General features: G+C 43.2%; 1 protein-coding gene and 1 pseudogene across 4 annotated transcripts; one reads left to right on the top strand and one right to left on the bottom strand.

Annotated features, from left to right (window-relative positions):
- The first annotated feature begins 49568 nt into the window (after window positions 1-49568).
- Window positions 49569-143933, top strand: SHLD1 (shieldin complex subunit 1). Of its 4 annotated transcripts, XR_015768986.1 has the most exons (4): window positions 49569-49655; window positions 60121-60302; window positions 135217-137189; window positions 137987-143933. XR_015768986.1 is itself a non-coding variant. In XM_028112937.2 (3 exons), exons 2-3 carry the CDS (start codon window positions 60125-60127, stop codon window positions 135657-135659), a joined length of 621 nt encoding a protein of 206 aa, XP_027968738.1. In that variant the 5' UTR covers window positions 49569-49655; window positions 60121-60124; the 3' UTR covers window positions 135660-143933. The 4 variants fall into 4 exon arrangements, 3 of the variants coding, with proteins under 3 accessions (XP_027968738.1, XP_087882834.1, XP_027968739.2); XM_028112937.2 differs by having other exon boundaries at window positions 135217-143933; XM_088026708.1 differs by lacking the exon at window positions 49569-49655 and adding an exon at window positions 57030-57097 and having other exon boundaries at window positions 135217-143933.
- On the bottom strand, window positions 68798-79316 carry LOC148163580 (cytochrome c oxidase subunit 7B, mitochondrial pseudogene; annotated as a pseudogene).
- Window positions 143934-144179: the final 246 nt, after the last annotated feature.

Below are 144179 nucleotides of genomic sequence, written 5' to 3'. Positions count from 1 at the left end.
AGGGAGGCTGCCCTGGCTCAGTGATTGTGGAGGGAGGGGATTCCATTTCGGGGCAGGAACCCTGGTGGGGACTTGTGTGCGGGACTTGCATCAAGACACCCTGCCTCAGGGCACCTGGGTGGCTCAGTCGGGTAAGTGCCTGCCTTCGGCTCAGGTCACGATCCCAGGGTCCTGGGATCGAGCCCTGCATCGGGCTCCCTGCTCAGCAGGAAGCCTGCTTCTCCCTCTCCCTCTGCCTCTCTCTCTCTCTTTCTCATGAATAAATAAATAAATTAAAAAAAAAAGACAACCTGCCTCTCTGGGCTTCCCCTTCCTCACCTGAGAGGCAGATGGTGCTAGAAGAATGGGTGTTGGGAGGATGGGTGAGTGGAGAGTTCTCTGAAGGGGTTAAGAGGGCAGAAGGGGGGAGTCACAAGACACACTTTCCTGGGTGTTGTCAGCTGGATCCTTTAAGGCAAAACCACTGACCTAAAAACCCTGAGTAAGAAGTTCATGCATGGATATTCCCAGTGATTCTGGTATGAGGTGTGGGGATTATGTCAGCTCATGTGTCCCAAAAAAGTAGTTGTCTTAGACCGGTTGCTTCTTCCACCCCCTCTGTGTGCCTCATCTGCCACAGTGGACTCCACAGCTTTGTCGCCAGAGTCCCCAGCCTGGCGCTTTCTACTCGGCGGCGGGCTCGCCGGCCTTTGGGGACTGGAAGAAGGACAGAAGGACACCGTGAGGAGGCAGAGCATGGGAGAGGCCCCCCTGCCAGTGGGAACGCTAACGGAGACACCAGGAGCAGGAGGCTGACCAGGGCGGGGGAAGAAGACTCCGGGTGAGGGGGAGGATGGAGATGAAGGTCAGGGGATTAGGGCAACTGCAGACACAGGGGATGACGACCATGTTGACACGGACCAGCATGATCAGACAGCGCAAACGGAAAAGTTAAAGGAGACAGACACACAGACAGAGACAGAGAGATAGGGTTACTGCGTCCTGTTCACTTATATTCACCTTTCACTTCCCGACTCAGAATCTCAATGTGGTCACCTTGGGGTAGGGTCCACACGCCCCCGGGCAGCGCCACCGCCAATGACCCTCGCTGCCCACCACCTAAGCAAAGCCACCACGTGAATGTGGGACAGGGCAGGAAAAGAGGAACAAAAGTCCCAAGGACCTGCTTTTTTCCTTAAAAGTACTTTGAAAAGGAATTCTCTTGAGTATTTTTAATTTACACTTTATACTGTTTAACATTAAAAAACCATATGTTAACGCTTTATACTTATTAACATTTTTTGACATATATATGTGTATATATATTTTTAAATTTTTATTGTTATGTTAATCACTATACATTACATCATTAGTTTTTGATGCAGTGTTCCATGATTCATCGTTTGTGCATAACACCCAGTGCTCCATGCAGAATGTGCCCTCTTTAATACCCATCACCAGGCTAACCCATCCCCCCACCCCCTCCCCTCTAGAACCTTCAGTTTGTTTTTCAGAGTCCATTGTCTCTCATGGTTCGTCTCCCCCTCCGATTTACCCCTTTTCATTCTTCCCCTCCTGCTATCTTCTTCTTCTTTTTTTTCTTTGTGTGTGTGTGTATATATATATATATATATATTTAACATCGTGTTAGCGGTCAGTCACGCTTAACCATCTCCAGTGACCAAACAAGTCTTCAGAGCATCCTCTGTCCTACCTCTGACTTTACTTGTGGTGTGATCATGTTTATTATAATCTCAAAGGAGGAAAAAAACCAAAACACCTTGTAAAAAGGAAAGCAAAAACAACAACAGAAAGTCTTATTCCAAGCATTCCATTAACTTTTTTGTGTGTTTGTTTTGGAGACCCATTTGAACCCCAGAATTAGCTTAAAGATTATTTTAAGCTGAAGACATTTGAGATTCAACAGATACAGAAAAAAGCCTCCTCGAGCTTCCCTTATCTGACTAAAAGCTGCAACTTCTGTAAATCCCCTAAGAGGGAGGAGTTTTATGAAGATGGAAATACCATTCACACCTGTACAGACAAATGTTATCACAAATTTGTTTATCTTCCATCTGTTCTAAAAACTCATTCCTCCTGGGGCGCCTGGGTGGCTCAGTCCTTAGCGTCTGCCTTCGGCTCGGGTCATGATCCCGGGGTCCTGGGATGGAGCCCTGCCTCGGGCTCCCTGCTCGGCGGGGAGCCTGCTTCTCCCTCTCCCACTCCCCCTGCTTGTGTTCCCTCTCTCGCCGTGTCTCTCTCTGTCAAATAAATAAATAAAATCTTTAAAAAAAATAAAAAATAAAAAAACTCATTCCTCTTTCCTAAAGAAACTTTTTAGCTTTTTCCAGAGAAGCTTTTCTCCTTCCTCCATTTTCCCTACTAAGTTAGGTGCACAGGGTTTGAACTTTAACCATTTGGTAAGTCAGCTACTACCTCTGTTGGTTCTTACATGTGTAGGAGGTAAACCGTTTTCTCCTTTGTCAGTTTAGTTCACAGGCCTCAGGTACTGAACATATGAGGGTGGAAGAAAAGTTTTTCCTCCCCTACAATGTACTTAGCTGTCCTATAACTAGTTGGTTTTTGCAAGGTGGTTTAAAAAGCCAAAGATAAGGTCCACCCTCCTCCCTTTTTTTGCCACTGAAATTGCCATTTATTTGTTTGGCCTGTTTGATGTATGTGTGAAACAATGTCCAAAAAATTAGCTGGAATCTTATTTTGCTGAATTGTTCTAACAACAACTGCAGCAACAACAAAAAGTAATAATAATGGATAATAATTATAGTATACTCACTATGTGCCAGGCATCATTCTAGGCCCATTGATTCATTTATCTTTACAACTCTATGAGGCATATAGTTCCAAAAAGAGGCACAGAGAGGTCAAGTAAATCACCCAAGGTCACGGAGCCACGTGGCATCTCTAAGGCCAGTTGAGAAATCCTGACCTTATCTAGAAGCATCTCAGAACTAGCCCCAAGGATATCAGATTCTAAAACCTCAGAGGTCTCCTCTTTTCCTTATGACCTTCCCAAATCACAGATGTACAATCCTTTCTGTAGTTCTGCTTTTGAAAACATTTTCTTATTCTGGATTTAAGGAGAAAGTGTTTTCTCTTCCCCTTTGAATTCCAGGTTAATCCCTTGTACTGTAGGATTTCCTGTCTCACTGGTACTCTCATTCCCTTGTTTTGCTCTCCTCCTAACAGGGCTCATCTTTGTTTCTTTGTTCTGCTTGTATCTCCTTACTGTGGTGGGAGTGGTTCACCTGTGAAGGCAGGAATGCCACGGAATGGGCCAGTATACAACTGTAATGTCATTTGGTTGTTGGAGTTGAACAATTTCCTGCAGGTTGTGAGCTGCGTAACGGTGTGGGTATCACTACACTTTTTCCCCACCAGAGCACAAAGAAAATACTTACTGAATTGCCCTGCAATGACTAAGCATGTGGGGGAATAAAGTCACCACAATAGGGCTGGCTGTTGGAGAGTCCTGGAGAAGGGGATGGGTAAGGCTCAGGTGGGGTAAGGCTCAGGTATCACAAGTGGTCACTGAGCTCACTCAGACTCTGTGCTGGGCATTCAGCTACACCCTGGCATAATTCAACAATGATAAAGTGTGAACTTTATTTACCCATGTACGAATGTATACAGTCAGTCAACTTGTCATTCCATTCAGTGAGCAGCAAGTGCCTTCTATGTGTTTGGAATCCCCTGGGATTTGGAGAATCAAAGATAAATAAGACCGGGGGCTTACCTCGAGGAATTTACAGCTGAAAAAGGAAGATTGATAGATAAAGTAACAGGTAGGAAACTCATGTAATAATCCAGGTGAAAATTCAAGAGTCTGAATCCTCCCTAGGAAACCCAAGGAAGATTCATAGTCAAACAAACACACCTTTGTTTCTCTCTTTACAGTTTCATAATCTGTGCCTAAAAACCTTGGTGAAATGACTTTGCTGTTTATAAGTCATCTTTTTTTTTAAAGGTTTTATTTATTTATTTGTCAGAGAGAGAGGACAAGCAAGGGGAGAGGCAGGAGGAGGGAGAAGCAGGCTCCCCGCGGAGCAGGGAGCCCGATGCAGGACTCGATCCCAGGACCCTGGGATCATGACCTGAGCCAAAGGCAGACGCCTAACAGACTGAGCCACCCAGGTGCCCCTCATTCTTTCTTAATGAAGTGGTAGCCCAGTTGCCTTTCCCCCTTTATATGTAGCACTACTTGGAAATAAATGGGAAACAAAGGGAGAGGGAGAGACAGACAGAAGGAAGGTCTCATATAATAGCATACTGACCTGCCAGGTAACAGAGGTTCTTTCTCCAAGCTCCAGGACCTTTCCCATAATACAAAACCTTTCATTGTTATATTCAGGGTGACTTTATATTCACAGCAATACCGTTGCTGGCCCGAGTCTCTGGTGGATTTTCCAGCTGAGTGAGGAAACTCATGTTACAACAACCAGAAGCCAAGTCTAGCTTTCCCTGGGGAGCGAAGAGAATGAACTCCAGGAACGCCACACCGCTGATGCTAACATTGCTTCAGCTGGAAACTTCATCACTGGAGATGATCGAAGGAAGATTCTAGCCCAAGCTGCACCTTCTACGAGGAAAGTAGCATCGAACCTTCCTTTGATGATTAAATGACTGTACTAAGCCAGAGCAAACTGCAAAGGATAAAAAGCATCTGTTCGTAATTAGGGGGACTTGAAGGAGCTGAGGCCAATTTTTATTCAACCTGCTTCGAGTGGAGCTGTGTCAGCCTCCACCCTCTGGTTGTCAGGAAGAGGAGGCTTTTGCCATCAGGTGTTTTCCCAGAAGAGAACTGGTTGAACGCATAAGGAAACCGTAATGACAAAATTAATGTAAAGCTCTTTGTCATTAAGCTATAGAAAAGAAGAGGCATAAAAGGACATTCAATATGGCAAGATGAGTTACCGTCCGGGGAGCAAATATATTATGGTTGGTTTCCGGATTAAAGGAGTCAAGATACTTAAAGCACTTAGTGCCGGCTCCTAGGGAATATTATTACGTGGTAACTAGTCTTACCCCTGGTGTCCTCTTCTGTATTAGTTTCCTACGGCCACTGTGACAAAGTACCACAAGTTTAGTGACTAAAACCAACACAGATTTGTCATCTTATAGTTCTGCAGGCCAGAAGGGATAACTTGAGGCATAATAAAAATTTTAAGAGTGGGAGCAAAAATGGGTTCAAATTGAGCAGTGCCAAACCAGAAGTGGGTAGAAGCGCTCTATAGACGGGAGCTAGGAGAAAGTCTTTTATAGAGAAAAGGTGGAAACAGAGCAAGAACATTATTTGATTGGCCGTGGCTTAAGCACCTGCCTTATTCAGGAGAGCCTAGTCGACTGTAATTGGTTTCAATTTCTTAGCTTTGAGGCGTGACGGGATTTAGAGTTCGGCTTGTTTACGTAGGCTGCTAAGGTATTAGAACTACCTCAGTCAAATGGCCTCCTGGTTTAATTAATTTAAAAGAAGTTGACCACGGCAGGGCTGCATTCCTTCCGCAGGCTCTAGGGGAGATTCTGTTTCTTTGCCTTTTCCAGATCCTGGGGCCATCTGCATTCTTTGGCTCCTGACCCCACTGCTTCCAAAATCACATTTCCTGTTTGGACTCTGACCCTCTTGCCTCACTCTTAATAAGGACTGTTTTGATGACGTTGGAATCACCTGGACAATCCAGGGTCATCTTTCCATTTCAAGATCCTTCATTTAATCATATCTGCAACGTCCTTTTTTTTCCCCCCGTGAGGTAATATATTGACAGGTTCTGAGAAGTAGGATGTGGCCATCTTTGGAGAGACGATGGTTCCGTTCACCGCATTTCTCTCAGCTCCCCCGCCTGGCCGTAATGATAGTAGCTTATATGTGCAGGCCGTGTGAGGTGGGTTTTAGAGACGGCGGAAATGCAGCTGGCTACAGCACATACTGTCTGGACTGTGACTATATCCTCTCACATTTTACCATTTCTGGGCCTAGGGATAGATATTCAGCTGCCCACCCCTACAATTATTTGCCTGTGGGTTTTCTCTGGCTGCCAGAGTCTGTCCTGCTCTCACGGGGGCAGGCGGTAGGGGGAGGAGGATGGCCAAAAAGACCAAGGAATTAATGCTCCCCCTGCCCCCAAACAGTCCACAATCAATAGCTGATAAAGAACCAACTCCCTTGCCCTGTGGTTGAGAAAAGTCTTAGGTGCCTCAAGGTCTGTTTCCATGGAATCCAAACCAGGACACTGGAGCAATTTAAGTAACTTGCCCAGTGTGTCATGGCTAGTAAGTGACAGGGGTTGCATCTGAACCCAGATCTGACGGCAAAACTCATACTTCCAGTTATTTCTCTTCGCCGGCTTCTTGCTCTTTGTACCTGAGGAAGATGACTGACTCAGGATGTAATCACGCTAGAAGGTATTCCCTTTCAGGTTCCTGATTTAGAAGAAGAGAGGATTCCTGGGGGTGCGTCGAGGCTGCGATTCAGCCATCTGAGACCCAGAAGCATTAGGGGTTGTGAATCTCAGGCTGCAGCAACCTGCTGAGCCCTGAGCACACTTGGGTGCCACACACAGAATCATGGGCCAAGTGGGAGTCATTATTTTATTATTATATCCTTATTTTATTGTCATTAGTTTATTGATTTCAAATTCAACCGCAGGACATAGTGACAAGGAACTGGTTTACAGAAATATGTACGCACATGTAGTTTATCAGTACTCACATGTGTGTGGCATAGTACATATCAGGTCATGGACCATGACTAGCTGGAAGAGGCAACTTTCTTAAATGTGGCTCTACCAAAATGTAGCTTTCCTAGAATTTGGGTTTCAGGCTATAAGCTGCCTGCCCTATTGAAGAACAAAATGAAGTAGGTAGGTTGTCTCTCTCTTTTTTTTAACCTTTAGGGCTGATTCTGACATAATTTTAAATCTGATTTCACAGGGACAAACACTCAAGTAGGAGGCCAAGATTGATTTTGCTGAAATCTTTCTACTCCTAAGAGGTGTGCCTTCTGAGAAAGCCCTTGCCTATGGGGCTTATGTGTCTTTTCTGTATTCAAACCTTGTAGTCTCTGGAGAAGAACCATCTGGAACACAAAGGGTTACATTAACATTCAGAATATGCGAAAAAGAAGGGTCATATTCAAGATGAGATCTTGCCATTTGGGACAACATGGATGGACACAAAGGGTAATATGCAAAGTGAAATAAGTCAGACAAAGACAAATACTCTATGATTTCACTTATATATGGAATCTAAAAAACAAAATAAATGAATAAACAAATGAAAAGCACAAACAGACCCATAAATACAGAGAACAAACTGGTGGTTGTCAGAAGGGAGGGGGGTGGGGAGATGGGCAAAATGGGTAAAGAGGTGGGAATTATCGTCTTCCAGTTACGGAGTGAATAAATCACAAGGATGAAAGGTACAGCATGGGGAATACAGTCATCGGTATTAAAATAACGTTGTATGGTGACAGATGGTTAAAGAAAAGGTCATATTCAGAATATTGCAAGGCTGCCAATTCACAGATGCACCTGGCGCATCTTGCTCAGTGTTAGATGCCACTTGGTTCTAATCCTGGTTTTGTTACCAACTCATGGTGTAAAACCCTGGGGGATCTACTTAACCTCTCTATCAGTTACCTGATCCGTGAAACAAAGATGGTATTACAGTTGTTGGCTGCATCCTTGATGGAAGGCCTGCAGAATGGTTCATGCTGGTATATTCTTGGTGGGTTAATCTACCTCTAGAGCTGAACGGTCTCAGGAAGCCTTAAAAATATGAGAGTTTAAGAAATTGGCACGTTACTAACTTTTTCTGTCCTTGGCATTCTGGTTTTCTCTTCTATTGTTGATTTATAACCCACGGGCTCTTGAATCTGCCATAACAACTTCATATTATATATCATATGTTGTAGTATATATAATAATAAATATTATATTATATACCATGTGTGGATGCACAGCATTTATTACAAAATTGTAAGACAGATTTTATTCAGAGTATGGTTGAATAAATTTATTGTTAACAATTTGGCAATACCAGCACTATTTGGTGACAACCAAGAAACATAAAGTCACTGCCACGTTACCCAACCAAACTCTTCTTGACTTTTTTTTTTTAAGGTTTTATTTTTAAGTAATCTCTACATCCCCTGTGGGGCTCGAACTCACGACCCCGAGGTCAAGAGTTACATGCTCCACTGAAGGAGGCTGCCAGATGCCCCGACCTCTTTTAATCCTAAAGTGATTTGTATAGTGTAACTAGTTCAATGAATTACTCTCAGGAAAGATGAACCATTCTAATTTTATCCTGAATTCAGTAAAAAAATCTTGAACTATCGTCCTAAAAATTTTGACTTCATCTTGACCAAAGAGTTTGGGACCAAATGTTTTCCCCACCAGAAAGATTTCAAAGGATTTATGTGGGGAAAGAGAACCACATGGGAAATGTTACTGAATAAGTCACCTTGCCACCTGCTCTCAGGCTGCAGTTTCCCAGAGATCCCTAAACCTGACTGTCAGAACTTGACCTAGGGAAACAGGGGCGGCAGGGGATGTTTGAAGACGGCATCACGTACACAGTGCTTAGAGCACGGTGGTGAAAGGCAAAGGGAGGGAAAGATTGTGAGGCTAACTGCCCTAAAGCTTTCAAGGGAAGCTCCAGAAAACTTGGGAATTAGAGAATTGCGCTCACTTACGTGGTAAAAGCTTCAAGAGTGGTTGAAACCTTCCTACGGTTATGACCCCCAGTCAGATGATATTTGCCTGGAACCAACTCACTACATTAGAACAGGAAATGTGCACACTAATACAGCACCTGCAAATTTGGGGGGTGCAGGCAGCTAGTGTACACAGGCTGGGACATAGCTGTCTTTCGTGAAAACGGAGGGGTCTTTTTGGCTTTGCCCACCGTATGTGGTAGGGGTCCTTTTGATGATCCACCGCACCGAGGGGAGCAGATAAATCAGAATGTAAGTGTTCACTAAAGAACCCACGTCATTCAAAGTTTAGCCTAAAACAGAACACCCCTGTAATGTGATCAGCATGGAAAAAAGCATGCATCAGCGGAGGAGGGCGGAATGAATAAGATACCCCTGGCTGGCAACCCCGCACAGACGTCCAGGAATAAGCAGGCAGCAGGCTCAGAGATGTCCCCAATATCTGGCACTCCAGCTCTCCCCCCATAGCCCCAGAGATGCTGTGCTTCTCTTTCTTTTTTTCTGTCACTAAAAACTGACTCTTAAAATAACACAAGTTTCTGAAGAGAAAATGAAGATAATCCCTTTCATTAATATAGGGACATGAACCTACAGAATGTGAACTCAGCGAAGGATTGGCAAACAAGGGGAAAGAAGAGGGTGTAAGGCCAGCCTGAGCACCCACGGTGGCTTGTCTGTTAGGCTGCTTACCTGGTATTTTTTTTTTTAATTTTATTTTATTATCTTATGTTAGTCACCATACATTACATCATTAGTTTTTGACGTAGTGTTCCATGATTCACTGTTTGCATGTAACACCCAGTGCTCCATGCAGTACGTGCCCTCCTTAATACCCATCACTGGGCTCACCCATCCCCCCACCCTCCTCCCCTCCAAAACCCTCAGTTTGTTTCTCAGGGTCCATCATCTCTCATGGTTCGTCTCCCGCTCCGATCCCCCCCCCCTTCATTTTTCCCTTCCTACTATCTTCTTTTTTTTTTTTTAAACATATAATGTATTATTTGTTTCAGAGGTACAGGTCTGTGATTCAACAGTCTTACACAATTCACAGCGCTCACCATAGCACATACCCTCCCCAATGTCTATCACTCAGCCACCCCATCCCTCCCACCCCCCACCACTCCAGCAACCCTCAGTTTGTTTCCTGAGATTAAGAATTCCTCATACCAGTGAGATCATACGATACTTGTCTTTCTCTGATTGACTTATTTCGCCTGTAGTTCCATCCATGTCATTGCAAATGGCAAGATTTCGTGTTTTTTCATGGACGCATAATATTCCATTGTGTGTGTATATATATATATATACCATATCTTCCTTATCCATTCATCTGTCGATGGACATCTTCGTTCTTTCCACAGTTTGCCTATTGTGGACATTGTTGCTATAAACATTGGGGTACACATACCCCTTCAGATCCCTACATTTGTATCTTTGTGCTTATATGGTATTTTATCCTTTTATTTATCATTGGTGATTGTGAATGGGTCTATCATTTATTCTGATCTCCTGTTTCATTTTTTAGAACCTCTTTTTTTTAAAGATTTTATTTATTTATTTGAGAGAGAGAATGAGAGAGAGAGAGCACGAGAGGGAAGAGGGTCAGAGGGAGAAGCAGACTCCCCGCCGATGCGGGACTTGATCCCGAGACTCCAGGATCATGACCTGAGCCGAAGGCAGTCGCTCAACCAACTGAGCCACCCAGGCGCCCTTTTTAGAACCTCTTATGGGTCTTTTGTCCCCTATATTCCTAATAATGGATGTTAAAGTTGACAAGAGTATATATAACAAGTCTGTATCAGTGACAGGGCCCTCACTTTTGGAAGAATGTTTAATCAAAGCAAACTGGATTTGCCCACTAAATTTTAGGTATTACACCTTTACAGCTATAAAAACACTTTTACTTAAAAAAAAAAAAAAGAACTTGGGGTGCCTGGCTGGTTCGATCAGTAATGAACACAACTCTTGATCTTGGGGTCATGAGTTCAAGTTCCACACTGGGAATAGAGATTATTTATTTATTTATAAAAACACTTCTTAAGAGTTTCTTTTCTTTTTTTCTTAAGGATTTTATTTATTTATTTGACAGAGAGAGAGAGCGTGAGCACAAGTTGGGGGGGAGGGGCAGAGGGAGAAGCAAGCTCCCTGCACAGCAGGGAGCCCAATGGGAGACTTGAACCCAGGACCCTGGAATCATGACCTGAGCTGAAGGCAGATGCTTAACCAACTGAGCCACCCAGGTGCCCCGGGAATAGAGATTACTTAAAAAAAAAATAAGAAGGAGCTCCTGGGTGGCTCAGTCATTAAGCGTCTGCCTTCGGCTCAGGTCATGATCCCAGGGTCCTGGGATCGAGCCCCGCATCGGGCTCCCGGCTCAGCGGGAAACCTGCTTCTCCCTCTCCCACTCCCCCTGCTTGTGTTCCCTCTCTTGCTGTCTCTCTCTCTGTCAAATAAATAAATAAAATCTTAAAAAAAAAAGATCTTTAGAAAAAATAGAAAATAAATAAAACCAAACTTGAATTTATTTTTTTTAAAGATTTTATTTATTTATTTGAGAGAGAGAGAGCACAAGCAGAGGGGAAAGTCAGAGGGAGACGGAGAAGCAGGTTCCCAGCTAAGCAGGGAGCCTGACACGATGCAGGGCTCCATCCCAGGACCCTGAGATCATGACCTGAGCTGAAGGCAGGTGCTTAACTGACTAAGCCACCCAGGCACCCCCAAACTTGAATTTAAAATAGCTTTACTTTGTTATTGCAAACCTGAAATCCTTGAACATCAAATCCCCATCATCCCATTGAAGCTCTTGTTTCTCTTTATATTTTAATTCTCTCTATATTTTTTAGAGATTCTATTTATTTACTTGTCAGAGAGAGAGAGCACAAGCAGGGGGAATGCCAGGTAGAGGGAGAACCGCTGAGCAAGGAGCCCAATGTGGGACTCAATCCCAGGACCCTGGGATCGTGATGACCTGAGCCGAAGGCAGATGCCTAACCAAGTGACCCACTAATTCTGTATTTTTAAGACCTCCCATGACATTATTATTTTTGTTTTGCATGTTGAAAGTTTATTTAGACTTACATCGCTCTTCTTTCCTTAGGCAGCCTCCGAGCTTTGACATTTGTCCTTACCCCTTGGCACCGTCAAAATCACAGCTCAGTCCTATAGCTGTTACTTTTATTTATTTATTCATGAGAGACAGAGAGAGAGAGAGAGAGAAGCAGAGGGAGAAGCAGGCTCCCGAGGAGCAGGGAGCCCGAGGCGGGACTCGATCCCAGGACCCCGGGATCATGACCTGAGCCGAAGGCAGACGCTTAACCGTCTGAGCCACCCAGGCGCCCCCAGCTGTTACTTTTAAATCAACAAATGCTCTAGGGGCAAAAACAGTTTTGAGCACCGTGCTTACCTTTCTAGATTATTGCCTTACCTTAGATTTTGGCTCAGTAATTCTTTATTATTAACTCATCAATGATTTCAATCTATATTTATCTATCAACCTGCTTTTAAATTGTAGGCAATACAAGAGTTAGCTTGAATTATCTGGCCACCCCTACCAGAAGCAAAGTCAAATAATTTCTTAGCACAGACCTTTACCAATGTGAGATTTTTGGAAATTAAATTTATGTAAGGGAGTTCTCACTCTACAGCTCTGTCTATATACAACTCTCTGTCTATAGGTCCTGTATCTCCCAAATTTTCCTACTGCTAAATCCCCTGCCACCTTCCTCATGATCTCTCCAGCATTCCACACTGCCATCCCACTTCGGATTTGCCTATAGGAATAGTGGAGGTGACAACAAATCATGGTTTTCAGCTGCTTGAAGGTTATGGTCCTTTTTTCTTCTAGAAGGATATAGTGTTTTTGATGAAGACTGGCCAAATAACCATGGACTCAGCACAGAGATAAAAATACAGGCACACAGTAACAGCACATAGGGCTCTTCTCTGTCTCTGATCTCATCTCTTCTGGCATTGGGCAGGGGAAACTTAGGCTAGCTCACAAACATAGCTACCGGGCAGTGCGTACTATCACTCCTCAACCCCGTCCTCAACGCACTGTGGTTTCCTGGGCTTTAATCTGCACCAAGGCCTTTGAGGCTTTGAAACTACTTCTGCTGATTTTGGTGCTGTTGCCACTGTTACCATGGCTACCACCAAGATCAAGTGATACCTGGACCAGATTATACTTAAGGAGATTTCCTTCCTGTGCCAACCGGACCAAAGACACCATAACCTTTGAGGCCTATCCATGCCCTTGGTGAAGAATTGATATAGGAGCCAAGGTTGCCCAAGAAGCAGGAAATCGTCCTTCACCTGCATGTGTCTCACACTCTACGGCACAGATTCCAAAGAAGTTTAGAAATGAAAATCACAATGAGACACTGTGTTCTCCCTACAAGGCTGGCAAGATCAAAATATCTGATAAAATGTCAGAAAGGTGTTACAGACACAGACATCGCAGGTGGAATAGAAATTGATATAAATCTTTGGGGAGAGTAATGTGGTCATATCAGTCACAATTTACAATGCCCATGCCATTTGCACAAATTTATCCCCAGTTTATTCTTTAATTCTTGCAAAATGACGTATGCGCAAGGATAGGCAATGCAGCAGTGTTTCTCAAAGATTGGAAACAGTGGTAGGAGCCTGTACTACATGGCCTTTCCATATTCCCTTGGCTAACCTCTGAGTTCACTGGCAGCCAGAGTGGAAAGTTCTGCTTATACTAACAAAACTTCCCAACTTCCCACCTCGCGCCACCTGCAATGCCCTCAGGAGCAACCTTTAATCACAGAGAATGAAAGATAGTGCACGTCTCAGTTTGCTTGGGCTGTCCTAACAAAATACCACAAACTGTGTGGCTTAAAAAACAGACATTTTAGAGACAGGGGAGTCTATTTAAAAACAAACAAAAAAATTCAACCCCTCCCCCCCCAAAAAAACAAATGGATTTTCCCACAGTTGTGGACACTGGAAGTTCAAGATCAAGTTCAAGATCAATTTAGTTTCTGGTGAGCGAGCGCTCTCTTTCTGACTTGCAGACGGCTGTCTTGTCACTATTCCTCAGCAAGTACACATAGAGGGAGAGGGAGAAGGAGAGAGAGAGAGACAGAGACAGAGACGGGGGGAGGGGTCTCCTCTTAGAAGGACACTAATCCTATCAGAGCAGGGCCCTGCCCTTATGACTTCATTTAACCTTAATTATTTCCATAAGAGCCCCATATCCAGATAGAGCCACACTTGGGGTTGGGGCTTCAACATGTGAATTTGCGGGGGATATGGGCAATAGGAACATTTAGTCCATAACAGTGCATAAAACCCCCAGGTCCCTCGGAGTGCTGTTTTTGAGGCATGTTTTACACAGTTCCTTAGCAGGTCCCCAGTGGAACTGAACCCAGTTTTGCCCGAAGTTATGACTTGCTTATTAATTTCCTCTTTCACTGAGAAAAAAGCCATCTTTTTTCTCTCCCCTTTCACTGAGCTTCCTGGAGTCACCCCCTAAATAAATGACCTACATTCAAGACTGTGTCTTGTTACCAGACAGAGAACCGGTTCCAAACGCAGGTTGAGCTGCTTGCCGCTCAAAATCAATACTTGAGAAACAAGTCATAGTGGGAAAGGAAAGGAGGCTCTATTCGTGAAGCCAGCAACTTGGGAAGGTGGTAGACTAATATCTAGAAGACCATCTTCCTCATCCAGATGGAGCCGGAGGGTTTTATAGGGGAAGGCACGGGGAGAGGAGGGGAGCTGCATGCAGGAGAAGCAGGTGTCTGGGCAATTAGTCCTATGTTGACATGGCCCTGAGCAGACTTGCTGGCCTCCGGGGCAGCCGTTTTCAAATGTGGTCAGGCCTTATCTTCTGGGAAAGTCTGTTCCTTCACTCCTCACGGCCAGTGGTTTGCCAATCTCTAAGTTAAGTTAGTTCTGCTACAGATCAAGGGACTTAGGTCAGCAAGCAAGGAGAGCATACGCTTGAGGCAAGTTAACCCTTAGGTTAGGTTGGAGTGCTGTCAGTCTCAGGATCTGTGTTTGGGAGAACTCAAACTCAGACAATGTTTCAGATAACCAGTGATTTGAACCTAGTTATGCCCAGAGACACTCAGGGCTGCAGATGGTCCTGCATTCCCAGTACTGTGATGAGAGTTCTTATTTTTGTTCCTAGCTGTGCCAGTTCATACCGTAGACTGGAGTGGAGAGACTCTAGAAATAAGTCAGCCCTGGAAAGGAAGTGAGGCAGGGATGAGGAGGACAGTCGGATCTGCGGGAACCAGGAGCCCATTCTGGAAGAGGAAATACCATATCCACCAGGCATATCAGAGACAATAGGCAGGACGCCAGTCTCCCTGAAATAGGGAACGTTCCCAAAGACAAGTTGAACCCAATTACTAAGAAGCTTCTGAAGCCAGGCAGGGTTTGGAATTTCAAAATATGTTCTCCCTGGCAAATTGTTGTTGGAAAGCCAGTGTTAGAGAATTGCAACCTAGGGCGTTCTAATTTTTATCATCATATTTTGTTTGTTTTTTGTTTTTGTTTTGTTTTGTTTTGTTTTAAGTTGGCTCCATGTCCAGCGTGGAGCCAACGCGGGGTCTGAACTCATGACCCTGAGATCAAAACCTGAGCTGAGAGCAAGAGTCGGATGCTTAATCAACTGAGCCACCCAGGTGCCCCATGATTTTTATCATCATTGATGAATTGTGCCTATTCTTCAATTTTATATGAATGAAATAATTTGGTGTGTCACCATTTTGTGTGTGGCTTCTTTTGCTCAGTATGGTGCTTGTAAGTTTCATCCACGTAGTTGAGTGTATACTGACCATATGTTATGTAGCCTACTAAAAGCGATACAAAATTGATGACAGAGGCAAACCTGGCAAATTTTGTTCCTTTCATCTTTCATACCAAAAAAAAGAAATATAAGTAATCCAAGTAGGATATGCCATATGAGGAAATATTATGATTTTCCACATCATTTTTTAATTATTTTAACATTTTCAGAAATTCACATTTCTATGGGAAAGGAGTGCAGTCAGAGATCCCCAAATCCCCCCAAATCCCTCACCAGTTGATCTGATCTCTCACTCAGGGAGAGAGAGAATTCCTGTGCCGGTAACTCCACAAAGACTTTTAAAAAAAAATCTGTTTCTTTATATGTTACCTCCAAGTTTCAATTTCTCAGATTCTTCTCACCTCTTATAATCATGGATAACTGTCTATATTTATACTATCACCTTTGAAAAATTCTCATGGTGTGTACGTATCTGGCCCCCTGGGATGAGAGGTCATTCAGTATTACCTATTGGTTAAATCTGCTTCTGGCTTCTATCCTGTCAATCAACCTTGCCATTTAGATATTTCTGTCATTCAGATATAAAGAAACACCACAGAAATTAAAAACTTTCTGTACAGTAAAAGAAACCATCAACAAAATGAAAAGGCAACCTACCCGATGGGAGAAAATATTTGCGAATCAAAATAGATAAAGAACTCATACAGCTCAATAACAAAAAACCCAAACAATCTGATTAACAAATGGACAGAGGATCTGAATAGACATTTTCCCAAAGAAAACAGACAGATTGCTAACAGGTACATGAAAAGGAAGCCAGGGGAAACATGGAAATCTAAATCTTTAAGACTATATTTAAGCTGGGGAAAGGCCTACACATGATTTCAGTATTATATAAGTGCTTCTGCTTTACAGGAGACATCCTAGTTTAAACACACATTCATAAGTTTTATATATATTTTATATATTTCTGTACATTTATGTATTATTTATAAATATATAATATATACCTTATATATATACACACATACATACTATGGTTTATTTTTCAAGGTGGGCTTTAGAATTTAAAGATCAGCCTCGATTCCTGTCTGCTACTTTCTCTTTGGGCAAGTTCCTCACCCTCTTCGCCTTCGTTTTCTCGTCTGTAAAATGGGAGAACCACCACTTGTCTTTCAGAGTTGCTGGATTAAAAGAAGTAATTACTCTTAAGGTTCCTTGGGCAGATGGCACTTTTCGAAGATGGCACTGTCTTACTTATTTCTCTGCAGTGGGACCTCACCCCTCCCTCATCAAGAGGTTCAGTCCAGTTAACTTCCCTGGGAATGGGGGGGTGGGGGTGGGGATTGCGGCAGCTTCAGCCAATGGCACCTAAGAGTGGGGATGCTCTTTGGCTTCTGAGGCTGGTTCATAAAAGGCTAGGCAGTTTCTGCGTTGTTCATTGGAAAAAACACTCTTGGAGCCTTGGGCTACCATGTAAGAATTCTGACAATGCCACGGCTGCCATGGGTAGCACATAGCGAGGCCACACGTAAGCCCTCGGGCTGGCAATCCCCGTCTTTGAGTCAGCCTGGCCCAGAAGTCAGCCAGGTGAGTGAATGAACTCCAGGTGATTCCGAACCAGCTGTCCAGTCACACCGGCCTTCAATTTTCCCAGCTGAGACTCCAGACATCAGAGAGCAGAGACAAATCCCTCCCATTCTACCTGAAATCCTGACCCATAGTACCTGCAAGCAGAATAAAATGCTTGTTTTAAACGGCTAAAATTGGAGATATTTTTTATGTAGCAATAGTAATTGCTAAAGCAAGATATGACACATAACTATAGAAATTCATTCTTTTCTTCTTTCCTTTCTCAGATAACTTATTAGGATGCAAGAGAAAGCATCTGATAATGTTGGGAATCTATAAGGACAACAAATTGGAAAGTAACCATCGTAAATATTACATCATATATATGCTGCAGACAGAAGCAGAGGTGCAGGGGCCAGACGGAGAGTTATTCCTGACAAAGCTGCAGCACATTTCATGTCAGCAGGCAGTGGCCCAGAATTCAGAGCTGGACAAAGCTGACCCAGGAAAATGTGGGTCAATATGTCACAATTCAGCAGGGAACTGGTCTCTGGTACTTGCCGGCCTCAGTAGCGTGACACACTTGGGTAAAGGGAAAGACTTCGTTTTGGTTAATCCTGGGACATAGAGTGTTGAGATGCAAGGGTGGGTAGTAAGGAAAGGGAGGATGGACTATAAGATTCAACTCAAGATGAAGTAACACCATGGACTATTCACTATCCAAAGGAGCATGGCACACTCAGCTTGCTTAGGGTGGTTGTTGGTGTCCAAGATGATCAAAACCAAGGGGTGAGACCAGGCACATGTCTTTATAGATGGTGAGTCTTCCCTGAAATAAAGCATATGGCTGCCTTGCAACTCCCAGTGTATTTCCCAGAAGGAAACTGATGTCACGTGCAAATGGGGTAATTGAGGAGAGTTTCACAGACTATTCAGGAAGATGTGGATGGTTAAGGGAAACCAAAGTGGATGGTGCAGTGCAGTGAGACTAGGCAGAGTGGGGAGCCACCCCTAGGCCTAAAGGGTCAGCAGGCAGTTGCAGTTATAGTTAAAGAGTGTGGCAACCTCTTGGCAGAAGCTCTGGCTTTCAGCAGAAGAATGTAGCCAATCCACAGCAACCAGCATGGAGGCTCCAGGACAGTAAGTTTTCCAGCCTTACTCTCCCTCTACCATTACTCTGCTTGGCTGAATCCAAAGGGAAACCAGAGGAAGGCGCCCACTGAAGCAGTCCACAAGGACTTCTAGCAGCCTTCTAGGGCACAGGACAGAAAGGAGAAAGGTAGAGATTGGACTCGGAGGGGCAAAATGTAAGATACCCAGTATATCATGTGGTCTGCACATCCACTTCAGAGTAACACTCCTAGGCTGGAACAGAAGGAGGACAGTGAGGACCCCGGAGAAGAGGTGGCTGGTAAGGGCTAAGCATGGGCTTCCAGTCCTGGCTCTGAACCCTCTCCCCACTTCCCTTCCCCCACCAGGAACCACGTCATCAGATGGAAACCAGGGTTAATCAACTGGGACCATGCAGACAACACTGGGACATCCACAGCCCAGTAGATTCCCAATATACTAGGCAATGGCAACACAGTTTCACACCCTAACCATTCATGCAAGGTCTCTTAAACTCAGCACTATTGACATTTGGGGCCAGATAATTATTTGTAGGGGGCTATCATGTGCACAGTAGGATATTTAGCAGCACCTCTGGCCTCACCCCTCAAGATGCTAGCAGCAACACTCTATCCAGTTGTGACAACCAAAAGTGTCTCCAGACCTTTCCAATTGTCCTCTAGGGACAAAATCATCTTTGGGTAAGAATCACTGCTTTCATCCATTCAAGAAATATTGAAGGAGATATTCATCATGTGGCAGACATCATGCCTCTCTTCCCGGGGCAGGGGAGACACTGCGTGCCAGTGAGATGTGGTCCTTGCTTTCTCAAACTTCATAGTCTAGTGAGGGAGGCCAACATTAAATGCACAGTTACACAAATAACTCACTTTTGGGGGAAAGTTATATTTAATAGAAAATCTGAATGACCTTTTCAAGCCGGTGCCAGTTCTAGAATAAAACCCATAGACATGGAAATACTAGACTGGAGGGGGAGTTATTTTTATTGACCTTTAAGTTTTTTTAAAGTTTAGTTTTTCTTATCCCTTGAATCTTCGAATACCACACACCTTGAAGCTGAAATTTAAATAACATCTGTTAAAATCCAAAAGTTGTTATGGTAGGTTAAAATGGCTACAATTTCTTTGCCACTCTTTTCTCTTTTTTAAGATTTTATTTTTAAGCCATCGCTACACCCAATGTGGGACTCAAACTTATAACCCCGAGACCAAGAGTTGCATGCTCTACTGATCAAGAGTCACCCCTCTTCACCTCTCTTATCACCAAGAAGTCAGAATCTAATTTCCTCTCCTGGAAACTGGAATGACTTTTGCCTGGCTTGACCAATAGAATACAGTGGAAGTGATGCTGTGTAGCTTCCAAAGCCTTGGTCACAAGGAAATTTAATCTCTGAGAACATGCATGCTCAGGGAGCCCTGGGCCACCATGCAAGTAGTCCAGCTATCCTGTTAGAAAGGGAGAAACTGTGGCCAGGCTGTGGACAGGGTGGAGATAAGGCCAGGTAGAGATGTCTGAGATGCCTGTCGTGTAAGGTAGAAGCCATTTTGGATGTTCTAACTAACAGAACCTTTAGCCTTCAAGTGACTATAGCCATCTGACTATAGCCACGTGAGACTCCTCAAATGAAATCAACAGAAGAACCACCCAGCTGATCACAGTTAACCAACAGATCCATGAGAGGTGATAAAATCGTTGTTGTTTTCAGCTGCTAATTTGGGGACGGTTTGTTACATAGTAGTAGATAACCAGGACAGTCCTTAAGGTGCTACTGAACATATGACGGAAATAATCATCAAGGGGCATCTGGTTGGCTCAGTTGGTAGAGCATGCAACACTTGATCTAGGGATTGTGAGTTTCAAGGCCCACATTGGGCATAGAGCCTGTTAAAATAGTAGAAATAATCATTGATCGGTTTATTGCATAAATAACAGTTGTGTATGCAAATGGATAGGGTATATCAATTAGGATTCTTTTGGGAGTTAGTAATAGAAACCCAAGTCTAACTGCTTAGGGAAAAGGTGGAAAGTTTTGGCTCATGAAACTCAAGGAAAAGTTAACTCATCCAAATGCAGGAGTATCAGGAACGATGTTTAAGTACTTAAAGCCACCAAGGAATCTTCTTACCATCCCTCATTTCTACTTCTTCTTTACGCTGGCTTTATTCCCACCCACTGTGGACTAGCATTGACTTCCTAGTAAGAAACACAGCTATGAACAAATTCCCAGTTTCACATCTCATAAATGCTACTATTGGAAAGAGACTACTTTTCTCATATGTGCTCTTTGAAAAATCCCAGGGATGAAATCCAATTGGCCAGACTTGGGTCAGTCATCATTTCTGAGCTAATCAACCGTGGCTGAGTGAGGAAAGGGAAGGAGGAAGGGAGAACCGCGTAAGAAAGAGCAGGTTCACACATAGCCGTGTGGGTAGGTAAGGATGGGTGTCAGTTAACTTTTGTTATACTATAAACCACCTCCAAACAGCAATCATTTTAGTTGCTCACAATTTTGCTGGTCAAATTGGCATTTTGTTTGCTTGGGTCTGCTGAGCTAGGGCCGGATGGTCTAGGATGGCCTCACTCGATTGTCTGGAGGTTGGTGAGGCTATTTGCTTTGGGGGTGGTGGTATGAACAATGTCGGGCACTTGGTTTGAGATCAGCTGGGGTGACAGGATGAACTGGCCATATGTCATTCATCATTTAACAGGCTAAGCTGGGCTTGTTCACATGATGGCGTAAGAGCCCCCGGCAACAAGTTAAGCCCCAACACAATGTATTTTTCAAGCCTCTGTTTGCATCCCATTTGCAAACATCTTAAAGGACAAAGCATGTTACATAGCCAAGCCCAGATTCAAGTCACCCAAAAACCTCCATCTCTCTCTCTCTTTTTAAAGATTTTATTTTTAAGCAATCTCTACACCCAACATGGGGCTTAAACTTGTAACCATGAGATCAAGAGTTGCATGCTCTACTTACTGAGCCAGACAGCGCCCCCAAGCCCCCCCAAACCCTCTATCCCTTGATGGGAGAAATTGCAATATATTGAGGCCTTTTCTTCCCTGAATCTATGTGTGTGTGTGTGTGTGTGTGTGTGTGTGTAGAGGGAGGAGGGTGGTGAGAATGAGGTGAATGTGGAGTTTTTCAGTGGAAGTCCTGTAGACGAGGCAATTAATATTGATAATATACATCAACTGAATTTGCCCTATAATTACCTTGAACCTCCCACTTGGCCTTCACAATGGATGCACAACCACAAAGTTGGTGACATGTAAACTTATGAATAGAGATATGATGGAATGATATAAGTGACCAATTAAGCCCTCCCAGTTTGCCTCAGATGTTTGTGAGAAGTTAGCCATTTCCTGCCCTCTGCATATTTCTGGTATGAACATTGTCCCCGGTTTTGTTTCAGAAGCCTTGGCAGCTTCTGAAAACAGACTGTGTCACTGGAAAATGTTGTGCAAACCAGATCCTGCTGTCTGCTAGTCATAAACATGTCCTTTCCAAGAATGGACTCTCCAGAACAATATGTCCTAATGCTCTTTGGGTCAAAATTAACTACCAAAGATTAGAATTTTGGCTTCTGACTATCAATTAGTGCATAGGTGAGTCTAGAACAAAAACCAATGCATCAACAATTTGGCCTCTTAGAATTTTTGTTGTGGAGGGGATTTTTTGGTTTTGTTTTTATTAATATTATTATTATTATTATTATGTTATGTTAATCATCATCATTAGTTTTTGATGTAGTGTTCCATGATTCACTGTTTGTGCATAACACCCGGTGCTCCACGCAGAACGTGCCCTCTTTAATACCCATCACCAGGCTAACCCATCCCCCCACCCCCCTCCCCTCTAGAACCCTCAGTTTGTTTCTCAGAGTCCATTGTCTCTCATGGTTCCTCTCCCCCTCCGATTTCCTCCCCTTCATTTTTCCCTTCCTACTATCTTCTTCTTCTTCTTTTTTTAACATGTAATGTATTATTTGTTTCAGAGGTACAGGTCTGTGATTCATCAGTCTTACACAATTCACAGTGCTCACCATAGCACATACCCTCTCCAATGTCTAGCACCCAGCCCCCCCATCCCTCCCACCCCTCACCACTCCAGCAACCCTCAGTTTTGTTTTGTTTTATATAAAGATTTTATTTATTTATTTGAGAGAGCAAGCACAAGCAGGCGGAGGGGCAGAGGAAGAGGGAGAAACAGACTTACTGCTGAGCAGGGAGCCTGACGTGGGCCTCCATCCCAGGACCCCGGGATCATGACCTGAGCCGAAGCAGACACCTAACCAACTGAGCCACCTAAGACCCCCTTGTTTTTGTTTTTTTTTTCTTTTTAAATAAAGAGGGATACAAACTCTCAGTAGCATCATTGTGTGATGGCTAAGAGTGTGGACTCTGGAGCCAGAAATCAGAATTCAAATCCTGACTTTCCCACTCACTGTGACCTTGGGCAAGTTACTCAGCCTATGTGTGCCTCAGTTTCCTTGTCTTTAAAATGGGGTATAATACTATTATCTACCCCTAATAATTGTTACAAGGGCTGAATGGGTGGATAATTCTGAAGATCTGATCCCTGCTTGGAGTAGAACCAATGAGACACAATCTGAGACATTCTTAGAGAAGTCAGTGTGTTATGAGGATGCTTATTCATGTCCCTGGTCATCATCAAAAATGCCATAACCTTTTTTCTTGTTGAAAAACAACAGCAGCAGCAGCTCAGGGAGGGGAGGGCAGTCAAATAGTACTGAGACTACTTGCAAATTGCATTTGCAGTATAAAGCTCAGGGAAGGAGTCGGTCAGTGTCAATACTGAGGTTGAGAGAATGTCAGAGGGTTTCCATCAGCCATGCTTTCTTGGTCGCCTCTTTCCATAAGTTGTGTTTTTAAGTGAAGTCAAGTGTTAACAAACTCTTAGGAAAATCACTGTCTCTATTCATCAATCCACATATGCAAGCCAGTCTTGGCATTCTTGAGCTATCCATCAAAAAAAGCAGTGACATTCAGAAGAATAGCTGATGTTAAAAAGAATAAGTACCTGGTGTAATTATTCAAGAGGCATTACATAAGCCAATTCTCTACTTCCCATTCTTTAGAAGAATTTCAAAGAACACAAGATAAGTTTAAATGACTATACAGAGGAATAAGCAAATTCTTTGTTGTCAGCGCTGGAGCACTTAATTAAATAACATGGGTTTTATTTTTAGGTTGATTAAAATAAAACATGTGTATGCCCCACCCCAAATGCCCATCTCAACCATCATTTCATCTTATCATCCCTCCTGTCCACAGAGCCAACACAAATATTTGCTGAATGAAATAATGAATAGCTTCCTCCTTATAGCTGATCTCATAAAACACTAGGAAACAATTACTCTCTGAACTCTGAGTCGACAGATATTTTTGAAGGGTGGGCAGATATTTGAGGGGGATTTAACCTAGCAAAATAGAACCGAGAAAGGCTCCATATGAATAGATCTAGGATCGTTAATACTCTTTTTTATTATTATTATGTTATGTTAATCACCATACATTACATCATTAGTTTTTGATGTAGTGTTCCATGATTCATTGTTTGCGTATAAAACCCAGTGTCCTATGCAGAATGAGCCCTCTTTAATACCCATCACCAGGCTAACCCATCTCCCATCCCCCTCCCCTCTAGAACCCTCAGTTTGTTTCTCAGAGTCCATAGTCTCTCATGGTTCGTCTCCCCCTCCGATTTGCCCCCCTTCATTCTTCTTCTTCTTCTTTTTTTTAACATATAGTGTATTATTTGTTTCAGAGGTACAGGTCTGTGATTCATCAGTCTTACCCAATTCACAGCGCTCACCATAGCACATACCCTTCCCGATGTCCATCACCCAGCCACCCCATCCCTCCCACCCCCACCACTCCAGCAACACTCAGTTTGTTTCCTGAGATTAAGAATTCCCCATATCAGTGAGATCATATGAAACTTGTCTTTCTCTGATTGACTTATTTCACTCAGCATAATACCCTCCAGTTCCATCCATGTCATTGCAAATGGCAAGATCTCATTCCTTTTGATGGCTGCATAATATTCCATTTTATATATATATAATATATATATATCACATCTTATATATATATACATCACATCTTCTTATATATATCATATATATATCCATCTTATATATATATCCATCATATATAAATATATATATATCACATCTTCTTTAGCCATTCATCTGTCGATGGACATCTTGGCTCTTTCCACAGTTTGGCTATTGTGGACATTGCTGCTATAAACATCGGGGTATACATACCCCTTCAGATCCCTACATTTGTATTTTTGGGGTAAATACCCAGTAGAGCAATTGCTGGATCATATGGTAGCTCTATTTTCAACTTTTGGGGGAACCTCCATACTGTTTTCCAGAGTGGCTGCACCAGCTTGCATTCCCACCAACAGTGTAGGAGGGTTCCCCTTTCTCCGCATCCCCGCCAACATCTGTTGTTTCCTGACTTGTTAATTTTAGCCATTCTGATGGGTGTGAGGTGGTATCTCATTGAGGTTTTGATTTGGATTTCCCTGATGCCGAGCGATGTTGAGCACTTTTTCATGTGTCTGTTGGCCATTTGGATGTCTTCTTTGGAAAAATGTCTGTTCATGTCTTCTGCCCATTTCTTGATTGGATTATTTGTTCTCTGGGTGTTGAGTTTGATAAGTTCTTTATAGATTTTGGATACGAGCCCTTTATCTGATATGTCATTTGCAAATACCTTCTCCCATTCTGTCGGTTGTCTTTTGGTTTTGTGGACTGTTTCTTTTGCTGTGCAAAAGCTTTTTATCTTGAGGTCCCAATAGTTCATTTTTGCCCTTGCTTCCCTTGCCTTTGGTGATGTTTCTAGGAAGAAGTTTCTGCAGCTGAGGTCGAAGAGTTTGCTGCCTGTGTTCTCCTTTAGGATTTGGATGGACTCCTGTCTCACATTTAGGTCTTTCAACCATTTTGAGTCTCTTTTTGTGTGTGGTGTAAGGAAATGGTCCAGTTTCATTCTTCTGCATGTGGATGAAGGATCGTTAATATTCTAAGAATGGGGAAACCACAAAGAACTGAAAAATTGTGGGTTTTTTTCTTTTCTTTCTTTTTTTCTTTCTTTCTTTCTTTCTTTCTTTCTTTCTTCTTCTTTCTTTCTCTTTTTTTAAATTTACTTCAGAGAGGGAGAGAAGAGAGCAAGCATGAGTGGGGGAAGGGGGAAAGGGAGAAGCAGACTCTTCGTTGAGCCAAGAGCCTGATGTGGGGCTCGATCCAAGGATGCTGAACCGACTGAGCCACCCAGGTGGATTTTTTTTTTCTTGATTGGGTATCATCGTTTGCAACTTCACACTCAACCTTTGTCACCTGGTTCTGCCCCTCTCCCCTTAATCTTGTGCTACCCCCACCCCTCAAAAAAGGGGTTTCCTTTTTGCTTTGTTGCCCCATTGACCATATTTTATAAAAATGAATTTTAAGGAAAAGATGCAGTCTATCCTTTTCAGTGGGATTTGTTTCTGGCTTCTGTGAGGTTTCATGAAATCTCTAGAGCACTGAGCTTTGACCACACGAATAGTTTGGAAAAGATGAATTGCATCAGAGGAAGAAGGAAAGGCCAGCTCTGGATTAGATTAATGGGGTTGACACATTTGTTATTCTTAAGAAACAAGTTGAGGAAAAATGGTAAGATTCAAGCATCTTGTCAAGTTTATAGTGTTTGCTGGCAAGAATGCCTGTGTCCTTCAATGTTTATATCAACCCAAATATTCTAGTTACTCTCACTGTGACATAGGCCGTGCCAAGCTTAGCGTAAAACAACTACTATTTTATTATGATTATGGATCCCATGGGTCAAAAGGGCACAGTGAAGATATCTTGTCTCTGCTCCTTGACATGTGGGACCTCATTTGGGAAAACTCAAACAGCAGGGAGTGACTTGAGAGCTTGAGGCTGACATCATCTGAGGGTCTGCTCGCTCACCCGTCTGGCAGTCCTTGCTGGCTGTTAGCTGAGAATTCAGCTGGGCTGTTGGCTGGAATGCCAACACTTGGCCTCTCCATGTCTCTGCTTGAGCTGGGTTCTTTTTTTTTTAAAGATTTTATTTATTTATTTGAGAGAGAATGAGAGTGAGAGAGAGCACAAGTGAGGGGAAGGCAGGAGGGGGAAGCGGACTCCCTGCCAAGCAGGGAGCCTGACGTGGGGCTCAATACCGGGACTCTGGGATCATGACTTGAGCCGAAAGCAGACACTTAACCCGACTGAGCCACCCAAGTGCCTCCTTGAGCTGGGTTCTAAGAGTGAGCATCCGAAGACAACGTGAGTGAAGCTGTGCTATCTTTTATGATCAAGCCTTGGAAGTTACACATAGTTTCAATTCCACCATAGTCATAAACCCACCCAGATGTAAGGGGAGGGAATACAGGCTATGTCTTTCCATGTCGGTTCCACTGAGTGTCAGTTGAGAAGAGAGGGAAGGGAGATACTGTGGCCATCTTTGGAAAATACAAGGTGCCACACTGGGCGTAAAATATATTTTAATTTTTCTTATATGGTAGTGTGGCGGATAAAAGTGTCTCTAGCCCTTGAATCCATTTGCTTAGTTTGAACAAAGTTAATTAGTATCTTTTTCTCTGTAGACTGGTAAGGGGGAAAAAATAACACAGACCAAGATAGAGAAAGTGGGAATAATTGGTAAGTGTACATACTTTGATAATAATGAGGCCTCCTTGAGACCTGAGAATATACTAAAACTAAACAAGGAGGGTTAGGATGAGTGGGAGAAGATGCTTGATCAGATCAACAGCAGCCTCTGGGAGAAGCTGGGAAAAAACCAAACTTGGTAAAGTCAAGTATCAGTGAAGCAAGAAATCTCTCTGGAGAATCAGCTCCAAACTAACAAATGAATCCTTGGGTTTATTGCAGTGCTTATGCCTAACATCCTTTCTTCCCTCCCAGAACCAAATGTTGTGTTTAGAAGACTCAAAGCAAACTCTTTGCAGCTAGCCCAAAGAGGTTTCTCTGCCACAATTCTCCATCTTTTTCTTCTCTTGCTTTCTCTGGCACCCAACCTTTACCCCAAGTTCAGTCTCAACTCCAAAAAGGCACATACTTCGGTGAATTGCTGGGAGAGAGTACTCTTCCACTCCATTGCAGTTCCATATTATACATTTCTGCTGGTAGACTTGAGATTCTCCCTTGAGCACTAGGAGGTTCTTGCCATCACCTAAAAATGTGTAGAGTGATAGAGGTCATCCTTCTTAATTAGGTTGGGGTATTTATAAATTGTGGTACCAAGGGAATGACCCTGTTAGCGGTAGTAGGCAGAATTATGGCCCCCCAAAGATAGCTATGTCCTTATCCCTGAGACCTCTGAGTATGTTACCTCACATGGCAAAAGGGACTTTGCAGAGGTGATTAAGTGAAAGATCTAGAGATGGAGAGATTATCCTGGATTATCTGGGTGGACTGATGTAATCACAAGGGTCCTTTATAAGAGTGAGGCAGGAGGTTCAGAATCTGAGATGTGATGATGGATGAAGAGGTCAGAGAGAGAGAGAGAGAGAGACAAAGAAAGTCAAAGATGCTAAACTGCCTGCTTTGAAGTTGTAGGAAGGGGCCACAAACCAAGGAATGCAGGCAGCCTCTTGAAGCTAAAAAAGGCAAGGAAATGTATTCTTCCCTAGAGCCTCCAGAAGGAATCCAATTCTGTTGATCCATGTTGGACTTCTGACATCCAAAACTTTAAGATAATAAATATGTTTGTTTTAAACTACCAAGTTTTTGGTAATTTCTTATAGCAGTAGGAGGAAACTAATACAAACCACTTATTTTTCTAGTGGTTTGTTTCAGAAACGACATGAGGCTTTTGGTGAAAGCTGCTTGGGATAGAAATGTTTCTATAAATCTGTATGGATTGACTTTGAATCAGTATGAAAGGAGTTTAAATGAAGCCTTTTACAGTAACTTCCGGAAGCTACACATGATGATATAGAGAAGAGCAAAATCTGATATCACCGTTCTAAAAACAACTAACTTTCATCTTGCTTAGGATATAACTACTCACATGGAGCATAACATAAACATATTGTATTTGATACTTGCACTGGTTAAGTTTGTTACAACAGGACTGGATCCTATTTATGTAAATGAAAATATGCTTAAAATTTGTCCAGAAAATTATTGACACTCCTGGCTCTAGGTTGTATGAAACAGTGATAAATGTCAAGTGTCAACAGATATCCAAATCTGACAAGTAATACTATGAAATTAGACATGGCTAAATGCTACAATTACCTATGGCTAAAGAATGGAATCATTTATTTCTTCATATTTGTGGTGGGGTATATAAATAAAACGATTCTCTGGAGAATTGTCCAAATCATGTCTCCATTTGCCCCTCCAGATTTACTTGGTTCCCTTCTCTACCCTGCTCTGTGCCCCAGAAGGCTGGCCTAATATGGGCCAATTCAATAGGCTCCCTGGGCTTCTTTGCCTTCTGGCTTGAGACTTTGGCAGAGATTTCCAGCAGGTGGCCAAAAGGATTAAGAAGGCGAAGGTGGGAGTATATCTTTTTCCAACATCCTCCTAAATAAACTAGTACTCAAATTCTTGATTCAGGGTCTGCTTCTGGGGGATCTGATCTAAGACAGCATGATATCTGGGGACTAGTCCCTTCTTCAGGATGGACCCCTGCAATCTTGCTTATACTTCCCACAGCTGGCTGGACCCAAGCTGCACCCATCAGATTCTCTTTCCCTGGAATCTTGTACTAGAACAGAGAAGATATTGGTCGGTGTCTGCAGGAGGCTGGGGCTCTCATATGTAAACTCAGGAGCTTTGCAAGGGTACCAAAGAGTAAGAGAAGCACAGAAAAGCCAGTCTGCAGGACAGGGTGGGGGGGGGTGCAAGGAGGCAGGGTAGACAGAAAGAGAGAGAGAGAGAGAGAGAAGAGGAGAATGGCTCAGAGAATCAGAGAAGATTTGGTTCCAGGTTCCCTCCTTGTTCCAGGTTCCCTCCTTTCCTGATGTCCTCCTACACCCAGCTCCTGCTCCACGAAGTATGCCAATATTGGTGCAATATAGGCATAAATTCTCCATTGCCTCTCAAAGTAGCTCAAAGTAACTTCTATAACGTATCATCAATGAACCAATTAACCCAGCAAATCATCTTAAAATTACACTCACACTCTCAGTGAGTCAGAAAGTTCTGCTCCACTACATTCCCTGTGAGAATTTCCTTCTGGAAGGCTTGAGAGCACAACGATTGTTAACCTCCCCACAGGTGAATGAACAAGTCTTCAACTACCCTCCAGCATTCACAAAAGCTGGCCTAAAGACCTGGTTGGCACATACAGCAAAGTGTTTGTGGTCCAAGACAACCCAGAATGGAGCAATTTATTCCCTAATTACCTAACTGGACCAGTGCGAGCTCACCAAGCCGCCCAGATTTAGAGATAGGTGGCAGTAGGAGGAAATCAGAGAAAGTCAAATATGCTGGAGCAAGAACAGACTGTGACACCAGATTTGCAAGCTCCCCAGCTCCTACTTGCTGCCTGCCAGAGTTCTGAATCCTCAGCCTCCTGAGGCTCACTCAAATGTGTGCATCTCATAGGCAGTTGCCCATATGATGCTATTGCTGGGGAGCAGCAGTGCCCTGACCAAAAGTATCCTCTTTCTACCAGCCTGCCGAAATTAATAAATTCTCACTATTGAGTTGTTCTTTGGGTTAAGATATTGCTTCCAGAATGTCACTGCTAATGCACAGATGTACTATAAAAGTACAGAAAAAAGACGGGAAACATTGTCATTACCTGGCTGTTCAGGGTAGGGTGACAGCAGAAAGATTTTTTTTTTTTTAATGCTTTTTGGTGATCAGAGAGAGATACCAGAAAGGGATTGGAGAAGGCAGCATTAAAAGACCCTAAACTCTGTTGGAATTAGATTCATTTGTTGAGCAAATATCTATTGAGTGGCTATGCTAGGCATTGGGGATACAAAAAGCAGACTCTTGTTTTTATGAAACATAGAGATTAAGGGAAAAGATGGATGGGGATCAAATCATCCCTCCAAGGTGGTGGTTCTCAACTAGGGGCCAGCTGAGAATTTCTGGAGACATTTTTTATCACCACTGGAGGAGTAGCTCTAGGCATCTATTGAGTACAGGCCAGGGATGCTGCCAAACATCCTATAATGCACAGAACAACTTCTCCACAGTAAAGAATTATGTGGCCCAAGATGTCAATAGAGCCCTGATTGATAAACCCTGTACCAAGACAGTGATTCTCAGAGTATGGTCCCTGACAGACAGAATCAGTGGCATCTGGGAACTCATTGGGGATGCAAATTCTTAAGCCCTACCCTAATCCTGATGAATCAGAAACTCTGGTGGGAGAAGCCAGTGTTCTGTGTTTTAACAAGTCCTCCAGGGGACTTTGATGCACACTAGTGTTTGAGAACCACTGAATGAATTAAGGAATGAAGGAATCTCTCATTACACGTCAAGGCAAATACTCTGAAGGAAAAGAACTCTGTACCAATGCTACTCAAAAAGTGGTTTATCCACTATTGGTAGCATCATCATAGGAGAGCTTGTTAGGAATACAAATTCCCGGGTCCCACCCTAGACCTGCTGAATCATGGAGACATGTGTAGGGGCTTGATCGAGAAAATCACTGGGGACCATTCTAAGTAATTAAGACTACATGATGGGAAATTGGAAATCTCTTGACTCTCAGTGAGTCAAGTTGTGGCAATAAGCAGGATTAGGTAGGAGAAATGACCAGAGGGAAACCAGATGGAAGGTTGTTGAGGTAGCTCCACAGGTGTGTGAACTAAGACAGAGGCAGCAGAGATAGAATAAAGGAAGTACATGTGGGAAAACCTCAGAAGGAAGAGTATACAGGATGTGATGACTGACTGGATTAGCAGATGAAGGTGTGCCACGGATTCTTTTGATTGGAAGTAACAAAAAAATCCCAGGGGTGCCTGGGTGGCTCAGTCGGTTAAACATCTGCCTTCAGCTCAGGTCATGATCCCAGGGTCCTGGGATCGAGCCCTGCATCGGGCTCCCTGCTCAGCAGGGAGCCTGCTTCTCCTGATCCCTGCAGCTTGTGCTCTTTTGCTTTCTGTTTCTGTCAAACAAACAAACAAACAAATAAATAAAATCTTTTAGAACAAATCCCAATTTAGAGAGGCTTGAACAAAGAGGACTTTATTTTTCCCCATAGGAAGAAGTCTTAGATGGAGGCAACTGCTGCTTTTGTTTCATGATTCAATAATAGCAAGGCTGGTGTCTCTGATTCTCTTGGCCTCTTCTTAATACTTGTCACCTCATGGTCACACGGTAGCTGGTGCAGCTCCAGATGTCTTGTTTGTGTTCAGGGACAGAAGGAGCAAATAAGAAAGACGGGGTCTGTTCCTTTCTTACTTGTTTATTTATTTATTATTTATTTTTTTAAGACTTTATTTGTGAGAGAGAGAGAGCACAAGCAGGGGAAGGTGCAGGCAGAAGGAGAAGCAGAGCAGAGAGCCCGATTCGGGACTTGATCCCAGGACCCTGGGATCATGACCTGAGCCGAAGGCAGACGCCTAACCGACTAAGCCAGACAGGCATCCCTACTTATTATTTTTAAAAGTAGGCTCCATGCCCAACATAGAGCCTAACATGGGGCTTGAACTCACAACCCTGAGATCAAGACCTGAGCTGAGATCAAAAGTTGGATGTTTAACCCACTGAACCACCGAGGCGCCATGGGGTCTGTTTCTTTCAATAAAAAAAGCAAAAGTTTTTGTAAAATCACTCACAGACTTCTACATATAGGCCAGAACTGCATCACATGACCACCTATTGCTACAAAGTAGTGTGACAAAGTGTTTATCATTGGTATCTCCATGGTAGAGAAAGAGGTTGGGAATTGGTGTTAAGCCCTCCAATCTACAGCATCTGCAAGGAAGGAAGGAGTAAACTAGATTTACTCCAGCTTGAGTGAATACGGGAACACTGGCACTATTCCCCAGGATAGGAAAGCCATGGGAAAAAACAAGTTTGAAATGGGAAGAACATTATGGTAGATTGTCTACTGCAATAATTTCATCCACTGTTGTATATATAACCCTTTGCTATGAGACGCTGCTTCTATCATCAAGAAGTAGAATTTATTTCCCTGCTCTTTGGACTAGGGCTTGGCTGTGTGACTGGCTTTGGCGAACAGGGCATTAGTGAAGGTAACACGAGCAGAGCCCTAAAAAGCACTTGCACAGGGAGGCTTGCTCTCTTTCAGCCAGAATTGGAACACTGAGGCAACTATGTGGTTGCATAAGCCTGCTGAACTCTATACAGGAGAACTGAAGTGCTCCAGCCAGGAACCAGCACCAATCACCAGATGAGTGAGTGAGCTCATTTTAGACCATTGAGGCTCAGATGAATTACCAGATGATCGCAGCTGCATGAGTGAACTCTGGTGAGATCAGTAGAACTGCCCAGCTGAGTCCGGCCCAAAATGCTCCTCACAGAAATATAAGCAAATCAGTATTCTGGGGGAAACGTCCCAGGAGCTACCTGAACTTTTTGATCTGAAGCTGGAGATAGAGATGTGGGAGTTATCAAGCCCATCGGGAGCACGTATTCAAAGTGGTAAAAAGGGATGAGGTCGCCTTGGGGCAATCTCAGGAGCACCAGCGAGAGGTGGAGAGTAAAATGGAAAAGAAATGGGCATAGAACTCATAGAGGCCATAAGAGGAATTTCCAGAAGAAGAAAAGTATCAACAGTGCCATGTGCCAAGGAAGTGTTGGGAAAGATGAAAACTGAATAGAGAACATTGGATTTGGCAATGAGTAGGTCATCAGAGATCTTGACCAGAGCAGTTTCAGGAGACTGTAGGGGCCAGGGGTCAGGTTGCAAGAGGATTAGAATGGGTTGAAGAATAAGTGGCAGGTGGGAAGTAGACTGTTTTTCCTGGGAGTTTGGGCTGTGTAGGCAAATAGAGAAAAGGGAGATAGCTTGATGAAAACACACAGGCAAGGGAGGCCTGAACCTTCCTTTTGTCTTTCAAGATAGGGGAGGCTTGAAAATGTTTAGAAAAGGCTGGGACAGGGAAGATATTAAGAAAAGCCATAATATCCACTGGGGCTTGTTTCCTGAGAGGCAAGATTTATCTTAATCAGGAGAAAGGTGCCACAAAACAAAGAATGAAAGAAAACAAACACAAAACTAGAGGGAAGGTAGGCATTGTGGGGGTGAATGAGAGAGATAAGGTTGTAGGTTTGGGGATGGGAAAATGAGTTACCCATGCTTGATAGCATGCATTTCCTCTGGGTGGTCAGAGATCCAAGAGCCAGGAAGACAGTGGCTGTAGAAGAGTGGAGAAGCTTTGGAGCAGCCTCTATGGGTGTGGAGGAGGGAGCTGCCCAGGCACCAGTGCAGGATTCACTGGGATGCTGAGATCCACCTGAGGCTTGATGATCACTCATCTGGCCACTCCCTGTGCAAACTGAGTAGCACTTGGCAGTCTGTGTGTAGGAACTAGAAATGTGAATACTGGCTCAATCCATGGATTTCCTCCTAACTTTGTTCCCTGCAACACAAACTCTTCTTTTAGTTCTTCTGATTATTAAGTTTTACTGGGCACGTGGCTTTCTTGATCAAAGATTACATTTCTGGGCCACCTGGCTGGCTCAGTCAGGAGTGCAACTCATGATCTTGGGACTGTGAGTTTGACCCACATTGGGTGTGGAGATTATTTAAAAATAAAATCTTAAAAAAAAAAAAAAGATTGTATTTCCAAGCTTCCCTTGCAGTTAGATGTGGCCATGTGACTAAATATTGGCCAATGGGATAAGAGTGTCAGTAAGGGTCTTTAAAGTACTGGGCATGGCCATCTTTCTCTCTTCCTGTTTCTCCCCAGCTGGAATGCAGAACAGTCGCTTGAACCTGAGCAACTATTTTGGGTTATGAGGGAGAAGCCACATATTTAAATGACAAAGCGACAAGGTAGAAGGGAACTTGGTCCCAAAATATCATGGAGCCCATATATCAGTGCTGGACCAGCTACCGTTGAATATCATTTACATGAAGAAAAATATTCTACTATGTTTAAATTAATTTTCTGTTTTATATAAGTGAAGCTAATTCTAAACGTCCATATTCACTGCTCTCTTGGAGACCCTCATCTACACTGATAGTCTGTCAATTCCGGACGCCTATGTATTCCTCAACTCCCGGTTTAAGCTTCCTCTAAAGTCTTCCTAAACACCTACCTCATGGTTTGACCTGACATCAGCCCCGCTTATTCAAAACTCTGGCCAAAGGCTTATCATATTTGGGGCATTTCAGCTTATATTTTACTTCTGATTAAGTGGAAATACCCTCAATTGTTCCTCAACTATTTTTTAGTATTGCATTATTTTCACTGTGCTATTAAAAATCATGCCATCAATTAAGGAGGGCACGTGATGTAATGAGCTCTGGGTGTAACATGCAACTGATGAATAACTGAACTCTACATCTGAAACTAATGATACACTATTTGTTAATTAACTGAATTTAAATAATATAAGATAATAAAAGAGGTTCAGGCCTCCCTTGCTGTGTGTTTTCATCAAGCTCTCTCCCTCTTCTCTCTCTATTTGCCTACACAGCCAAAAAAAAAAAAAGGATAATAAAAAAGAGAAAAAAATCATGCCATCATATGTTACACATTTATTAATTCATTTATTCAACTGTGATCACTTTCTGAAGTGATGGACACCATGGAGAAACAAAAATCAGTAAGACATAGGGTATCCCATCAAGAATTTGACAATCTAGGGGAAGAGAAGAATATGAGAGCAACTAACATAATGAAAATAGAAGTGAGGCAACCATATTTAGCATGTTTTGGGGAAGTATGAAATATTTAAACTCTTTTCCTGAATTTGCCACTGCAGTTTATAAGACTGGCATTAGAACTAGAGTTTCCTGATCCTCAGTATTCTGGTCATAATATCAGACTCCACCCTAAGCCATCAACCCACGTTTCATAAAAACATCTTGAAAAACAAAATCTTACTTATCTAAAAGTTTCAAAAAAGAAAACAAGGACTGTGAAAGAAGTAGGAGCTGATTTAAGTTTATTCATTTGTTTACCATTGTCAGGATGAGAGGTAGACGTTGGGGTAATAATGAAACAAATGGCTGATAGGGTCTTGTCCTCATAGATATTAAAAATACACCTCCCATGTAAACATCAAACGCTAACTGTGATGAAAACATTTCCAAGGGGAGATACATGGTACCCAGAGAGGAAATAATGGCAGCGTTGGTCCTTGTTAGGAAGACTATGGCAGGGGCTGGGCTGAAGAGGCGAGGTGGAGATGGAGCCTAGCAAAGGGAAGGAGGAGATGGGAGACGTAAGCAGGTGCCAGACCACAGAGGCTCCTGTAGACCGCATTACAACTTTGGCTTATTAGAAGAGCAACAGGAAGCAAGTGAAGTGATTTGATTTCAAACAGTTCTTTCTGGCTGCCAAGGGAAGAGTGACACGTAGGGGTGAGGAAAGAGTAGGAAGCAGGGAGACCAGTTTGGTGGCCACAGCAGGAATGCAGCTGTGAGTTGAGAATAGCGTGGATGAGGGTGTGTTGTGGGGAAAAATAGACTGATAGGAGGAGTCTTCTGGAGGACTTAGCAATGGTTTGGGTCCGGGATGTAGGGAAGAGATGGCAAGGAGGGCAGTTGGGTTTTTGGGTTTTGTCACCGTGGATGATGATCTTATTCAGTGAGATGGGAAGAAGACAAACCAGATTTGGGGAAGAGGGTAACATGAAATGGGTCTTTCTTGAGTCCGGTTTTGAACATGCGGATTTTATGATGCCTTTGAAATACCCAAGTGTAAATGTCATCTAGAATCACTTAGAAGCAGGAACTGGGTGGGAGAGAGGGGTGAGTTACCTTGGCTTGGTTCGAACTGAAACTGCAGGCTGGGAGGCAGGGATGAGACCGCCTGGTGGTGTGTGTGGGGGGGCGGGGGGAGTGAGCGGGAGAACCACCAGGGCTGGGTGGCCAGGTAGAACTGCAGGAACCCACACAGGAAGTGGGGCCAGACTGGCTAAGGAAGAAGGAGGAAAAGCAGGAGATGGTGGAGACTTGCAGGCCGATCAGGACAGCATTTCGAGGAGTGTTCGACAATGTCAAAAGCTGCTGAGGTCCAAAATCTGCCAGTGGAATCCAGTGCCATGGTGATGACTCAAGCTCAAAATGTTTTGATGGAATGACAAGGGTAAAAACCAGATTGGAGGGGCGCCTGAGTGGCTCAGTCAGTTAAGTGTCTGCCTTCGGCTCAGGTCATGATCCCGGGATCTTGGGATCCAGCCCCCCATCAGTCTCCTTGCTCAGCAGAGAATCTGCTTCTCCCTCTGCCTGCCGCTCCCTGCTTGTGCGCTCTCTCTCCCTCTCTCTCTGACAAATAAATAAATAAAATCTTAAAAAAAAGAAAAAACCAGACTAGAAGGAATTAAGGAGTGAATGGAGGTAAGGAAATGGAGGCAGAGTATAGATAACCTTTTTGAAAAGTTGTGAAGGGGAGGAGAGAACTAGGGCAAAAGCTAGAGAAGGATGTAGGAGTGAGGGATTTTTTTTTTTTCTCTTTTTGGTAGATTCATAAATAGAAAGAGCAAATAGAAAATCCGTAAGTTGACTTAAATACAGAAATTTGGACCATAATAAGGTGACCTCACAAATCAATAGAGCTAAGACTTTTTTACTAAGTGGTGTTGGGATGCCTAAACAGCCATTTGGTAATTATAAAATTGGATCCATACCTCACATCATATACAAGAGTAAATTCCAAATGGTTTGGATATAAATGTAAAAACGAAACCATACAATTCTAGAAGAAAACATGCATGAATTCCTTGATATCTTAAGGGTGGGGCAAGGTTTTGTTTTTGGTGTTTTTTTTTTTGGTAATCTCTATACCCAATGTGGGGCATGAACTACAACCCCGAGATCCAGAATTCCATGTTCCTCTGACTGAGCCAGCCAGATGCCCCTTTGTATGTCTGTATGTCTGTATTTATGTAGTTAGTAAGGGAAAAGTATTTTTAACGCAAAATCCAGATGCAATAAAAGAAAAAATTGATAAATATTATCATTTAGAAACCTTTGCATGCCAAAAAAACACAATAAGGAAGCAAACAAAACAAAACAAAACAAAACAAAAAAACCACATCAGAAACAAAGTTAAAAGACAAAGGACAACCTCGGAGGAAACATTCGCAGCATGCATTGTATATATTATGTGTGTTACAGGTAAAGGAATGGCCATATAGATATCAATACAGATACAAAGAACCAGTGGAGAGGGAGCAATTGGTTAGAGAAGGGAGGGGGAGGGACGAGGAGGGAAGGGAAGGAGCTGAGAAGATCCATAGTTTGAGTGTCGAGCGAACAGGCCAGGACAGAGGACAAAAAGGGACCATCAGCAACTTCTGTGTCAAATGGACAGAAAGAGGGTCTGGATGGGGTCGGATGTTTAATAGCATTAGGAAGCAAGTGAGCAGCCTGGAGGGAAAGGAAAGAAATTGAAAATAATCATGGTGGAGGGAAGGAACCTGCACTGACCAGAGAAATACCCAGAAAGACCAGAGCCTGCTGAGTGAGTGCAGTTGGTGAGGGTGAACTTACAAAGGAGCCCTTGTGCCCCATGAGGGACTTTTCCCTGGCAGTCCTTGAGAGCGGAGTTATTTGACTCTTTATTGTCTTCTGGGGGAAGAGAGTTCCTCCTAACTCGACTTTATCATCCTGGGAACTTTTTTCCTCCAGATCCAGGAGGAGGGAGGAAATGAAGGCATGGTCAGCAAGAAGCAATTGAATTTATATGAAAAATATTATGAACCAACTCATTCAGTTTGTCAAGTAACACAGGTGAGCAATGTCAGACATGCAGAGAGGCAGAGAATTTCCAAAGGTTCGGAGAGAAACATTACGGACAGCTGCTAGGAGAGGGCTAGCGGTTAAGTTTATCTTATCACCTTCATTCAGAGCTTGTTCTCATGGCATTTTGTTCCGCGGTTGAGTGAATAAGCCCTTGCTCAGAGCTCAAAGTCCAAACGCTTCCTAATGGTGTTAATCTTTGAGATGGTTCTCTGAAGGGGTTGGTACAGGGGGTGTGTCTGTCTCTTGACAGATTGTAGAGGCAGCAGACTTGTCAACATTTGCAATTTGCTAGTTCCTTCTTCCTTGCCTGCTGCTTCCCCCCTCCCCCCAGTTCCATTCAGTCTTCAGATTAAATACACAATAATAGTTTTCTGTTCTGAAAACCTCTTCACAGTCAGGGCTGGTAGGAATGACCCTTAGTTTTGTGTTGCTGGTGCTCAGGGGATGGTAGATTCTGTGCTAAGAGAAAGAATGTGAATGGAGTAGTTCCTTTTGCAGAGGGGACAAGGTATTCCTGTTTAGGACCTTGAGAGCCTTAATCAGAGCAGAATATGGACTCATTCTCCATGGAAAGAATTAGAAAATCTATGATGACAGTATCATTTAAAAGCAAAAACAAAAATAAAAAAAGCCAATCTTCTGGGGTTCAGGGGTCCAACTTGGAAAGATACGTTCGCATCTAGGCACTGCCAGAACCCAGCTCTGTGTGTCTATGGGGCCTCAAAGCAGGAGAGAGATAATGCCAGTGAGTCACCAAGTTTGGCTATTTGCTGGAAAACTGCTGTTCCCAGGTAGGGAGGGAGGTGACTTTGCAGGAAACCCAGCCAAAGTTTGAGGTATTTGTGTGGTTGGAAAGTACATGACCAGACTGACCTTATTTATGTGGGACATACTGACCTGGGAAAGACTAGAGCTCTTGGAGTCCTAGGGCTGGTTCAAAGCTGGGAACGGTAACTTTGATTCCTTTTAGAATAATCAAATTCCTTGCAGTTTATTTTAACATCTTTTTGTGTCTCTCTCCTGGGCAGGACCCTCCCACCTCCTGACGTGAGTACTGATGGACCTTCTAAGCATTACATCCAGTGACCCAACTTTGAACTTGGGCAGTGGAAAGCTGATGTGAAGATATTTTCATTCTGCAGGAGGACGCTAACCATTCAAAGGAATGAATTTCTAATGGTGGAACTTCAAGTACCTAGTGTGACCAAAGATGTTTTGGGACAGGATGTTCTAACCTGTGCTCTTCAAATGATTGACTAGGTAGCCTCTCCTACTTTGCCATCTTGAGAGGTTGGCTCTGCCCTTTGGAACTTCAGAAACATCTGGCTCATTGTCTTTCTCGAAGGTGAGTGGATTTCGGTTCACTCCAAGGACCTACTTATAATGGATATTTAGAACTTGATATTATCAGTAGAAAACAGTAAGTCAGTGCTTTTCTCATCACTTTGATAGCAAAGGGGAAGCATGTTTTCACACGCTGCCTTCAGGTACGGAGAGGAGGTGGATTTTATTACCTCCTCTTTATAGAAAAGGAACATGAGGAACCCCAGGAGCTGAAACTGCTGACTCTTGGAGTGTCCCCAGACATGATGTGAGCACTCTGCCTTTCTCACGAGTCTGCCTGGCTATCCACAACAAAGGATGTAGCCAATTTAAGATAATAAGCCCAAGGAAGGGGGATGTCTTCCTATTTTCATTTTCTACATCAATCAGTTTGGAGCATCTGAGCTTTGTAATTACACATTTCTCCTTGTCTCTGCTCGTTTGCTAGTGATGTTTCCCTCTCTTGGCCTTTAAATGAGCCGGTTTAGCAACAAGGCACACTGACATGGGGTTTTTATAGCACACAACAGGGATATTTCTAAAGCACACAAAGGGTTTAGGTCACAGATATCTGGCAGAAGGTCGTGTCTGCTCTATTTTAATAATGTTTTTAAAGAAAATAACTTATGAGTTCAGTGTGCTCTGGGTCATTTTTTTAAATTAAAATTTAAATCCTTTTTTAAATCATAAATTATTTTTAAATTATGTTCGGAAGCTAGGAATAGTACCACCGATTCCTTTAAGGATAATCATATTCTTTGCAGTTTATATATTTTAATAATACTTAGTCTTAGCCAGCCATTTACGAGCTCTGTCACAGGTTACTTGCATTCTCTGTGTCTCTGTTTCCTTTTTTTTTTTAAGATTTTATTTATTTATTTGACAGAGAGACAGCGAGAGAGGGAACACGAGCAGGGGGTGTGGGAGAGGGAGAAGCAGGCTTCCCACCGAGCAGGGAGCCCGATGCGGGGCTCGATTCCAGGACCCTGGGATAATGACCTGGGCAGAAGGCAGACGCTTAATGACTGAGTCACCCAGGTGCCCCTGTGTCTCTGTTTGCTCATCTGTGAAACAGACATAAAAATAGTACCTCACTCACAGCTTTGTTCTGAAGATTACATGAACACATTTGTGTCATTAATGCCCTTAGGACAGTCTAGAGCGCTCTATCAAACTTAGCTATCATTAGCATATTATAACTGTTTGAATTACAAAAGTAATATGTACTTGTTGTAAAAAAAAAAAAATCCGAACAATGTAGAGGTTTATAAAGTAAAAAATGATAGTGTCTACTCTTCACCCAGTCCTAGTTTTTAGAGATAGCCACTGTATATTGACTGCAATTTTTCTATGCACATTCATGCAACCACCTTAGAACTTTCCTTGCCCCATCTAACAACTGATCATGGACATCCTCCCCAAGCAGGTCCCCTGGAGCCCCCTCTTTACACAAGATGGGCATTAGCTCCTCGTCTGATTTGTCTGTGGCTCCAGAATGTGTTTAAGGCAGCTTTTCACGTTTCTGTGCAGTCAAATCCTTGCTCTTTTCCTTATGCCTCCTGGGGTATGTACAATGCTTAGGAAGACCTTCTCTGGGACCAGCACTTAGAAATACACTTCCCAGGACTGGAAAACAAAGACTTGCACAGTTTAAGAGAACTTTTGGAACATACATTAAACTTTGTGATTCATAGTGTGAGTGTATTTTACTTTTTACTGGAGAGGTTCAAAGACTGAAATGCTTTTAGGTGTTGAGGGGAAATGCTACCTTCAGCTAAAGACAAGAAATGCAGGAGCGAAGACACCCCACAATCTGCACAAGCCTCTTCATGGCACCCATAGGCTTTTTATAGGTCACGGTGTGGGGGGTAGAAGTCCATGATTTGGTGTTCGATGAAGTTGAACCTGCGCTTTAACCAGAACGAGTGTAAGAAGCTGGCTTTACCTTCAATGACCTCATTTCAGAAGGTCATTGTCAAAGATCATGAGAGCAAAATTGTGTGGAGACTCAAAATTACCAACAAAGCCAGCTGAAGCCAGTAGTTCTTGGCATGTTCCATCAAGTCCTCTGCATACTTGCTCACATCTGGGCATTGAGACACTATCTTTGAGAACATCACTCAAAGGTATTTGCCAAAAAGACAAGTGGATATTTAAAAAGAAAAAAATTGAGTGATTGCTATATCTTTGACAGTGAGGTATTTCTGTAAACATCTTACTACTCATGCTTTTTCCTACTCTTCTTTTTTCTCAGTAGACGCATGCTGTGTCTATACAAAGTCAGCACAACTAGATAACTAAATAATCTTTTATATTTGACTTACAGAGTGCCAAATAATTGGATCAATTAAAAAAAGAAGGCCTATTTTGAGGCCTTATTGATACTAATATATATATTCAACGAACATGTATTTAATGTCCACTATGTCAAGATAATGTCGTTAGGAGTTGTAAGATTTTTGAAGATAAAATGATAGTCTCTACTCATAATCTAGTTATTTATATTCTTTAACATTTTCTAGATCTTTCAGGGAATAATTTAGAAGAACACCAAGCAATTAGGAGCAGAATGTTTTATATATTTTATATTTTATATTATATATGTATAAAATATTACATATTTTATATTTTATGGTAAGGACAATTCAATGCAAAGTCGTGTTAATCAGTATGCTCCTCAGACATATTATTTTTAAAGGCACTGTGTAGCAGTCAGCCACCAGGGTGGCCTCTGATGATCCTTGCCTTTGGCATAGTCTTCAAACCCTTGTATAGTCTTCTCCCGCAATGAATCAAGCCCTAACTGACCGAAAGAAAACAACGGAGGGGATAGCGTGTGACTTGGCAGGCTAGGTCTTTAAAGATATGGCAGCTTCCATCTTGGTCTCATGGATTGCTTACTCTAGGGGAAGGACTGGAATTTGGGCTAATGGGCAAAACCCAGCCTGCTGATTGTTTTGTATGCCTGTGAACTAAGATTGGTTTTCCTATTTAAAAAAAAAATTTTTTTTTAAAGAAGAATATGTGACAGAAACTGGAGGTGGCCCACAGGCTTAAAATATTGACTATCTGGTCCTTTACAGAAAGAGTTTGCTGTCCCTGCTCTGAGCAATGCAGCACCTTGCTGTAAGGACACGTATATGGAGTGTCCTGGGCCTCAGACGGTCCTATGGAAAGGCCAATATGGAGAGGAGCTGAGGCCTCCCACCCAGAGTCAACACAAGCTTGCTAGTCATGAGGGAACCTGCAGGAAAGTAGAGTCTTCAACTCCAGTTAAGCCTTCAGAAGATTGCAGCCTTACCTGCCATCAGCCTGTGTCCTCATGAGAGACGCTGAGCCAGAACCATCCAGCTAAAACAATAGCTGAAGCACAGCCATAGGAGATAATAAATGACAATTGTTTTTTGAAACCTCAAAGGTTTGGGGTAATTTATTATGCAGCCATCATAATTGGCAGGTTACATATTGTTTAAAGTCCCCAAGTAAAATGCTCATTCACTTCCTTCAATAATTCTTGGAGGTGGGCAGAACATAAACACATAAAAATCTTCATCACCATATTGTATCTGATGATTTCTAAGCTTCCAGTAACTACTAAGACCTCAGACATCACATCCCAATAAATGTATAAGAATCAAATCATTTTGGGGCACCTGGCTGGTTCAGTTGGCTGAGTGTCTGCCTCTTGATTTCGGCTCAGGTCGTGATCTCAGGGTCTTGGGATCAAGCCCCACATCAGGCTCTGTGCTCAGCGGGGAGTCTGCTCGAGGATTTTCTCTCTCTCCCTCTCCCTCTGCCCATCCCCCCATGTGCTCTCTCTCAAATAAATAAATCTTTAAAAAAAAAGAATTAAATTATTTCTTTAGTGTTCATAGCATCATCAATCATCAATTTTTAAATCTAATTTTTAAGCCTCTGCAAGCTGCATTTGTTTTCTGCTGACATAATACTTTCATTATACCTGGCATTCTTCAAATCATTAATTTGGGAGGAAAGTGAATTTAGAATTGCTGGCCATCAGTCTGTCAATTACTCCATCAATCAGTTTTTTTTTTTTTAAGTAGTCCTGGAAGGCAATCATTGTTCCCTTTGTACAGATAAGAAAATTAAGGCTCACAGAGAGTAAGTGACTACAACCACACAATTGGTTAATGAGAGAGCTAAGACTGAAGCCCAGCCTCCTGACTCTAAGCTAAGGGCACATGTTTCTTCACCTCTGAATGTAGATAGTCCAGAGTGGCTCTGGATTATAGCTCAGATGTGTCTGTCCCTATCATGAAATGATATGTCATTTGTTCAGCCACATGCAGAAGAATGAAACTGGACCATTTCCTTACACCACACACAAAAATAGACTCAAAATGGTTGAAAGACCTAAATGTGAGACAGGAGTCCATCCAAATCCTAAAGGAGAACACAGGCAGCAAACTCTTTGACCTCAGCCGCAGCAACTCCTTCCTAGAAACATCACCAAAGGCAAGGGAAGCAAGGGCAAAAATGAACTATTGGGACCTCATCAAGATAAAAAGCTTTTGCACAGCAAAAGAAACAGTCCACAAAACCAAAAGACAACCGACAGAATGGGAGAAGATATTTGCAAATGACATATCAGATAAAGGGCTCGTATCCAAAATCTATAAAGAACTTATCAAACTCAACACCCAAAGAACAAATAATCCAATCAAGAAATGGGCAGAAGACATGAACAGACATTTTTCCAAAGAAGACATCCAAATGGCCAACAGACACATGAAAAAGTGCTCAACATCGCTCGGCATCAGGGAAATCCAAATCAAAACCTCCATGAGATACCACCTCACACCAGTCAGAATGGCTAAAATTAACAAGTCAGGAAACGACAGATGTTGGCAGGGATGTGGAGAAAGGGGAACCCTCCTACACTGTTGGTGGGAATGCAAGCTGGTGCAGCCACTCTGGAAAACAGTATGGAGGTTCCCCCAAAAATTGAAAATAGAATTACCATATGATCCAGCAATCGCTCTACTGGGTATTTACCCCAAAGATACAAATGTAGGGATCCGAAGGGGTATGTGCACCCTGATGTTTATAGCAGCAATGTCCACAATAGCCAAACTGTGGAAAGAGCCAAGATGTCCATCGACAGATGAATGGCTAAAGAAGATGTGGTATATATATACAATGGAATATTATGCAGCCATCAAAAAGAATGAGATCTTGCCATTTGCAATGATGTGGATGGAACTGGAGGGTGTTATGTGGAGTGAAGTAAGTCAATCAGAGAAAGACAAGTATCATATGACCTCACTGATATGAGGAATTCTTTAATCTCAGGAAACAAACTGAAGGTTGCTGGAGTGGGGGTGGGGTGGGAGGGATGGGGTGGCTGGGTGATGGACATTGGGGAGGGTATGTGCTAGGGTGAGTGCTGTGAATTGTGCATGACTGTTGAATCACAGATCTGTACCTCTGAAACAAATAATGCATATATGTTAAGAAAAAAAAAAGAAGATAGCAGGAGGGGAAGAATGAAGGCGGGGAAATCGGAGGGGGAGACGAACCATGAGAGACGATGGACTCTGAAAAACAAACAGGGTTCTAGAGGGGAGGGGGGTGAGGGGATGGGTTAGCCTGGTGATGGGTATTAAAGAGGGCACATTCTGCATGGAGCACTGGGTGTTATGCACAAACAATGAATCATGGAACACTACATTACAAACATAACATAACATAACAATAAAAAATTTAAAGAAAAAAATAATTTGAGCAAAGTGTCAAGAACACTTGAGTCAGGGCGCCTGGGTGGCTCAGTTGGTTAAGCGACTGCCTTCGGCTCAGGTCATGATCCTGGAGTCCTGGGATCAAGTCCCACATCGGGCTCCCTGCTCAGCGGGGAGTCTGCTTCTCCCTCTGACCCTCTTCCCTCTCGTGCTTTCTATCTCTCATTCTCTCTCTCAAATAAATAAATAAAATCTTTAAAAAAAAAAAAGAACACTTGAGTCAGTCAGTGATGAATCCAGAGCTGGGGTGTGACCTGTAGGCTGGGCTCTATAGGTGACCATGTAGACATAAATGAGCTCGGAGGTCGAGGGTGAGGGTGGGAGGAGCAGGCAGATGCAGTGAGAATACGGAAGTGGAAGTGAGAGAGCTGGAAGGAGCCACCCCAAGGCCTGACAGTCTTCCAGTTTCTCCAAGAACATGCCTGACATCCTTGTAACCACATAATAAACCCCCGTTTACCTCAAAAAAAAAAAATGGTATGTCATTTGTTAAGCCCTCACTGGTGTGGGGTGCCAAGAAATGGATGTTTTGTCCTAGTGTCATGGAATGTCCATCCACAACTACCACTGTGCTAGTACTGACCTTAGAAATTAAGGTCCAAGTTTATGTTCATTATAAATATACACTGTCCAAATGCTGGGTATCCACTGGCAAATAAAACGCACACCTTCACTTGTGTGGATCTTCCAGCCTAGTCTGGGACCTTATAGTCTATCTGGTATTTTTTTTTTCTTGGTTACCAACTTATTGCTTAATTACGGTTTTTTAATATTGTATGAACGAAAAGCAGTAAGATGCCTTGAGACTCATCAGTTACTTAACCCTTGAACTTCGGTAAGGTTTTCTTTCTTTTTTTTTAAAGCTAAATCCCCAGACGGGTGAGTAATTAGATCAAGGTTCAGAATGACAAAGACCGATAAAGTAACTGCAAACAACATCATCCCACTTTGAAAGCGCTATTTTGGTCTTTCACCTAAAGTGACTTCTTTCTGCTGAAAGAGATTTGGCAGCAGCTAGCCTAGCGGATGGCAGAAAAATCAACCATGAACTATAAAGGTTTCATAAGATTGTGACATGGCCCCATTTTTACAGCCATTACATAATCAATGGCAAAACAGCAGGGGAACAAAAGTAATTTATACCTGACTTTTGGAATGCAATAAAATTTCTATTTTGCTGTTTCTAGATTTAAAGTCCCTATTTTGTTTTGATGATGACTTCAATTAGTTTTCATCTCTTATGCACTAACCAATTGAAAGTGGTAAGAAAGGATGGTCAGAGGCATGCTATGTGGCAAAGAAAAGTCACTTGAGACTTCAGAAATTTGCTCCAGGAAGTCCATGAGAAAGATGAAACCTCTCATGGAAAGGCCACAGAAGAGTACATAAGAAGTAGTTTATAAGCAAACAAACTTGTTTTTCAAGGAAAGGGTGACAATGACAAAAGTTTTCAAGGTTTGTTTCACTGATTAACAGGTCAGGAAGAAGTTATTTTTTTTTTTAAAGATTTTATTTATTTATTTATTTGAGAGAGAGAACACGTGTGAGGGCAAGCAGGAAGAGGGGCAGAGGGAGAGGGAGAGAGAGACTCTCAAGCAGACTCCCACACCCCCATAGCCCCCCCCCCCAGCACAGAGTCTCATTCCAGCTCAATCCCATGACCCTGCGATCATGACCTGAGCTGAAATCAAGAGCCAGCCGCTTAACCTACTGAGCCACACAGGGGCCCAAAGAAGTTGTGCTTTTGAGACTTCTTGGATGGGTTGAGTTGGATGGCAGTGGGGGATGGGGGACACTGGGAAGAGACTTATCCATTCATGCATATAAAAATGCTGGCTCTGTCGGAAGAGCATGCAACTCCTGGTCTCGGGGTTGTGAGTACAAACCCCACATTGGGAGTAGAGATTACATAATTAAATAAACCTTTTAAAAACTAAAAAAAAAATTTTTTTTAAATGCTTTCTGAGCACTTACTTTTGTATGAGTAAATGGGCTGGGTTCTGGACTACAAATAAGTATGAGATAGACACGGTCCTTGTCCTCAAAGCAGTTACAGTTAGTGGGAGGAACACAAAGGGCAAAGGAAGTTAATCAGGGTAAATGGAGGAATGCAGGGATTCCTGGAAGGGACAACTACCTCGCATTTGAAAAGTCAGAGGTTTCCTGGAAGAATTCCTTAAAGCTGACATCTGAAGGATGAGAAAGACCAAAGAAGAGTGTCCCTAAGGAAGGGAATCGTATAGGTAATAAGCTCAGAGGCGAAAGAGAGCAAGCATGGTGTGTTTAAGGAAAAGAAAATAACATATAGGGGGAGGGTTGGGGACAGAGATGAGAAATAAGGCATAGGGGTCCTCTAAGTCTAGTTAAGAAGTTTGAGATTTAGCCTGAGGGTCAGGAGGGGTATATTCAATCTTCATTAAAAAACAAAACAAAACAAAACAACTGGCTGCCAGAGAGTTGAAAGCTGTTGTCACCCAGGTGGCAGCTAATGGTTAGCTGTACCTAGAAAGTTGCTGTGAGGATGGAGAGAATGAAGAAATAGTCAAGAGATCTTAAAGAGAATCAGCAGGGGAGGATTTGATTATGGATGGATACAGGACAAGCTGACAAAGGGGTAGAAAATGTCTCTGGCTTTGGCAACTAAATAGTCCAGCTCAACTGAGACAGGAGACACTGGGGTAGGAGTAGTTTGATCGAGAGGTGGGGGAAGGTTGAGTTAAAGGTGGCTGGAGGATACGTTGATTTGACTCACAGGAGACTAAGCTTAGCGGTTTGGGAATCATCTGCCTAAATGGGAGAAGAGAAGGTTCAAGACAGAATCCTGAGAAAGGCCCACAATGAAGAGAAAGAAATGCTTGTAAAGGAGATTTAGATGGAGTTTTTGAGAGAAGAAAGAAAAATCAGAAGAAGGTAGTATCGGGGAAACCCAGGGACAAGTTTTCCAGGGGGAGGGAGTGGTCAACAGTGTTCAATGCCATTGAAAACTAGGTAGAAGCTTCAGACAAACTCCAAATGAGGGACATTCTACAAAATAACTGACATTTAAAAATGTCAACACCAAGAAATACAAAGATTGAGAAATGGAGATTAAAGGAGACAAAAAGAAAAACAAACCATGAAAACTGAGAATGCGATGCATGATCTGGGATTGTCTTTTGCTGTATCTGCTATCATTTTTAATGGTTACATAATAATCCAGATAATTAAGTTCATTCAATTATATTTGAGTTAGTCATTTTTTTTTAAAGATTTTTATTTATTTATTTGAGAGAGAGAGAATGAGAGAGAGCACGAGAGGGAAGAGGGTCAGAGGGAGCAGCAGACTCCCTGCGGAGCAGGGAGCCCGAGGTGGGACTCAATCCCGGGACTCCAGGATCATGACCTGAGCAGAAGGCAGTCGCTCAACCAACTGAGCCACCCAGGCGCCCTTTTTATGAAACAAACAGGAAAGTAATTTAGTATTATTCCAGGCTTTGTCACAATCTATGTTACTTTATTTTTTTTATTTTTTTAAGATTTTTAAAATTTATTTGACAGAGAGAGAGAGAGAGAGCACACAAGCAGGGGGAGCAGTAGAGGGAGAGGGTGAAGCAGGCTTCCCGCTGAGCAGGGAGCCCGATGAGGGACTCTATTTCAGGACCCTGGGATCACAACCCCAGCGGAAGGCACGTGCTTAACTATCTGAGCCACCCAGGTGCCCCTCTATGTTACTTTATTTTTTTTTCCTATGTTACTTTAGAAGAACGTTTTTGTGGGATTTGTTACACCAAAAAAAGGTGAAAAGTGAATCTATACACTTTGATTACCAACGCTGGAAGAGAAAATGAAATTTACAGTTGCTGTTTTAGGTTTGTCTGAATATGTTTTCACTTCTGATTTTATCTTTAAATTTGCCTTCAAATTTGGCATATGGTTGACCAAACCTCAGCTAGCACTATTTAAAATATTCATCGCAAGTGACGGACTCCCTAATTTATGGGGTTCTATCCTAAGATAGGCATCTGTAGGAGGATGTGAATGTAAAGGACTCTTTCAAGAAGATGGCGAAATGGGGCAATAACCTTCAGTCTCCTTTCTGCGGTCCTGCAATTCCGGTACTTGTATACGGCTAAGTTGCATGCAACACACTAAAATATTTTCATTGTCTTTGATAATTTCTCTCTACTCTTTATGTTTTTTAAAACGTAGACATTTAAATTTTTTAAATTTAAATGTTTTCTCCTGTTCCCTTTCGCGTCCACCAAGAGCATTTATCAATAAGCCTTTAGGAATTGCCCAAACTGTCAAGTGCGCAAAACTTCACGGGCTGGGAGAATGCCCTCAGTCAAGATGGCTGCTGCTACATTCCATTGCCCTTGCTTGCCCTCAGCAAAGGTGGCTCCAGTGACTTCCTTCAAACCGGCTTTTCCCAGAACAAATATGGCGCCTCCGCTTCCGGATTTCGGTGAGCGGCTCTTGCGGGTCGGTAAGTGTAATGGGGACCTTGCAATTTTTCTCAATTAGTTGTCTCCGTGGACTGAGGAGTGACCTGGAATTAGGAGTAGGTAGGGGGTCTGGGCAACGCATCAGATCATTCTCTCATAATTGGGAAATTATGGCGGCTTCTCCTGGCACACTTCCAGTTTCCCCCTGTCCCACCCCCTCCTTCTCCCCAACAACACATGGCCTCCGCAGCTACCCCGTTGGGGAAATCCCCTAAATTTGCAGGCAGTGTGACCGGATGCTCTTCCGTTCCTCTTCTCCTTTTTAAAAAAACCAGCTTTTTATTTTTATATAATTATTTAGTTTAACGACTGAGCCACCCAGGCGCCCCTAAAGATTTTACTTATTTATTTGACAGAGAGAGACACAGCGAGAGAGGGAACACAAGCAGGGGGAGTGGGAGAGGGAGAAGCAGGCTTCCCGCCGAGCAGGGAGCCCGATGTGGGGCTCCATCCCAGGATCCTGGGATCATGACCTGAGCTGAAGGCAGCCGCTTAACGACTGAGTATAATTATTTATTTTGAAAAACAGCTTTTTAAAGATATAATTCACAGTCCATAAAATTCACCTGTTTAAAATGTAAAATTCACTGGCTTTTCATATATTCCCAGGATTGTGCTGCCATCGCCACAATCTAATTTTAGAACATTTTCATCACCCTAAAGAAATACCTTGTACCCATTAGCGGTCTCCATTCACCATGACCTTTCAGTCTTCGACTAATAGTAGTCTACTGTCTATAGATTCGCCAGTTTGGAATTCGATATAAACTGAGGCATATTTAAAATTCTAAGTTAATTCGGGCAAGAAGCGATTCGAATTGGGCAGTATCCAATGCCGCAGTTAGTAAGGAGTTCTGAGGAGCTGAACAAAATGAAAGACTTATAGGCAGAAGGGAGCAGGAACAAGGAAGTAATACTAGGCCAAGAAAGCAGGCTGGTTATTGCAACGTTATATCTCTTTAGGGGATGGCAAGGATCTACCTGGCAGATTATCTAACTAGTGCTGATCAGGCGATTCCTGATTGGTTGTGGAGTTTAGCACAAGTGACACCATTTTGGATCTCTTGTCTTGTGTTTTTAACACTAGCTTCTTATCACTAAGTATAATATTTTCAAAGTTTGTCCTTGTGGAATGTATTAGAATTTAATTTTTTTATAAAGCTGAAAAATATTCCATGTGTGCATAGACCACATTTTATTCATCCATTCATTAGTTGATGGACATTTGGATTGTTTCCACTTATTGTTTATTATGGATAAAACTACTGTGAACATCTGTGTAAAGTTTGTGTGGACATGTATTTTTATTTCTCTTGAGCATACGCCTAGGAGTGGAATTTCCAGGTTAAAGTGTAACCCTGTTTAACCTTTTGAATAACTACCGAACTGTTTCCCAAAGGGCCAGTGACTTTTTATGTGGATATCCAGTTGTCTCAGTGTTGAAAAGATTGTCCCTTCTCCTGTGAAGTTGTTTTGGCACCCTGTGGAAAATCAATTGACCATAACTGTAAGGTTTTACTTCTGGACTCTGAGTTCTATTCCATTGATGTGTATGTCCATTCTTATGCCAGTACTACACAGTCTGGATTATTGTGGCTTTTTAGTAAGTTTTGAAATAAAAAAGTATGAATCCTCCAACTTTGTTCTTTTTCAAGATTGTTTTGGCTATTCTGGGTCCCTTGCATTTCTGTATGAATTTTTTAAACACTTTTGTCAATGTCTGCAAAAAGAAAAAAAAAAAGCCAACTGAGATGCAGCTAAGAATTACATTGCTCTGTAGATCGATTTGAGCCATATTGCTATCTCAAAATATTGTCTTCCAATCCATGAATATAGGATGTCTTTCCGTTTGTTTAGATTTTTAATTTCTTTCAACATTTTTTTAAAGATTTTATTTTTTAAGTAATCTCTATACCCAGTGTGGGACTCAAATTTATAACTGCAAGATCAAAAGTCATATGCTCTTCCGGCTGAACCAGCCAGGCACCCCTCTTTCAACATTTTTTTTTTTTTTTTTAGTTTTCATTGTACATGCTTACACATTTTTATTAATTATATTCCTAAGTATTGTATTCTTTTTGATGCTATTGTAAATGGAATTATATTCTTATTTTTAGGATTGTTTATTGCTAGTATATGTAAATATTTACACAATATTTGACACATCTTTATTGCTAGGGTAAAATCATTTGCATATACTTTTACTATATTGATCTTGTATCCAGCAATCTTGTTTAACTTGTTTAGTGGTTCTACTGGTTGTTTTTTTTTTAAGATTTTATTTATTCATTTCAGACACAGAGATACAGAGAGGGAGAGGGAGCATGAGCAGGGGGAGAGAGGCAGAGGGAGAGGGAGAAGCGGGCTCCACGCTGAGCCAGGAGCCTGATGTGGGGCTCAATCCCAGGACCCTGGGATCATGACCTGAGCCGAAGGCAGGCGCTTAACCATGTGAGCCACCCAGGCACCCCGGTTCTGCTAGTTTTTAAAGAGGATTCCTTGGGATTTTCTATAGTTTCACTTCCCTCCTTTATGAAAATCTTTATGGAAGACTTTTATTCCATTTTCTTGCCTAATTGTGCAGCTAAAACGGAAGTGATCAGAACAGACATCATTACCTTGTTCCTGATGTTAGGGGGAAAACATTTAGTCTTTTACCATGAAGTATAATGCTAGCTTTGCATTTTTTTGAAAAAAATTTATCAGATTGAGGAAGTTCCTTTATATTTCTAGTTTGTTGAGTATTTTGATCATGAGTGTTTGACTTTGTCAAATGTTCTGTGTGTCTGTGTATGCTGTGGTTTTTGTCCTTTATTCTGCTATAGTATATTACATTGATTTTCAGATGTTAAAACAACTTGGAATTCCTAGAATAAGTTCCACTTATCATGGAGTATAATCCTTTTTATATTTTGCTGGGTTTGGTTTGCTTGTTTTCTGGCAAGAATTTTTGTGTTTGTATTCATAATATCAGTCTCTAGTTTTTTGTGATGTCTTTCTCTTGTTTTGGTGTCAGGCTAATATTGGACTTAGAGTAAATTGGGACATGTTCCCTCCTCTTCCATTTTTTAGGTGTTATCTAGGTGAGGGAAGGACAAGTGCAGTAGGAGGAGGTAGGGCTTATTGGAGAACCTGAAGGAAAGCCATTATGCTTGAAGCCTGGAAAGCAGTGAAGGTTGGAGGATTTGGCTAGAGAGAAAGTTCTAGGTGGTGATTAACGTCTCACAGGAGGAAAGAAGAGAGAGCCTTGGGCTAAGCATGGAGGAAGTCCAGTTGGGATTGGAAGATGAGCCACAGAGCAGGCAGGAAAGAACAAAGGCAAAGAGATGGGAGGGCAATCAGGAGAGTGGCTCCCTGAAAAGCAAACAAAGGATGGCAGAGTTTCCAGAAGTTATATGCTGAAGTGATTGAGTTGGTGGAGATGAGGAAATGAGCCAATTTAGACTCTTGAGAAGTTTGTGGAAGGGAGAAGAGACTGGCTGTGGGGAGGGCAGGTGTCAAAGATTTCCTTTTCACTTTTCTTTCTTTCTTGACAACTTTTAACGTTGATATGATTTTTAAAAAATAATGTATATATTTTTTATTTAAATTCGATTAATTACCATATAATGTATTATTAGTTTCGGAGGTAGAGTTCAGTGATACATCAGTCTTATATCAGTGCTCGTTACATCATGTGCCCTTCTCAATGTCTATCACCCAGTTACCCCATTCCCCAACTCCCTCCCCTCCAGCAGCCCTCAGTTTGTTTCCTATGATTAAGAGTCTCTTATGGTTTGTCTCTCTCTCTCTGATTTCTTTATTTTTTCCTCCCTTCCCTATGGGCCTGTTTTGTTTCTTAAATTCCACATATGAGTAGGATCATATGATAATTGTGTCTCTCTGATTGACTTATTTCACGTAGCATCCTACCCTTTAGTTCCATTCATGTCGTTGCAAATGGTAAGATTTCATTCCTTTTGATGGCTGAGTAATATTCCATTGTATATATATACACCACATCTTCTTTATCCATTTATCTGTTGATGGACGTCTGGGCTCTTTCCATAGTTTGGCTATTGTGGACATTGCTGCTATGAACATTGGGGTGCAGGTGCCCCTTTGGATCACTGCATTTGTATCTTTGGGGTAAATCCCGAGTAGTGCAATTGCTGGGTCATAGGGTAGCTCTATTTTCAACTTTTTGAGGAACCTCCGTACTGTTTTCCAGAGTGGCTGTATGAGCTTGCATTCCCATCATAATGCTGATATGATTTTATACCTTCAAAAAATTGCAAGACTAGTACAAAGAACAACCAAATAACATTTTCCAGATTCACCAATTGTCTATTGTCTACACTTGCCCCATCCATTTACTTTATCATTCTCTCTCATACACACACACACACTTAGAACTATTTGAGAGTGTGTTGCACACATTATGTCCCCCTACCGATGAATATTTTTTTTAAAGATTTTTATTTATTTATTTGAGAGAGAGAGAATGAGAGATAGAGAGCATGAGAGGGAAGAGGGTCAGAGGGAGAAGCAGACTCCCTGCTGAGCAGGAAGCCCGATGCGGGACTCGATCCCGGGACTCCAGGATCATGACCTGAGCCGAAGGCAGTCGCTTAACCAACTGAGCCACCCAGGCGCCCCCCTACCGATGAATATTTGAGTGGCATTCCCAAAGAACAAGGACATTCTCTTACATACTAGGTTTTGTTGAAAATGGGTTTGGGCATATTGAAATATCCAAGTGAAGGTCCAGTGGAACAGAAGTGGGAGAAGGGGTTGTCATCACTGAAGGCTCGTTAAAGGGTCCAGAGCGTGGGATTTAAGGTGCAGGTGGAGGGGTTGGACTTTGCCACAGGAGGGACGGCTCTCTGTTGTGAAGAGAGGTGAAGCAGTGGACAGATGTGGGAATCTTTGTTCTGTTTGATAAGGGAGTGGAGGAAGTTCCTCTCTGCTGGATTCTGTTTCCTTTATCAATTAGGATGGGAACAGATCTACTGAAAAGAGCAGGAAGTTGTGTGAGAAATGGGAAGGGTCTGAGTTGAAGAAGATTGGAGAAAATGCGAGAGTCAAGGAGAGGGGAAGAGTGAGTTATGAGATAAACATCTCAAGCTTCCTGTGGCCTGACAGCCCATTTCAGGCTGATGCTCATTCATGTAGGGTGAGCCAGCTTGTCCTGGTTGGTGACTCGCGTTTAGCACTGGAGAGTGGGTAGATAAGTTGAGTTCATCTAGGCTGGAGTTTTGCCAAAGGAGTATGATAAAAGGACAGAATGGTTAGGGAAGGGAAGTTTAGGGTACTAAGAAGATAATGGACTGTAGAATATACTGGATAAGGGTGAAAGAAATAAGATGGCTACTGAATGGGAAATAGAAGGGTAAATGGATGGGAGGTAGGCTGGGAAGATAGGAGCCTGTAAATTGTTTTTTAATTATTACTATTTCACTTATTGGAGCTAGACATTATTGAACATGCATTCTGTACTGAGTGTTTTACGTGCATTAATTTCATGTAATTCCTATAACAACCCTATGACGTAAGCATAGTCGTCAAGCCATTTTTTGAAAAAACTCTTTCTTTCTCTCTCTCTTTCTTTCTTTCTCTCTTTCTTTCTTTCTTTCTTTCTTTCTTTCTTTCTTTCTTTCTTTCTTTCTTTCTTTCTGCTTTCGAGGGCACATGGGTGTGTATGAGTGGGGCGGGGGGACAGAGGAAAGGGAGAGAGAGAATCTTAAGCAGACTCCACACCCAGCACAGAGCCCCACACGGGGCTCGATCTCAACACCCTGAGATCACAACCTGAGCTGAAACCAAGAATCAGACATTTAACCGACTGAGCCACCCAGGCGCCCCAGGCCCGTTGTTATAGATGAGGAAACTGAGATGCTCAAGGTGACACAGCTAAAAAGTGACAGCAGGGGTTCAAACCCAAGTCTCTCACTCTAGAGACCCTGCGCCTCTCTGGACCTTTCGGCAGAGCTTCCCAGCTGTGTTCCCTGCTTCACTTGTACCCTCCTCCCACTCATGCTTCATTTGGCGAACGGGCGTGAGCATGTGGAAATGCCAATTGATCTTATCATACCCTAACTCAGAAGCTTTCATTACATTTAAATGGAAATATGTATACAAAGATGAACTGACAGATGAATAGAGAGTTGGATAGGTGGCCAGTTTTGTGATAAGGAAAATTGCAGTAAAATGTTGATTGTGAACTCTAGACAGTAGCTATAGGGGTATTCATTCGATAATTTATTCCACTTTTCTTCACTTTTGAAAATTTTCATGTAAAATGTTGGGAGGGAAGAGCCTTGATTGAAAAAAGAAGTGAAGTTAAACAGCCTTTTGTATGGGGACCCTGGCTGACTTGGATTCGTAGGTCTGTAAGAATCCGTAGTCGTAGAAGATGACTGTCTTTGCTCGGCAAGCAGGTTTCGATGTACAGAGAGACTTCCTGTGTCTCTGCCTCTCCAGTATTGGGAAAGAATGCTCAAATTGTGTAACTAAAGTACTTTTTAGAGAGGAAAATAAGCTCTTCTGGAGAAGGAAGTGGAACCACCTATTTAAAGTTTTAGGGCAAAGATAACCATTGCGGGGACTCCTGGGTGGCTCAGTCAGTTAAGCGTCTGCCTTCAGCTCAGGTCATGGTCCCAGGGTCCTGGGATCGAGCCCCGCATCGGGCTCCCTGCTCAGCGGGGAGTCTGCTTCTCCCTCTGCCCCTCCCCCCTGCTTTTGCACTCTCTCTCTTTCTCTCTCAAATAGATAAATAAAATATTTTAAAAAAATATAATCATCACATTCTACTTGTGGTTGCAGACGATAGAAAGGGTCTCATCTGTCCCTCGTACGTGCTTTCTTCTGTGCAAACTCAGAGTTCCAGATGTTTTGCCGTCATAGGTTCTGACTTTGTAAGAAACAGGATTGTGCCTTTCAGTAGGCTTTCTTTTTTCTCTTTTTGTTCGAATGCCCAGTTTGGAATGTATTTGACATTTAATACAAGTGATTCTAAAAGAAAAGGTAGATGTCACATCAGTTGTGCTGTTTGTTTTCAAGAAGGAGTCCTTTAGTTTGTGTCACTGATGACACTCTTGCTTGCTGGGTGATTTCAAGGCTCCCTTTCAGGCAGGCGGGATATACAGCTGTCATTCACTGGCCTGTTTTTTTTTTCGCTTCCAGGAGCTTCCAGAGCAGTGTTTGGTAACATGAGGGGCGAAGGAGGAGACACAGATGCCTGTGGCAGAGGTGTTTGCTAAAACTTCAGGCTTGGTTGGCTAATATAATGTGTGAAAGACAGAATGTTCTTGCTTCTTTGGGAACCTTGATCCCTTTGCTTCTTGCAGAAGCAGTCAGCTGCTATCTTGGCTCACTCTCTGCCTGAGCGGATGTCCACAACAGCATGTGACCAGGTGTCCTCAAACAAGAAGAGTCTTGCCAGGCCTCTCTGTTGATTTGTTTTTGTACACCCCTATCTTTGCCTGATCAGGTGGTACTTTGCGCTGTGCAGACGCAGGAGGCTGGGAGGCCTTGGAGCTGGGTTCATCCTAGATTGGTACTTTCTAGATGAGTTTCTTTGGGCAAGTTACTCTGCTTCTCTCTGTGTCTGACTCTCTGGCTGTAAATGAGGGAAGTAGCAGGATTACCTGCCTCCTAGGGCTGTTGTCCATAAAGCTCTTAGCACAAGGCTTGGCATCCAACCAACACTGGATAAATGTCTCTTATTATTATGCTTATTCTGAAATTGCTTGTTTCATTCAAACATATATCTTTGAGATCTTTCAAGTTCCAACCGTCATTTTAACAGCTGCACCGTATTCCACAATTTGGAATATGGCCTCCTCCCAAAGCTATTCCTCCTTCAGTCTTCTCTAACGCAGTCCATAAAACCACCCCATGTTGACTCTCAGTTTCTCTTTAACGTCGTTATCCATTCAGTTATTAAGTTCTACTCTCATTTTAGTTCCTAAATATGTCACTTAATCTGTCCCCTGCTCTTGACTGCCCTGCCCTTGGTCACATGCTCCTCTTCTCTCACCACGACCATGACAGGTGAAGGAATTCCTGTTGCTTCTGAGATTGCCTGCCACTGGGCTGAAGCCCTGCAAGGGCATCTCCTATCCAGCTGCCACATCTGCGGATCTGACCGCGTAGCTCCTCTGCGTGGCATGTGGCGGCCCACGGCAGTCACAGTGTGTGGTGTTTGGCTACAATATGATTTGTTGATGACAGCAGTTTATGAGTCAGAGACTTGCAGAGGGAGGATACCTTATTTTATTTTTTAAGTGTTGGTTTTTTTTAGAGATTTTATTTATTTTTGTGCACGAGCTTGCGAAAGAGACAGAAAGAGAGAGAGAGCAAGCACGAGCAGGTGTGGGAGGGGCAGAGGGAGAAGCAGACTCCCCGCTGAGCAGGGAGCCCGATGCAGGACTCGATCCCGGGACCCTGGGATCATGACCCAAGCCGAAGGCAGATGCTTAACTGACTGAGCCACCCAGGTGCCTTTATTTCATTTTTTTAGGAACACCGAATTTTTAACAAGGAATGTCCAAATGATGAACCCAGTAAGTCACCTTTGTGGTCTCTAGAGCTCAGCTGGAGAGTTTGTGTTTCCACGTTGCTGACAGCTGCCGGGCCTTGCTGTCCTTCCTAGCGCTGTTGTAGGAACAGGAGAGAGCCCCATGGTCATGCAGCTGAAACCACAGGGCTTGTCCCTCCCCAGTTACTCATGAGTGACTATTCTTTGAGTCTCACTTTAAACTCCCGACACCCATGCCATTGCGGTTGCCCAGGCTGGTTCTACTGGTGTTTATGCTGTCCGCTGGCCATAGTCTGGCCTGCCCCTTGCTTGGGGATAACCTCATCCAGAAAGCTTACTCTCCCTTTCTGGGTTCTTCTCTGTCTTGTCCTTGTGTTTACATGGTATCTCTCTGTGTTTGGATTGTCCCAAGCTGTGAGCAACTTGAAGGAAGGGTCTATTACATACACCTTTGTATACCCAGGGCCTGGCATGTGAAATAATTGAGTGAATGTGTCTTTGAGTAAGCCACAGATAAAAATACAAATCATCTATAATCTCACTGTTCAGAAACTAAACCACTGAATTAATTACCATTAAAGTTAATTTGGAATATACCCTTCCAGATACTTTTTTTTAACTATAGAACTGTAGATTCCTCACTCATACACACACACACGCGCGCACACACACACACACACACACACACACACACGGTGGCACGCTGACACCCCACACATGATATTGTATTTTATAGAAATCTTTTTTCACGTAATCTATCATGAACAGTTTTTTTTTTTTAAGATTTTATTTATTTGAGAGAGAGAGAGCATGAGAGGAGGGAGGGTCAGAGGGAGAAGCAGACTCCCCGCTGAGCAGGGAGTCCGATGCGGGGCTCAATCATGGGACCCCAGGATCGTGACCTGAGCTAAAGGTAGTCACTTAACCAACTGAGCCACCCAGGTGCCCTCATGAACAGTTTCTTGTCTCATTAAATATTCTTGTAGCCCTTGGATTATGGTGCTACATGGTGTTTCATCCTTATCAGACACGCAGCTTATTCTCCAGCTGAAATTATTTTATTTTTTTAAAGATTTGTTATTTTGTTTTATTTTATTTTTTAAAAGATTTTTTAATTTATTTATTTGACAGAGAGAGACACAGAGAGAGAGGGAACACAAGCAGGTGGAGTGGGAGAGGGAGAAATAGGCTCTCTGCTGAGCAGGCAGCCCGATGTGGGGCGCGATCTCAGGATCCTGGGATCATGACCTGAGCTGAAGGCAGACGCTTAATGACTGAGCCACCCAGGCGCCCCTTATTTGTTATTTTAGAGAGAGAGAGCATGAGCAGGAAGGGCAGAGGGAGAGGGCGAGAGAGTCTCCAGCAGACGCCACACTGAACAAAGAGCCTGTCGTGGGGCTCGATCTCATGACCCTGAGATTACCCCCTGAGCTGAAACCAAGAGTCAGATGCTTAACCGACTGAGCCACACAGGCGCCCCTCCAGCTGAAATTATTAATGGTTTCTTTTTTTTTTAAGATTTTATTTATTTATTTATTTGAGAGTGAGAGAAACAGCATGGGGGGGGAGGGTCAGAGGGAGAAGCAGGGGGAGGGTCAGAGGGAGAAGCAGGCTCCCTGCTAAGCCAGGACACCGTTGCGGGACTCGATCCCAGGACTCCGCATCACGACCTGAGCTGAAGGCAGTCGCCCAACAAACTAGAGCCACCCAGGTGCCCTATTAATGGTTTCTTTGTGTGCTGAGAGTGTCTCTTTCTCCTGATGAAGAAACATGGTAAACAAATACTGGGTCTAAAGTAAGGACAAGGAAGATGGTTACTAACGGGAACATGAAGTATTCTGGGACTTTCGCCCTTCAAGCTGTGGCGGAAATGGAGACTCCTCTTCTGCAGTGCCTTTTGTATTGAATTGTTTTTCCCATGGCAGGACTATGGCGACCCAGGAAGCCGCTCCAGACGGCCAGTCAGAGGAGAGCAGTGCTTTGGACTTGCCACCAGTTGATGACATAAGAGATTATGTGCTGCAGAGACCCCACCAGGAGGCCGACAGCGAGGTGTTTAGTTCTGTGGAAACCCTTTCTCTTCCTTCCTCTTCTGATGTGGATTCAGGTAAGAAGCAGAGTTCAAAACAAGCTAACATTGATACACACACATACACACACACACACACACACACTCTCACACACACTCTACATACGGGTATGTGTTTGTTTCTTTCCCTTCCCGTAGCGCCTCTCTGAGGAATGGCCCATTGTCTGGAGTAGAAAACATCTTATCTAAGCACTGTGGGGAGAGACTTCAAAGGACAAGCTCCCTGGTGTAACCATGACAGGGAGCTGTTTCCTGGAGACCTTTTTTGTCTCAGTCCCTTTCTGATCTCCGTCCAGCTGCATTCAGAGGCTCAACGGGGAGAGGGTGGAAGTGTTTTTTGTTTTGTTCTTTGAAAACTTCAGAAAGTGGCAATGTGGGCCTGTTTTATGTTATAGGTGATAGTAACAGGGATTTTAGTGTTCCTTGTATGAAGTATGCTCTGCATTTGGGGAACAACTTTTCTACGAGTTTCCCTGGCAGAATTGCCAAAAAGTCTGTTACTTAAGCTTACTGATGATTCCTTGACATAGTTAGTGACCATCTCTGGTTGCAAAGCCCTTGTCTTCCCCATTCGTTGCTCAGTCCAGACCTGGAGGTCCACGGACATGGACTCAGAGCTCTGCCACTTACTAGCTATGGGACTTGGGGGGACATTTCTTAACAGTTTTGAGCTCTGTGTACTTGACATCATCACTTAGACTTCTGTTAGACTTCTTAAATTTGATACATCCTAAACCAGATTGCTAATTCCTCTCCCCCCTCCCCAGTTCCTTCCCCCTCATTTACAGACACCTGTTCTTTGAGGCTTTCTCATCCCAGAAAAGCACTTTTATCCATCTGTTCACTTAGGCCCAAACCTAGGAGTCCTTCTCAACCTCTCTCATGTTCGGTCCCTCACTGTCAGCTCCACCGAATAAATCTAGAATCTAAAGAGTTTTGCCATCTCCATGGCCACCACCCTGGTGTGAGCCACTGTTGTCTGCTTCCGGATTATTGTTAGGTCTCCTAACCACCTCTTTCCATACCTGCCCTTGTCCTCCTACAGTTTCTTCTCAACACAGCCACCAGAAGATCCTTTTAAAATACAAATCAGATCATGTTAGTCCTTGGCGCAAAGCTCCCATGGCTTCTCATCTGTCTCAGAGCAAAAGCCCACGTCCTTAGCTGGCGCCCATGCCCTCTGGGCCCTGGACCTGCCGCCTCTCTAACCATCTCCTTGCCCTCTCCGGGCTGGGCCTGCGCCACACCAAGTGTGTGTCGCCCTTCACGGAGGCCCACCCTTGCCTCCCATATCTAAGAGCCAGCCCCCCTCCCTCCTGCTGAGGTTCTTCTGTCATCCCCTACCCCGGCTTTATTCTTCTCCATAGCAGCAGGGCCATTGGGCACCCTAGGTAGGACTGTTAATTTCTTTGTCTCCCTGCGTTGGAATATAAACTCCAGGATAGCACGTACTCAATAAGTACTTGTACGAGGAAGGAATGAGTAAATGTTAACTGCCATTATTATTTCATTAAGAGATATACCTGTATAGATTTGGGGCTGAACTTGATCCTAACATAAAACTCTGTTCTCCTCTCTACTCCCCACATGTGTAGCTTAAGGCTGGTTATGAGTGACTTTGGAACGTTCCATGTATAAGGAATGGGAGTCACAAGCGGCACTGAATTAGGTGAAGCCTGAATTTAGCCCCATAGCATGATCAGTGTTGGAGGGAGGAGATTGTCAGATTGCCTCTGGCTTCCAGAAGAAAAGTCAAATTGTATAACTGCTGGAGACATGGCCAAACTGTCAGCCATCAATGTATGCAAAGGAAGTTATCAACTCATGTGCAGTGGTATGAATCCTGTGCCATTTCTGTCAAGATAGAACACAAGAGGCTTATAATGGGCACCCCACACCCGGGTGAGTCACTCTGGGCCTGTGCCCTTTGGGGTCTCAACTCTCATTTCTCTCCTTCCTGCTTGGGCCTCCGCCCCATCCCTGGGTGCTGGAGGTCTTCACACGTCACCCATCAAAGCCTCCCAAAAAACAATTTGAAACTTAGACTGAAAGACGAATGACTAACCGTAGCTTCAAGTGTTGGCTTTTCCAGGAAGCTCTTTGTTTAAGAGGACCTAGCCCTAAAAGAATGGTTTAATTTCAGGAATCAAGGACAGGTAGAAGAGAGATTTGGAGGCTCTTTCTGATGTTCCTAAAATGCAGTCCTAAACTCTGGGGGAAGTCGCTGTCCTAACTGCCCAGCCTCATTTACTCTGGGCTGATCATCTTCCATCTCCAGTTTCTCAAAACTGTCCAGGGTCTTGAGTTTTGATCTTCTGTTTATAAGTAGGATCCACTTTCCTTCCTTTCACTGTGTTCATGAGTAGGTGTACTTACCGGTTCCCTCCCCCGTAACCCTCCAGCAGATTTTGCCCACATTTTAATCTAGTTCTCATAACTCTGGATCTGTTGTTTACTCAGAGACACATTGGTCTCTCTTGGTGCTCTGATGGCTACTGTTCGTTCTATTTCAGATTCTTAACATATCCCACTCCCTGGCCAACCTGCATTCTTGGTTTGCTTGTATGCTGTTGTGTGTTGTTAGGAAGTTGATCTTCTAGAGGTTGTGAATACAGTCAGAGGTTTCCAGCTGACAGTCACCATTGGGCTGTGCCCACCCTCGTACTCGCTCACTGTTGGCTACACTCAGGTAGCTTGTGTTTGGCTCACCATATGGTTGACTATCTCAAGAACTGGTTGAGTATGGTAGGTTGCTTATAGCGGAACAGAGGTCTGAGGGTGAAGCCAGGATCTGGCTTCTCTGGCTGCTGCGTGAAATAGGAGCCAGGAGCTGACCTTTAAGATTCAGTCATGGGCGGGCACCTGGTGGCTCAGTCGGTTATGCATCTGCCTTCGGCTCAGGTCATGATCCCGGAGTCCCAGAGTCGAGTGCTGTGTCAGGCTCTCTGCTCAGCGGGGAGTCTGCTTCTCCCTCTGCCCCTCCCCCTGCTCTCGCTCTTTCTCTCTCTCGCTCTCTCTCAAAAATAAATAAATAATCTTAAAAAAAAAAGATTCAGGGCACCTGCGTGGCTCAGTTGGTTAAGCAACTGCCTTCGGCTCAGGTCATGATCCTCGAGTCCCGGGATCGAGTCCCGCATCGGTCTCCCTGCTCAGCAGGGAGTCTGCTTCTCCCTCTGACCCTCCCCCCTCTCATGTGCTCTCTCTCTCTCATTCTCTCTCTCAAATAAATAAATAAAATCTTAAAAAAAAAAAGATTCAAATTAGCCCAATTGTCAAAACCTACGGTCGAAATTCAGACACACAGTTAGCAAGGGGGTGGGACCCACCGTGGTGGTATAGAATAGCCCACTGGTAGCCCAGCACAGCCCTGCAAGGGGTAACACCGCGAGAGTACCCAGAAATCCCAGCAGGTGGCAGTCCGTGTGCAGATGGCCTATCAGTGAGTGGCGAGGTCCCAACTTCAAGGTTGGAGTCAGCATCACAGTTGTAAACCCTGGAAGAGTAGCAGGCAAGGGACGAGTGGGCTCAGTTTTAGGAGATGGCAGGGACCACTGAAGAGGCCAGGTTGTAAGGAAAGGCACCCAAGCTGAAGCCTCACTTTTGTAGAGGATCCCCCATTTCACCGTGCAGCTGGCCTCTGGCTTTCGCCATCACTCACCTGCTCTTCCCAGTGAGGCTTTTTGAAGGGCTTGCCTGTCTTCCATTCTACTTCTTCTTACAGTTGTTCCTCATTCCTGGGCACATGTCCTCCGCCCCCGCTACGCGCTAGGACTAGGCCTGCCCTTGCTCCCGTGCCAGTGATCTTCCCCAGGAGCTAAACCTTATGGATTTTCTTTTTTTTAAAGATTTATTTATTTATTTGAGGGGCGCCTGGGTGGCTTAGTCATTGGGTGTCTGCCTTGGGCTCAGGTCGTGGTTCCAGGGTCCTGGGATCGAGCCCCGCATCGGGCTCCCTGCTCTGCAGGGAGCCTGCTTCTCCCTCTCCCACTCCCCCTGCTGTGTTCCCTCTCTCGCTGTCTCTCTGTCAAATAAATAAAAGATTTATTTATTTATTTGCGAGAGCGCGTGTGCGTGCACATAAGCATGCATATGTGAGTGGGGGGAGGGGCAGAGGGAGAGAATCTCAAGCAGACTCGCCATTGAGCGTGGAGCCCAACGAGGGGCTCAGTCTGACGATCCTGAGATCACGACCTGAGCCGAAATCAAGAGTCGGATGCTTATCCTAGCGAGCTACCCAGGTGCCCCCCTAATGGATACTTCCCTGTCCTTATCTTGTATGCTCAACTACCATATCACTGTTCATGCCCTGGAGGAGGATATTAGTAGCAAGGGACATGAGACTTAAGAGCACTTTCTAGGAAACTCAATGAGTTGATAAGAATCTGAGAGTATTAGTCAGAAAAACCTGAAAGCCTTGGTCATTTCAGTCTGGGTACCCAAAGGCAGGCGAGACTGGGCTGTATCTGTCCACATGAACACAGCTCATCTGTCTTGAACTGGTGGTGGCTTGGGCGAGGGTTGTCTGACCACTCCTTATGAAGTGATGATAGAACAAACAACTTGTCCCCTAAGCCAGGCACAGGAGCATGAAACTCCCTCCCTCTGCCCTTCTTGGTGAGATCCGGCAAAAGACCACACTTGCCAAAAAGGTCTTCCTGAAACCGCACTTCTGTCACATTCCTCTGTTTAAATCCCTTGTAGACGTGTGTAATCTCATGTCCCGGGCGTTTGTTCAAAATATTTAACGACAATTCAGCAGGATTGCAATATTTTAATAACTAGCAAGGCCCCAGGCAACATACAGGTGCATGCCACAGACCCCTGCCAGTGGGTGTCTAACTACCCATTAACATGGACCTGCCACTCCTGTTGGGCTGGTTTTTATGCAGAGTCAGGCCTTAATGCCTCAGCTGCATTGTTCTGGTCCTTGAAATGTGTTCCTTCCTCCCTGGTCAACTCCAGGCCGCTCCAGAGACTGCCGAACTGAGTCCAGTTGAGCCTGTCAGTTAATCTCCAATACACACTTATTGATGGGCTTGGACGCCCTGCCTCTTAAATAGTTGTTCTCTTTCTCTTTTGTTACTGGGCTTGAGAACAGCATAGAGTAGGCAGAATGGAAGTGCCAAGGGAGGTGGTCAGTGGTCTTGGATAAACCCCTCAAAAGCAGTCACCAAGGTTTTCTGGAGGTGAAGTCCTGTGTGTACTACTCTCACTTGAGAAAGTCTGCCTAGTTCATGTTTCTGATCTCATCAGGGCCCTCTGAAACCTTTGTTCTGGAGAGCGCCCCAGACACATTCTCATCAGGACAAAGAGCTCCTCTGAAGTTTTTGCTTACACATTGCAGTATGGAGGTGGGAAATCTTTCTTTTTGAGCCCTTTCCTCAAACTTTAACTTCGAAGAGCATCTGTTGAGAAATTGGCTGATATAGCAAACTGAACATTAAACACAGTAAGTCTTTGATGATTAAAAGCCCTAGCTGACAGCCCAAGCCCTGTGTCTAAAGTTAAATAGCGGTTTAATGTCCCCTTATTTTGCTTTTGGAATCTGTCAACATCCCAATCTTCAGAGGCCATTTTGTAACCTGTATATTTAGGCATTTCATCCAAGGAATTTGCTATTTAAGAGTAGATAAATATAAGGGGTGCCTGCGTGGCCCATTCAGTTAAGTGTCTGCCTTCAGCTCAGGTCATGATCCCAGGGTCCTGGGATCGAGTCTCGCATCGGTCTCCTTGCTCAGGCGGGGAGCCTGACTCTCCCTCTGCCTGCCACTCCCCCTGCTTGTACTCTCTCACTCTCTCTCTCTGACAAATACACGAATAAAATCTTAAAAAAAAAAAAAGAGTAGATAACTATCTTTTTTCCTTTCAGTGAATCACCTGAGGTCACAGAGCAACCTGGCAACTCCTATTTCCTCGGTGACCTCTATATAGACTATTCTAACTGTGACTTTTCCACCCCTTTTCTAAAAATAGAAGAATATAGTTCTCTATTTTAGGCTACTAAATTGTAGATAATGTTAAATAGTCATTAGAAATACTAGTATAAGAGGAGAATTATTTTCAAAGGCCATTTGCTGACTGCGGCATCTCTCACTGCTCCTCTCTTTTGAGTTTCAAAGACACCTGCTGTGGGAGAAGAGACTTGTTTACTTTTGTGTACTGTGCCTACACTTAGAGAGTTTTAAAAAGAAATCCCAACTGATTTGAAAGATGGGCTGTGTTCCTGTCGAGAGCCTCACCTACAGGCATTTATCTCTGAAGTTCAGGTGTACAGAGTCTGACCTGATAGCTCTCTCTCAAGGCTACTGCAAGTGAGCATTCACTCATGACTTGTCATTCAGCTGTGTCTTTTTTTTTTTTAAGATTTTATTTATTTGTTTGAGAGAGAGAGAGAGAGAGAGCATGAGCAGGGGCGGCGGGGGGGCGGGCAGAGGGAGAGGAAGAAGCAGACTCCCCGCTGAGCAGGGAGCCTGATGCAGGGCTCGATCCCAGGACCCTGAGATCATGACCTGAGCCGAAGGCAGATGCTTAACCGACTGAGCCACCCAGGCGCCCTGTGTCTTCTTAAAGTATGAGAAAACAACTTGATTGAAAAAAATCAAATGTACCCCATCGTAAGTACCATTCACTGTGATGTGTTTGTAGGACAGAGGAGACTATATGCAGTTGAGAAGAGATTAATAGTTTATCATTTATTGTACACGTACCTTCCAGGCGCTGTGCTGTGCATTTTCTGTGCACCATTCCTTCTGATTCTTATATCCGCCCCTGAGAAATAAGTACTATTGTGATCTCCATGTTACCCAGGAGGAAATAGTCTTTGAGAGGTTACATATTGATATGTTACTCAAAGAGTAGTGGAAAGCCAAGACTCAAATCTGGGTCAGGCTGACTTCAAAGGCAGAACTTTAAAGAAATGCAAACATTCAGGCATGAGTAAGTGCTAAGTAGTAAGTCTTAAATATTTCTCCTCCTAAGTGTTTCTCCTTCAGTCTCTGCTGGCTTCTTTCTGCTAACCCTGCTAACCCTGAATATATCTTTAGTATCAGCACCGTCCCAGGGGTGACCAGGACTGTGGTTCGTTTTGACCAGGGTCCTGTGCAGGGCTCCCTGAGCTCGCCTTTCAACGTCTCATCTTCCCATTGTTGAAGAAGCTCTAACCACCTGCAGACTAATTGGAGAGAAGGCATTGCCTTCTCAGTTAAATTTCTCAACACCAAGTAGGATCCAACTGCTTATGTTAAAACCAAGGGAAGAGGGGTGCCTACGTGGCTCAGTTGGTTAAATGTCTGCCTTTGGCTCAGGTCATGATCCCAGGGTCCTGGGATCCTGCCCCACATCGGGCTCCCTGCTCAGCAGGGAGCCTGCTTCTCCCTCTCCCTCTGCCACTCCCCCTGCTACAGCTCGCACTCTCTCTCTCTCAAATAATTAAATAAAATCTTTAAAAACCAAGGGAAGAAAACGAGTCTTCTCAGTCTGTTTGCTGGAATGAATACAACCCTTGATAACTTTTCTGTCCAGAGGAAATTTTCTCATCTGGCCCAGGAACTATTCTTAAACTTGGCTCTCTGCCCTTTGAAGTTATAAATCATGCTGTTTGCTGAGTGGCTGCCCTTTATTTACCTCCAGGCTCCCTGGAGGTTTTCCTAGAGCTGGGTTTTGCTAACGTGCTTGAAGTGACAAAAACCCAGCTTATTGGAACATACTTTTTAAGGGTAAGTGCTTTATCCATTCCTGGGTCGCCCATGCTTCATCTTTCAGGATTCTCATTTTGTTCTCTGCCTGTCTCATCACACGGTGCCTGCAGTTGTTGCCTTTTAAACCCAGACCCTGACATGTGAGCAGAGAATAAGGGTATATAGTACCTGGCGCATAGTAGGTGCTCAGTAAAAGCTTGTTGAATGAATCAATGGAAAGCATAGATATGTGAAATTTGGTAAGGTATAAAAATAGATATAAAGTATTACAGTCCCTTGATCACCAGATTAGAGCTTTGTCATCAAATTTAAGCTGTGAGTGATCGTATGTGTGTACTCTAGGATGAAAAAGCTTCTAAGTGAAATAGTGTATACTCTTACCTAATCCCTGCAGATTTGCTTAACGCTCACTTGGAAAGTCTTCGGACTAGCCCATCCCGGCCTCTCGAAAGCCCTCAGCTTTTTCTCTTGAGAACACAGCAGAGAAATGAACATCTGTGAGGAGATAGAATGCTTCTGAGAGCAGAAAATTATCACTCCCATTTCTCTACGGTGAAGAAAGTATGTTCCAAGCAGAATTGTTTCCTTAATTTATTTTTCCAGCAAATATTTCTCTAATTATAGTGCATGAGACTCTGGCTTTAAGGAATAGCCCTAATGACTGCTTTTTATTTATTTTAGTTTAATTTTTTTGAAGATTTCACATGTACTTTATTTCTTCAGTCGTGCCTTACTTTAATGGGTGCACAGTGCTTTTACTTGAAATCAATTATGAGTTGGTTTTGAAACAATTCAGTATTACACTGGCTGGGATAATTACTGATCTCTCCATTCCTTTGGGGTGACTCTGCCAACGGGGGACAGGTTCCATTCAATTCCATTCTATTCCAGTTTGTGTTGCTGTGTATGCTCACACAGCAACACAGAAAGCGGCCCCACTGGCTGATACAGCATTACCATATTTGTCACGGATATCAGGTGTCCGTTTCTGGTGGCTCTGCTTTGCCATTGTTTGACGAATCCTTTGAACTTGGAGATGGCTTAGTGCTGGGGGTTTTTTGGCCATGGGAACATCAAAGCTGCAGACAGAACAGTGGCAACGCCAGCTGCTGGTTTGTTACAACTTCATGCCAAGTTTGCTTGCAAAGCACCCTCTAAGGACTGCTTTTTAAAACTATCTTTTTTTTCTTTATCAGTTTATTTATTTAAGTAATCTCGACACCCAATGTTGGGCTTGAACTCACGACCCCAAGACCAAGATCCACATGCTCTTCCAGGCGCCCCGAGAAAACTCTCATTACATTTCATAGCATTATGAATTTTTTCTGCTCACAAAATAAGGCAATTGAGTGGAAAATTTAAATAAGTTCTAAAAACAAACAAGCCAAGAGTTTTCGCCCCATTTCTTCACAATGTACTCAGTCAGTAGATCCAGAATTTTCTTCTATAAATAACTCCTGGAAAATATTAGGGCATGTCGGGCACAAGATAAGTAAAAAGATAAGGCAGTTACCCATGGGCCCATGCCATTTTAGAAGTCGAGTTTGAGGGAGAATGGGTTAAATTAATATTGCATGTTTTTAGCCCATAAAACTGGCCCTGGGTCTAGAACCTGGAGATGGCGCCTGGCAATTGCTTGCTATGGGGCAGTGTTTGAGTCTGCTGCCCTCTAGTGACTACTTTTTGCATATTCCTGAGCCTTACCAAGAACAAGAATTTAAGTGTACCAGATATGCTAAGCCTTTATAATTCATTGTTTGCAGAGTTTTTGTGCCTACTAGAAATAAAACCTCCAAGTTATTAGAGATTACTTTACTCAGTTGGAATCTGAGAAGCTAACTTGTCCTAAGGCCACCAATGTTAAATCTAGTTACTGTACATGCGTTGTACGATTGGAGGACACCTTTTCATTTATCTTGCTTGACTGATAGCAGGCTAGAATACAAACATTAGAAAATGATATCTGATTTTTCTTCGTGCCTTTGCCAAGAAAAGTTGTGCTTTTCTGCAAAGATAAGACCAAAGGATTTAGATTTGCCTTATTTGATGAAATTATAGTAGCATTAAAGGGTAATGAGAGGGCGCCTGGGTGGCTCAGTTGGTTAAGCGACTGCCTTCGACTCAGGTCATGATCCTGGAGTCCTGGGATCGAGTCCCACATCGGGCTCCCTGCTCAGCAGGGAGTCTGCTTCTCCCTCTGACCCTCTTCCCTCTCGTGCTCTCTATCTCTCATTCTCTCTCTCTGAAATAAATAAATAAAATCTTTAAAAAAAATAAAAATAAAAAAATAAAGGGTAATGAGATTTTAAAAATCTTTTGGGATTTCTAATCTGACAAGATGGCATACCCATTACTTCCGGCTAAATACAACTATAAACCATAGAAGCGTGGGAGGCAGTCGAAGAATATCAAGCAATGGTAAGAAGATGAATTGGTACTGGGCCCCACGACTGAAGGAACCACACAGAGGCAGGGTGACTTCTGTCCTTCCCCGCCCAACAGAAGGTGACCAGAACTTGGTGCCTTTCAGCCTGCCACCTAGCAACAAGAAGGGGCCCAGGTAGGTTCGTTTCTCCCCAGGACTGCCACATCACCAGGAGAGCCTAGCACCCACCAAAAGGGAATCTGTAGAAAAACCCATAATAATCAGAGGCCAGAGGAAGCACTCTCCTCCATTAGGCCAGAGACTCCACTCCTCTGCTAAGCCAGTCCCAGGTAATGATGGGGCACAAGCAAGGGGATTCTGCCAACACAGTAAGTGACTGTGAAGAAGTCACTGAGAAGCCCCTTTGTCCCCATGGGCCCGAGACTCCCCTTGCTCCCTACCCTGTTACATTCACTGGGGCAGCTGGGGAGCAGCTGGGAGCGTTGGAAAAGGGGAATTCTAGTACAACAAGCAGCCCACCCAGAAAGCCTACTTTTAGAGGGGCCTGAGATCCACCCCCCACTGAAAGACTGGGCTGGGCTAGTCCCTGGGGCAGTACCTGCGGGGGCCTATGGGAGCCCCCACCACACCCAATGAAAAGGCTCTGAAAATTAACCTGTCATTAGAACCACAGCCCATGAAAGTAGGCCGTGAGCTGTGTGCTAAACCTAAACAGGATGGCTGTATGCTTAAATAAAGGATTTAAGTAGGACCAAGATCACTCACCCTACCAAGAAACAAAAATCATAACTTGAATGAGTCAAGTCACAGACACCAACACTGAGACGAAGCTGACATTGGAATGAACTGCTACGGCTTTTAAAGCAATTACCGTAAAAGCACTTCCACAATTGTTTACAAATTCTGTTGAAACAGATGACAAAATAGAAAAGCTCAGCGAAGAAATCCAAGTTATAAAGAAAGCAAATGGAAATGATTGACATGAAATCTACAATAGCCAAAAAATTGATAAATTGGGGAAAAAAGAAAAAGAAGAAGATAGCAGGAGGGGAAGAATGAAGGGGAGTAAGTCAGAGGGGGAGACGAACCAGGAGAGATGATGGACTCTGAAAAACAAACTGAGGGTTCTAGAGGGGAGGGGGGTAGGGGGATGGGTTAGCCTGGTGATGGGTATTAAAGAGGGCACATTCTGCACGGAGCACTGGGTGTTATGCACAAACAATGAATCATGGAACACTACATCAAAAACAAATGATGTAATATATGGTGATTAACATAACAATAAAAAATTAAAAAAAAAGAAAAAAATTGATAAATTGGGCCTCATGCAAATTGAAAACTTTTGCTCTCTGAAAGCCCACATAAAGTGGATTAAAAGACAAGGTACATACCAGGAAAAAATATTTGCAAATCTGTTATCTGACAAAGGACTAGTGCCTCCAGTATATAAAGAACTGTCAAAACTCAACTGTAGAAAAGTAAACCATTCAAATAGAAAATGGGCAAAAGACACGGGGAGACATGTCTCCGAAGAGGATATTCAGATAAGCCATCAGAAAAACAAATTACACTAATAATGATAACTGTAGAAATGGCTAGGATAAAAGTTGACACCACCAAATACTGGTAAAGGGTCAGGGAAGCTGGACCACTCACACACTGCTGGTGGGAACGTAAAATGGCACAGCTGCTCTGGAAAAGAGTTTGGCAGTTTCTTATACAACTAAACTGGCAATTAGCTTATGACCCAGTGATTGCTGAGCGAAACGAAAACTTACGTTTAAGCAAAAACCATACATGAATGTTCGTAGCAGGTTTATTTATAACAGCGAAGAACTAGAACAGCACAGATATCCTTCATCAGGAGACGGTTAAGCAAGCTGTGGTGTGTCCGTACCAGGGAGTACCACTCAGCAGTTAAGGGTAATGAACTATCCAGACACACAACGACATGGGTGAATTTCCCAGGGAATTCAGCTGCTAGCGGGGGGAGCAAATTTCAAAAGTTTACATATTGTGTTTCACTTACATAATGTTTCTGAAGGGACAAAATTTTTAGAAATTGGAGAACAGACTGGTGGATGTCAGGAGTTTGGGGTTGGGCAGAAGGGCAACACGTGGGATCCTTGTGATGGAAATAGTTTGTATGTTGACTGTGGTTGTGGATGGGTGAACCCAGACATGTGATCAGATTGTAGAGTCACACATAAATGAATACAGGGAAAACTGGAGAAATCCAGATTTATCCTTGCCAGTATTCCACAGTTTGAAGTACACTGGGGGAAAGTGGATAAAGGTTCACAAGATTTGTCTGCTTTGGTCCAAAGCACTGCATGCAAGTCTTAATGAACCCAGTAAAACTTTCAACTAAAAAATCTGTAGGGCATCAAAAAGATCCTGGCCCTTTTTCTTTTCTTTTTTTATGTTTTCAAGTGTATTTATTTTTTTAGTAATCTCTACACCCAGCATGGGGCTCGAACTCATGACCCTGAGATCAAGAGTCATATGCTTCTCCGACTGAGCCAGTCAGGCGCCCCAGGCCCTTTTTCTTTTAAGTGCTTATGAGATCACCTTTTCCTTTGCTTCCTTGTGTTTCTCTGAAATATTTTTTTCTCTGAAACAACTTTAAAGATCATTGTAAAAATAAACAGTTCCCTATCTTTGATCATTTTCATTGTTTGTAAGGCTTTGCTGTAAAGGGCTGTGTTCAACATCCTGATTAAGCCCTTGTATTTATCTTAAATTATTCTTCAAGCTAAACTTCTATAAGAAAAATTGCTCTATCACATTAAAACTTTTTTGGCACATATTACTAGTTTGTCCTCCAGAAAAGGGATGAAAATCATTTTTTCCAAGACTCTTCTCAACACTAATATTGTAATTTTTTGAAACCTCTGCTAATTATATTATAGGGAAAAAAGATTTCAGTGTAAAGAAATATTGTGTTTTCTTGGACATTTTCTTTTCTATGGATTGCCTTTTTTCTATTGGAATTGTAACCTTACTAATTCATAAGAGTACTTTATACATCAAGAATACTAAATCTTTAGCATTTTTTACAATAATTTTTCCCAGTTTTGTCTTTTAATTTTTATACACTCTGATTGAAATTTGTTTTCTCTAAAATGACCAAAGTAGGGCACCTGGGTGGCTCAGTTGGTTAAGTGACTGCCTTCGGCTCAGGTCATGATCCCAGACTCTTGGGATCAAGTCCCGCATCGGGCTTCCTGCTCAGCGGGGAGTCTGCTTCTCCCCCTGACCCTCTCCCCTCTCGTGCTCTCTCTCTCGCTCGCAAATAAATAAGTAAAATTTAAAAAAAAATGACCAAAGTAATGTTTACTTTAAAAAAAAGTAAAATACATAGATCAAAAGGAAGCAAAAAGAGAACATTCTCTATTCTCACCCTCCCTTTCTCCTTCCTAGTGGTAACCAATAGTACTGTGTATATTTTTAGGGTGGTGTACTATAAATATATCTTATCTCCATGGTGTAAACTGTGTATGTAAATGTATGTATTTTAGTACAGTTGATTATGCGTAGCTTTTAACCTGTCAAAAGTTCAGGAAAGAAAACAGAAGTAAAACCAATGAACCCCGGGGTGCCTAGGTGGCTCAATCATTAAGCGTCTGCCTTCAGCTCAGGTCATGATCCCAGGATCCTGGGATCGAGCCCCGCATCTGGCTCCTTGCTCAGCGGGGAGCCTGCTTCTCCCTCTCCCACTCCCCCTGCTTGTGTTCCTTCTCTCTCAGTGTCTCTCTGTCAAATAAATAAATAAAATCTTAAAAAAACAAACAAACAGTGAATCCCTGAAGTAGTAATTAGTAAAAGTTTATCGTACACACACTAAAAAGCCAGTTTGCAAACTGGGAGTGCTCAAACTGAAACATGGAACAAGGCTCAGAGGTATATTTTTACAAAGCGGCTGGACTAGTCCTTGGGTAATTGGTTACAATGTTAGAATTTTCTTAAAGGTAAAGGAATTGATGAGTGGTTACCGCCTATCAATTTGGGGGAACAATTTAAGTTTTGCTTATGATTTTCAGAGGCATAAGCAAGAAGTGACCCAGGTCAACTTAACCTCTTTATCTTGCAAAATAAACTAAATTAAGCTTTGCTTGTATGATTAACTGGTTGTGTCTGCTCAGGGAACTTTCAAGTCTGGGCTCTGTGTTTGATTTTAGCGAGCCAGAAATCTCTAACAAAAACATACTGTTCTGCAACTTGCCTTTTAAAATTCCCCATTCTATCACAACCATCCTTTAGATGTTAATATCTCCGCCAGTTTAAGGTGTTCTGGAGTACAAATACACAATCGTCTTTTTAACTTTCCCCCTATTAGTGGTCCTTAGTTTGTCTCCCAGTTTTGGCTGCTATAAGGAAATGTGTTGTTTTTTTGTTGTACAGAGATTTTAGATTCTTATATAGTTAGTGTTATCAATCAATGTTTCTGCTTTGGTGCAATATTTAGAAATTCATTATAACGCCTGAGATTATATGAATAGGTATCTCCTGGCAATTTTACAGTTTTAATTTTTTTTTTCTACTTTGAAATGTGTATCTTGGTGTAAGGTGTGAGGCAGAGTGATAGCTTTATTATTTTCCCAAAGGGAGCCAATTGTCTTAGTGTTATTTATTTGCTTATTTTTAATAAAGATTTTATTTATTTGACAGAGAGCATGCGCAAGAGCACAATTGGGGGAAAAGGGAGAAGCAGGCTCCCCGTTGAGCAGGGAGCCAGATGTGGGGCTTGATCCCAGGACCCCAGAATCATGACCTGAGCAAAGGCAGACTCTTAACCAACTGAGCCACCCGGGCGCCCCTATTTATTTATCTACCTATTTATTTTAAAGATTTATTTATTTGAGAGCAAGAAAGAGTGTGAGGAGAAGGGCAGAGGGAGAGAATCTGAAACAGACTGCCCACCTAGCAGGGAACCCCACGCCAGGCTTGATTCCAGGACCCATGAGATTGGGACCTGAGCCAAAACCAAGAGTCAGAAGCTCAACCGACTGAGCCACCCAGGTGCCCCTTAATGCTATTGATTTAATTCTATCATTTCCCTCTGGTTTTAAGTGTTGCCCTCACTTAAAAAAAAAAAAAAATCACATCTACATTCTTATTTTTGGCTTTAGAGCCAGACTAGTTTGGGTTTGACCTTGATTCTGACCTTGGGCGAGTTGCTACACTTCGCCTTGTTCAATTTCCTCATCTGTGGAATGAAAATGATGATATTGCGTGCTTCCTAGGTTGTCCTGATGATTGAGTGAGGCACCGAGCTTAGAACACTTGGTAAAGGCAAGCGGTCATTACCACTGCTGCGGTGGCAGCTGGTAGTGCTCCCGCAGGTGTTTCTAGACTTCTGGTTACCTGCTGAACTCCTTTCAGGAAGAGACTAAAACTTCTCATCCTTCGTGTTGGTCAGTACTGGGCAAAAAAGTGATTTGTACCGGCACAGAGCCTTTCCAGGGAAGTTATTCTAATACCGACTCAAAGTATCCATAGAATTACTTCCTAGCATTTGCTGTTAGTATAAATGTTTTCTCCCAGCTTTGGGTATAATTTTAAGCAAATAATCTAATCCTATTCTCATATAATCTCTTCATTGCAAATGTGTATGTCAGCAGATGCCTTCTCATTTGCAAAGTGCTTTGATTTGTATTTGAAGATACCTTCCATGCAGTCTCCACAAATCACCTTATGGTGAAGGATCCTAATTAACTTGAGGTGGTTTTAAGCAAAGCCACATTTGGGAGAATGTATTCTATGGTGGGTTTTTTGTTTTGTTTTTTAAGATTTTTTTTTTAAAGATTTTATTTATTTATTTGACAGAGAGAGAGCCAGCGAGAGAGGGAACACAAGCAGGGGGAGTGGGAGAGGGAGAAGCAGGCTTCCTGCTAAGCAGGGAGCCCGACGCGGGCCTCGATCCCAGGACCCTGGGATCATGGCCTGGGCCTAAGGCAGATGCTTAACAACTGAGCCACCCAGGAGCCCCTTGGAGGGAATATTTTTATAACTGTTTACTACTAGACCTCAAGAATTTTTTTTTTTGTGAGTACTTTCAGAATTACCTGTAGAGTTTTTAAATTATTTTTTTAAATTGCCCTGTTGGCCATAGTTATTATTAATGTTATTAATATATTATTAATGAAGTATAGAGAAATAGTCATAATAAGAAACAGGCAATTGCTCAATTATGATTTAAGGTGATGCCAGTGGAATTTTTCCTTTTATGCTACAACTGAGAAGTGCCCTACAGTTTCCCACTGCTTTATCTCTGCCTATAAATTCTCAGCTAATTCCCTAAATTTGAATCTGAATTACTTTGTGAAGATGAGAAGATCCTTGGTCTTTGTGGCCAAGTCTGTGGCTAATTGTGCCTTCTTCCTTCAAAGAATGAGTTGATTGAAATACGTTGTCTCTCAAATAGGTACCTCATGAATATGGATTATGTGGTGACTTCCTACAGCTTCAAGACAATAGCAACCTGAGCAAAAATAGGAATTAGCAAGTTTCAGAAATTGGGAAAAACAAATTAGGAATTATCTACATAATACTGTTAAGGAGAATTTTTTTTAAAAAGATTTTATTTATTTATTTGAGAGAGAGAGAGAGCGAGCAGGAGGAGTAGCAGAGGGAGAGGGACAAGCAGACTCTGTGCTGAGTGCAGAGCCCCACTTGGGGCTCAATCCCATGACCCTGAGATCATGACCTGAGCCGAAATCAAGAGTTGGACTCTTAACCGCCTGAGCCACCCATAACTGAGAATTTTTTTTTATGCATTCAGGTGAATTTTGTGGGGTCAGCATGAATCAATAATATCAGATAATCCTACTTATTTTATACAGTGAACACAGTTGTCTAACATTTCCACACATTCATATTGCTGTCTATTTAATACTTTTTATTTGTCCAGTAAGCACTGAATAAGTGCATGCTCTGTATTGAATGCTGTGCTTGCTGTTGGCGATCCAGCTACCTTACTGAATGGTTGAAAGGAAATGTCTTTCCTACTGTTAAGAGTGTTGCCACAACACTTGTCCCTAGCTGCAGCCTTTATGTCTGTCTAGATAGAATCTTCCTACTTCCGATCGATTTCCTGATTTCATCTACTGATGAGGGGCCATGGCATTCACCCATGTGGCAGACAGTAAACACGTGCAGGGTGTCAGGGCATGGGAGGTGAGCTGAAGGATACTTGGTCTCCGCCACTAGCCGATTGTAAACCCACATACCACTTTCCAAATAGTAACTCAACCTTCAGCAGGCATGGGAAGTTGAAGTTGTTCATAACTAGTCAGGAAACTAAGAAGGATATTGAATGTCTTTCAGCGTATTAAGAAACATAAAAAAGAATGAAATCCTGCCATTTGCAACGACATGGATGGAGCTAGGGAGAAGTATGCTAAGCAAACTAAGTCAGTTCGAGAAAGACACATACCCCATGATTTCACTCATGTGTGGAATTTAAGAAACAAAACAAACGAACAAAGAAAAGAAAGAGGGAAACAAACAGATTCTTAATTATAGAGAACAGAGTTACCAGAAGGGAAGGGACAGTGGGGAGGGGTGAAACAGGTTGGGGGGATTAAGAGTACAGTTATCATGATGAGCACTGAGTAATGGATAGACTGCTGAACAGTATATTGTACACCTGAAACTAATACAGCATTGTACATTAGTTATACTGGAATTTAAAAAAGAAAGAACTGGGAAGAAAAAAACAGAGCTCTGGATTCTATTTTTTGCTCAAAGCAATAAGAGGAAGCTTTCTTGCATTGAACAATGTGATGTGATTTATAAAAAACCTTAAACTACCTTTTCTCATGAAAGAAGGAAGTAGAAAAGAAGAGAGGGAAGGAGAGAGTGTAGAGGGAAAGAGGGAAAGATAAGTATGCTTATTTTTCAAGGCCCTTTCGAGGACAAAGGACAATGTGTGTAAAGTACCCAGCACTGTGTTCACACACACTAGGTGCACTAGTAATAGGATCCTCCGCGATGATGATCATGTAAAATTGTATGTTCCAGGAATAGTATTTGACTGAAGGCACATCTACACTTATTTAAGAAGTCACATTAAAATGACTTTGCTACTCATGAACATACAATGACCTGATTTCACTGTCCTCTCTGGAATTACACCCTCCTGGCCATGCAATCCTAGACTCTGCCATTGTTATAGACCTCTCTGCTCACTATCTCCTGTCCAATTGCTTGGACTCCATGCATGTCACATATGTACATTTGCCCCTTCTGGTCCCTGTCACCAACAGGGACCTGAGGTTGTGTTTGGGTTATCTTTTGCAGCCTAACTCCTCTAAAATGTAGTGATTTGAAACAACAATCATTTTATTTTCTCTCACAGTTTTTTGGGTTGACTTGATTCAGCTGGGTGGTGCTTATGCTCCCTGGGATGTTGGCTGGAGCTGCAGTCCCCAGGGAGCTTGAATTGTCTGAAATGAAGTTCAAGATCTTATTCACATCGCTGACAGTTGATGCTAATCATCAGCCAGAAGCTCAGCAGGGCTGTCCACTGGAACACCTACATGGGACCTCTTTGTGCCCACATGACTCGGGCTTCTAACAGCATGGCGGCTGAGTTCCTAAAGGGAGAGTTCCTAGAGGGAGAATCCCAAGAGTGAGCCTTCCAAGAGAAGAGAAGAAGAAACTGTTAGTCTTCTTAAAGGCTTGCCTCACTTATGTTGTATTCTGTAGGTCAAAGCAGTCACAGACCAGCTCAGATTCAAGGGGGTGAAGGAATTGACTCCACTCTTGATGCAGGAATGGCATATGCATACAGGGAGAAAAGTTAATGAGTGGCCATTTTACTGTAGGGTAAATACTACCTTCCTTTAAATTTGTCTTAACTGAGTCTAACTCTTTTAAAAGGACACTCACAGGCTCGAGGTTCATGCCCTGGAAGTAATACTGGAAAAGGTGGTAAGATATCATTGGCCCAACCATTGGAACCCAGACTGATTTGTCTTGGATCCAGTTGGGTGGCACTGGGACACTTGTTTTGGTATATAAACGTGACACTAACTAATCTTTTATGAAAGAAAATTGACATCCAATTCTGTGGGAGAAGGTTTAGGTCTATGTGTGATGATAGCTAGTGCAGTGATTCTCCACTGAAGACGATTTGTTCTCCAGGGGGTGTTTGGCAATGCCTAGTGGCGTTTTTGGTCATCACAACTGGGGTGCAGGCCAGTGCTACTGGTACCTGGTGAATAGAAGCCAGATTATAGTAGGCATCCTGCATAGGACAGCCATCTCTCACAACAAAGAATTTTCTGGCCCCAGATGTCAATAGTCCTGAGGCCGAGAAACCCTGAATTGGAGCAAAGAGGCTTCCTAGACTGCCTTGTTCGTTCATATAGAGTGCATTGCTTTTTATACCCTAAGACATCATTTGTGCCTTTCATCTTACAAAGAAATTTTTTATCTATATATTTCCAGATTCAAATTGTGAGATTCTCTAAGGGTTCTCAAAGTCTGCAACTTTTTTTTTCTTAGGTTATTTATTTATTTTTTTTTGTAATCTCTACACCCAACATGGGGCTTGAACTCATAATGCCAAGATCAAGAGTTGTGTGCTTCTTCAACTGAGCCAGCCAGGTGCCCCCTGCAACTTCTGTTGACTTTTGTATTTAAATAATTTATATATAGAGACTTGATCAAGGTGGCTGGTAATCCATACATCCCACCTTCTTTCTTTCATCTCCAACTTCAAGAAATGACAAGAAAAAACTGTGTCTGTGTCCTCATTTTCCCTTGCAACTTCCTAGACCCACCTACCATGGCGTGCTTTCCTTACCCTCTCAGCTTTGTGAGAGACCGACCCTGATCATCCAGCTTTCCCGTCGATGGGCTCTGTCTGCATTGGGTCTCTGGAGACACAGAGGTTAGGAGTGTGTTCTGGAGTCAGATCGCCTGGGTCCGAATCTGCCACCCACTCACTCTATGACTTTGAGCAAGTTACTTAAATATTCTGGGCCTCCTTTGCAAAATTTGAATACTAGTGCTACGTCATAAGGCACTGTGGTGAGTAGTGAATGAGGAGGTGAATGAGGGACAGCTCTTGAATGGTGCCTGGCCCTTTCTAATACCTGATCCGTGGTATGGATCATCATCGTTGCTCTCAACGCCACTTTCCTCCAAGCTCAGTCCCATCAGCTCCCAGGACTTCTCCCGGGAGGAGTCCCCATCTCTCTGTCCCACTTTTGATGAGCTGGACAGTGGTCTTTTTTTGGATTGGTGTGTTTTGTTTTGAGTCAATTTCCCAATACCCCAGAGCCGCAGGATATTTGTAGGGCTGGCTTAGTGTCAGCTTATTTCTAGCTTTTAACCCACATTGCTTCAAAAAGCATTATGTGGCTTTGTGCCCTGGTTTCCTTCTCTGTGAAATAGAAATAATGCCTTTTTCTTACCTTTTCCCAGGGGTTTCGGTTTACTTTCTTCCTTGTTTTTCTTCTTCGGCTCTACCTTTATTTCATGCCAACCTGTCAACTTTTGTGTGTCCTTAAAGCCACCTTCAGTCCTTGATGGGAAAAGGTACAGGTATAAATAAATAAAGAAGCACATAAATAAAATAAGGAGTAGTTATGAAAGCGCTGGAAGAAGGTCAAAGCATCAAACATACACAAGGCATTTTTAGCCGGAAAGCGTTATCCGTGGCGGAGATTGGAAAAATCCACTTTGTCATTTCGTCGGTCGAACTTAGAAATGTTCAAATCATTGTCAACTTGACTTCATGTGATATTTACAGAAAAGAGAATATAAGAAAAATGTGGAGGAGATACATTTGCTTCGGTCCTTTGAAGATCGAAGTTCTGAAATAGGCAGGAGAGCTAAGAATATGCTTTTTAAAACATGTGGCCGCAAGTTCTTAAAGGGAAAAATTAACATAGAGATGACAATAAATCTTGCACTGTCAGGAAGTGTTCACTGCAAAGGTCACACAAGAAAATGATTACAAATGAGCGAAATGTCTCCTCTAAATAGTAATCATGATCCCTGACATTTATTGAGTGTTTACTTGGCCTTATCCCAGTAAGCAAGGGGAGAGAGACTATTTTTATCTGCGTTGACAGTTGAGAAAACTGCTACGCGGTTAGGTTATTTCACCGAGACCGTGGTGGAACTAAGCAGCTGATCTCCAGAGCTTGGTCAGCGATCACCACATACCATATTGCTCCCCAGCTAACCAGGTGCTTCCTTCAAGCCACGGCCTTATAATGCAGCAGGGCTTCTGGAGGTTACTTCCAATGGTCATACAGTAAAATTCTCTGTCATGCATGCTACAGGCCAGGGCCAGTACCAAAACAAAGTGAAATGGGTTACATTTTGCTCTGGCTCCCATCTGGCCTGATGACCAGCCCTGGCTGTCCCTTCTCACTGTCCTGGGCTTATTCCTGCCCTCAGCCCATACCCAGTCAGCCCCCAACACTTGCAACTCAAGAGGGGCTGTATTTTAATACAACATTCTTGAAGGCTTGAAGACATTTGTGCTTTACCTTGGTTTGATTGCAGATCCCTTTGAGAATCTGATAGAAAGAGTAAAAAGCTTTCCCCAGGGGAGGGGAGAATGGGCTTCAAATGTGGCCTATGGTTTCAGGGGAACCCCTAGAACCCTCGGCCTTGGATTTAACATTTAAAGGAAAAAAACAAGAATAATAAGGGTAGGTGGTGGTGGGCTTGCTATTGGCGTGTTGGGAGCCTATCTCAATCGAAAGATCCTATGCTGGATTAATAAAATTAACGAGAGGGATGCCTGGGTGGCTCAGTCAGTTAAATGTCTCACTCTTGATTTTGGCTCAGGTCATGATCTCAGGGTCCTGGGATCGAGCCCTACATCGGGCTCTGCACTCAACGGGAAATCTGCTTGAGATTCTCTCTTGTCTCCCTTTGCCCCCCATCTCTCAAATAAATAAAAGAATCTTTAAAAAATAAATTTAAAAAATAAAATTAATGTGAAACATTAGCATAGAACAAGAAAAAAAATAACTCGTTTATGCTGTCTCCTTTAGTGTTTTTTATGTAACATTTCCTGCAGGCTAGTTTTGTTTGCTCAGGGTCTGTAATCTTTCCCTATCTTAGAACTGATCTGCGGCTGCACAAGAACATCTCAAGCACAGCCTGGGGCACCTGGGTGGCTCAGTCGGTTGGGCGCCCGACTCTTGGGTTCTGCTCAGATAATGATCTCAGGGTCGTGGGATGGAGCCTCGGGCTCTGTGCTCAGCGCGGAGCCTGCGTAAGATTCTCTTCTCCCTCTGCGCCCCCTGCCATGCTCTCTCTCTAAAATAAATAAATAAAATATTTTTAAAGAAAGAACATGTCAATCATGGCCTCACACAAGGTGTACCCCAAGAATTTCATGGCAGAAGTTATTGTGGTGCAGGTGTCCGTCCATCTGCCATCCCTGTCACCCAGTCATATGTCCACTGCACTTGACACTCTGTGCCTGGCACAGGGACACATGCTGGTGCTCCTAGTGGGAATTTGTGTGAAGAAGCAGGATTTTTTTTTTAAAGATTTTATTTATTTATTTGAGAGAGAAAGAATGAGACAGAGAGAGCATGAGACAGGGGAGGGTCAGAGGGAGAAGCAGACTCCCCGCCGAGCGGGGCGTCCGATGTTGGACTCGATCCTAGGATTCCAGGATCATGACCTGAACCGAAGGCAGTCGCTTAACCAACTGAGCCACCCAGGCGCCCAAGAAGCAGGATTTTATTCAGTTTTGCACAAGATGTTTCCTGTTGACTTTTGGAAAACGAGGTGTTCAAAGGCAGAAGGAGAACAACAAACAACCCAAGAGATTGTACATATTCAAAGACTCCTTGGCAGTTGGTTTGCAGGAAAGAAGACTATGCACAGGTGCTGGGATAAAGCCCAGGCCCCACGCAGGGTATCTCGGTGGAGTCCAGGCCGCAGGAACCCAGGCGAGGCTCCACTTATCAGCTGAGAGAAAAACAACATCTTACAGCACGAACCCTGAATGCCCTTTTACCCTCTAAGGAGACAGTATTGTCCCAACGTAGGCAAGCTGCACCTTAATGCCTGACTTTTGGTCTACGGGTCATGAAGCTGCAGGGATAGGATGCTGTTTCCCCTTCTTACTCTTTTTTATCAATCAGTGTCCCAAACCCCCTTTTGGATTCTTTAAGAAATTAGGCTTTTCTATAGCAGTACATTGTATCACTTTCTTTCTTTCTTTCTTTTTTTAATTTTAATTTTTTATTGTTATGTTAATCACCATATATTACATCATTAGTTTTTGATGAAGTGTTCCATGATTCATTGTTTGTGCATAACACCCAGTGCTCCATGCAGAACGTGCCCTCTTTAATACCCATCACCAGGCTAACCCATCCCCCCACCCTCCTCCCCTCTAGAACTCGCAGTTTGTTTTTCAGAGTCCACCGTCTCTCATGGTTCGTCTCCCCCTCTGACTTACTACCCCTCATTCTTCCCCTCCTGCTATTTTCTTCTTTTTCTTTTTTCTTAACATATGTTGCATTATTTGTCGTAGAAGTACAGATCTGCGACTCAACAGTCTTGCACAATTCACAGCGCTCACCATAGCACATACCCTCCCCAATGTCTATCACCCAGCCACCCCATCCCTTCCACCCTCCACCACTCCAGCAACTCTCAGTTTGTTTCCTGAGATTAAGAATTCCTCATATCAGTGTATCACTTTCTTTTTTATGTAATGTCTTTTTTTTTTTTTTAAGATTTTATTTATTTACTAGAGAGAGAGAGAGCGCGCACATACAAGCTGGGGGAGGGGCAGAAGGGGAGGGAGAAGCAGGCTCCCTGCCGAGCAGGAAGCCGGATGTGGGGCTCCATCCCAGGACTCCAGAATCATGACCGGAGCCGAAGGCAGATGTTTAACCAACTGAGCCACTCAGGTGCCCCCATGTAATATCTCTTTAGAAACTGAGATATGATTAACATATAGCATTCTGTTAGTTTCAGATGTACAACATAATCAGTATATGTATATATTACAAAATGATCACCACAAGAAGTCTAGTTAACAGCCATTCAGTTCCTTAAAAAAGAGTAAAAGGTAGATTATATGGGACAGACAACAAAACAGGAATGTAAGTACTTGAACTCTGCTAAATTTGTGATCAGACACAGGTGGGCCTAGCGTGGTAGGACTGATGGCTGGGCCTGGTGACCTCAGTTTCTCTGTTGAATTTGGAGAAAGTACAGCCTTTGGGGTTTGAAGGGCTTTAACACTTTTTACTTGGTGTCCTTAGGTGTGTTAAAGAACTTCCCCGAGCCTCAGTTTTTTCATCTGTTTTATGGGGATAATAATACCTACCCAATGGAGTTGGGCATACAAAGGTGTCACAGATGACAGCCCCACCCCACAGTTTAAACTCTTCAGGCATCAGGCTCAATGATCCGTAATGAATGCACTTATGGATTGTATCTTCTTCCTCCCCGCTGGACATGAGAACATTTGCCTGTCTCTTTTTCTGCCATTCATATGTCCCATCCCTTGTGATGGTTAAGAAGCACTGATCATTTCCTGTATTAGTGTGAGGAAGCAGATTCTCTGTAATAGATGCTGGGGTCCATTTCCACTCCTACCAGTCGGGCATGCAGTTTTGATAAGCAGCTTCCCAGGTGCTGAAGGAATTAGGTTTAGGCTGAAAAGAAACCAAACAGTAACCTCGACAGAAGGGACACAGAGGCCCGTGGTGTTGTTGCAGGGACTGCTGAGGTTCCTGGCATCTGCTTGTGGCCGTGGACAGGGAGATTCAGCATCTCCATGTCACTGCAGAATGATGGGAGAGTTGGTTTTCCTAGCCACCTGGCCTGCCCATGATCTGCTGCTCAGACAGGGTCCCAGCATTCCTTATTACATTCCATGTTTGTGATTTGGTGTGCCCAGGGGATTTGAACTGAGGGGCCTGGGGTGGGGGAAGGTGCAGAGTGGTGATTGTCATGGTTGCCACACATTGTTTCTTTCTGTTGCAAGACTTGCTTTTGGTGTCTGAGAGTAAGTGGTCTTATAACCATTACCTGTAATCTTCTGCCTTGAATTCTTGTTTTGCTTGTGGACACACTGGGTTAGGAATCAATGGGCTTGCAGCAGTGTGCCAGGACAGCGCCCCCTGCTTTCAGCTAGAGCCCCACAGCGCCGTCCCTCTCCTCAGCCAGCCTTGTCTCAAGTCCCTCTCCTGTGGGGAGCCGAGGGCAGCTCTTGGCCACATTTGATTGTGCTTGAATTGTGACTCAAAATTGGCACAGGCACAGTGATATCATTGGTTTTAAAAAAAGATTAAAATCCAGAAATATAATAGAAACTCCTAACTTCCGAAAATATTTCTGAAAATAATATCCATTTCTCTCTCTCTCTCTCTATATATATATAAAACACTGCATTATTCAAAGCCGTTTCATAAGTTAGAGTCCTATTTCTGTGGAATGTTCCCAGTTTGGCAAGTCAAATGCCCTAGAATTATTTTAACATTGCTGGAAAAGAGGCACCCCTTAGACTTCCCTTTTGAGGATGTAACCTTTCTTTGTCAGGCTTCAGGACTCATGCTCCCTAGTTGCCATTAGGGAATAAAGAGAATAAATCCAAACCATATCTTTCTTCTTGTCTTTGGGGGGAGGTCTCCACTCTGGTATACGTATGATAGTTATGATACTTGTGATGAAGGCAACAGTCATCCTTTTAAAAGAAAAGGCTGGGAAAATAAGTAGTATAGAAGGCACAAAATGAAATGTACAAGTCTGGTGTCTCCTCAGTGCTTCTTCCTAGAGGTAATTGTAAATACCTTTTGTGTATCTTTTTTTTTTCAAATATTTTATTTATTTATTTGAGAGAGAGAATGAGATAGAGAGAGCATGAGAGGGGGGAAGGTCAGAGGGAGAAGCAGACTCCCTGCTCAGCAGGGAGCCCGATGTGGGACTCGATCCTGGCACTCCAGGATCATGACCTGAGCTGAAGGCAGTCGCTTAACCAACTGAGCCACCCAGGCACCCCCTTTTGTGTATCTTTCCAGATATCTTCTGTGCAATATTTCTAAGCATAAATATCTCTGTAGCTAGCCATACACATATGTACATATATTGCACACACAGCGTACATATCTCTTCTTTAGAAATACCAATGGGATTTTATTGGACATACCATTTTCTATCTTACCCTTTTCACTTAATGCTGTATCAGGGCATCTTGCCATGTTAGTACATGCAGATCTCATATTTTTAATGGCTACGTAGTATTCCGTTGTGTGGTTTGACCATAATTTATTTTAACGTGATATCTGTTGATGGATGCTGAGGTTGTTCCCACTATTTTCCTCTCACAAATAATCTTGTAGTGGACTTTCTCATATCTATTTTACCCAGTGCGTTTGGTGAATGCCTGTTCTCATTAGTCGAATCATATCTTAAGAACTATATTACTGGGGGCGCCTGGGTGGCTCAGTCTTAGTTAAGCGTCTGCCTTTGGCTCAGGTCATGATCCCAGGGTCCTGGGATGGAGCCCCACATCGGGCTCCCTCCTCGGCAGGAAGCCTGCTCTCCCTCTCCCACTCCTGCTGCTTGTGTTCCTGGTCTCTCTGTCTCTGTCAAATAAATAAATAAAATCTTTTTAAAAAATGCAATAAAATGAAGAAGCAGTTACCATTAATTTATATGGAAAAATTTTTGAACCTTCCCAGATTCCAAAAATAACCTCTTTTAAGCTTTCCTCACACCTTAGGACACACCTTGTTAACAGATGCATGGAATAAATTGAGATAAAACACAGAGGCCCACAGACACAGTTCAAAGTTATGGTGGCTTGATGCAGAGATGCTGAGTGTAGGTCCCAGGAAGGAGCTTGGCAGGGCTGCTCTCACTTCTCAGGTGCAAGCTGCCTCTGTAAGGGTTTGCTGCATAACAACCAGTGGATGCTATTTTAATATTTTAACTGGCTGAGCCACCCAGGTGCCCCTAGCAGAGAATATTTAAAATGAAGCCTTCAGGGCACCTGGGTGGCTCAGTTGGTTAAGCGACTGCCTTCGGCTCAGGTCATGATCCTGGAGTCCCAGGATCGAGTCCCGCATCGGGCTCCCTACTCAGCAGGGAGTCTGCTTCTCCCTCTGACCCTCTTCCCTCTCGTGCTGTCTCTCATTCTCTCTTTCTCAAATAAATAAATAAAATCTTTAAAAAAAAATGAAGCCTTCAATAGTCACAAAAGATCTCCTTAAAAACGTACAAAAAACATATTTACAGATAGTGGAAGTGTTACAGAAGCCAGTTTAGTGAGGTTAATCTTATTATTTGCTAGGAATTATTTCATGGTAAAATATTTGTTTTCGAACACCAAATTAATACACCACAGGAATTAAGGGGGTGGCGCTTTTTAACGAGTTGCCATAGCGGCCGATAAAGAGCTGTGGTACATATATCATGAGAACGTACTTCCAGAGGTGGAACTAAAACAGAATAATTTCTCATACGAGGAGGTGAGAAATGTTGGGGGTGGATTTTTCTTTCTAAAACTGTGTTCATAAGTGATTACAATGACAGCTTTTAAAAAGTCATTACAGGGGTGCCTGGGTGGCTCAGTTGGTTAAGCGACTGCCTTCAGCTCAGGTCATGATCCTGGAGTCCCGGGATCGAGTCCCACATCGGGCTCCCTGCTCAGCAGGGAGTCTGCTTCTCCCTCTGACCCTCCCCCCTCTCATGTGCTCTCTCTCTCTCATTCTCGCTCTCTCAAATAAATAAATAAAATCTTTAAAAAAAAAATAAATAAAAAAAATAAAAAGTCATTACAGGGGCACCTGGGTGGCTCAGTCATTAAGCATCTGCCTTCAGCTCAGGTCGTGATCCCAGGGTCCTGGGATCGAGCCCCTCATCGGGCTCCCTGCTCCGCGGGAAGCCTGCTTCTCCCTCTCCCTCTCCCCCTGCTTGTGTTCCCTCTCTCGCTGTGTCTCTCTGTCAAATAAATAAAAAATTAAAAAAAAAAAGTCATAGAACCGGATGCATGCCTAATAGAAGGGGTCGGAATGTTCATGTTTGCACAAGAATGGACAACCCACTTCAATGAATTTAATGAATACTAACCCAATTTAATGAATGCTAACTGTTTAGAGTTCATCTAAATGGCATGAACAGATACGAGTCTCCTTAAGTAGATCCTTAGATTTAGATTGATTCGCTCTGAGTTCGCAGTTAAATCCCTCTTTCCCTTTATAGGCACATCCGTGCAGTCAGGTGTCTGATTAGCAGCGTCCATGGAGGAAAGGCTGTTGGTCTTGCGTGAGGTGGGTCTCCAGTCCCCCACCTCAGCTTGCTCCTGGGTGGAGTGCCATTCCACCACCAAGAATGACTCAGTGCAGTTGGCCCTCGGCGTCTAGCTACAGCCCCGGACAGCTTTTCTTCTAACTACCACTATCTCATGATAACTGCATCCATCCTCCCTCGTTTGTGTTGATAATTCAACTATTTACTCTGCACCGGTGTTTCTCAACCAGGGGCAATTTTGCCCTCCTCACCCTAGGGACATTTGTCAAAGTTTGAATACATTTTTGATGCCCTTTCTCTTCCTCCTTCTCCCCTTCTCCCTCCTCTCCTTCTTTCTTGGGGGCCAACATAGATGGGCCCACTTCCTGTTTTGCCAAGGAAAGACCTTAAAAACAGCCTATACCACTGACTCCACAAATCTACTCTCATTTCGTAAAAGAAAGGCTATTTTAATATACAAAATGGAAAGAGGACCTAATTCCCAAATAAAGATCAGCCTTCTGTGGTTGCTAGTTTTCTCAGTTGGCCATGGACTGGTGAGAATTTCATCATGGCCTACCATGAGTCTAGAGGCCAGTACCTGGGACGCTTCGATGGACATAGTGCATAAAGCACTCCTTCCGCTGCCCTGGTGCTTAAGAGGCAACTGGAAAATGGTAGTAGGATGATTAATAAACGACTGCTTAGAGATGATGCTGCCTGAAATGTAAGAGTCCTTCCTTCCATTTCTAAAAATTCTGGTATCTTTGAACAAGTGAATGGGTGACCTCTTATAAGACAGCAAGGCCATTCTTTTCTGTGGATTACATTTCCTTTGGTGGAGAGATTTTCGTAAAGTTTGTGGATGATATTTTTAGTAGATTATAAGCTTCAAGCTCAGTGACATTGTCTGCCTCTCTGCCTTTCAGGGTAAATGGTTACCTTGATGAGAGGCAAGGTTGCCGTATGCATCACACTGAGTACTTTTTGGTTTTCTCCCTACTGTATTGGGTTGTTTGCCTGAACTCCTGATGACTGGATTCTTTAAAATGTAGTGGATGTTGTTTGTTCATCCATTCAAGAAATGATTATTGAGCATCTACTATGTGCCAAGCCCTGTGCTTGACACTGGGGAGACACAGTGAATGAAATAGGTGAAGACCTTGCCTTCAAGGAGCTTTAATTCTAGTTTACTGCGGTCATGGCTAGAGGGGGTACAGAAGGGGTACAGAGACAACAAAACAAGAAAATAATGTATCAGCTGGTGCTATGGAAAAGGGAATGCAATATAAGAGATGGGGGTATGATTTAAACATCATGGCCAGGAAAGGCCTCTCTGAGAGGTGACACGTGAATAGAGTCTAGAAGAATTTTAGTATTAATGGAGTAAATAGATTTTTCTTTTGCTTGTAAACTTAATCATGTGATAAAGAGCTTCTGTACTTTCCTATGGACAGGAGAAAATGCAAATATTATAAAAGAGCAGCAGGAGGAAGAATCATGTATTTACAGCACTATTTCATTAGATGATAAAGGCAAAGAGAAACAAACAAAAAGAACTGAGTTAAAGTGGTTGTTTTGTATATCAAGAAATGAGCCAGCTTTTCTCAAGACACCTATTACTGCCTCTCTTCCATGGCATCCTGAGTATTGATCCAGAAAGCATCTGTAAAGGTGTTAAATATTTATAAACACTGGAAAAAGTAAATCTCATCTGTGAAATTTTATGGGACCCAAGAATCTTAAAGAAAAGTACTGAGCACTCCGTGGTGGTTTATTTAGGAATATCTGTATTTTTTGTGTTAAATGTTCCTGAATTTAAAATGCTTCTGAGCTCAGCCCTATGGAATGAATTCTTTAACATAATTCCAAAGTCAAAAAAAGATTAATGAGTTGTCTACTTTTAGCTAAATGTTTAACTTTTGAGACTGAAATCGATAACCATCTTTTTAAATAGAGTCTGCATTTCCAAGATTACATTTTTAATGGCACGCACCGCCAGGGGACTGGAAACAGACATCAAGAACTAGCTCTAGGGACGCCTGGATGGCTTAGTCAGTTAAGCATCTGCCGGTCTGCTCAGGTCATGATCTCAGGGTCCTGGGATTGGTCCCGCATCGGGCTCCCTGCTCAGCAGGGAGCCTGCTTCTCCTTCTGTTCCTCCCTCTCCCCCTACTTGTGCTTTCTCTCTCTCTCTCTCTCTCTGACAAATAAATAAATAAAATCTTAAAAAAAAAAAAAAGAACTAGCTCAAATGAGTTATGTGATGACAGATAGGAGCTACACTTGTGGTGAGCATAGCATAAGGTAGAGAGTTGTGGAATCACTATGTTGTATACCTGAAACTCACGTAACATTGTGTGTCAACTGTACTTCAAAAAAAAAAAAAAAAAGAATTAGCTCCAACATTCTTTTTTACCACTCGCACTCCTTGGGGTTTTCTGTGATTCTGGAATCCATTCATCTCTGAGAGCGAGTGGGCCTGGTGGGGCATCGGGCTGCCTTCTCTGTGGTGTGACTGTACTAAATGAGCCTCTTCAGCCTTGGTTCTCAGCCTTAGCTGCACATTGGTATCACCTGGAGGGGGCTTTAATGATATTCATACCTGGGATCTACCTCTAGAAGCTCTGATTGAATGGGTAAGGAGAGCAGCCTGGGGATCAGAATTTTTTAAAAGCTCCTTGGGTGGTTCTAATATGCAGCCAAGCTTAAAAACCACTGCCTTAGGGCAGTGCTTTTCAAAAGGAAATGTGTGTATCAGTCCCGGAGGGAGCTGGAGAAAGTGCAGATTCTAACTCTGTAGAGTATGCCCTGTAAAGACTGGTGATAGCTCAGTAAGACAGTGGTTGGCAGACTAAGGCCTGTGGACCAAATCTGACCCAAGGCCTGATTTTGTACAGCTTTCTGGCCCTTTACAGAAAAAGTTTGCCAACGCCTGCTCTAGAAGGACTCTTTATAAAGCCCCCTGTAACCATTGAAAATCCCTTCTTAGTATTATCCCGCTTTATGGGATCCATGGGCTGCTTTTCTTCCTGTACGGAATTTGTTTTTATATAACAGTAATGGCATAACTGGTAGATTACTTGCTAGTGGACTTGATCCTTTCAAGGCTTGTTTCTAAGCTTGTTAGGGAGATTTTAGGGCAGCCTTTACTCTGTAGCTAGTTTAGGTTCCTACCAAGGTGTGACCTTTCTGGGTCTCTCCTGAATACCCCAGCTGTTCAACAAGGGCGCTCCACTCCGGCTGTCAGAACGTGTGTGCCTCCCAGCCCTGTGCGGCTTCTGAGAGGTGTCCAGCTCCCAGCTCCCCTGGCTTTGCCTGACCTTATGGACTTCGGTCTTAAATATGCACAGGTTAGTATTCAGTGCAACTCTAAAGAATAAACTCTATGCTGATTTCTGGAGTTTTCTCTGTATGCAACTCCCTCCTCTGCAGGACTTGGCTTCCTAAATTTCAGGTACCTCAAATTCCAGTCTCTGTGCCCTGCTTGGATTCTCCCTCCTGGCACTGTGGGCCAGAAGCTGCCACCAGGCAGAAAGCGGGGGCAGTCGTAGGCACATCTTACTTGTTCCCCCTCTCTCTCCTAAACGTCCTGTGTTCAGTGTCTGGAAGCAGTGGTTTTTTGCAGCTTTCTCGCTGTTCACAGCAGAAGGGCAGGTTTGGCGCCATCTACTCTGTCCTTGCTGGAGGCTATTTACTTGGATCTTTTTTTCTTCGAATTTTTTCCTGTTATAAGTAAAGGCAGGGGTCCTGTCACCATTTTATAGGTTAGATGACACAAAGTTGCCAAGAGTGAGTTAAGAGGCTTGAAATCACATACTGAGCTGGTAGGATGGCAGGATCCTGGATCACGTGACCCGACCCTGCCTCACGAAACTAGATCCCACCTGCAGACCCAAGCACACCGGCGGGTGTAACTGGCAGAGACAAAAGCAGTAGAAAAAAGAAGAGAAGAAAGGGTAAAACAGGACGGTGTAGAAGGTTGGGGGGAGGTTGAAAGCTCTTTACCTGTGTATCAGGAGAGACACAGAGACCCTAAGAATTGCGTCAGATATCACTCCCTGTCACCCATGATAATGTAGAGATAATACCCGCCATGACTCCACCCTGACTACTGTGCTGAGAGCTTTCAAGTATATTGTCTCATTTAATCTTCATTTTCTACCTAAAGAAGACACTGTTACCCCTATTTTACAGAGTAGGAAGTCGAGCTCAGAAAGGCAAACTTATCAGCCCAGAGACACAGCTGATACTCTAGCAAAGCTGAGATCTGAACCCAGATCCAAAGACTCCAAAGCTAATGCTCTTCCTCAGAGGTCGCCTTTCCCTGACTTGTTGACTTACCTGATCTTTTTCCCCCTTCCACCTCATTCCACTCCTTTAAGAGTACATTTATTTCCCCTGACTTTATTTAAACTAATACATGCTAATTGGAGGAGATGTTGAAAATACAGAATATTAGAAGGAAACAAAATCATGTCTACTCTTACCCTTATACATTATTTCCAGTCCCAGACTTTGCTTATGAACTGTGATGCTCACCTGTGTAACTGCTTTGCCCTCAGCAGATAAAGTACCCAGTGAATGCTTATCGCTTTCAGGTACCACAGGAGCTACGTAGAATATTTAAAACATCACGTAACTTGCTAAGAAAGTCACAACTTTGTGTTTCTATATAAAGAACACTGGATTCCAGTGGATTCACCAGGAGGGCTTGATAATCTTTTTTTAAGTGCTTAGGTGTGTATCTGCTGTGTTGTTTCATGGTCCCTACAGCTCTTGGCTCTGTGCTATACCCATAGCCACTCAACGGTATCCTTTGATTGATTGATCGGTTGATTGATAGGCCTTCAGAGATGGAGAGTAAATTCAGATATTGAGTGAGTGCCTATCGTGTGCCAGGCACTGCGTTAGTTCCTGGGAATAAAGTGTGAGCTAGATACGGTCTCTCTGATCTTGAAACTTACCCTCTAGCGATAGAAAATCCAAGAAATCAGCCTCTGAAATGTTCAGATTAGAAGACATTCTCCCACAGTGGTATTTTTACTAGGCAAGCTTGGAATCGTTTGTCATGGGTAGACTTAAAAAAGAAGAGCTGTGAAAGACCAGGCTAAGTTCATAAAATCAAGAAGGGAAACTGTTACTTGAGGCTGACATTCAGTGATCGCTTAGCCAGCTGCCATACTATCTCACAGGGGAAGGGTTTTATTTATGTCTCTTTTGGTCTTGTCTTCTTTTCATCTCCAGGTTTGATGTATAAGCTTTAGCTGGGGCCTTTGATTTACAGTGTTCTAGAGAAAGAGACCGGGGATGACAAAGCCAGCCAGGCGTACCTAAAAGCCCTTGTGTTGTCCTAGATCCGGAGCGGGCTGAGAGCCACATGGAGGAGTTCAGCAGGTGCTCAGGGAGAGCCTGCTGGGAAGGCAGCTCCCCTAAAGCCTCGTGAAATAAAGAGCTTTCTAGTTCTTCTCTGAAATATACAATTTGCTTGGATATTGGATGTTTTACAGCAATTTGCAGTCCTTTGAAGAATCTTTTACTATTTGAGTTCAGTCAGCTGAGAAAATTTTTTTAAAAATTTGGATCCATCAATTATATGTATTAAATAAAGGGCTTTAAAAATTATGTGAAAGTCTGTGACCAGGATGCCTGGGTGGCTCAGTCAGTTAAGTGTCTGCCTTCGGCTCAGGTCATGGTCCCAGGATGCTAGAATTGAGCCCTGCATCGGGCTCCCTGCTCAGTGGGAAGCCTGCTTCTCCTTCTGCCTGCCGCTCCCCCTGCTTGTGCTCTAGCTCTCTGACAAATAAATAAATAAAATCTTTAAAAAAAAGAAAGTCTGTGACCAACATTTTTTAACCTCTAAAATATAGTTTAGTAAAACTTGAGTTGTTATAACAGGCTGGATATTGAGGGATAGGGAGTTATTTTTTAGGAGTAATAAATTACCCCAAAACTCAGTGGCTTAAAACAACAAACATTAATTATCTCAGTTTCTGGAGACAGAAGTCTGGGGGTGGCTCAGCTGGAGGGTTCTGCTTCATGGTCTCTCACAAGGTTGCAATCAAGCTACAGCCTCAACTTGAGCCAGAGAATCTGCTTCCCAGAAGATTCACTCATGTGACTCGTTTAGTTCTCCACATGGGCCTCTCCACAGGGCTGCTGAGTGTCCTCAAGACAGGGTGGTTGACTTCTGCCCGAGTGAGGAGAGAGAGTTGGAGAGCTAGGGGGTTCAAAACAGAAGCCACAGTGCCTTTCATAACCTAATCTTAGAAGTGACAGACATCACTTCTGCCTGTTCTCTGGTCACACAGACCAGCCGTGCTACAGCCCGGAAGGAGACTACACAGGAGTGTGAACATCAGGAGAGGGGGATTTCTGGGGGCCATCATGGAGGCTGGCTACCACATGGGCTATTGGCCATTCAAAATTTCATTTAAAAGTCTATGATGTTGGCTCAGGGGCACTGATATTTACTGCTTCCATTGTTTATCTTGAGAGATATAAAAGTGAAAACCCGGAGCTGTGGGGCTGTGTGTGTGTGTGTGTGTGTGTGTGTGTGTGTGTGTGTGTGTCCTTAAGTCTCAGCAATGAGGCCAATTGTGTAATTCCTTGTCATATCACAGGGCCAGAGAGCCGACACCCGAGAGGCAGGGTTTGCTTGCCAAGACTCTTGAGTGTGGCTGAAAAATCTCAACCCGAATAAGACCAGTGATCCAGTACAAAGGAAACGCCCCATCTGTTTTGTTCACTGAAGGGGGCACTGACCAGGCTTAAGTTGTGGGAAATCTGAAGAGGGAACCTTTTTTCAGTGGACCATTCTGGGAACCCTTGCTCTAAGCCATGGTCTGCACTCCTTCTAGTTCTCATTTTCCAAAAAGGGCCGTAAAGGGATCCAGTGCCATCTTGCTCGTGGAGCCCCTCCCTTATTCTCCCCCATAGCAGACCTGGGATCTGGTCTCGAGCAAGTCACATGCTTGCTCTGGACGGTAAATTCCTTAACAGTAACAGAGCTGTTGGACCAGAAGGAAAGGTAATGAGTACAACACCTCCTGGCTAAGTCGTGCTGCAACTGGCATTGTTCCATTGAAGAATTACCTGCACATTAAAACGTGAAAGCTACTGGTTCCCAAATGGCGTTTTATTTCAACCCTCCAGTGAGTCAGTCCTATGGCATGCAAGTGAAGGTACCTGACAATAGCGGTTTCTCCAGTAACAGGTAGTCAGAGGGAATTAACCAGAGTCTCCTAGACATAGTGAGCAGTGTGCAAGCGATCCGCCTCTTTTGCATCCATGCTGCTTTTCCCAAAGGCTTATGGTTGTTATGAGGATAGTAGGTTTTCATTGTAAATATAGAAAAGCTTAAAGAAGAAAGCTTAGGAAGAAGAACCTCTGGAAGAAAAAGGGTGGAAAAAAGTTGGGATGGTGCTCAAATATATCTAATGATTTGTTGTCTTATAACTTCACATTTGTTAACTCTGGTTGGAGGGTACATGGAGGTTTGCTGTAGTCACTTTTGTATGTTTCCTACCTATTTTAATATTTCAGATATTTTTGATATGATTTTTAAAATTTAAATTCAGTTAATCAACGCATAATGTATTATTGGTTTCAGAGGTACAGGTCTGTGATTCATCAGTTTTTTTTTTTTTTTTTAGATTTTATTTATTTATTTGACAGAGAGAGACACACCGAGAGGGGGAACACAAGCAGGGGGAGTGGGAGAGGGAGAAGCAGGCTTCCCGCGGAGCAGGGAGCCCGATGCGGGGCTCGATCCCAGGACCCTGCGATCATGACCTGAGCCGAAGGCAGATGCCCAACGACTGAGCCACCCAGGCGCCCCTGTGATTCATCAGTCTTATATAATACCCAGTGCTCATTACATCACATGCCCTCCCCAGTGTCCATCACCCAGTTACCCCATCCCCCCACCCCACTCCCCTCCAGCAACCCTCAATTTGTTTCCTGAGATTAAAAGTCTCTTATGGTTTGTCTCCCTTTCTGGTTTCGTCTTGTTTCCTTTTTCCCCTCTCTTCTTCTATGATCTCTGCCTCTATGTTTCTTAAATTCCACGTATCAGTGAGATCATATGATAATTGTCTTTCTCTGATTGACTTATTTCGCTTAGCATAATACCCTCTAGTTCCATCCATGTCGCTGCAAATGGCAAGATTTCATTTTTTGATGGCTGCATAATATTCAGTTGTGCATACACACACACACACACACACATACCACATCTTCTTTATCCATTCATCCATTGATGGGCATCTGGGCTCTTTCCATAGTTTGGCTATTGTGGACTATTTCATATATTTTTAAGAAGCAGTACTGAGAACACAGTCTCCTTTTTAAAACCAGGAGGTAATCATTAATCATTGTTCCCATTTTTGTGATTTACTTGTAGCTTTTTATTGTGAACCAAAGAAGGATCCTACTCTGTATAATTGCGCATGCACCTTTTTCCCCTCTGTAGAATAGGGCCCTAGAAGCGGAATTGCTGCATCGAAGGACATGCACATCTCCAAATTTGTTAGATAACTACTGATAACATTTCAAAAGGCTGTGCCAAAAGTACCCCACATCCTGGCCAACACAGGTAAAAAAACAACTCATTTGCGTTTCAGTTAATTATTAGTAAGGTTGGGCATCATCCTATAGAATTTTATTAGACATCTTTATTTATTCTCCTGTAAATGGCCTGTCTGTATCGTTGGACCTTTTTTTATTGGGTTATTCGCTTTTCTAAAGAATTATACCCTCTGGGGTGCCTGGGTGGCTCAGTCGCTAAGCGTCGGCCTTTGGCTCAGGTCATGATTCCAGGGTCCTGGGATCGAGCCCCGCATCGGGCTCCCTGCTCAGCGGGAGGCCTGCTTCTCCCTCTTCCACTCCCCCTGCTTGTGTTCCCTCTCTGTCTCTGTCAAATAAATAAATAAAATCTTAAAAAAAAAAACAGAATTATACCCTCTACCCAGATTCTCCTATTGTAAACATTTTGCCACATTTGCTTCATCATTCTCTGTATATTATTATTTTCTCTTAATCATTTGAGAGTAAGTATAGACATGATGCTCCATTACCCATAAATACTTTAGTGCAGTGTATATTTCCTAAAAAACAGGGATGCTTTCTTATATAAGTACAGTGCAATTATCAAAATTGGGAAAATGAACATTTATATAGAACTATTATCTAAGCTACAGACCCAATTTTATTTTTGCCAACTGTCTCAATTTTCTGTAAACATTATACTGTGAGCCTTTTAAAAATAGCATTTAAATTCAAAAATATCTTTTTTTTTTTTTAAGTAAGCATGATGCCCAACACAGGGATTGAACTCATGACCCTGAGATCAAGACCTGAGCTGAGATCAAGAGTTGGATGCTTAACTGACTGAGCCACGCAGGCGCCCCCAAAATATCATTTTTAATGGCTGAAAAACATTCCATTATACAGCCATGCCATAATTTATTAACCCTGCTTTGCTATCACTAATATTTTTACTCTTATAGATAATGACACTATGAACTTATATAAATGTCCCATGTGTTTTGTGTTGGACCCTGCTGACACGCACACTGGAACTGGCAACTCTTGAGAAGATGCATGTTTAGGATGTGTATTGAGGGGCACCTGGCTCAACTGTTTTTTTGTTTTAAAGATTTTACTTATTTATTTGACAGAGAGAGAAAGCAAGAGAGCACAAGCAGGGGGAGCAGCAGAGAGAGGGAGAAGCAGTCTCCCTGCTGAGCTGGGAGCCCGACTCAGGGCTCGATCCCAGGACCCTGGGATCATGACCTGAGCTGAAGGCAGACGCTTAACCGACTGAGCCACTCAGGCGCCCCCAGAACTTTTTTATCTTCCCAAACTGAAACTCTGTACCCATCAGACACTAACTCCCCACTCCCCCGCCGCATCCCAGCAACCACCATTCTATTTTCTGTCTTTATGGGTGAATGCAATGCTTTCATATTATTGGCCATTCACATTTCTTTACCTATCAATTCTTTGTAAATGTCCTCAGCCTGTATTTCCTATTGGGGCATTAGTGTTTTTCTCATGGAGTGGGAAGAGTTTACTAGGAAAATTGAGAGTGAATGGATCAAGGATTTAAGGTTTTTTAAGGGTTGTTAAAAGATTGGTGGGTTTTCTCTGCCTGGTCTTGATTCCTGAGAGATTTGCCTGCATTTGACCCTCCTGGCTGCGAAGCCTGGGTTTCCCAACTCTTTTCTCTCCTTGGAAATGGGCCTGGTATTTTTTTTTTTTACAGCTTTATTGAAGAATAATTGACAAATAAAATTGTATGTATTTAAAGTGTACAACATGATTTGATTATATATGGTGAAATAATTACCAAGATCAAAATAATTAACGTCCATCACACATTAACTGTGTGTGTGCACACATGGTGAGAAGGCTTAAGGTCAAAAAATGTCTCAGGCTTAGGGTGCTTACACAGCTAAAGAGCCAAGACAGTAAACAACAAAACTAATAAATCAACAACATTAATTTAATGTTACGCATTATTTTGTTTTGCTGAAACTAAGTCACAGCTCACAACATGAATATGACCCTGTAGTGACAATATGTAAATAAATAATTTTTGAAAAAAGAGAAAGCGAGAAGGGAAGAAAAAGAGGTGGCTCAGCAGTCCTTGGGTTGGGAGCTGGGCTGCCCAGTGAGCTTTGGCGCCCCACTGGTCCAGCCTGAGGCTGCTTGTTGCCGGGGGTCTAGAGGAAACCGAGTTGTTTCTACCTCTTCTAAGGATCACCCTCTAAGCCCCAAACCTTGCTTTTGCTTCTTATTTTACTGGGAAATTCAAACAACAGAAAAAGAACTTTCTCACTGCTTGCTGCCTGCCCCTGTCCCCAGAGGCCTCCATCTGTTAGAGTGGGTATGTTATCTCTGCTCCTATTTAAAGCCGGTCCCTCCTAAGGTATGCTGTCCCGCCTCCTCTCCCGGTCACGGTCACATACCTCACACTTCCACACCTCACACTTCCGCTTATCTCCTCTCTCCTGCATTATTGATTTTCCCCTCTCGGCTGGCTTATCTTAGCCACCTAAAACAGGCTGTAATATCCCTCATCTTAAAAAAAGAGAAGTCCTCCCTTGACCCCATATTGCTCTTCGGCTCCTACCTCACGTTTCTGTTCCTGTTTATAGCAAAGGGCTGTGAAAGACGTGTCTAATTTGTCTCTACTCACTCTCTCCATTCTTCCCTTCCCAGTTTCTCTCCAACCCACCCCAGCCAGGCCTGTGCCTCTCCTCCCACCCACCCCTCCACTCACCCCCGCCTCCCCTGCCCCACATACAGTCCACCACTGGGCTTCTGGATTAGTCCTGTGGCCACACTTGGCAGCTAAGGAGGCTGGCAAATGTAGCCTAGCTGTGTGCTCAGAGAAGGGGAAATCAGACTGGGGGGACAGGTAGAGCGAGGTGAAGGGGAAAAGGAGAACTATCTCAGAGTGACTCCTTGCAGTAGAATGGAGCGGGATGGGAATGGACCTCTCCTCCATGTGAACCTTAACTGAAGAATTTTAAGAGCCACGGCGGGTGGGCGGGGGGGAGGCGTCTGGGTGGCTCAGTCAAGCATCTGCCTTCGGCTCAGGTCATGATCCCAGGATCCAGGGATGGAGCAGGGAGCCTGCTTCTGCCTCTCTCTGCTGCTCCCCCTGCATGCGCTCTCTGTCAAATAAGTAAAATCTTAAAAAAAAAAAAAAAAAAAAAAAAACCCAGGCGGCTCTGAACAGCATAGCCCCGCCCACAGGAGCAGGGCTTTGCTCTGTATAGTCGGATCCCCAAGGAACAGACCAGAAGAGGTGCTCTCAGCAACAGGCTTCCCAATCTTGACTTTAGAAGATGAAGCTTGCTTTTTGTTTTTCATGTAAAGAATTGGATTCTTTGTGATGTCCATAAACGTTGCTATTCTTTTTTTTTTAAGATTTTATTTATTTATTCATGAGAGACAGAGAAGAGAGGGAGGCAGAGGGAGAAGCAGACTGCCCGCTGAGCAGGGACCATGACCTGAGCCTAAGGCAGATGCCCAACCATCTGAGCCACCCAGGCGCCCAAACGTTGTTATCCTATATTTCTGTCTAGGAAGGCAATTTTCTATATCATTTTTTTTCTGTTTTTTATAAACAGCTTGAATTCTATCACATGAAAGAGCTGCAAGTATCCATTTGTTCACCAAGCAGAACACCAGATATTTTGCTTTACAACTTGTGCTGAAGATAGTGGTACACCTGGTTCATTTGGTGTCATGAAGGTTGCATGTTTAAGGGGAAAATGTGTCCAGTATCCAGGAGCAATTTTCTGATGAACTCTCCAGTTCTCTGCAATGTGGACTGAAGCTTGCGTCCTTCCAATTTTATTTGAAGATTCTAAAATTTAGATTGTCTTTTCCAAACCCTAACGTTCAGATGGCATTTTTCAAACCTAAAATTGGGGATTCATTCCTGTGGCCTGTATCTTGATCTTCACGGTCATCAGAGGCCTTAGCTTCCTTTCCAAAGCCACTGGGTGGCTTAGCGTCATGTAAACGGGGGAGTAAGTCTCCCTTGTGGGGTCTTTGAGGATGATTCCAACATAGCCACAGAAATTATGGAGAGGCTATGAATTGAGAGGATCTATTATACTCACAGGGCCTAGAGGAGGGAGGCCACCTGGGAGGAGCACCCAGGGACCAAGCAGGTGGGGAGCCGAGAGTATGCACCCATGGGCAAGTGCCTTTTTGGCGATCAGGGTGGGCTAGTCAAGCAAAGGCGGGAGGAGATTTTATTGGTGTGTTTGAGTGTCACTCAGTCACAGTCGAGGGTGGGGGGTGGGGGTGGGGTGCCAAGAAGAGGAACTGTAGCAGGGACCAGCCTTATCGAGCTGGTGGGTATCTCGCTGCCAGGGCGGATGCTCACAGCCTGTGTGTGGGGATGTTGAGGCATCAGAAAAATGGGAAGTTTCAAAAACTGGCAGTATACTTAGCTAAGCCACATCCCTTCCAAAGTACTTCATCAAATCTCTCCTTCCGCTCTACCCAAAAGAGAGGGTGCACTCCTTTAAAACAAATGAGCAGGGGCGCCTGGGTGGCTCAGTCGGTTAAGCATCTGCCTTCAGCTCAGGTCGTGATCCCGCGGTCCTGGGATGGAGCCCCACGTCGGGCTCCCTGCTTAGCAGGAAGCCTGCTTCTCCCTCTCCCTCTGCAGCTCCCCCCTGCTTGTGCTCTCTGTCAAATAAATAAATAAAATCTTTTAAAAATAAAAATAAATAAGTAAAACAAATGAGCAGTCTGAACCTGAAAGGATAAATATTTTCAGTAGTGTCAGCTTTTCTTGGCTCCTGTTGTATGAATGTATGGAATATCACTGATGAACGAGTGTCATCTGCCTGCTACCCCCCACTGCCCCCCCCCCCCCCCCCGCACGGAAAAGCTGAGCGTCCACATAATCACAGCCACCAGCCCCGGATGTTAAGTGAAGGACTGTAGAAATGGACCATTTTGTGCAGCCCTGTCTTTACTGTGTGTGAGACCCAGCAAGAGGATGTTCTCCAAGAACAGAGGAAGGCAGAGGCCGGTTAACACAGTCGTAGCTATTACTGAACCCAGGACCCCGGCCGACATTTGTACGAGCTTGTTACTGGATTCGTCATTACAGCCTCGGCTGGGCTGGCATGCTTGGCAGCCCACGATGCAAATGAAAAATAGATGAGTCTGACTCGGGGAGCATGTCCTCTCCTCCCTTTCTCCTGAAGGAAAGGAAAGCGATTGCCGTGGAAGCTATTTCTGATATTAATAGGAACAGGATGGCCTGGCTCTGTTGGCCAAAGGAAGGCAGCCTGAGTTAAGATGGTGAGGTGCCATTTAGAACAAGTAAGGGGAGGAACGCGCTATCGTTCCCTGTCCCTGGTGCCCCTCGTTTTCCCGAGCACTGTTGTTTTCACGATCTTATCTGCTGAAGAGACCTTACACAAACATCACTGATTGATATTTCCCTTATGGTGTCAGGTTTCGTCTCAAGAACTGGTTATTACGCACCTGCGCACGTGGGAAGCATGGTTTGCATTTTCTGGACCTTGAGGGGCTGTGATTTAAGCACCATCAGAGGGAGCCCTGGGCTTTTCTTTATTGTCAGTGGGTGTGAACTTGGCAGCAGGTTATTGTCCTGTGCTGTTCAAGGTTCTCTTTTGTTGGTATGTGCTCAAGCCATTCATGATTTTCAGATGGCAACAAAATGTAATTAAACTCTCTATGATCAAAGCTCCTACAGGAAGAATTATTTAGCTTTATCAATTCTCTGTGACCATAACCCTCCTTTTCCCATACTGAAATAATTATTTATGTATGTTTTTTGGTAATGTGAGGTTTCTTAGGATCATAGTTGTGGTTTATAACATAAATGACTATAATTTATTTGGATACGGTCTTTTTGTTTCCCTGAGGATTTCTGCCATTCAGATACCTGTACAGGATTCTGCACTGTCACCGAGGCAGGGTTTGTGGAGGGTAGCAAGACTTTCTTCAAGTAGCTTTACTTCAGCAATCTGCTCAGATGGCTGTCCCAAGAATGTCACCACCAGTGCCTTGCTCCTGCAAGATCTTGAATTCTGAAGTCCCTTTCTTTGCCCCAGCCAGAGTGGTCATTCTAGCACAGAGGCTGAGAACATTATTTTGGTACTAGACCTCCCTGGGTTTGAATCTAAGCTTCCCCACTTACTGGCTTAGGACCTTGAGCAACTCCCTAGGCCTCTCTGTGCCTCCGTTTCCTGATCCGTCAATGGGATGCTTCAGGAGAAAGCTATAGGAGGTCACTGAGTTATGTTCAAGCCCGTGGAATAGTGCCTGGCACACAGTAGGCTTCCCATAAGTGCTGTAGTCTGTGGCTAGTCTGTCACCCCACCGCTCCCATCATCCCTCTTCCCTGCCATCATGACCTCCCATCCCCTAGCCCCCCCACCCCCGCCACCCCCTGCCGTCTCCCACGGGCATCTCTGTGTCTGCATTGGTCTCTTAGGCCTTCACCAGCAGCCCCTCCCTGAAATCCTTGCTGCATGACCGTTTCAGTTCAGGTCCTGGTGGGCTACAGATGACACTGTCCGACCAGGTAATTTGAGGAAAGCTTAATAAAGAGACTATGTACAAAGGTGTGAGCAGGTGAGGGAAGCACAAGGGGAAGCACAGTACCCAGGCCTAGAAACCCAGAGAGAGCACGCTCACAGGAGCTATGTTGAGAGGGCTGCCTGACCAGAGCCATGAGCTGGGTGGAGGGATGCAGCCAGCCCATGGCAACCACCCTGGAAGAGAGCCAGGGAAGTAAGGAAGATGACCTTACCTTTCTCCCTCTTTGTATCTCCTGCTGAGCCCCCCCACCCTGCCCCCGGTTCCTAGCTCCAAGATGGAGAGCAAAGGCACCCATCCATCAATGCAGTCCTTGCGTCAGCCTCCCAGGGTAGAGCAGGGTGGAGCCGGGTGGAGAGTGGGTCTAGACCGGACGGTAGGGGGCAAGATATCTGCATTGTGCCCTGAGGACCCCTGGTCTGCAGGGCCCGCTCAGTTTGGGGTATGACCCCATATCCGGCTCCATGCACAGTGGGGAGTCTGCTTGAGGATTCTCTCTCTCTGGCCCTCCGCCGACTCGTGCTCTCCCTGTCTCTCAAATAAATAAATCTTTAAAAAAATTAATGGCATGGAAATGACTAGTGGAAAGACAATAAATACCACTCTCCTGGCTAAAGATGGCATTCGTTATGAATAATGGATTCAGCATATTTAACAGTGGCAAACCCTAGCACATGCTGTACATAACCAAGTCACTCTCTGGCCCCCTGTCCCCGCATCCAGATTTAGTTGCTTTCATATTCTCTTGGGGGGGGAACCCTAGATGTCACTTTTTAGAATTTATCTATGTACTCGTTTATTCCTTGTTTTACCTGCTCTTGTAGATCTTTAGCTCCATAAGGACAGGGACCGGATCTGTGTTGTTCATCATGGAATCTCCAAACCTTAGAACAGAATATGGGACACCATAGATCCTTCACACATATTTGTTGAGTGAATGAACGTGCTGGTCACAACAGTCCGTGACCTGTCACAACCTCAGGAGTCCAGCAGAACGGGGATTCCAGGTGCCATGGAAGGACCCAGGAAGTTCCTTCCCATGCCCTTCAGCTCATTCCTTCCTGCTGTAAGGGGTCATTTTCTTATGACCCTCCCTCTCCACCACTGCAGCAGCCGCCCTCTCCGCTTATATGCGTACAGGTCTTGTACCAAGAACAAATTGCCTCTTCTTTCAATCTTCATAGGGAATATAATATTGGGAGAATTATTTTTTCTGAAATGACTCTGTTTCTCATTTCTCTCTCCTGATTGTGTTTGTTTGTAGTTTATTAACCTGATGGTGCCCAGCAAAATATATTGGAATGTTATTTGGACCAGTTCACACCTATTCAGCAATCCTGAAAGTGTGTCATGGGGCATTATCGGGTCTTATAATGGAAAATTGGCATCATTTTATGTTATTCCCTACTGAGATAGTCTGACCAGGTTTTATTGTGAATGAATGACTTCAGGGAGTTCTTTTTAAAGGTCACAAATGATGTTTAATATCCTCAAAAATTATTACTTTTTGGGAAGAGGAAGTAGCAACACCAGCTGGAAGCCTTCATTAATTGAAGCTCTATCACCACTCAGTAATCTTTTTATCTGCCGTTTTTCTGGCATTTAATATTCTAAAAAAAAAAAAAACAAAACAGTTCTGGGGAGGAAATTAAACTTGAGGGTTGAGATAGATAACAGGACTCTTATAAAGCTTATACTGGAGATGTTAGAAAAAGATCCTGATCTAAAAAAAAAAAAAAGGCAAAAAAATGATTAGAGGGACTACGTAGGATTGTCTAAAGTGAAAGCCTGAAAAAATTGGACAGATGTACTTCACAGACTTGGAGAATATTTGCTCTGGGGCCATGTTGTTACAGGCTTTTCCTGATGCACCTGTTGTAAACTAATTGCCTCTTTCTGCCTGATAACCGAAGTTTAAGTTAAGGGTTTTGTGATAGAGGCAATTAAAAGCTCAACACTGTTATATTTTTCATTAATTTACCAGTGAGTGGTTGGGTTTATATGAATAATTGATTCATTTTGAAGATAATTATAATTCTAAGTTGTGTTTTACTAGACGGCTTGTCCTTGGTAATATAATTTGCCTTTAACTACAATATAATTTGTTCTGCCCTTCTGGTTATCAGACTTTTCTTTAGGGAAAAAAATAAGCATAGGCAATATCTATGAAAATAATATTTTTAAGGTAGATGAAAATAGAATGGTTTGGGAGCTCTCAGTCTTGGATGACAGAAGGTCAGATTTACATCAGGCTGGTACAGGACATCCTAGTTAGAGCCAGGAACAGGCAAAAGCAGAGATGGGCCCTTAATTCTCAGATAAACTACTACGTCTATTTGCAGTTATCTCCAGAAGCCGAAGCTTCTCTGCTCCCAGATAACATACCCAACAGACATGCATTCTTACGTTCATGGAAAAACATTCATGGAAATAGTCATAGCAGCACTAATTATAACAGTCATAACTAGAAACTACCTACATGTCCATCATCTGTGGAATGGGTAAGTAAGTGGTGTGTGTTCCTACGTGGAAAATGAACAAACTGCTACTTTGTATAACAACGTGAATGAGTCTCACAAATAGAAGGTTGAGAGGAAGAAATCAGATACCAAAAAGTACCTACTGTATAATTCCGTCTGTATGCAGTATAAAACAGATAAAGCAATTTAGGTGTTAGAAGTCAAAATGACAGTAACCCTTGGAAGGGTAGTACCTGGAAAGGGACGCAAGAAGGGCTTCTGGGCTTCTGGTGCTGTTCTGTTTCTTGACCTCGGTGCTTGTTCTCCTGGGTATGTTCAGTTTGTGAAAATTAATAGAGCCATTATTTAGGCACTTTAAATATGATATTATAATTTAATAAAAAGTTGCAGGGGCAGTTGGGTGGCTCAGCTGGTTAAACGTTGGACTGTTGATCTCAGCTCAGGTCTTGATCTCAGGGTTGTGCGTTCAAGCCCTGCGTTTGGCTCCACGCCAGGCGTGGAGCCTACTTAAAAAAAAAAAGTTACAAATATATCAATTTGAAAAACGGACATTGCTATAATTTTTGAGTTGACTCATTAGAAGGCAGAAGTTTACAGTGACACTTTGACAAAGGTTCAAGGGTCCGTGAGTACTGTACTGCTTTGTCTTAAGGCAGAACCATATTATCTTCGAGATGAAACCACCGGGACACTTCAGCCTAGCCGTGATTTTTATGTGTGGAGAACCATGGGAGCTTATCCAAACCCCCATTTCCTTTCGGGGCCAGCTCTAGTTTCCCAGTTCCTTTCCGACCTCTCTTCTCTTATGAGCTCCAATTACAGCCATCACCAAAGAAACCCGGTTAGCAGTTAATAGTGCTCTAGGTGTTTTATTTCTTTTGATTCTTTCTTGACTCTGACTTTGTCCAAGTCAACAGCTCCACCTTTCAATTCTCCATCCAAGGTCAGGCATTTGTGGACATTTGATAAATATTTGACAAATGACCATTGCTCTTGAAGAAGCAGGTAGATGAACAGAGGCTCTGCTGAGGCAGGGCGAGCATTTGCTTTTAAGCGGTAATAGTTGTATTGCTGCTAATTGTCTCAATTTGATTTCTCCAATCCCTTTGACATCTTTCTCTCTCTTTAAAATTTTCTTGTTTACGTGTTTATTGTAGATGATTGGGGATTATGAAAACGCACACAGAAGTAAAGGAGAAACACCCATAATCCTTCCACTCAGAGGAAAAACTCTTTTACTATTTTGCTGTGTTTTTTTCTTGTTTTTGCTATAATGCCATTGCTTTCATGCTCCCTGCCCTCCACTCCGTTTCTTTTACTTCTGAAGAGTAATGGGAATGAGTCAAGCAAAGAAACTGCTCGCATTTTTTAAATTAAAAAATTTTTTTTTTACTGCTCCACATTTTTAAAGGGTTCTCGGATAGGATAGAAACCGTGCACTTCAGTTACGGCCTCCATTTTCCTGACTCTCCATATGCTAACGTGTGAATTAGTTTAAGAGCTGGGCTTTCATGCCTTGCTACAGAATAGTATCACATTAAGATGTAAGTCAGGCTTCTCTGATCCCCTGCTTCAAGATTTTAGATTAGCTTCGCTGGTGCATACATTATACTCCAAAGCACGAAAAAACTTAGAGTTCTTCCAGGATAGAACTATTCTGTTTCCTCATATTACTGTCAGCTTTTAAATTTCTTAGACTTCAATATCTTTCAGACCCTGTAAATCCCATGAATCCTAATTCTCTGCCTGAGAATCGGAGCAGAAGAGTTGCCTCTCTAGGTAGAGATTTCTGGGCTTTTGTCCTAGGCTGCACTGTTCTTTCTGTTTCTGGAACCACAGGGTGATCCCCTTCCCTCTCCCAGCGCTGTGTCTTCCTCGTCATGCCCCGGAGCTCCCCATCCGTCACCTGGAGCGCCTGTGGGCACATGCTATGCAGTGTGTGCACTCTCCTTTTTCCTCCTGAAATACACTCCTGTGCTTCTCTCCTTAACTTTCTTCCGTTTTTCTCCTCTAGACTCCTCGAGCTTTGTCCTTGGTTCTCTTTAGAAGAAGTATTTAAATGATACTCATTTAAATGAGATTAGTCATTGGTAAGAAGAAAAATTCCTCCCATAACACTGAGACTGTTTCTCTCTCTTTTTTTTTTAAGATTTTATTTATTTATTTGAGAGAGAATGAGAGATAGAGAGCACGAGAGGGAAGAGGGTCAGAGGGAGAAGCAGACTCCCCGCCGAGCAGGGAGCCCGATGCGGGACTCGATCCCGGGACTCCAGGATCATGACCTGAGCCGAAGGCAGTCGCCCAACCAACCGAGCCACCTGGGCGCCCCTGAGACTGTTTCTCTTGACCTTTAAGATACCTTAACAAGCCCATTGTTTTGTTTGTTCAGCTCCGCTCTGGTTGGGGCCCATATGACATTTGCATTATCCCTAAGCCTGTAAATCATTGTCCTGAACAGAAGCCATCTAAAGTGAGACCCCTGCTGTACGGTGTGTGTGTGCAACAAATAGAGACAGAGAGAGAATAGGTGGTTCAGTTGGTTAAGCGACTGCCTTCGGCTCAGGTCATGATCCTGGAGTCCCGGGATCGAGTCCCGCATCAGGCTCCCTGCTCAGCGGGGAGTCTGCTTCTCCCTCTGACCCTCCCCCCTCTCATGTGCTCTCTCCCTCTCATTCTCGCTCTCTCAAATAAATAAATAAAATCTTTTAAAAAAAATAAAAAAAAGAGAATAATTTTAGAAAATCTAGTTACCAAAATAGTTACAGAAAAGGGAAAAGAAATATATATCATTTGGATTTGCACCTTTATCATTTTCCTTCTTGACTAACTCTTGGCCTACGTCAGTTACCTGAAGGGGCCCTATAATCCGCATGTAAGATGCACCTGCTGTCCTTGGCATTGAGGAGACAAGACTTCACGTGTGTTTACATTGGATTCCCTTCAACTTGGTGACCCCTGGAATGCAGATGCATGCTGAGGGCAAATTTGTAGATGTGATGGGACGCCTGGGTGGCTCAGTCGTTAAGCGTCTGCCTTCGGCTCAGGTCATGATCCCGGGGCCCTGGGATTGAGTCCCACATCAGGCTCTGCTCAGTTGAGGAGCCTGCTTCTCCCTCTCCCTCTGCTGCTCCCCCTGCTTGCGCGCTCTCTCTCTCTGACAAATAAATAAAAATCTTTTAAAAAAATTTATAGATGTGATGTTTATGTTATGATGCTCAGTGCTTGGGAAAGCAAATGGGCAACTCCCCCTCATGTCTGAGCCTGCTCCTGAGGGCTGCCCGCCAGGAGGGAGGTGTACGTATGGTGGAGACTTTCTCCCTCTGGGCGAGTGGTTCTTCTAGCTTGGGAGTCCTTTTCTTCAAACATGACCTTCCAAAGTTAAAAAAGAAATTTTCTGGGGGGGACAGAAAAATTACCAGTGTATAACTTTCATGCAGAGGAAGAACTAGGGACAGGACCATTTCTATGATGATACAGGAAAAAAAAACGTGTTACAAACTTATCCAGGGGGGTTGCATTTCTAATTGGACTAATTCTTTGAGTAAAATAGCTTTCTTGGATTTTTGGTTTGCTTGAGTTTGTTTGTTTTTTTTTTTTTTTTGCTTTCTTATTTTTAAATTAAAAGTGATCTATAGTCATTATGAAAATCTACCGAGTATAGATGGATGAGAAGAATAAGAATAACGAGAACAACAGTCAGCATTTTTCGAGCACAGATGCTTCCCCGTCGTGCTTCGTGTCATCCCCTCTAGTTCTGTGGGTGAGGTACTGTTATAAAGCTGGTTAATGTTTTTAACCCTGCCATCTTGAACTTAGTGGAAAACCAAGTCCCCGTTTTTGTGAAACACCTGCTCCCCCTGTCAGGATGCAGGTGGTGTTCTGCAGACACGGTTCGGAAAAGTAGGGGTTCAGCAGTCTCACTAGCGAGGGCCAGGACTGGGACCAGACACAGCTGCCTCCCTCTACCACCGGGGGCTTTCAGATTCTTCCTGCTAGTTGTGTCAGTGGTGATTTGGGATCGTCCTTCCACCTTCAAACCAAGAGCAATATATTAATTCATTTTTTTCTGATTTGCTAAAACCAGTTACCTCCGCCCTGGCGTCCCACTAAAGGTGGGACAGGGACCCTATCTCTAGGAAGTCACAATCGGATAAGAAACTGGCCATGCACGAGCTTTCAGTAATAGGAGAGAAGAGACGCTGAATGCCATGTACTGAGCACTGTGGGCCCTGGGCGGGGGGGGAGGGCTGGCCAGCTGCCCCTGGGCAACTGGGGAGGCTCCGTAGAGGCGGGGCTCAGGCACAGGGCCCCCAGGAGCCGTGGAGTCTCCAGGGGGAGCAGGCCAGCGAGAGGACAGTCAAGACCATATTTGGCCGCATGCAGGGTGCCCAGTGAGGGGCACAGATGGTGTTTAAAGTCAGCTCTGAGTCACTCTTTGAAATTACCGAAATTCAAGGAGAAGGATTTGGAAGCCCTCCAGCCAGCTCTGTGACCTTCTAGTATCTCAATAATCATTTGGTGTCTAGCTCAGAAATGGGAGTTCTCTGTAAAATTGGGTCGTTCAGGAAAAGTGGCCGACTGATTTCAAGAGAAGAGAAGAGTTCTTGTGCCTTCTTAGCCTGTGAACCACTGGGCTAACTCTCACTCTCCTAAAGGGCGTTTTACTGGCGAGTTGCCCTGCTGTCCAGCTTTGACCCAGGTGCCGGTGCTGTGGGTTCTCAATTCGTGCCCCATCTCCACAAAGGACTGGATAAAGGTTACATAAAACTCCCGACGCAGGGCCAGAAGATCCTTGGCTTCTCCATGTGAACGTGCTTGAGATGGAAACTATATTTTCTGTCAAATGATTTTCTTGTTGCCTTGGCAACTGGTTAGGTTTTTTTTTTTTTTTAGGCTTTTGATTTTTCTCAACAACGTGAGCTGCTTCCTTTGATTTAGCTCCGATGCGTGTACAGATTTCTATCTTATTCAGAGGGTCTCTAGTGTAACTGTTCATGAGGTATGGATTTTTTATTTTGCACCATCTTCACAAGGTTGAACGGTGATAAATACTTTCACATAACTGGTAGCCTGCCTGATTAAACCAAAGGCAAGTCAGAGTGCTTTTTTTGTTTTTATAAGGTATCACTAAATATTTTAATGTTACGCTTTTTAATGTCTCTGACAAGGTCTGGGTGGAAAAAATTTTTTTAAATATTTTTATTTATTTAAGTAAGGTCTATATCCAACGTGGACTTGAACTCACGACCCCGGAGATCAAGAGTCACACGCCCTACTTATTGAACCAGCCAGGTGCCCCATGGGAAATTGTTCTCATATGTTATAAATGCACACTGTTCCTTTCTGCCTCCTCCTTCTCACTGGGCTCTGGCCACAGAGGCCTCCTGGCTGGTTCTTAGCCTTATTAACCTGTCCCCATCTCAGGGACTCGGCATTCGCTATGTCCTCTGTCTGGACCCCACCACTCAGATATTTGCATTGCTTCCTCCTTCCCTCATTGCATTTATGGCTCTGGTTAAGTGCCACCTCCTCCAAGAGGGCTTTCTGGACCTTCCTGTCTAAAATAGCATCTTCGGGCGCCTGGGTGGCTCAGTTGGTTAAGCGACTGCCTTCGGCTCAGGTCATGATCCTGGAGTCCCAGGATCGAGTCCCACATCGGGCTCCCTGCTCGGCGGGGAATCTGCTTCTCCCTCTGACCCTCTTCCCTCTCGTGCTCTCTATCTCTCTCTCTCAAATAAATAAATAAAATCTTTAAAAAAAAATAAATAAAACAGCATCTTCATCCATCACTCTGGCCAGTTTGGAGATGAGAGGATCCGTCTCTGGAAAGCCTGAATGAATTATCAGTCCCCCTATATGAAGCCCACCAATCTATAAGCTGTACCCGGGGCAAGGACTTCAAAATCCCTTTTTAATGCTGCACCCTTAAATGATGAACACACAGCCAAAAATCACCAGATATTTTCAGGGATCCTCCATCACAACATACAGAGACCAAGACTAATAAGAAATAAAGGAATAAAGCCTTCCTTCTGGGCACATGTCTGGTAGCATTTGATGTGCATTTGATTAATATAAGATTTAGTCCAGCACGTGGCCGATGTTATTGGCTGGCAGGTCCATTTGTTTAACCAAATCCATTTTCACTTGCACACAGAGTAATTAACTCTGACTCACTTTGCTGGAAGTCATGCTGAAGACATTTATCATTTCCTTCTACACCATGGAGACTATTGGGACTATGGCTTGGAGTTGTTGAGGCTGTATGCTCATCAAAAATGGAGTAGATGCATGTGATACTAAATGGAACTTTTTAATTACTGTAGATTTAATGACATCCGTCCACCATGCACTTAATCCTCAGCAAATATTTACCCTTCCCAAACTGGCAGGTTTGCAGTTTATAACGTGTCATGTCAAATGTAGCATTTCTCTTTCCCCTGCCCCTAGAAGGATCTCTTTTCAAAATTATAGTCTTTTAAAAAGAGCTAATATACTCCCCTTTGTGAGGAACTTTCAACATTTCCATCCTATGATTTGGAACTGACTCCTCTCAACCTTAGTCTGTATTTATTGATCTATTTATTTTAGATACAGTTTAATATTTTTATTCTGTTATCTGGGTCATTCACATAGAGAGATGGGGGGGAATGGATGGAGAGATGGGTGGATGGATGGATGGATGGTTGGGTGGATGGAGATAGATGGACAGACCGAACTGTACTAAAGATGTGTGGAAATACAGTTTCAGATAACAGAGGATACATCACAAGCTTTAGTCACATGGTTTCCAGTTCCTAAGAGCTATGTAACAGCTTTCTAAGCAGAAGCTAAATAACCATCATTCTATTACATCCAACATAGTTTCCCAAGCTTTTTGAGGAAAATGGAATTAGTTAGATGTTCCATTAGAAAGTCCTAAAATAACTTCAGGATACTTGTAAATGTTCTTTTAATTTGTACCATGGAACTAGTGTGAGGAGCTAGAGTTGGAGGTAGTTGCTGAAGCCTGGGTGTGGATGTCTTCGGTCACTGTTTGGTGATAGAACATTTTCGACAACCCTCCTCACCAACACTTTGAGAACACTTTCCAAGCCAAACATTAAGTGGTCAAGTAAATTAATATATTTTTGAATTATGAAGATGAGAAACTGTGAGACTTAAAATTCTAGAGGTGATGTCAGAATTAATGAGTACAGTCGCTATGAGCATGAAAGTGTGTATGTCAAGACCTGGAGACCTCACACCCATTAGCTTGCTTGTGCTCCGTTTGATTATTCTCTTATATGCCTTTGTAGTGTTTAGGGCCATACTTCCTGAGGTTGAATCCTGCCCTGGCCACTTCCTAGCTGTGTGTCTTCGACCAAGTTTCATAATCTCTGTGCCTCAAGTTCTTTATCTATGAGTCTATCAACGAGCTCACTCAATGCCTATTCCAACATCCTCCTCTTACAGAGGATGGAAGTTCCCATTTTCAGAATCTCTCATAGCTAGTGTTCTGGATGTGAGTTAGATCTGCTAATCGAATGCATTCCCATAAACATCTGGATTCAGACCTAGATTATGTGGGAAGAGAGATGGGGCATGGGACATTCCTTTTTAGCTGGGGTCGATAATGGCAGAGGCAGCATGGTCTGGAACCAGCAACTGATGGCTTCCTGATTCAACAGGCAGCTTCCTGATTGGGAAGCTTCCAGATTGTAGCAGAAGCTGTGTTGACTTGAAGCAGCATCTGTAGCAGCAGCTTCCTAATTGTTTAGGTTTCAAATAATGAAGAGCCGGCAGCCCCTTTGGCTGATTTGAGGAGTAATTCCTAAAGGCTTAGCCTAGAGTCTGTTTCTGCAACGGCAGTGTGTACTGTGGTTTACATCTAAGTATCTCTCTTCTTGAAGTAGCCAAAGTTATGTTGGCTGCGCCTAAAGATCAAGAACAGTCCACTTAGCTTGTAGATTTGTTGATAGAGTTAATGAGATAAAGCATTTACAGTGCTTAGAACATCTGGCATGCTTTTTCTTTTTTAAAATATGCTTAGGGCCTTTTCTGGACCTAGTCAATGGTACACCTACGACCACAAATAACACAGGTATTTATTAGTTTGTTGGTTCATTCACTCACTCATTCATTCATTCATTCATTGAAATAAATATTTGCTGAATGTTTATTCTAACCAAGAGATGTTCCAGCTGCCCTAGGGTACTGGTTACAACCTATGTGAACATTAGAACCAACATTAGAATCTTTTTTTAAAACCTTAATTTCTATGCCACATCTAGGACTTACTGAAGACAGGGAGTGTGTGTGTGTGTGTGTGTGTGTGCGCGCGTGTGTAGATATTTTCTTTCTTTTTTTTTTTTTAAGAGAGAGAGAGTATGTGCCTGCATACCTGGGAAAGCAGGGAGGGGCAGAGAGAGGGGGAAAGAGAGAATTCCAAGCAGGCTTCATGCTGGGCGTGGAGCCCAACGTGAGAGCAATCCCAGGATCCCAAGATCACGACCTGAGCCAAAATCAAGAGTTGGACACCCAACCTCCTGAGCCACCAAGGCACCCCTGTAGATAATTTCTTTTTTTTATTTTGATTTTTTTGTTTTACTTTTATTTTTTTATTGATATGTTAATCACCATACATTACATCATTAGTTTTTGATGTAGTGTTCCATGACTCATTGTTTGCACATAACACCCAGTGCTCCATGCAGAACGGGCCCTCTTTAATACCCATCACCAGGCTAACCGATCCCCCCACCCCCCTCCCCTCTAGAACCCTCAGTTTGTTTCTCAGAGTCCATCGTCTCTCATGGTTCGTCTCCCCCTCTGACTTACTCCCCTTCATTCTTCCCCTCCTGCTACCTTCTACTTTTTTTTTTTTAACATATATTGCATTATTTGTTTCAGAAGTACAGATCTGTGATTCAACAGTCGTGTACAATTCACAGCGCTCACCATAGCACATACCCTCCCCAATGTCTATCACCCAGCCACCCCATCCCTCCCACCCCCCACCACTCCAGCAACCCTCAGTTTGTTTCCTGAGATTAAGAATTCCTCATATCAGTGAGGTCATATGATACATGTCTTTCTCTGATTGACTTATTTCACTCAGCATAACACCCTCCAGTTCTATCCACGTCGTTGCAAATGGCAAGATCTCCTTGCTTTTGATGGCTGCATAATATTCCATTGTGTATATATACCACATCTTCTTTATCCATTCATCTGTCGATGGACATCTTGGCTCTTTCCACAGTTTGGCTATTGTGGACATTGCTGCTATAAACATTGGGGTGCACATACCCCTTCGGATCCCTACATTTGTATCTTTGTGGTAAATACCCAGTAGTTCAATCGCTGGATCATATGGTAGGAGAGCTGGTCCATATTAATGAATTAAACAGATTCACATCACCAAAGAAATAGAAAACATGAATATTCTCTGTGGCTCATTTCTTTGCCTTCAGGCAAAATCTCCATAAATTGACCTAGGTGATATGAATGTTGTCCATTTTGAGTGTTCTTAAAGAATGAACTTTGAGTAGGGGGGCAGTCTGGCTATGACATATATTACTCTGTTGATCTGGCCAGGGAAGATAGTGGTCCTAGGTTGGCAGTTCTTGTCTGTTAGAACTTGAAGGTATTATTCCACAGCCTTCTTTTCTTTTTTTTTCTTTTTTCTTTAAGATTTTATTTATTGATTTGACAAGAGGGAGAGGCAGAAGCAGGCTCCCCGCTGAGCAGGGAGCCCAATGCAGGGCTTAATCCCAGGACCCTGGGATCATGACCTGAGCCAAAGGCAGACGCTTAACCGACTGAGCCACCCAGGCGCCCCTATTCCACCGCCTTCTTGCTTCTATTGTTGCTGTCCAGACATCAAACATCAACTGAATTGTCATTCATTTATGGGGAATCTGTCTTTTCTTACTGGGTGGTTTAAGAATTTTTATTTTTGCCTTTGATAATCTATAGTCTTATCTTATGCTTAGCAATAGGGGTTCTTTTTATTTATCCTGCTTGCAAAACATGGTGATCACTAAATTTGAGAATTCATGCTTTTATCAGTTCTAGGAAATTTCTACCCATTAACTCATTGTGCATTGCCTTTTCCCCATTCCCTCTATTATGTCTTTCTGAAATTCCAATTAGATGCATGTGGGACCATTTCACTTTGACTTACATATCCCTTCATTTTTGTTTTCTCCATCCCCTTGTCTCTCTGTGCTAAATTCTGACTAGTATCTTCAAATTTGATTCCTATTCTCTAATTCTCTTTCCAGTGGTGTTTAGTCTTCTGTTTGACCCATCTACAGAGGCATAAATACCGATTATCGTAATTTTCCATTTTTCTAAGTTATTTTTGTTTCTTTTTCTAGTTTACCAATTTATTTTTTGTAGTCTCTTGTTCCGAACTCAAACTTTCTATTTCTTAATTTATTTCTTTAACATATTAAACATACTTATTTTATATTCTGTGACCGTTAACTAATATCTAAAGTTTCTGTGAGATTCATTCTGGGACTGGCTCCATTGCCTCGTTTCAGTGTGTATTTTGTGAGTATTGTTTTTATTGTGAGCTCCCGTTCAGTGGAATTTTATATGCAGGTTTTCTTTTGACATTTGAATGAAGGTACATTTCTCTAAAGAGGATTTGCATTTGCTTTCTCTAAACAAATAAGGGCACATTATTTTGGAACCATACTGAAATAAATTCCTGGCTGGGGGTTTTCAGACCACAAAAACAGTCTCACTTAGTTCAGGCCACAAACACATGAGATCAGGCTCATAGTTAAAGCTCCAGAGGGATGTTTCTTTTTTCTTCTCTCTACCCAGGGCCAAAGCCAAGACAAGTTTTCTTACTGGGACCCTTTGCAAGGAATTTTTTTTTTTTCTAGTTCATCTTCGGGGTGTAACTTCAGGGCTCTCAGCTTCACGCAGTGACCTCCTTTCAAGCCCCCATCTTGCCTCGATGCTAGACTGTGTGTCCTGAAACCTGAGTGCCATTAAAGTTGATTTGCCAGATCAAGACACCAGCTCAGGGTTCATTTACCTCTTGGAATGCCCACTGTGATTTTGCTTTTGGTCTCTGACGATTGCCCTTCCTTTACTCCTGCTCAGTCATGCATTTTAAAAGATTTAAAAAAAAAATTTACCTGGAATTTTTAGATATTTGGTAACAAGAAGGATTTTCATAATATCTTGCCCATCACATTTTTTTTTTATCGAAAATATATAACTATCTCAGCCATCCTACTAGAGGTGTCCTTGTAAAGCTGGAAATTCAATTCCATATTTGCCCTCACTACTAGCCCTTAGTAATCGATGCTGGAAACATTTTCAACACAAATACATCCTAACCCCCTCATGTCTCATATTTTCTGCCACTCAGTCAACCCCAGCTTTTATTTCTCTGCTGTCTCTAAGGCCTTTTCTGCATTGGTTGTATTATGTTACACTGTTTTTAAATGTTTATGGCTTTCCCCCAGTTTCTGAGCTCTGTATATTTTCTGATGTTATTTGCTCCAGAAAAGAAGGCTCATAGCTTTGCCCTTCTTCAGATTCAACTGTGAATGGGGGGGAGGGCAGGGGGAGAGTGAAGGATTCACTCCTATGACTCTTCGCAGTGTATTTCTCAGTCTTATCTTGCCTTTTAAAATCTAACTCAGCACTACAGTTCTGACTCCACCAGCAGTCAGTCTGTGAACATAGATCTTTTCTGCCTAATTTTCCGATCTCTTAAAAAAAGAGATTTTGTTTGTTTGTTTGTTTGATGCAGTCTGTTTCTCCTTCTTCAGTGTGTTTACTAACCTCAGCTTTTCCCTGAAGGTCTTCGCTTGATTCATAGTTTCCATCAACTACAAAACCACTACCACCATTAGTATTCTGCAGATCGAGTGATTTCAGTCCCACCCACACTCTCTGGTGCTGGTCCCCGCCTTGGGGAGATGTGTCAGGGGACAGCTGGAGGGCCCCACCAGCCTGGGCTTCTGTGTTTGACACTCCCACACACTGAGGAACCTGCTGTTCCCACCCACAGTGGGATCCTGTGTGCTTTGCAGAGCATGCACTTGGGACCTCTCCGGAGTCAGTCCTAACCGTGAGATGGGTGATGTTTACTCTGATGCGGGATGGGGCATCAGCTGTTGGAAAAGGTGATGTTTCTTCCAGTCAGGAATGAACACTTTGTTCTCCTGGATTTTCCCTGTGATATGTGTCTATCGCGGCATGTAGATACACAAGAGCATTTACATTTCACTCTTAATTTAAATCTCGGGTGTTAAATGACAAATGCCTTAATATTTATATGTAACATCACTGCTGCTGGGGCTGCTCTTGTCACTATAATAATAATGACAGAGTAGCTTTTACTTCCTGTGAACTGTGTGCTAGGCTCTATGCTAATAAAGCATTTAATTCTTACAACTGTCCTAGGAGGTACGGATCATTAATATTATCATTCTCATTTTACGGAGGAGGACATGAAGAGTCAGAGATGTCAAATAACTTGCCCAAGGTCACACAGCCAGGAAGTAGACACGTTGGCGCTCAAACTCGAGCCTTCTAAACCCAGTCCATGCTAGAAAGCATCTCACCTATCAGGACAGAAATTCAGATTTCTGATCTGTGACTGTGAGCTGTTTTAGAGAAGCTAGAACTTAAAATTCACATTCGTTCTGCCCTTCAAAGTAACAAATCTGAAAGTACATAATACCATGCTGCCTGCCACGTGCAGAATTGGTTTTGGAATTCCTTTGTAAGAACTAGTGTGTGAAACGTAAGAAAAGCAATTTCTTGACTAGGAAAGATGGCGCAGGAATAGGGGACCCTATTTCAACTGGTCCCCGGAATTGAGCTGGATATCTACCAGACCACTCTGAGCACCCACAAAACCAGCCTGAGATGTAAGAAGATCTGGATCTCTACAAACAGAATATCGCAGGCGGTTGGTTTTGAGGTACAAAGCGGGGAGCCGTGATTCCCAGGGCAGATATCAGAGGATAAACGGCGGCGGGACGGAGCCTGGCTGTGGGGATCCTACACCGCCGGTGAGTGACAGCTTCGCACGCTGGGGACCAGGCACAGACTCGCAGACTGGTAGCGGCAGGGGAAAGGACTTTAGGGCAGCCCCCGGGGCGGAAACCCAGAGCAGTGGGGTCGCACCTGCAATCTGGGGTAGCTGGTGGTTTTAGAAGCACAAGGGGCAGAGATGTGCCCCGACCCGGAGGCAGGACTGGGGGCGCTGCGGAGGGGCACACAACCCAGGACGCTGCAGTTTATAGCAGCAGGACAGAAACAGAGACGGTGTGGCCTGGAGAGCTCACTGAAGAACAGACTGCGATCTCTCTGCTCTGAGGCAGAGGGTTGGAAACGGTCTTTTCTGCTCTGACTCGCGGAAGAGACACGGAAAGCCACCAGGGAAAGCTGCCAGAGAACAAAAGCCCCCAAAACTGATTCCCGCTGAGCCCATCCCCCGCCACAGGGGGGCAGGGCAATTCTGCCCAAACAGGGTTGCCTGAGTAACAGCGCGGCAGGCCCCTCCCCCAGAAGACAGGCTGGGAAAATAAGAGGCCAGCAGCCCTAAGGTCCCAAGAAAACAGGTGCATCTTGCTTGGGTTCTGGTCAATAATTTGGACCCTATACATTCCCTCAAACACCCCTCAACAGAATGACTAGGAGGAGGAGCCCCCAAAATAGGAAAGACTCAGAGATTATGATTTATGCAGCAGATTTACAAATAGATGCAGATATAACCAAGATGTCGGAGATGGATTTCAGGCTAGCAATTGTGAAGACAATGGCTAGAATGGAGAAATCAATTAATAGCAGCATAGAGTCTCTAAGGGCAGAAATGAAAGCTGAATTGGCAGAACTTAAAAATGCTATCAATGAGATCCAATCCAATCTAGATAATCTAACAGCTAGGGTAACTGAGGCAGAAGAACGAATAAGCGACCTGGAAACAATATAATAGATAAAAAGGGAAAAGAGGAGGCCAGGGAAAAACAACTCAGAATCCATGAAAGTAGAATCAGAGAAATAAGTGACACACACCATGAAGCATTCCAATGTCAGAATAATTGGAATCCCGGAGGGAATGGAGAGAGAGAGAGGACTAGAAAATGTATTTGAGCAAATTGTAGCTGAGAACTTCCCTAATCTGGGGAATGAAACAAACATTCACGTCCTAGAGGCAGAGAGGACCCCTCCCAAGATCAAGGAGAACCGACCAACGGCCCAGCATGTAATAGTAAAACTTGCAAATCTTAGAACCAAGGAAACCATCTTAAGGGCAGTTAGGGGGAAGACATTCCTTAGGTACAGAGGGAGGAACATCAGAATAACGTCACACCTATCCACAGAGACCTGGCAAGCCAGAAAGGCCTGGCAAGACATATTCAGGCTACTAAACGAGAAGAACATGCAGCCAAGAATACTTTATCCGGCAAGGCTTTCATTTAGAATGGATGGAGAGATGCAGAGCTTCCACGACCAGCAGAAACTGAAAGAATATGTGACCACTAAGCTGGCCCTGCAAGAAATATTAAGGGGGGTTCTATAAAAGGGGAAAGACCCCAAGAGTGATATACAACAGAAATTTAGAGGGACAATCTATAAAAACAACGTCTTCACAGGCAACATGATGACAAGTAATTCATATCTTTCAGTAATCACTCTCAATGTGAATGGCCTAAATGCTCCCATAAAATAGCACAGGGTTGCAGATTGGATAAAAAGACAGGACCCATCCATATGCTGCCTACAAGAGACTCATTTTGAACCTAAAGATACATCCAGACTGAAAGTGAAGGGATGGAGATCCATCTTCCATGCCAGTGGACCTCAAAAGAAGGCTGGGGTAGCAATTCTTATATCAGACAAATTAGATTTTAAACGAAAGTCTGTAATTAGAGACACAGAAGGACACTATATCATTCTTAAAGGGTCTATCCAACAAGAAGATCTAACAGTTGTAAATATCTATGCCCCCAACATGGGAGCAGCCATCTACATAAGCCAACTGTTAACCAAAATAAAGAGTCATATTGATAACAATATGTTAATTGTAGGAGACCTCAATACTCCACTCTCAGCAATGGACAGATCATCTAAGCAGAAAATCAACAAGGAAACAAGAGCTTTGAATGATACACTGGATCTCAGATGGACCTCATAGATATTTACAGAACATTCCACCCTAAAACAACAGAATACTCATTCTTCTCGACCGCACATGGAACTTTCTCCAGAATAGACCACATACTGGGTCACAAATCAGGTCTCAACCAATACCAAAAGACTGAGATTATTCCCTGCATATTCTGAGACCACAATGCTTTAAAACTGGAACTCAATCACAAGAAAAAAATTGGCAGAAATTCAAACACTTGGAAACCAAAGACCACTCTGCTCAAGAATGTTTGGGTCAACGAGGAAATCAAAGAAGAACTTAAACAATTCATGGAAATCAATGAGAACGAAAACACATCAGTCCAAAACCTATGGGATACTGCAAAGGCGGTCCTAAGGGGGAAATACATAGCCATCCAAGCCTCACTCAAAAAAATAGAAAAATCCCGAATTCACCAACTAACTCTACACCTTAAAGAACTAGAGAAAAAGCAACAAACGATGCTTAAGCCACACATTAGAAGAGAAATAATTAAAATTAAAGCAGAGATCAATGAATTAGAAACCAGAAACACAGTAGATCAGATCAGTGAAACTAGAAATTGGTTCTTTGAAAGAATTAATAAGATCGATAAACCACTGGCCAGACTTATCCAAAAGAAAAGAGAAAGGACCCAAAGTAATAAAATTATGAATGAAAGGGGAGAGATCACGACTAACACCAAGGAAATAGAAACAATTATTAGAAATTATTATCAACAACTATATGCCAATAAACTGAGCAATCTGGATGAAATGGAGGCCTTCCTGGAAACCTATAAGCTGCCGAGACTGAAACAGGAAGAAACTGACCACCTGAATAGGCCAATAACCAGTGACGAGATTGAAGCAGTGATCAAAAACCTCCCAAAAAACAAGAGTCCAGGGCCTGATGGATTCCCTGGGGAATTCTACCAAACATTCAAAGAAGAAATGATACCTATTCTACTGAAGCTGTTTCAAAAAATAGAAACAGAAGGAAAACTTCCAAACTCATTCTATGAGGCCAGCATTACCTTAATCCCCAAACCAGGCAAAGACCCCATCAAAAAGGAGAATTTCAGACCGATATCCCTGATGAATATGGATTCCAAAATCCTCAACAAAATCCTAGCTAGTAGGATCCAACAATACATTAAATGGATCATCCACCACGACCAAGTGGGATTTATCCCCGGGAAGCAAGGGTGGTTCAACATTCTCAAATCAATCAATGTGATAGAACACATTAATAAGAGGAGGGAGAAGAACCATAAGGTCCTCTCAATTGATGCAGAAAAAGCATTTGACAAAATACAACATCCTTTCCTGATTAAAACTCTTCAGAGTATAGGGATAGAGGGAACATTCCTCAAGTTCATAAAATCCATCCATGAAAAACCCACAGCGAATATCATCCTCAATGGGGAAAAGCTGAAAGCCTTTCCCTTAAGATCAGGAACATGTCAAGGATGCCCACTCTCACCACTATTGTTCAACATAGTACTAGAAGTCCTAGCAACAGCAATCAGACAACAAAAAGAAATAAAAGTATTCAAACTGGCAAAGAAGAAGTCAAACTCTCTTTTCGCAGACAACATGATACTTTATGTGGAAAACCCAAAAGACTCCACCCCCAAATTACTAGAACTCATACAGCAATTCAGTAATGTGGCAGGATACAAAATCAATGCACAGAAATCAGTTGCTTTCTTATACACAAACAATGCAACTGTAGAAAGAGAAATTAGAGAAACAATTCCATTTACAATAGCACCAAAAACCATCAGATACCTTGGAATAAACCTAACCAAAGAGGTAAAGGACCTATACTCTAGGAACTACAGAACACTCATGAAAGAAATTGAAGAAGACACAAAAAGATGGACAAATATTCCATGCTCATGGATCGGAATAATAAACATTGTTAAGATGTCTATGCTACCCAGAGCAATCTATACCTTCAACGCCATCCCGATCAAAATTCCAATGACATTTTTCAAAGTGCTGGAACAAACAATCCTAAAATTTGTATGGAATCAGAAAAGACCCCGAATCGCCAAGGAAATGTTGAAAAAGAAAAACAAAGCTGGGGGCATCACGTTGCCCGATTTCAAGCTATATTAATAAGCTGTGATCACCAAGACAGCATGGTACTGGCACAAAAACAGACATATAGACCAATGGAACAGAATAGAGAACCCAGATATGGACCCTCAACTCTATGGTCAAATAATCTTTGACAAAGCAGGAAAAAACAGGCAATGGAAAAAAGACAGTCTCTTCAATAAATGGTGCTGGGAAAATTGGACAGCCACATGCAGAAGAATGAAACTTGACCATTCTCTAACACGATTCACAAAGATAAACTCAAAGTGGATGAAAGACCTCAACGTGAGACAGGAATCCGTCAAAATCCTAGAGAACATAGGCAGTAACCTCTTTGACATCGCCCACAGCAACTTCTTTCAAGATACATCTCCAAAAGCTAGTGAAACAAAAGCAAAAATGAACTTTTGGGACTTCATCAAGATAAAAAGCTTCTGCACAGCAAAGGAAACAGTCAATAAAACAAAGAGGCAACCCACAGAATGGGAGAAGATATTTGCAAATGACATTACAGATAAAGGGCTAGTATCCAAGATCTATAAAGAACTTCTCAAACTCAACACCCAAAAAACAAATAAATGTCCGCAATAGCCAAACTGTGGAAAGAGCCGAGATGCCCTTCAAAAGATGAATGGATAAAGAAGACGTGGTCCATATATACAATGGAATATTACTCAGCCATCAGAAAGGATGAATACCCAACTTTTACACCAACATGGATGGGACTGGAGGAGATTATGCTAAGTGAAATAAGTCAAGCAGAGAAAGTCAATTACCATATGGTTTCACTTATTTGTGGAACATAAGGAATATCATGGAGGACATTAGGAGAAGGAAGGGAAAAAGAAGGGGGGGAATCGGAGGGAGAGATGAACCGTGAGAGACTATGGACCCTGAGAAACAAACAGGGTTTTAGAGGGGAGGAGGGGATGGGGAATGGGTGAGCCCGGTATTAAGGAGGGCACGTACTGCACGGAGCACTGGGTGTTATACGAAAACAATGGATCGTGGATCACTGCATCGAAAACTAATGATGTATTGTATGGTGACTAACATGACATAATAAAATTAAAAAAAAAAAGAAAAAGCAATTTCTTTTTGGAGATGAACCTTGCTTTTTACCTCTTTGCATGTTACCCTGCTTGATCACCTACATTATTTATCAGCTTTTACTCTTAATGCCTTTTGACAGTTTCCAAGAAGATAATTCTGTCCTCCAAGGATGGAGATTTGCCACCAATGAGGGCATCCAGAAGCTTCCAGGGGAAGTGGAGACACTTCCTGAGAGGCTCCAGCATGTTCTCAGTGATGTCAGCGTTTTGAAAATAAGAGCTTGGCCTCCCAAGGGTGATTACTCTGAAGGGGGGGCGCTCAGCTATACCTTTGCCCTCTGGTGTGTTTGTTTACAGTTCAACCTGTTACTTCACAGATATACCTAATGTTGATTTGATGTGGAGTGAAGTCTGTTTACATAAATATGCATGTAACAAAAATACTATTGTGTATAGGAAAGCATCAAACATTCCTTGTCCGTCAGTCTCAGCAAGTTTGCTGATGTCAACACTGGAACTGGCTCTGTTTTGGTAAGAGTTCTGTTCTGTTCCTCTTTATCTCTTAAAATTAGGAAATATTGACTTGTGGATTTGGACAGATGGTGAGTAGGCCCCCGTTCCTCTTCAAGAAAAAAGAATCAGTTTTCTGCTTCCCCAGCAAAGGGAGATGAACCCTCTGCTAAATATGTCTCCAGCAACACTTCAAGCATCATTTTTAAAGTGCTTTTTTTTTTCTTACAGCGAAGGTTAAGGTTAGTTTCAAGCCTTATCTTAATTAGCTGCTCACATTGAACTTAATTCTGCTTAAGTAAACAATTGTATTCAAAAATAGCAACGTTGCCATAGCAACCTAGATCAGAATCATTTGATTTTCTTTTCTGCCCCTGATTGTGCCTTACTATCTAGGCCATGGTATGAAACAAATCTGCTGAAACATCCTATGTAAAATGAGATTTAAAAAAAGCATTTAGCTGGGGGGAAAAACATTTTTAAATGATTGCTTTAAGTGTTGCAGGGAAGCTCCTAATTCCCAATGGCTCCTGAAGGAGATTCTGTCTCAGGTTCCCTGGTCTGACAGCCTTCGCTCTTGTCCCCTTTTGGGGCTCCAGGTCCAGAAGTGCCCAAGAGCCGTGCCCGAGAACCTGGACCAGGTCAGGGGATCCAAGTTCTTGTTCCAGCTCCCAGATTCTGGTCCTGAAAATGGGAGAGCTGAACCAGATAATCCCCCAAGGCTTTTCTAGCTGCAAAAGGTCAGGTTCTGATCCTTTAATTTGGTTATTACTTAACAACATGCAAAACGAAGCTGTTTTAAATCAAGCCTCAGGCTAAGCCTTAATCTCCTACCAAAGAAGAGAATTGTTAAGCATTTTTAGGATCGGGGCCTGTGATTCCCAAACTCGTATTACCTGAATCATGGAGGGAGAACGCCCCTGCCTGGCTCATCAAGGCCAGTGTGGTCCTAATTATGGCAAAGGTTAGCCACATGAAGATCATTTTAATGAAGAAAATTAATAAGCAGATTAGCCTTGTCCGTGGTCTAGTCACCATGAAGTGATTCTGGAGACTTGGTCTTTGTCTCAATTCTCTTGTCGGGAAAAAGAGACTTAGTGAGCCGGCTGTTGGCCCTGCCCCTGGATCCGGCTTGGTGCGTGACTTTTTTACTAAATGGAGTAGAGACACAGTATCACTTTTTGGAAGTGATAAACTGACACCGTGAAAGTTGTCTTACTTGAGAAGGTTTGCCATTAAAACAAAAACAAACCTGGAGGTCTTTTGTCCAGCCTCTGGGATAATCAAGTCATGAGATCAAGTGGAGAAAAGTCAAATATACTGTTTTCTCTGTAATTCATTTTGTATGCCATTAAAAAGAAGATAGAAAAGAGACAAAGCCCAGTAGAAAAAGGGTGAAGAAGATGAATTTTTCACAGTATAGGAGACCCAAGACCCGCTGAGCGTCTGGACAGCAGCTCGGCCACTTTGAGTGAGGAGGGAATGTGACCCCCAAGTGAGGAGCCTGGATTGGATACGCCCGCCCAACAGTAGCAGAGTTTGGCAAAGCTGTGGAGAAACAGGGAAACCCAGATCCTGGTGGTGGGAGTGCCATAGCCACTCTGGAGAGTGATTTGGCAGGTTCTGGTGACATTGAAAACGCATGTTCCTTTCAACTCAGCAGTTCTGCGTTTGGATGTAGAGCAAGTACACAGGAAGCAGGTACCGGGGGCTCACTGTGATAGGGAAAAATTAGACACAACCCACATGGCCATCGCAAGAGAATGAAATGGATGAAAAATAATGCAGGATGTTCTTATATTAGAATACTCTCAAGCAGATTCATATATAATATCGACAACGGCGGGAAGGAAAAAATCATAAAGTGTAGTGAAAAAAAGCAAAACTTTGTATATGGAAAATAAAATTAACACATCACACAAAGCAACACGGTATTGCTTAGGGATACATAATATACGTAAGGTATAGAAACGGACCGGAAAGGGCACAGGGCGGGCTCCATAGGTAGAGCATGTGACTCTTGTTCTCGGGGTTGTGACTTCGAGCCCCACGTTGGGTGTAGAGATTACTTAAAAATAAAATCTTTAAAAACAAATAATTTAAAAAAAGACATAAATAAAAATGGCCTAGAAGGAATGAATCTCTATGTGGAAGTGGTCAACTTTAATTAAAATATTTACTTCATTTTTTTGTTGTTTTGATTTTAATGCCAGTGTAGTGAACATACAGTGTTATATTAGTTTCGGGTGTACTATAGAGTGATTCAACACGACCCGGTGTTCATCACAAGTGCACTGCTTCATCCCCATCACCTGTTTCACCCATCACTAAAATGTTTACTTTTTTAAGATTTTTTTTTTTTAGATTTATTTATTTGTCAGAGAGAGAGCATGAGCAGGGGGAGTGGCAGAGGGAGAAGCAGGCTCCCCGCGGAGCAGGGAGCCCCATGCAGGACTGGATCCCAGGACCCTGGGATCATGACCTGAGCCGAAGGCAGACGCTTAACGACTGAGCCACCCAGGCTTCCCAATGCTTCCTTCTTTACTAAGAAAAAAGACTTGAAGCAAATATGACAATATGGTAGTTGTCAATGTGAAGTGGTGTGAACTTGCATATCCTAGTTCTCTGTAATTTTCAGAATATTTTAGTTTCTTAAGAAAATATAAAATGCCAAGGTGCAAGTAAGATAGCTTACCAATCAGACGGCAGAGATGAGCCTTATTAATTGCCCCGGGCACTTAATTTTAGGGCTCTTCACCGATCACACATATTTTTGGCTTTTTCCAGCATTCATTTTTGTTCTCGGCAGTTGCCTTTTAGAGGACCCTAGCTTCTGCCCTTTGCATCTGTTCACCATTAGGAGGAAGGGTGACAGCATATGCCACCTCCCCTCTGGGTGATTCATCAGGATTAGCTCTCAGATGTAAACAAGTACAGACTCAGACTGCAGTTTCAAAAGCACCTGACCAGACCACCCATCCTTTGAAGTGTTAATTTGGATTAAATATCTTGAGATCCACACCCTGCCCCCGCCCCTTTGTGAGTCTGCGGGTTTTGTCCTTTAAAGGAACAGTTGCAAATTCTAAAATGTACAAGCTGCAGATGCTATCAGGCAAAAGGAGGCGTAAGCCTATTGATTTTTTTGGTCATTAATTTTATGTTATTAAAGAGACAGAGAATAAGGTACCTTAGAACTCCAATGCCGGTGTTATTGTACTGAGCTGGAAAGTCACGTGAGACCAGAAAGCGGAATCAGAGTGAGTTACCGATGGGGTATAGTGAATTGAGGCCCTTTACTTGCAGGGCAGAAACCAAACAGTTCTTGGACAGCCAAGGGGTAGGAGAAAAGACTGCTGTGAAAACAAAGGGGAAGGAAAGGGAGATTGTCTTGGAGGACAGTAGAATAGAAAGTTTAGGGGAAAAAAGTGTGTAGACACCTTATTATTTAACCCACAGACTGGGATGATCTCTGGCATCAAAACTCAGCCCCCCGGGACATAAGATGTATGGCAGGAACTTATATGTGATGGCTGTATCATGATACGTGTATACATGTAATGAATCGTGTGCCCCAGGGCCCTTTTGAGAGTGAACGAGTGTGCTATTAATAATTAATTGAGACAACAGGCATCAACGGGGGTTGTCCTGAGCAAACCTCCCAGGCGCCTTACTGTTCACCCTAGTAATCATGCACCTTTACATCTTTATTTGAAAATGAAATTCATCAAGTGAAACAGACCATCAAAAAGTTGTCAATGTAGGGGCGCCTGGGTGGCTCAGTTGGTTAAGCGACTGCCTTCGGCTCAGGTCATGATCCTGGAGTCCCGGGATCGAGTCCCATGTCGGGCTCCCTGCTCGGCGGGGAGTCTGCTTCTCCCTCTGACCCTCTTCCTTCTCGTGCTCTCTATCTCTCATTCTCTCTCTCAAATAAATAAATAAAAATCTTTAAAAAAAAAAAAGTTGTCAATGTATCTGTCTTGTGCTAGCACTGCTTTAGGCCCTGGGGTACAGCAGGTATCCAGGGAAACAAATGCCATAAGCTGGGGAAGACAGACAATAAATCATACATTATTAGATGCTACTATGTTTATATAGAAATACAAGGCAGAGAAGGGATAGAGGGACAGTCAGGACCTAGAGGAGTGAGGGAAAGGTCATTTTAAATAATGTGCTCAGGGAAGGCACACATGGGGAGGATCTGTGGCTTCAAGGCTGCACAGAGCCGAAAGAAATCAAAGACTTAATAAAAGAAGAGAATTATCAGGATTTAAGGAAAGAAGGAATTGTGGCTCATACAGAATGATTGGTCACCAATACTCTCTGCCTCCCCCTACAGAAGAATTTTTCACCCTCATCCTCTTAAAATCAGGCTTGGCCATATGAATTGACATTGGCCAGTGATTTGTGAACAGACGTGACAGGGCTTTCCCAGTCACTGCCTGCTCCCCTGGGCTCTTTTCCCTCTGCCACCGTCACTAAGCAATGTTGAGGTGGTAGCTGCCCCGTTGGTCTGGGTTCCCGGGTAAAGGGCAAGCATGACACAGATCTACCGGTATGAGACGGGGCTGTAAGTAGTGAGAAATGATCCTTTGTTGTTTAAGCCCCTGAGAATTGGCACTTGCTTGTTAGGTAACATAACCCAGCCCATCCTGACTGATACAGGAGCCCTCACTGAGAAGATGACATCTGAACCGAGACCTGAGGACATGAGAGAACCAACCATGCAGAAATGTGGAGAAAACGTGTTCCACACAGAGGAACAGCAGCTGCAGAGGTTCTGAAAAGGGAGCCAGATTTCTCAAGGCAATGATGCAGAGGTGTTGCTCCACTCAGATTTTCACGCAGCGTGTGGGGCTGGAGGTATAGGACTTAATCTTGTTCACCTAGTGATGCTGTTCCCTCCTCTTTTCCTCTGCAGGTTATGGAGTGGAGTGGCAAGGGTGAGAGGAACAGAAGAGGGTAGGAAGGAGCAAAAGATCTGGGCAGGGAGATGCGGCCTGCAGAGTGGGGCTCCAGATCCTTGGGCAGTAGCCCTTAATATATTAAAAACAATAGTGTCACCCATGTAGAGAGCCTGTGGGGCCTCGGAAGTCTGACTGCTCTCATAAAGGAGAGGCGTCAGTGCATCCAAATTGTGTTAATCTGTGACCACTGATGACCAGGATATGCCCCCTCCCCACTCACCTTGTTCTTCTCACACCCACGACTTGGAGCCACACAGAACCCAAGGAGCCTCCAACAGATGAACCAAAGCAGTGGGGCCACACATAGGAGTGTGCCATGCACCCCCCTGAGAAAGGGGGCAGCCGTTCCCTTTGAGTAACATAAAAGGAGACTGTATGAGCCACAGTTCCTTCTTTTCTTAAATCCTGATAAGTCTCTTCTTTTATTAAGTCTTTGATGTCTTTCGGCTCTGTGCAGCCTTGAAACCACAGATCCTCCCAATTAGCAGTTGCGAGTAAAACAAAGTCTGAACAAATAAGGTGGAGTGGGCGGCTATTGAGGCTGATGCATGAGGGAGACAGAATTCTAAATATCAAATCCATTTAGGAAAAACGTGTTAAAGTTGAAAACTAAAATGTTTCACAGAGATAAAATCCTGCTGCGTACTTATCAACCACAGACGTAGCCATGGAAGATTCTCTAGAAGAAACCCCCATTAAACATCTGGGTTTCTACCGGCTAATGGCGCCTCACAGAATGCAACCATTAATCTCAAATCCTCCATGCTAATTGATTGCCTGGCATTACTGAACAAACTATCATCTATAACTCCAAAAGATGTAAAAATACTTTTAGGTTTGTAAGAGTCCCAAACATCTGTATGTTAGCCGTTTTCTCTCCGGTTGAAGGAAAATTTAACAAACGGATGCTCTGGTAGATAGGTGACCTTGAAACAATGCATGCAAAAGCATGGCCATACCCAGCACCATCCTCCCTTTCTTCTTGTCAATTCCTAAAGAAATTCTATTCATGTTGGAAGCAAATTGCGATAAAAAGGGAAATTCCAGGGGCGCCTGGGTGGCTCAGTCGTTAAGCGTCTGCCTTCGGCTCAGATCATGATCCCAGGGTCCTGGGATCCCCGCGTCGGGCTCCCTGCTCGGTGGGGAGCCTGCTTCTCCCTCTCCCACTCCCCCCTGCTTGTGTTCCCTCCCTCGCTGTGTCTCTCTCTGTCAAATAAATAAATAAAATCTTAAAAAAAAAAAGGGAAATTCCATTCAATTTAGATAATGCCAAAATCATTGGGACTGGGGCCCTTGCTGAGAAAAATAAAATGGTCTCAAGGTCTGAAAAGGGAGGAATGCATGGTACAAATGGGTACCAGCAAGAAAGGCGCTGTGCAGGGATCAACCGCAAAGGTGCCTGGGAGCAAGGCAAAGCAATATATTACAACACAGTGGGATTCAGCATTCATTTCCTACTCTTTCCAGAATCCATCCTTTGAGCCACTGTTCCTCTCAAGGGGTAAGAGGCATTATTGGCATTTTGGGGAGGATGATTCTGTGTTGGATGGGATTGATCTGTGCCTTATAGGATTTTTACATCCTTGACCCTACTCACTAAATACAAGTAGCATTTTCCAATCACTGACACACAAACATCCCCAGACTCTCCCTAGAGTAGACGTTACTGTCCCAAGTTGAGAGACCTACAGATCTGGGCTATGTAAATATAAGAATAAGGTGCAGTTTGAACTTAGCTGTGAGGATGCAGGAACTGAGTTATCCAAGATCGCCATGCTGTCCATATGTAGGCGCATCAGGAAAAGAAAAGCAATTAACTCTATTTGCTGGCAAAGAAATCCCAGATATCCGAAAGGCTGCCAACAGCCACATGATTAGAGAGATAGCTTTGTTGTTGGTAGTAAAGCAAGTTTTAAAAGGAAGTCAACGACTGAGGACGGTGTTCAAAAGAACTGATGTAGTAAATAACTCAACCCATGTTGTCATTGTTCTTCTGGAAAGGGGAAGGAGGGTTTCTTTGAAAATGAGTTGCAATCTGCTTGATATTTACATGAAAAACGGAGGAGACAAGCCCAGTTTTTAGGCCATGGGGTTCAAATCAGTTATTGACCAGTTCCTTAACAAGTACATGCTGTGCTACTGGGAGGGTTCTGGGTCAATGGCTGCCTCAGGTAGCAGTTTGAGGAACTCCCCAGCTTTCTCAGTGTCACTGCTGAGGGTCTTCCTTCTCTTCCACTCTCCCCATTGACCCTTCTCAGCCCCTGTCTTCCTGCCTTAGGTCCCCAGGACCAGATCATTTTTGGGGAAGAAGGTGGGAAGGGACAGCTCATCCTGCCATTGTGGGACCCCTTGCCCGCTCCCCTCTCCCCTTGGCTCTGTAATAGCCACTACCATTTGTTAGATAAGGACTGTTTGCCAAGCCCTGGGCTAAGGCTTTTGTTTGTTTGTTTGTTTGTGTTAATATTAAAGTAGGCTACCAAATGAAGTTTTAACAATTATTCCTCCAAAGGTTTGTTTTCATTATTTTTCTTGAGAGAATCCCAAACTCATAGAAAACTTGCAAGTACAATACAAAGAACTTTTTTTTCCCCCACGAATTATTTGAGAGTAAGTTGCCGGCCTGATGCCCACCACCCCTGATTTTCCTATGAACAAGGACATTCTCTTCCATAACCCAGTGAAACTCTCAAAATCAGGAAGTTTAGCGGGGTACATTATTACCATCTAATCCTCAGCTCCCATTCAGTCGATCCTGGGAATGTTCTTTATAGTAAAAAGATCCAGGTGAAAATCATGTGCTGTGTTTAGTTGTCATGTCTTTCTGGTGCCCTTCAGTGTGGAACAGCCTTGCTCACTCTTCTGTGGATTCTCATGACCTTGGCACGTCTGAAGAGTATAGGCCAGTCCTTTTGCTGAATGTCCCTCAATTTGGTTTTGTCTGCCACTTCCTCCTAATTGGGTTCAGGTCCTGCTTTGGCAGGACTATCAGAGAAGTGGCTCAGGGTCTTCCTGTTGCATCTGGTCACGTGGCAACAGGATTTCGATTGGTCCCTCACTTAGGTCACTCGATTGAGGTGATATGTGCCAGTTATTCTTTTTCCATTTGTGACTAATAAGTATTTTAGGGGGAAGTACTCTGAGACTGCAACTATCCTGTTCCTCGGCAAACTTTCAATTATTTTATGGATTCATGGTTTTCTGTTTTAATAAATGGTCTGTCATCTGTTACTATCATTTTATTTTGATGCTCAAGTTGTTCCAGATGTGGCCAGGTGATCCCTTTTGAGCTGGCCTCTACTCCCCCTTGACAAGCCCGCATCAGTATTTGACCATTCTAGAACAATAAAATACCAGTCTCATGGTGTACTTTCCTGTAACCACCCTGGAATCAGCCATTCTTCAAGGTGGCTAAGTGCTTTGTTGTTGGGCTTCTTATATGGTGGGCCAGTGAATGCCTGTCCATGTGTGGGCCTACGTGTGTCTCATACCACATGTGTCCATATCCTTGGATGCTTTGGCTTATCTACTTCTCTGTTCCTTGTCTTACCGCGGAAGTCCTCAAACATTTACTGAAACTCTTGTAGATGAGAAAGCCAAAGCTCAGCAAGGTAGTATGCTGTCTAGCTGGGAGCGAAACTAGAGGCAAAACCCCAAATCCCTTCTCCTTTTCTAAAACCATCCACTGTATCACACAATTTTCTTCATCATTAGCAGTGCAAATATTTTTATGATAGCTACTAATTGAGTTAGTGGGGGTGAGAGGCGTGTATGTGGAACTCAAGCTAGTAATTTAGTAAAGCTTCTATCAGAGCAGAAAAAGAAAATATAATATTTTGATTTAAAGTATAAAGTTATAAAGAATAAAACTGGTTGGTGCATAAGGAATTCTGCAAGTTATATGTGTGGGATCTTTCCTAGAACACATTGAGAGGAAAGTCCTTTGTTACAGAAGAGTTGAGAGATTCCCGTGTTAAGAATTAGGGTTCCCAGGGAGGTATAGAAAGTGAGATCAGGGACTAGGGTTTGGCTCCAATTCTGGCTTCGTATTGTCTATTATTAAGTCACTTAGTTTATTTGTTACTCTTTTAAAAACATAAAGGTGGTAATTTTAATTGAGAGACAAAGAGTCTATAGGATTACTGTAGGGAATAGAGAAAGACAATATCTGAACTGTGTAAATGCCCAGCACTGTCTACATGAGGGGTCTTAACTGCATTTGTATTATTAGTTTCGGGGGTAGAATCTAGTGATTCATCACTTGCATTTAACACCCAGTGCTCTCCTTACATCACGTGCCCTCCTTAATGCCCATCACCCAGTTACCTCATCTCCCCACCCACCTCCCCTCCGGCAACCCTCAGTTTGTTCCCTATAGTTAAGAGTCTCCAATATATGCTTTGTAAATTAATGCTTAAATAATAAGATCTAGTATCAGGCATCTAATAACTGTGGTAATTTAGTCTCCTTGGGTCACCATAACAAAATACCATAGACTGGGTGGCCTAAACAACAGAAATTTATTTTCTCAGAGTTCTAGAGACCGGAAGTCTGAGATCACAGTGCCGGTATGGCTGGGTTCTGGGAAGGGCTTCCTGGCTTCGAGAAGGCCACCTTCTCATTGTGCCCTCTCATGGTACTCCCTCAGTCCCTGCACGTGGACAGAGAGAGAAAGAGAGATCTCGTCCTCTTTTTATAAAGCCACCACTCCTATCAGATTTGGCTTCCACCCTTACAATTTCATTTAACCCTAATAACCTCCTAAAAGCCCCATCTCCAAATACAGTCACATTAGGGATTAGGGCTTCAACATATGAATTTTGGAGGGCCACACCTCAGTCCATAGCATAGTGATAGGCATAAATGATATTTAAAAACATCTTCTGCAAAGTCATAGGTACTGCTGCTAATAGGTTTGTTGCCTACATTTATTATGGAAGGAAATGCTTAATTTCTGGTAGAGGTTAGTGAAAATAAAGATACAATTTTTTCCCCATTCAAATTCACAGCTACCCTGAACCTCTATGCAAAGACCATAGATGAAGAACTCCTGAAACATGCAAATAAGATGTTCTTGTTTTGAGCAAACAAGTGGCAATAACCCCAGGATGGTTGGGAATCAATTCTGGAATCAGCTAATCCTGCCCATTACCAGTCACCCGAAAGCAGTAGGTGTGGTGAATTGAAGAGACATCATCTGCTTTTGGCTTTTTTGAATATGTGTTCGAGTATTGGAATGTGTTCTCTCTTGCAGACACCAGTCACCTAAATACTGAACAAAATGATTCCTGGACCTCTGAGAACTTCTGGCTTGACCCTGGTGTGAAGGGCCAGACGGAGACCAAGGCAGAGGATGATGGGCTTCGGAAATCCCTGGATAGATTCTATGAAATGTTTGGCCATCCCCAGCCAGCCGCTAGAAATCCACTCTCCACATCGGTCTGCCAGTGCCTGTCTCAGAAAATCAACGAACTGAAGGGCCAGGAGAACCAAAAGTACGCCCTTCGCAGTTTTCAGATGGCCCAGGTCATCTTCAACCGGGACGGCTGCTCCGTCTTACAGAGGCATTCCAAGGACACCCACTTCTACCCACAGGGAGAAGGAGGTGTGTCTCTGGATGATGAAAAGCCCACCCCGGGACTTTCAAAAGACATCATTCGTTTCCTTTTGCAGCAGAATGTGATGAAAGACCTCTAAGTAGCCCCCGGTGGTAGGAACAGGCAGTGTGGAGGATGGCCCTGTGGCTCACACTGTCAGGGCCCCACCCACATCCCTTCGGGCCTCTCTGGCCAGCCCTGTGGGTCCAGCCCCCTGTGAGCTGATACCTGAGCCAGGTCAGCCCACATGGAGAGCCAGCAGTGTTTGTGGGCCTGATAGCCCCTGTGTCCACACTACCTCCCACCCCACCCCACCCTACCACTCCCTTTGACTTAAGGCCAGCAACTGACTGGTTGGGAAATCCAAAAGCACAGCTTCCTTGTCCCAAGGAAGGAAAGACATGTTCTGAGGCATAATTACCTCTCCAGAACTCCCCTCTGGCTCAGGCCAAGACTGAACCTTCCCACGAAATCACACCTTGCTCAGCTTCTTCTGTCTCCCTGTCCTCCTTCTCCCCGTTCACCTACTGGTGTCTCCTGGGAGCCTTTCCTTAATAAAGCTCTTGTACCTGAATCCTTGACTCAAAGTCTGCTTCTGGGAGAACCCAACCTAAGAGAACAGGCTTTTTCATTAGATGAGTCTTTTGAAGGATTTAAAGCTCTGTGCCGAATCAAGTATAAGAATCCTACCAAGTAGTAAAACTGTGACCATGTGGTTGAGAATGTATTTCCCAAAATAATATAAAGATTTAAATACAGTTTAAGATGCATCACATATTAATCATACCCTTGCCTCTCCAAAGCCAGAATTCCCTGTTTTATAATACTAACAGGGCGTGGAAGGAACATTTGGACCCTCCAAAATAAGAGCTAAGATTCGCAAATTAAAAAAAAAAAAAAAAAAGAAAGAAAGAAAGGTTCTTTGTCTCCACCAGATTGCCAGTGTGAAAGGTGTGAAGAAAACAAATGTGCACCACCTACCAAAGTCTGTGTAAGCTCCATCAGGCCACGCCAGGCTGATGAGGTACGGCCTTGGCCGTCTGTGGAGGAAGAGAAAAAGGAATCCTTTGCCCAAGTGGATTCCTCCCTGTCATTGTTGCCTTCTGCCTGCCTGGTACCAGCACCCTCTGCACCCTCGGAACAGTTGGCCCCTCACCCCTGTCCTGTCCTTGCTTCGTGGTTTTAAATAGCTGGCCCGGGCTTGCGCCGGCAGGTGCTCTACTCCACGGCCGTGTCCTGAACCCCCGTTCGAGACTCAGGGGGTAGAATGACATCACCTGGCACCAAGCTCTCTGAAACTGTCACTGGAGGCCTCCTGCTAATCCCTGCCTTGACAGCCCTTCCCATACATGACATTGATGGAAGGAAGTCCATTTTTCTTTTGGGGGAAACCGAGAAGCTGGCAACCCTGTGCAGTTAGAGTCTGAGAAACTGGAGGTGAAATTTGATTGGCCTAATACTCCAGAAGCTTGCCAGAAAGCAGATTTTGCAAACAGATCGGCTTCCAAGTGTCCATGAAGAATGAGGGAGCCCTCTCAGGCAGGTCTCTTAGGAACGCTCGGCTGGAGAGAGGAGACTTCTAAAGGTCACCAATTCCATACTGAGGCTTCCAGTTCTGAGACAATCAGAGGTAAGAAACAGTGTTTCACACTGAAGTGCAGAAACACCACTGGAAGGAGACCCAAATGGTAGGAAACAGGAAAGGAGTAGGTCTTTCAGAGATACTTGAGGAAACAAGACTCCAGGTTTTTCTCTGACAAGCAATCATGTGACTCTCTCCCCAGGGGCTTCTCCTATTCAACTGGCCCCCAAATAATCGGGAAACCGGTGGGACTCATCATGGAACATGTGCAGGTTGAATTTTAAGGTCCGGTAGTTCTATTGTTTTTTAGTGTGGAGCCAGTTAATGGATGACTCTGAAGAATGCTGTGGTTTTTAGTATTATTCAGTCACTGAAAGAAATATTGGAGATTAGTTTCCATGGCCACTAACAGGAGGAGACTGGATTATTTTCTACTGTTCGTAAAGAACAGAAGATGGAAGCTACTTCTGTTTGGCAGAGAGATTCTAGTATCAGTGATTTTGTAACCTTTTTTATTCTGGGTGCTGAGGGTGCTCAGCAAGAGGCAGACTCTGAGACCAAAGAATTTAGAAGTCTAAAAGCCAGAATCACCTTAGGGTTAAAAAAAAAAAGAAGAAGAAGAAGAAAAAAAAGAAAAAAAAGTGTGCCGTGTGTTTGCTTATATCTGAGTAAGTGCTTGTGACAGATCAGTACAATTTGATTCCCTGCAATCTCGCTCTCTAATTTGATTTTCATGAGGTTCAGATGGCATTTTCCATTTATCTCTGTTTACCTTTAATAAAGACTAAGAGATAAGGATATTAAGGCTCTGGCCTTTGGCATTATTGTCCGTTTCTGCCCTACAGATCACTTCACCAACGTCTTATCATCCCGTGAACATTCTGACTGGCCTGTGATATCCTCTGTGGCCTTTTCCAGCAGTCTCCATGAGGGTGGATTTGCTTGCAGGAACATCACAACTCTGAAGAAGAGAAATTGTTACCAGTGTTTTACGTTTGTATGGCGGCTACTCACTTCATTAGTCATTGCTTTGCATGACCTATGTGAGTACATGCCACAGATCTTAGTACTAGCCATTAGCACAAAACAATACGGAGATACTTTTAAAATTTTTCATTGAATTACACCTATCACACAGAAAAGTTTTTCTAAGTGAACCTCTTGCTGATTTTCACAAACTGAACCCATCTGTGCACCCAGCATCCAGCTTAAGTGACAGAGATCACCAGCCAACCTAGGTGGCTCCCTTCTGAGTGAGGATTTTCATCTGGAGATGAGATGGGTTTGCTCAGACCCTTTGTTTCTCAAGCTGCTGACAGTATACTGTAGGCACCACATGGAAAAACAATGTTTATTTTCATTGTTATCTCTTCGGTGTAATATGTTAGAAAAATATATAACTACTGCATCCAATCTGTGCTTTTACAGATAGCATGTAGGATAAGCCTAATATAAATATTTAAAATTTAAAAGTGAACCGAATTAGGGGGTCTGGGTGTCTCAGTCGGTTAAGCATCTGACTCCTGATTTCAGCTCAGGTCTTGATCTCAGGGCGGTAATATCGAGCCCTGTGTTGGGCTCTGTGTTCAGCAGAGTCTGCTTGAGATTCTCTATCCCTCTCCCTCTTCCCCTACCTGCCCCCTTGCACGCTCTCTAAATAAATAATCTTTTTTTTAAAAAGTGAATTGAATTAGCGAAAAAGTTAACAGTGCAGACAACATATAGATATGTCAAAAATTACACAGGCTGGTATACCAGAAAATGACTGAAATCTGGAAGACAATGGGATAGATAATCTATCTGACCTGATAGTTCCACCATCTCTCTCCTGGAACACTGCAAGAAACTTCTATCAGGTCAAGCCACATCTTCCTTTGCCTGTCTTTGCCCTGCAGCCATGTCGCAAATCCTTTTAAAAAGCAAAACACAGTCAGCAAATTAAAGAGAAGGGACTAGCCTTGTCAAATATGAAAACATTTTTAACTCTACAGTAACTCAAGCAGCGACAAAAGTAGACAAATCCAAGAAAAAGAGTTCGGCCTATAGATATAAATGCACATGTAAATTGAGAATTTGATGAAGGTAGCATTTCAAATTTGTAAGGAGAAGGTGGAATTTTTAGCAGATGGTTTTAGAGTAACTGGCTCCCCAACGGGGGGAGAAGAGTATTCTTCACCTCACTCTTGATATCAAAATGAATTTTAGATGGATTAAAAATAAAAAGTAAAAAGATAAAATCATAAAAAAACTAGAATAAAAAGTGAACAATGTAGATACATTCATGTGTGCTAGTCGTGCCAGCCGGCCTGGTGTCTCCCAGGTCTCCATGCAATGGCAGATGGTGATCTAGGGCATCCCCCTGTATCTGCCCAATGATATCCATGTAGGCATCGCATGCAGGGATCCAGTGGGAGCTTAAGCAAAACCAGAACAAAGTAGACCAAAACAGCATTGCAAGGGCTCAGAAAACGGTCACTGAAACTATAGACTACAAAAGTAAACCTTAAGAAAAAAATCCAAAGCCCAAACAGGGTGGCTGCCTACTAAAATAGAAGATTTATATAAGATTAAGAGTCTCCTAACATAATTTGCAAAATGCCCAGGATACAGTAAAAAAAAAAAAATCACTTGTCATACCAAGAACCAGGAAAATCACAATGTGAGTGAGAAAAGATAGTCAACTGACACCAATAGTGAGATGAATCAGATGTTGGAACTATCTGGCAGAAATTTTAAAGCAGTTACCATAAAATGGTTTCAGCAAGTAATTATGAAATCCCTTGAAACATATGAAGAAATATAAAACCTCATCAAAGAAATGGAAGTTACAAAAAAGAACCAAGTGTAAATTATAGAACTGAAAAGCAGAGCTACCAAAATTAAAAAAGAAAAAAAAACCCTCATTGGATGGGTTCAGTGGTAGAGTGGAGATGACAGAAGATGGAATCGCTTAATTGAGAACAGTTCAATCAAATGTACTCGATCTGACAAACAAGAGAACAGGGAGTGGGGGAAGAAAAGGAATCTGTGGCACAGTAACAAAAGATATTGACATTGATATCATCAGAATCCCAGGAGACAAGAAAGATTGTGGGGCTTAACAAATATTCAAAGAAATAATGGCTGAAAACTTCCATTTGGTGAAAAAACCTACAGACTCAAGAGCTAATATGAATCTGAACTAGGATAAATCTAAAGAAATCCTCATCAAAACACAGCATAATTAAACTTCTGGAAACTAAAGAAAAAATCTTAAGAGCAACCAGAGAGAAATGATGCATGTCTTAGTTATAGGCAAACACCAATTCGAAAGACAGCAGATTTCTCTTTTGAAATCATGGAGGCCAGAAGAAAGTGGCACAACATTTTTCAAGGGTAGAAAGAAAGAAAGAAAGAAAGAAACAAACAAACAAACAAACAAACTTGCAACTGTGTCTTCCCCAAGCTCATCCTGTAGTTCTAATGTCCCACGGGACATTCTACTCAGATGTGTTCTTGTCACCATAAACAAAATGTATAAAAAGTCAAGTGCACCCTCTTTCCCACAGGCTAATAATACTCCCATTTGATATATGTAATCCATCAATGGCATTAACATTTGCTAAGTCACTCAGGCTTGAAAATATTTGGATTCATCATGACTTCTGCTTCTAAACATTCCACTATAGCATGCCAGTGGTCCTTAAGAGCTGAGATCTGGGAGGCCCTGCCTGGGTATGAATCTTGACTCTATCATTTATTGGCATATGCCCCTGGGCATGTTATTTGCTCTTACTGTGCCTCAGTTTCCTCATCTGTAAAAGAGAAGTAACCATCGTACCTAGTTCAGGATGGTCAAATGAGTTCATATTTGTATGGTGTTTAGAACAGCACCTGGCAGTTAGTGTTGGTTTTTTTGGAGGTTTTTTTCTGGGGAGGGAAGGTTGCTTAAAAATTGAAATTCTTACATCTGCTTCTTCTTTCTCTTCCTCCTGCCATTACCTGCTCTGAGCTTTTATCTCCTCAAGGCCCTCCTTAAGGTTCCTGCTTCCAGCCATTCCCACACACTGTTGCTACCATGTTGGTCATCCTAAATCTAGTCAGTACTAGATCCCATTCTACCATTTCCCTCACCTGCCAGAAACTTCCCAAGCTCCTTAACACCAACAGGGTGAAGCACAAACCCAGACCCATGCTCTTCTAATCTGTGTTCTTCCCTCTTCTGTCCTCAAACCTTATGCCTGAGCTCCATGGCCTCCAAAACATCCCATCCCTTCTCTACCCAACCTCTCATTTATGCTCTAATCTTACAAAGGAGAACCTTCCTGTAGCTATGAACATGTGTACATCTTCTTTCCCCAAAGAGATGGAAAGTTCCTAAAGGCTAGGGAGCTTATCTTAGGCCAGGCACAGACCAGTCCTGGGTAAAAACTGATTATGACATGAGCTCGTTCTGTGGGGTCCCATCTTCTGTTCAGCCTCCCGGTAGAGGGAGTTTGACAACTCTTTCTCTTTTCTGCAACTGAAACCATATAATTGCAAACCAGGAGTAAGGGATGGGGGAAAGTAGGAGGTGGCTTTGGCTCTCCTGGGAAACATCATGGCAGAAGGAAGAGTCCGACTGGGGCCGGCAGAGGCACAATGCTGCCATTAACAAGCGGGATGTCTAGTGAGGCTCATCTAACTCCTCCAGGCCTCATTTCCATCTGCAGAATGAGGACATCAGCAAAGCTCCAAGTCCCTCTCAGGCTCAAACATTCTGTAACAAATCTCCATGAGGGTGGATTCAGGAAATTGATTTTCAGATTGATTGAGCAGTGTGGCGTTACCGCATGGAGAATTAAACTACTGTTCAGAGCAATTCATTTCCTGAGTTTAGCCTACCGGCCAGTGTTCATTAAGCACCATTTACTCTGCGGTACCCTCTGTTGAGTCCTGTGGAGACACAGAAGTGGTATCTCACAGGAAACCTTGGCCTCAAGGAGTTTATTATAGAATCAGAATTTATTATATAATAAAAGCTCACCAAGCTCATGACACAGCAAATTACTTTGTTTGTTTACCCACGACTTCTGTAAAATAAAGTTTTACCTGAACCCTAATCCCTGTGTGAACTATGTATTATTCTGTGTGTCATTTCTATAGTAGTTTATGTGAAACACACACCTATTATAAATATGCTATATATGTCGATTTAAACCTATGAAATGTACTGAAAATGTACCTATTTAAAATATTTCCCTTGACAGACTAGATTTCTTTTTAACTTTTTAGTAAACCAAATGATGGAGATTTTCAACCTTTCACAAATGTAGAGAGCACTGTGCTCTGTGCATCACCTAGCTTCAACAGCCACCAGCCTTCTGCCATTCTTTTTCATTAATCCCCCCTGCCCCCAGCCTTTCTGTGTGTGTGCTAAAGCGTTGCTTCTTCAGCTGTCAACAGTGAAGGGCATTTCTGTCTAATGTCCATTCCGTCCTGGCCCACTCCAGCACACAGCTCGTGCTCACAGCACATGCAACTCACCGTGCAAGTTCAACAACACCCAGACTGGGCTCTTCCCTGGCCAATGAGACACTAATCCCTGCTTGGGTGCCACGACAATGCAAAGTGTCATAACAGTTTCTAAACCCTTACTCTTAATATCAGCACTTATCACAGACCAACAGCACACAATTTGTAAACAGGCATTGATCCACAGGCCATACTTTGAGGAGTATGATGCTAGAGTGTTTTTTTTTTTTAATGTTAAAAAAAGAGTATTAGAGTATTCTGAATTTTATTATATATTACTTTTACCAGTAACATTTATACTTTAATATATGTTTTTATGTTTCTAATTAGTATCCTTTCATTACATCTTTTTGTTGTTGTTCTTTAAATTTTTTATTGTTATGTTAATCACCATACATTACAACATTAGTTTTTCATGTACTGTTCCATGATTCATTGTTTATGCATAACACCCAGTGCTCCATGCAGAACGGGCCCTCTTTAATACCCATCACCAGGCTAACCCATCCCCCCATCCCCCTCCCCTCTAGAACCCTCAGTTTGTTTTTCAGAGTCCATCATCTCTCATGGTTCATCTCCCCCTCTGACTTACCCCCCTTCATTCTTCCCCTCCTGCCATCTTCCCCTTCTTTCTTTTTTTTTCTTAACACATATTGCATTATTTGTTTCAGAGGTACAGATCTGTGATTCAACAGTCTTACACAATTCACAGCGCTTACCATGATGCTAGCGTATTTTATTTTATTATTTTTAAAAATATTTTATTTATTTATTTGTCAGAGAAAGAGCGCAAGCACAAGCAGGGGGAGAGGCAGAGGCAGAGGGAGAAGCAGGCTCCCTGCTGAGCAAGGAGCAGGATCTGGGACTCCATCCAGGACCCTGGGATCATGACCTGAGCCAAAGGCAGACGCTTAACTGACTGAGCCACCCAGGGGTCCCAATGCTAGAGTATTTTAAAACAAATCCACGACATTATTTTATTTCACTTGTGAACGGAGCATCTATCGCTAATGGATAAGGACTCAACAGAACAAAACAAAACAAAGCACCACCTGACCATGAATACCTGAAGATAATCATCCATAATTCCTTAATGTTATCTGATACTCAGTCCATGTTCAGTTTTTCCCAATTTTCTCAAAAATGCCTTCTTAGAGTTGTTTTATTTGAATCAGGATTTAAACAAGGATCTACCATTGCATTTGTATCTCTTAAACCTCTTTCAATCTGCACTAGCTGCTCCCCTGTAAAAACTGGAATTTCTCTCCAAATAAATTGGTTTATCATTAAACTGCAAAAGTTTTCCTGACTCATCATGTTTCCAGTGGGTTTTTCCAGCATCTGTTATAGTGTGAACATGGGAAGCGCTTCAAAGTGAGTGATCTCTACTCTCCCCCTAAAAATCCATGATCTCTGCATGTTATGACCACATTTCCCACTCCCCAGACTTGTTATTGTGGCTACACAATTATTTAGATTACTGCATACATAAAAGTGCCAGTCACTCTCACTGTCTGATCTCTGATTTTCTTTGTCTCCAGTGGG

This window comes from Eumetopias jubatus, unplaced genomic scaffold (assembly GCF_037043125.1).
Source record: "Eumetopias jubatus isolate StellerSeaLion01/CBP00866 unplaced genomic scaffold, mEumJub1_p1.0 scaffold_9, whole genome shotgun sequence".
NCBI lineage: Eukaryota > Metazoa > Chordata > Mammalia > Carnivora > Otariidae > Eumetopias > Eumetopias jubatus.
Note: the sequence above shows the minus strand (reverse complement) of the source record. Positions and strands in the feature narration are given on the sequence as shown.

Bases quoted from the DNA above. Each gene is read 5' to 3' on its own strand.
- SHLD1 (XM_088026708.1), top strand. From the start codon at position 57,045: ATGTCCACAACAGCATGTGACCAGGTGTCCTCAAACAAGAAGAGTCTT. The intron at 57,098-60,120 runs GCCTCTCTGTTG...TTCCCATGGCAG, and splicing joins AACAAGAAGAGTCTTGCCAG to GACTATGGCGACCCAGGAAG. The intron at 60,303-135,216 runs GTAAGAAGCAGA...TCTCTCTTGCAG, and splicing joins CTCTTCTGATGTGGATTCAG to ACACCAGTCACCTAAATACT.